General features: G+C 37.1%; 1 protein-coding gene across 2 annotated transcripts; it reads right to left on the minus strand.

Moving 5' to 3' along the window:
• Window positions 1-35,401: 35,401 nt before the first annotated feature.
• Window positions 35,402-121,641, minus strand: C1H4orf33 (chromosome 1 C4orf33 homolog). 2 transcript variants are annotated; one of them, XR_006272815.1, is made up of 10 exons: window positions 121,510-121,641; window positions 115,480-115,669; window positions 112,372-112,432; window positions 109,735-109,786; window positions 109,280-109,479; window positions 107,004-107,158; window positions 79,685-79,741; window positions 58,703-58,751; window positions 37,358-37,410; window positions 35,402-35,660 (listed from the first exon to the last, which is right to left on the minus strand). XR_006272815.1 is itself a non-coding variant. In XM_043486391.1 (6 exons), the coding sequence occupies exons 2-6, from the start codon at window positions 115,658-115,660 to the stop codon at window positions 107,053-107,055; spliced, it is 600 nt and encodes a 199-aa protein (XP_043342326.1). In that variant the 5' UTR covers window positions 115,661-115,669; window positions 121,510-121,641; the 3' UTR covers window positions 106,122-107,052. The 2 variants fall into 2 exon arrangements, 1 of the variants encoding a protein (XP_043342326.1); XM_043486391.1 differs by lacking the exons at window positions 35,402-35,660; window positions 37,358-37,410; window positions 58,703-58,751; window positions 79,685-79,741 and having other exon boundaries at window positions 106,122-107,158.
• Between the last annotated feature and the right edge of the window lie 638 nt (window positions 121,642-122,279).

Genomic DNA, 122,279 nt, shown 5'->3' on the forward strand with positions numbered 1-122,279 from the left:
ACCAAACAGCTAGCCCATCCTTTCACCCAGTGAGGACACAGAGAGAAATCAGCAGTTTATAACCCAGAAAAGGGCCTTTATCAGAAACCAATCAGCACCCTAATCTTGGACTTCCAATCTCTAAATTGTGAGGCATGAATTTCTGCTGTTTATAAACTACCTAGTACTGTGGGTTTTTTTTATTATAGCAGCCCCAAAAGACTAAGACAAGGATGAAAGACATATTTACTTGATTAGTTCCCCCAATGTATTAGGCTTAAATCTGACAGAACTTAAACTTTCCAGGGAGTACAAGCACATGTATGAATTAAGCACCACTCAATTAATCTTAGAGTTTGGCCATTCTTTTTAAAGAAAAAAATTTATTTCTTTGAGCTTTTCTGCTCTCAATAATAGATTCTTAGAGAAAAAACCTTAGAAAGTATTTCCTTGCCTGTATTACTCTATTTAAGAATTGTCTCCTTTTTCCCCAAAGGAATTTTTATTGTAGAGAAGCACCAGAACTCTGCCACCATTTTACAATTCTCTGCCCTGTTTTCTGAGTGATTTAAACTTTCACATTTTACCAAGACTAGTTTTGTTATGGAACATCTAAGTACTGACTCACGGAAATTACTTTCAATATAAGTGCAAGCTCTACTACATAAGCTGCTGCTGCCACCCAATCACTTCAGTCATGACTGAACACCCCATGGACTAGTCCGCCAAGCTCCTCTATCCATGGGATTTTCCCGGGAAGAATACTGCAGTGGGTTACCAGGCCTTCTTCCAGGGAATCTTCCTGATCCAGGGATCGAACCCACATCTCCTACATCTCCTGCATTGCAGGTGGGTTCTTTACCACTGACCCAGCGGGGAAGTCCCTACTTCATAAGAGGTAACTTCAAAAAAAGGCTGGGTCAGAATTAGGAATTCTTATAAGAATTGTATCTAATGTAAATACCTAACTATGTGTAGAGTTCTAATTGCCTTGGAAAAGTGCAACAAAAGCAGAAATGATAAATGGTAACATGTCTCTCTGGATCTTTTGTGTTCCTAGCATCTTGTACACTGTAGACACTGTAGAAACATGGGATGAATAGATGAATGGATGAACAAATAAATAAAAGAATAAACACACTGTGACCCATTTGTTTAAGTTAATACTTAAAATGGAAATGATATGCTATTTCTTAGGAATCTAAAGACTGGCTAGGTAGATTTTCTGCTGGTTTTGCCTTGGCTCATTCATTGAGCTGTATTTAGCTGCAGGATCAGCAGGCATAAAAGATCCAAGACTGCCATATTTAGATGTCCCATAATAGGTATTAACTGTCAACTGGGATGCCCTGGTTTTCCTTCCCATGGCCTCTCATCTTCTCATAAGTTAGACAGGCTTCCTTACATGACACTCTTTAGGCAGCATTCCGAGGGTGAAGATAAAAACTGCAAGGCCTCTTGAGTCCTAAGCTTTGAAACTCACACAGCATTACCTCTGCCACAAATGTTGGTCAAAGAGAGACACAAAACCAACCAGGTTCCAGGGATGATGCAACGCACTCCACTCTGGAAGTGAAGAGCCACAGAGAATTTGGCCCAGTCTACTTTCTGGAGAAGGCAATGGCACCCCACTCCAGCACTCTTGCCTGGAGAATCCCATGGACGGAGGAGCCTGGTAGGCTGCAGTCCATGGGGTCGCAAGGAGTCGGACAGACTGAGTGACTTCACTTTCACTTTTCACTTTCATGCACTGGAGAAGGAAATGGCAACCCACTCCAGTGTTCTTGCCTGAGAATCCCAGGGATGGGCTCGCACAGAGTCGGACACGACTGAAGTGACTTAGCAGCAGCAGCAGTAGCTACCTTCTGGTCACAATTACAACTGCTACAGGTGCAAAATTACTCACCCTCTCAAGAACCCAGAAAAGTCTCATCCAATCACAGCACTCCAAAATCCAATATCTAAAATTTGTATCCATATTTAGTTTACCACCTACCAAGGCACCATGAGACCAGCATCTTTTACAACACACTGTAAGAATTTGAGCCCTATTAGTAATCAACCTCCTAGACTCCATCTGCTCACCCTTCCTTTGCATGACTTCTTCCCAGACTGATACAGTATTTCTCCAACTCCTGACCTCTTGCTTTGTCTCAGGCTTTTGCCCCCCACCCTCCCCTATTTGCTCCTCCTTTCAGCTGATACAATGTGTCTGGCATAACCCTAGGAACCTATCTCCACAAATGTCATAGGTGGGATGAGCCATGGCTATGAACTGCCTGACCCCAGAAATAGATACTCCTGGCCATTCCAAAGCCAGAATGAGCACCAGAGGCAGAACTAGGCGTGACTGATGTTTATGATCCCAGAATGAAAAATGCAAGCCAACTGAACACTGTCAAAGCCAGGGTGAGTGCTGGAGGCAGGGAAAAAATGCCGTCACTGTGATCCCGACCTCAGAGGTAACAGCTGCCACCAAACAGGCACAGGTTACTACTGCCGACACCTTCCTGGGAGCCTAAGCAGCTTTGCTCTGATGAGGGACACATCACCTAGGGCCGATTCCCCTGGGAGAGCGGAATTCCCCTGAGAGTGGGGAGAGACCCACCTCAGACTGTAGCAACTTCCCACAGGTCTCCCTGCAGCAGGCACTCCCCAAACACCCCAACTGCGGCTTCCGTACCTCTCTCTCTCCCCAGCCCGACTGAGAAAGTGAGCCCTAACAAGCCCCTACTTTCGCCCCCTCTAGTCTGAGCGGGGAACTGACACCAGAGGGTGGGCTACAAGCCGGGGTGGGTCCAAAACCAAAGTGCAGCAGCAGGGGCTGTGTGAGCAAAGAGGAGGAAGGGAATGCGCTCCTGCAACTGCAGGTGCAGCAGATTAAATCTCCCGCAGTCAGCCTGAAACCGTGGACTTTGGAGGCAAGTACAAGCTGGAATAAGGCCAGATCTGAGTCTGAGCGGACCCCACAGAGCCCTCAGCAGGTTCAGAGACCTTCCTAGAAATATTAGAGGACTTTCTGAGAAGGCAGATTGGCTAGTGCTCCCTGTATGGAGAGGACAACAGAGGACTCAAGTGGACATTCTTCTTACTACTACTCTATACATATTCTTTTTTTTTTTTTCTGTATTGTTCTAATATTTTCCCTTATTAGTCCTTTAATTTTAATTTTTTAACTTACTTTTTCCTTTTTTTAAAAAACATTTTATTTTTAAATAAACTTTATTTCCTATTTTTACAGTATTCTATAGTTACATTGCATTCTTTCCATGTTTTTGATTTTGTATTTTTGCTAGTCTAGTCTTTAGTATTCATTTTCACTTACAGGTTTGTTTATTGGCTTGAATGCACTCTTCATTTTTGATTCCTGTTTATATTCTTCTTTTTCTCTTTTCTTTTCTCTTTGTAAGTGTGTGTGAGTTTCTTTGGGTGTTCTTGTCTGTGAGTGTTGCTTTCACCATTTGTCTTAGGGTTTTGTCATCTGTGCTGTGTGGCTTGTGAAGTCTTGGTGCTACCACAGGGGTGATGCCTAAACATCCAAGGTGGGAGAACCAAGTCCAGGAGTTTAGACCACCAGAGAACTCCCAACCCCTTGAACATTAACTGGCAAGAGCTCTCCCAAAGGACTCCATCTCAACACTAAGACCAAGTCCCACCCAAAGGCCAGCAAGTTCCAGTGCTGGACACCTCATGCCAAATCTTGAGCAAAACAGGAACAGAACCCAACCCATTAGCAGACAGGCTGCCCAAGGCCATAGTAAGCCCATAGACACCCCCAAAACACACCACTGAACACAGTATTGCCCTTCAGAGAGACAAGATCCACCATCCTCCTGATATCAAAACCAGACAAAGATGCCACAAAAAAAGAAAATTACAGGCCAATATCACTGATGAACATAGATGCAAAAATCTTCAACAAAATTCTAGCAAACAGAATCCAACAACACATTAAAAGGATCATACATCATGATCAAGTGGGCTCTATCCCAGGGATGCAGGGATTTTTCAATATATGCGAATCAATTAATGTGACATACCACAGTAACAAATTGAAAGATAAAAACCATATGATCATCTCAATAGATGCAGAGAAAGCTTTCAACAAAATTCAGTGCCCATTTATGATAAAAACTCTACAGAATGTAGGCACAGAAGGTACCTACCTCAACATAATAAAAGCCATAAACAAATCCACAGGAAACATTATTCTTGATGATGAAAAAAATGAGGGTATTTCCTCTAAGATCAGGCAAAAGACAAGCATGCTCACTCTTGTCACTACTATTCAACATAGTTTTAGAAGTCCTAGCCATGGCATTCAGAAAAGAAAAAGAAAGAAAGATTGGAAAAGAAGTAAAAACTCTCACTGTTTACAGATGACATGATACAATACATAGAAAACCCTAAAAACACCACCAGAAAGTTACTAGAGCTAGTCAATGAATATAATAAAAATGCAAGATATAAGATTAATACACAGAAATCCTTGTATTCCTATACACTAACAATGAGAAATCAGAAACAGAAACTAAGGAGACAATCCCATTCACCACTGCAACAAAAAGAATAAAATATCTAGGAATAAACCTACCTAAAAAGACAAAAGACCTGTATGTACAAAACTTTAAGACACTGATAAAAGAAATCAAAGATGATACAAACAAATGGAGAGCTACACCATGTTCTTGAACTGGAAGACTCAATATTGTGAAAATGACTATACTACTCAAAGCAATCTACAGATTCAGTGCAATTCCTATCAAACTACCAATGGCATTTTTCACAGAATTAAAACAAAAAGTTTTACAATTTATATGGAAGCACAGAAGACCAAAGGAATCTTGACCAAGAAAAAAGGATCTGGAGGAGTCAATCTTCAGACTATATGACAAAGATATATTAACACAATATTGTACTGGCACAAAAACAGAAATATTCACCAATGAAACAAGATAAGAAGCCTAGAGATAAACCCAAACACCTATGGGCACAATATCTTTGACAAAGGAGGCAAGAATATACAATGGAAGAAAGACAGCCTCTTCAATTAGTGGTGCTGGGAAAACTGGACAGTTGTATGTAAAAGAATGAAAGCAGAACACTTCCTAACACCATTTGTCTATTTGCCACTATTTGAATTTATTTGTCACTTTCACCATATAATCGTAAAGTGAAAGCGAAAGTTGCTCAATCATGTCCAACTTTTTGTGACCACATGGACTATACAGTCCATGGAATTCTCCAGGCCAGAATACTGGAGTGGGTACCTGTTCCCTTTTCCAGGGAATCTTCCCAACGCAGGAATTGAACCGAGGTCTCCTGCATTGCAGGCAGATTCTTTACCAACTGAGTTATCAGGAAAGTCCTTCCTAACACCATACACAAAAATAAACTCAAAATGGATTAAAGACTTAAAATGTAAGGCCAGAAACTATAAAACTCTTACAGGAAGACATAGGCAGTACTCGCTTCGATATAAATCACAGCAAGATCCTCTTTGACCCACCTCCTAGAGTAATGGAAATAAAAACAAAAAGAAACAAGTGGGGCCTAATGAAACTTCAAGGCTTTTACACAGCAAAGGAAAAAATAAACAAGATTAAAAGACAACCCTCAGGGTGGGAGAAAATAATTGCAAATGAAACAACTGACAAAGGATTAATCTCCAAAATATATATGCAGCTCATACAGCTCAATATCGGAAAAATAGACAGCCCAATCAAAAAATGGGTAAAAAACCTAATTTCTTTCTCCAAAGAAGACATACAGATGGCCAATAAACATATGAAAATATGCTCAACATCACTAATTATTAGAGAAATGCAAATTAAAATTACCATGAGGTATTACCTCACACCAGTCAGAAAGACCATCACCAAAAAATATACATATAATAAACGCTGAAGAGGATGTGAAGAAAAGGGAACCCTTCTACACAGTTGGTGGAAAGGTAAACTGATACAGTTATTATAGAGAACAGTATGGAGATTCCTTAAAAAAACTACAAATAAATCTACTATATGATCCTGCAGTCCCACTACTGGGCATATTCCCTGAGAAAGTCACAATTCTCAAAGACACATGTACCCCAATGTCCACTGCAGCCTTATTTACAATAGCCATGACATGGAAGCAACCTACATGTCCATATAAGATGAATGGACAAGATGTGGTGCACATATACAATGGAATATTAGCCATAAAAAAGAATTAATTATGGCTAATTCACTATAACTAACACAACATTGTAAAGCAACTTTCCTCCAATTAAAAAATAAATGTAAAGAAACTTTTAAAAAAGACATAATGGAAGGATTAAGTTAAACTTTTGAAGTATTTCTAAAGTTGCTTAGAAGATCAAAGCAACTGAATTGTACTTATCACTTCAGTGATGATTTGTAGTTTAACAGTTCAGTGCTTCATTCACCTGTCTATAAAACAGAATAAAAAATTTCCCTAGGGTTGTACCTTACCTCCCACCAATTTACAATTTGTTACCAGGAAGATTTCCAAAGATATTGTTTTATATTTTACTTTTCTACCCTGTGTTAAAGCTATACTCTTTTAAAGTAATCAACATTTTAATTGGCAAGTTCAATTATAGAGTATAATCATCTTCTAAACTATACCTCAAAGTAGTTTGATAAAGAAGAATTACTTTTACTAAATTTGATAGAACTCACGATTAGCTTTCTAGAGAATAACTTCTATTTTAAAAATTGCTATTCATGTTTCATTTTGTGCTCTTATTATAACCTTGGCCCTGATTCATTATGATAAAGAGAATGAAAATGGATATACTTCTGTCTTTTCAAACAGATTTCTGAAATGTTCATTTCATATACCCAAAGCAAGCTGAACGAGGTAACCAAATCATCACAGTGATTCTTTTTGCTAAAAATAGAGTCAATGCAGATAAATGAATATTATTTCTCAAGTGTACTTCCTTAATCTTGGTCTCCATTATACATGGACTCTGTGCAAAAGTGATATACCTTGAAATATAATTTACAATTGGAGATATTTGTTTAGAAATAGCATTTGTTATTTTCTGTGCCTAATACAGTTTAAAAAGTGTGACATGCCATGTCACTGCCTCTTTGCAATTTCACTTTGATATTCTCTACTAAAATAACCTTAAAATTTCATACTTGAATACTATCTTTAGGCATCACTTAAACCTCCATCTGTGTATTCATATCGCTGTTTATGCAGAATAACTATTAAGGTATTCATACTTATTTTTCAAAAGATACATTTGAACCACATTCTAAACACCTCACTAAGTCAAATATAATTGATTCATTTACTCAACAAACATTGACCCACAATGTACAAGAGATACAGGGAAGATAAGAGGAAGCCCTGGCCCCTCACTGGTCTTACATGCTAGCATGCAGAGAAAGTCAGCAAACAGATAAGCAAGTAAAGGTAGAGAGAACTGAATGAAGACTTAGTGCCAGGAGGAAATAACAAAACAGGATGAAGAAATAGTGAGCTTCAGGTTGGGGGAGGGGAGAAGAGGATACTGGATTGTGTAGCAGTGATGCCCACTGGATATAGATGAGGCTATCAGTTCTGACGAGTTTCTTTCAGCCCAGGTAACTGACCTCCAGGATACATTTCTAACTCTGACCAAACTCTCTCTTCTTCCCTCCAGGATTATGCAGCAAATCAGTGTCTTTTGTCTCAAATGTTAGTGATCTCAGCACACCAATATCGGACAATAATCTAGATTCCTTCACCTCCTGGTACCTGCCTTAATTCCACTGGGTGTAATTATCATAAAACAACTGACACAAAGATTGTGTTTCTCTTCAGAGACCTATCTTGGAATGTATTTTATTCTGGAAAGCAGTCAAGTCAGGTCCTTTGAGTTGGGTAGGACCTCATTTGGGCAAGAGATTAAAGTTCTTTGCAGAGCTCATGACTGTTCTTTTTTCCTTTGAAAATGGATCAGATCTTTTGCCTTTTCTGTCTAAAACCAACAAAGAAAACTGAAAAAAATGCCAAAGGCCAAAAAAATAAACAGGAAAGCCAAGAAAAAAAACTGCACCTACTCTATGTGAGAATAATCTGAATTGCCATCAAAATGAAATTTTTATTTTTTACTTGACTTGGAGATGTTTTAGTTATATGCAGCTTACCTTTTAAGATCATTATAAAAAAATCATTATATTAATTATTAACAAAAACCTGTTATTCCCCACAATTTCCATCTTCTCCACAAAGTCCATCAGCGTGGCTTTAAGCATTTGAATTCCCATGTTTCTGAAAACTTGATCCTTTTCACACCACCATCTTATTTTTCAGTTCATACGCTTTCTGTGCAGTTGCTTTGAACTGCATGGAGATTTGATCTTCTGATATCCTTTTTTTACCCACAGGGACTGAAATCATAATTCTACTTATCCTTGTCACCCACCTTGAGAAGCTATAGTTTGTTCCTCTGATTTTCTATTTCTAATCCCAAATCTGGAGACTTCTATAAATATTAATCAGTGTGCAACACTGTGCTTCAGCAATACTGAATACATGAAGATAGTACAAAAAAAAAAAAAAAGAAAAGACTGAATATTTAAATATAAAATATTCAGTTATTAATAGATCTATAAAGCAGAAATAATACTGAATGATAGCCACTCAGTGTAAGTGGGAGTATGGCGCTATTGGTAAGTATTGTTTCACGCAGTGCAGAAGATTGTGTGAATTGCTCCAGAAAACCAGTAAAGTTTCTGGCTCCTATGGGGTTATGCTTAGTCCACCAGCTTGCTCTGTTTTCCACTATGGTATGCCTGCAGAAAAATACTTTGAAAAAATGTTTACTCTGGGTTTTTGCTGGATCACAACCCCAAAAGTGATCCACTAGAGAAAATCTTAAAGTTTTAAGGACTAAAGAGTTTGTTAATTTCAGAGAGAATGAATATTATGAATACCTAAAAGCTTTTCTTAATGGAAAAATGGCTTTGAGTTAGAGAAGCATTAGAATGGAATTACTCTTCCCTCTTACTCTGCTTTCTCATTATATGATAAATGACAGTTTTGCTGCACTGGCCAGTTTTCATATTTTTGAGATATTCTTCTCATGGCCATTGCTATACAAAGTCCACTTATCATTCAAACTTCCTATTAACTATTTTCATCTTCTTCTCTCTCTCCACATGCAATATAGGATTTTTAAAAACTGTACTACAATTTGAAACTTGGATATTCATCACCATACTACTGTTATTATAGACTGTATAACCAAAAGGCTACATAGAAATATGCTGGTCAAACTAGCAGAGACTTATGAAATATTAACAGTTGCAGGCAATAAGTTAGTTGCTTAGTCCTATTTATTCAGATAAAGAAGAAAACAAAAGGTAGAGAACTAGTAGATTAAATGAATAAGTATGCATGTGACTAGAATACTTCCCGTGTCATCAACAGTTTTCCCTTGCATAGACTGGTTTTAGTTTGAACAAGTTTAGGTTTGTAATCTCTAGGAACGAATGACAAATAAGGAGAGTGATTTTACTAATCCTCTATATTAATGAAGAAACCATTGTGCTGTGGTACAGTTCATCTCTTTAGAGAAGTCTTTTGAAAAATTGAGTGAAGGGGTTACTGATTTTCACTTGAGCAAATTTTATTACATCGAACTTGATCAAACTTGAGAGACTCCATTTGTCTCTCCCTTTCAATCTACAGCAAGTAAACAACAAGTAAGACATTTTGTAGAACCTAGAGTCTCCCATGGACAGAAATCATGAGATACCTCTTGGGATTACTGAATGCATGGCCTTTAAAAGTGAATGCAACTTCCAAAAGTTTTAAATTTAAAGTCAAGGTGTACCTAAACCACTAGGGAAATCTGGCTCAATTTGTATTATCACTTTTCACCATATCACTTTATGCTTGGTCTCTCTTGAAATTTTCTTCTCAAGTGCAGGCAAAGCTTCTATCATTAGGGGACTACTGTTATGTGACGTCAGCAAGAGCATTTCAAAATTTGAAATATGCATTAAAGGCATTATAGTTGGAGTCAGTAATTGCAGTAAGCTCTAAAACCTCAGTCTGCCTAACAGGTTCAAGGATAATGCTATAATGGTATATATATAATACCTACTTGCTATGACACCCTTATGTAAACATGATTTCAAGCAAGGGTTCATTTCATAATGACTTCTGCTGTCAATACTCAATCTACTTAGTTACCAGAAATTGTCAATATGCCCTTCACCTCACATGTTCTTAAGTGACACGTTCCACTTCTCTAGCTTGTTATTTATTTGTTAGCTTTATTGATTTAAATTCCTTCTCTACTTCTTCTTACATGTCTAGAGGAGAATGATATTAACACAGACTTTGTCACACAGAGGCAATGAATGGATTCAAGTCATCATTACTGGATTAATCTATAAGGTCAAGGAAAAATGGAGAGATAGAAGTACATCAAGATGTGTTTACCACTAGTCTTAATTTATAAAAACCAATTTCCATTAATGTAATTACTAAATTCAGCTAATATTTTCTTTTCAGATAAAAACCAAATCCTGTCATTTAATAAGCATTTCTTAGTACCTACTCTATGTTCCCAACAGCATTGGGGAGGGAAAGATGAGAAAGACATGCTCTTTGCTCACAACCTAGTTGGAGGGAAAAGAAATTTTTCAAATAATCACACGATGCAGTGAGTACCAAAGTAGAAAATTGAATGTTTGGGGTTTTGAATTTTTTCTTTTCTCTATAAATAATATTAATAATACATTCTTCCTAAGGAGATCTAATGAAATGAAAGTGCTTGATGGGATTGGGTATGCAAGTTTAAATAAAACCTCAAGAGTTCAGTTAATTGCTTTGCAAAATATAAGAAGAAGAATTTGACAATTTACAGGAGAAGTCTAAGACAGCTCAGTCCAATAGAAACATATTGTGAGCCACATATATAATTTTAAAGTTTCTGGTGGTCACAGTTTTAAAACAAGAAAAAGGGGAAATTAATTTTAATAATATACTTTAGTTAACTCAGTATGTCCAAAACATTGTCACTTCAATAATTTAAAAGTTATTATCAATATATTTTATTTTCTTTTCTCAGAGGCTTCCAAATTTGGTTTGTATTTTATACTTACAGCACATCTGATCTCAATCTAACTTCAATTCAAATGCTTGAGAGTGACCACAGGTGGTCAGTGGCTACAGTATCCAACAACACAAATCTAATAGGTGAGAGAAGAGGAAGTAAGCAATGAGCAGGCAAACACTTGTGTACTATGTAATCCAATTTCTCCCGTAACCTCTCACAATCTTCAGTTAAAGATATAAGACTCACAAATATTGGTGTGAGGGATCTGTGTGAAACAACGAAGTTGAACTTCACAGAAGAACCCATGTGGTGTGGGTCAAATGCATAACAGTATGGTTAAAGACAAGGAGATGTGAAAGGGTGTGAACCAGTAGCTCAAGAAGTTAAGAGTTGTTATTAAGGGATGAAGCCAGACAGAAGTGCTGGGATGAGAATGGAAATGACCCTGTGTACCATGCAAAGGGATTCAGTCTTATGTTGAACACAGTAGGGAACTACTGAGTGTATTTATGTCTGAGAATAATGATCAGATTTCACCTGGATGTCCCATAGGCACTTTGAGCTCAATATGATCAAAGTTTAACTCAACAATGAACCATTCCTTCAAATCTGCCATTTCTATGTGTCATAATTCCTCCCACTCTTAACCTCCCAAACCTACTTACTAATGTCCTATAAGACTAACTACTTTTCCCACTCTCCACTTCCTTAATCCTATTTCAGGATGTTACCATTTCTTGATTGGATTATTACAAATGGTCTCCTTCTTCAATCTTGATTAGTTTCAATCCATTCTCCAAGGAATATAAATTTTTCTAAAAAGCAATGTAAATCCTAAGGTTTCCCATTTGTCTCATGCTTTTCTTAGAAGAAATTTCCAGTCTCCAAAAATTGGTTCAGAAGGTTCTGAGTGATTTGACTCATAATTACTTCTCCAGCTTCCACCCATTTCCTTCTCACTCTCCATTTCAGCCATATTGAACTTTCAGTTCAGTTCAGTTACTCAGTCGTGTCCGACTCTTTGAGACCCCATGGACTGCAGCATGCCAGGCTTTCCTGTCCATCTCCAATTCCCAGAACCTGCTCAAACTCATGTCCACTGAGTCAGTGATGCCATCCACCCATCTCATTCTCTGTCAATCCCTTCAGCAAATGTGCCCACCATGGGACTCCCTGGTGGTCAAGTGGTTAAGAATCCACCTCCAAAATAGGGGACACGGGTTCAATCTCAGTTCCAGGAATTAAGATCCCAAATGCTGTGGGACAATTAAACCCAGGTACCACAACTACTGAGCCCCGGCTCTAGAGGCTGCTCACCACAACTAGAGAAAGCCTGTACATAGCAACAAAGACCCAACACAGCCAAAATAAGTAAATAAATACTTTAAAAAAAAAGTGTGCCCACCACTTCAGAGCCTGGCATGTCTTCTGTACAAAAGATACTCCCTAATTGTGTGGTGTTTACTTACATGACCTTTTAGGAAGTCTTTCCAACTGTCCCCAAGTGTAAGTTAGACTCACTTCTTTGTGGCTCTCTAGTACTCTATATTTCTCTTATAAAACTGAGAATACTGTTTTATAATTTTCCATTAATGTATTATTCTCCCAGTAAACTAATTTTTCCACTAACACAGAGTAACCATGTATTTTTCTCAGTGGTACCTTTGGGTCAAACCATACCTGAAAAAGATTTAGATACTTAAGAAATGCTGTTGAATGCTTAATTTACATCAATAGATCTGAGGCTTAAAGAGGTCAGAGAAAGGTATCAAGTTAGGTTACTATGATATCCTATAAAATAATAAATGTTGAAAGTCTGAAATAGACAGGAGGACTAGAAGTATGTGGGAGATGAGTGAAGTATAGTGAAAGATGTTTAGAAAGCAAATTTAATATGACTTAGTAATTACTGGGGTCATGTATGGATGTGAGAGTTGGACTGTGAAGAAAGCTGAGTTCCAAAAAATTGATGCTTTTGACCTGTGGTGTTGGAGAAGACTCTTGAGAGTCGTCCCTTGGACGGCAAGGAGATCCAACCAGTCCATCCTAAGGGAGATCAGTCCTGGGTGTTCATTGGAAGGACTGATGCTGAAGCTGAAACTCCAATACTTTGGCCACCTCATGCGAAGAGATGACTCATTGGAAAAGACCCTGATGCTGGGACGGATTGGGGGCAGGAGGAAAAGGGGACGACAGAGGATGAGATGGCTGGATGGCATCACCGACTTGATAGGCATGAGTTTGAGTAAACTCTGGGAGTTTGTGATGGACAGGGAGGCCTGGCATGCTGCGATTCATGGGGTCGCAAAGAGCCGGACATGACTGAGCAACTGAACTGAACTGAACTGACTGTGGATAAAGCGATTCATGAAAACGTCCCACAACTTGAGATCTAAGTTTAGAGATTAAAAATACAACTTACTTCCCAGCACAGTAATGAATACACAATAAAGTACAGTGTAGTAAATTTTAAACTATCAGAAACATATGAAGATCCTATACACTACAGTGTAAACCATAATCACATAATTCTACTCAAGAGTATATTAAATATTAGAAGACAATGGAAAGAAATTATTTCCAACCTAGTATCTCATAACCAACTAAACTACTATTCAAGTGCCAAGTTAGTACAACCCTGGTAGCCATACCTAACAAAGATGCTACAAGAAACAAAAAATTAAAGTTCAATATTTCTCAAAATTTAAATAATCCTAAATGAAATATTAGCATATAAAATCCAGTCTTAAACTAACAGGATAAGATATCAACACCAAGTATATATTTATTCCCAGAATGCAAAGTTAGTTGAACATCTGAATGTAATCACATTCAATGTAAATTACTACATTCATAAAGGAAAAAAATAATATATCAACAGACTAAAATAAAGCAAGTGATAAAGTTCAACATTTATTCACAATAAAGACCCAGCAAACTAGCAAGACAAAAGAAATTTCTCAATCCAATAAAGGATTGTTTTGTTTTTCTGGTGGACATTGGTAAACTGACCTTAAAATTTATATGAAGATGCAGAGGATCTTAAATAGCAAGACAACTTTGAAGAAGAAGAAAGCTGGAGTACTTATCAACACTTACTGTAAATCTACAGCAATCAAGGCTATGTTAATGGCCTAAGGATGAGTAAATAGATCAATGGGACAGAACAGAGTTCAGAAAGAGTCCCACACATATACAGTCGCGTGATTTACTCAAAGGTGTCACTCCAATTCGGTGGGGCACACAATGCTTTTCTCAATAAAGGATACTGGAGACTGAGTATCCATATGGAAAAAATAAACTTTGGTCCATACTTTGCATCCTATTCAAAAAATTAGTTTTAAGTAGATCATAAATTTATATGTTAACTGTGAAATGTTTTATACTTATAGAAGAAAATATAAGAACAATTTATGATCTATTCATACAATGTAATTTTTTTTTTTTTTGGTTTTGCCATACTTTTTTTTTTTTTTTTTAATTAGTTGGAGGCTAATTACTTCACAACATTTCAGTGGGTTTTGTCATACATTGATATGAATCAGCCATAGATTTACACTTATTCCCCATATTAAGCACTGACAATTTAGAAAACTTTGGTAAAGTAAATAATATGAATGAATTCACACCAAAAAAAAATATGGAGTGAAAAAATAAGTGCAAAAAAGTATGTATTAATTGATTCCATATTTATGATTTTCAAGAAGGAAAAATTAATTCAAGTAATAGTACTCAGAATAATGGTAACTCCTAAAGAGTGAGTATTAACTAGTATGGGGCACTAAGAAGCCTTTTGACTGACAGAAATGTTGTATACTTCATTTAGGTGGTATGTATAGGTATGTGTGTATCTGTCATCAAACTGCACATTTAAGATTTGTGCAATTATTATATGTAATTTTACCTTGATACAATTTGAAAGGCTTAATTTACATTTCAGGGTAGAATAAAAATATCTTTAGACATGTAATGTCACAAATATGCTTTCGGTAAGAGCTGTTTAAGGATGTATTCTACAAAGTGAGAGGGTAAACTGACAATGAGGAAGACCTGGAATAGAAAAAAAGTATATCAAACCAAGGAGAGAAAGTGAAAGAATCCCCAGTATGATGGTATAAATAAAGAATGTCAGCTCTACCCCAGATAGGAGGGAGAATAATGCAGACTAGAGCAAGTTCTGGGAGACATGACTACAAAAAGATTAATTTGATAGAATGTCTGGCTTGTTGGTTGTTTAGTCACTAAGTTGTGTCTGGCTCTTTTTGCGATGCCATGGACTATAGCGGTAATTTGAACATTCCCCCACAAAGCCTTTGACTGTGTGGATCACAACAAACTGTGGAAAATTCTTAATGAGATGGGAATACCAGACCACCTGACCTGCCTCTTGAGAAATCTGTATGCAGGTGAAGAAGCAACAGTTAGAACTGGACATGAAACTAGAGACTGCTTCCAAATCGGGAAAGGAGTACGTCAAGGCTATATGCTGTCACCCTGCTTATTTAACTTATATGCAGAGTACATCATGAGAAATACCAGGCTGGATAAAGCACAAGCTGGAATCAAGATTGCTGGGAGAAATATCAATAACCTCATATATGTAGATGTCACCAGCCTTATGGCAGAAAGTGAAGAAGAACTAAAAAGCCTCTTGATTTAAGTGAAAGAGGAGAGTGAAGAAGTTGACTTAAAACTCAACATTCAAAAAACCAAGATTATGGCATCTGGTCTCATTACTTCATGGCAAAAGGATGGGAAAACAATGGAAACAGTGATAGACTTTTATCTTCTTGGGCTCCAAAATCACTGCAGATGGTGACTGCAGCCTTGAAATTAAAAGACGGTTACTCCTTGGAAGAAAAGCTATGACCAATCTAGACAGAATATCATAAAGCAAAGACATTACTTTGCCAACAAAGGTCCATCTAGTCAAAGCTATGGTTTTTCTGGTAGTGGTGTAAGTATGTGAGAGTTGGACTATAAAGAAAGCTGAGCACTGAAGAATTGATGCTTTTGAACTGTGGTGTTGGAGAATATTCTTGAGAGTCCCTTGGACTGCAAGGAGATCCAACCAGCCAATCCTAAAGGAAATCAGTCCTGAATATTCATTGATAGGACTGATGCTGAAGCTGAAACTCCAATACTTTGGTCACCTGATGTGAAGAACTGACTCATTGGAAAAGACCCTGATGCTGGGAAAGATTGAAGGCAGGAGGAGAAGGGGATGACAGAGGATGAGATGGTTGGATGGCATCACCGACTTGAAGGACATGAGTTTGAGTAAGCTCCAGGTGTTGGTGACAGACAGGGAAGCCTGGTGTGCTGCAGTCCATGCGGTTGCAAAGAGTCAGACATGACTGTGTAACTGAACTGAACTGAACTGATGGACTATATAGCCCTCCAGGCTCCTCTGTTCCCAGGCAAGAATACTGGGTTGTGTTGCCATTTCCTTCTCTAAGGGATAGTCCCAACTCAGGACTTGAACTCATGTCTCCTGCAATAGCAGGTGGATTCTTTACCACTGAGCCACCAGAGAAATCTGCTACATCTAATCATACAAAGAGGAGATTTAGACAACTGTAGATAATTTGAGGTTTAATTAATGAAAGGTAAGAGAAGAAGAAAAACAATAAACAAGTCTTTTTTTTTTCCAGGAAACCCAGAAATTATATAGGAAAATTAAGGTAAACATAGTTTATTAATTAACTTGGCTCTTTGAACAGCATTTACCTGGTTGTAATCATATTCACTGAACATCTAATCAACTAGAGCATAAATATAAAAGGGGTTAAATAATAAGCTAAAGGGGTGTAATTGTTTCCTCTAGGGTGGAGGGAACAGAGAAAGGCATAGTTGGAGATGGGTATTTTTGTAGCTAACCTGGCAGCATATTTCAACTCCATAAATGATGTGCATACACAATTTTTACTTACATAAGAACTTCAAAATTTTTCATACAGGATGGGAGTGATGCAAAAGAGATTAAGAGGTGATCAGTCAGGAGATGAACTTCAGAAGGACTAATGGTTGGATTGAGTGATAGATTGCTGCTGATCATGGTCTAGATGGAATAGCTCAAGCTTTTCAAATTAAGTTTTCAATGCTATACCCTTGCATTTTAAACCCATCATTTTTCAGAGCAGGACAACCTTTCTTCTTGAAACTCCTTTTTTTTAATGCAAAATGCTTTAAATAATTTGTGAAGCATTCTGTCAACATTTTATGCTTGCTGAGAAAAGAAATTTTCTTCTCCCTTCCTATTATTGCTATCTCTCGACACTTTCAGCAGAGAATTTATTACTTATAAAGCAGATGCATTTCTTAAGAGTTTTCAGGAATTACAAACAATTATAGGAAAGAAAAGTGTTTCCATTACCAAAAAGGCAATAATGATGGAACCCACTATTGAATATGCCAGCGAGATCACAGAGTTTAAAGAGCAAGCACAGTGTTTTAACCTTTATTCTAGCTGATAGAAGATGATGCAGTATTCTATTATCCACAATGACAAGTGATTTATTGGGATACTTTCTTTTCTTCCAAACTGTTTAAACCATTGTTTTTTTTCTCCAATTGCACTGATTTTTCATCTTAGTGCATGTACAGGGCTATACACATTTGGACGATTATTAAAAAAAAAAAAACAAACCACTAACATTCTCCATTCTAAAGATACTCATTTTGCTAGTGCTATTCCACAAATGGAGGTTTGCCTCATTGCATGCCCAAACAGTTTTATTTAGGCAATTTTTTTTTTTTTTTGGATGTCTAAAAGTAATCAAAAGGCTTGGCAAATTCTAACATTTCTCCCAAAATCTGCTTTCTAAAATCTTATTTTGGGAAAAAAAATCATTTTATGAGGAACCAAATACTCTTGCTAAAAGAGAAAGTTACTTTAAAATAGGATTCCAGATATTTAAGGATGTAGGGAGCAGACCAAAGGCCAATAGTAGGATGTGATGGTTCTGTATGTGCAATTTTTCAGGCCGGAAATCCTGCTGTGTGTTTTCCTGGCCCTCGGGGAGGTGAGATTGACACTAGTTGTTCAAAAACCAATAAACAAGCAGTTTTCCTGAAGTTCTGAAATAAGAACAAAGCATTTCAGAACCTTTCCTCCTAATGTTCTTCTCCAATGGAGAGAAAGACCCCTACTCCAGGTCACTGCTTAAGAGTCACAAATTACTATTCAGTTCTCAGGTAGGGAGTTGGTTGGGAGGATTAGAATGCTGAGTCAAATGGTGCTTTTGCAACACTGATATCTTTTTGACAGATTGCCCAGATTTCCTGGTTAATGAGCCATCCTTATCTGTGTTCTGGAGATGCACAAAATGAAAGTTCTGAAAGACTGCCACTCTAGTGCATTGTCCATTATTGATTGCCCTTTGCAATTCTGTTACATACTAAAACTTAGAACTGTGTATGCATGAAATGGGGAAAAAATAAAAGGAAGAATGTGTTATTAAGGATAACAATCAGTATGGTTTCAGGTTGCTTTTTATTTTGGAACATAAAATCTAGCAAAAGGAGTCTAAAGTATTGATATCTAACCTTAGATTAGGGAACAAAAGAATTGGATTCTGACTACTTTACTAAGTGGTTTGAGTAAACTACTTCATCTTTGTGCATCTAGGGCTTTATCATCTGTCAAAAAATAAAGCGGAAAAAAAAAAGAGAGAGAGAGAGACATTAACTCTAAAAACCCTCCTAACTCCAAAAGTGGTTTTATTTTCACAACTTCATTTTCATAGGATATTAATCTAAGATATCATCTACTTAGAATATTTAAATATTTTACCTATATCTTTATAATTTCTTGCTTACTTTCACTGCTAATCTTTTGATTTATGTAGTGTTACATCACATCCATAAGGGATATTGGGAAAATCTATTGTGTGCAGAGCAATATGAAATATTTTTATTTGATATTAAAATTATAACATTAATTAAGATGCTGGGAATCTGAGGTTAATAGATGCAAACTATTGCATTTAGAATGTATAAACAACAAGGTCCTACCTTATAGCACAAGGAATTATATCCAATCTCCTAAGATGAACCATAATAGAAAAGAATATTTAAAAAGGATGTATATATGTATACAAAAAAAAAAGACATGGAAGCAAGCTAAATGTCCCCTGACAAATGAATGGATAAAATAGATGTAGTGCATATAAAAAATGGAATGCTACTCAGTCATAAAAAAGAATGAAATAACACCATTTGCAGCAACATGGATGCAACTAGAGAGTATCATACTAAGTGAAGTCAGAAAGAGAAAGACAAATGTCATATGATATCACTTATATGTGGAATCTAAAAAAAGCGACACAAATGAACCTATCTACAAAACAGAAACAGACTCACAGACATAGAAATCAGACTAATGGTTGCCAAGGGGGAGGAGGGAGAAGGAGAGAGATGATGTACTGGGGGTTTGGGGTTGGTAGATACAAGCTATTACATTTAGAATGGATAAACAACAAGGTTCTACTGTATAGCACAGGGAACTATATCCAATCTCCTGGGATAAACCATAATGGAAAAGAATATTAAAAAAGAATATATCTATATATGTATAACTGAGTCACTTTGCTATACAGTAGAAATTAGTACAACATTGTAAATCAACAATACTTCAATTAAAAAGTATAAAAAACATTTAAAATTTTTCAATTTTAAGGACAAGAACAAGATGGTGGAGGAGCAGGTGGATGTGGACTACATCTCTTTCCATGGATACATCAGGAATACACCTTCAGACACAGAAGTGCATGCAGAACACCAGCTGAGAGCGGACAGGAGGACCTGAGAAGAGGAAAAGAATACTTAGACCCATGCAAAACTCGGTAGGATGAAGGAACTAGGGGGGAAAACAGGAGTGTGAGTAGGACTGGACCTGCTCTGGGTGGGTGGGGGAACTGAAGCAGGGATCCGATCCCCACATCAGGGCAATTGTCTGAGTCAGAGGAGAAACATTTAAGGCTTGAGAGTGAAACAGCTGATCTGTGGCAGCCTAAATGGAATAAGAATCAGACAGTCCTTGCCACAGCCATACAGACCCCAGACAGGGACAAGAGCTCCCTGGAAGGCACCGCAGTTGGGAGCTGGAGTTTGGGGAATGTGGATCGATCCCAGAGTGAGGTGTGCTGTTGAATGTGGAGAGATGGGTTGAGGGGATGTGTGGGAGGAGATCATGGTGGGAAATGGCTGTGGAGGAAAGCCGGGGCAGCCACGGAAGCAAGGCGATACTGCTGAGTCACGCCTAGGGGATGGAGCCATCACCATAGCCTCTCTCTCCCACATGCCAGCATCGGCAGCTGAACAACAGAGAGGCTGGCCCATCAAATGCCTGACACACTGAACTACAGAGTAGGACCCCACCCAGGGTGCTCCTTTAAGTGACTGATGGGGGGAACTACAGAGCAGGATCCCATCCAGGCTGCCCCTTGAGGTGCATGACACAACGATCTACAGAGTAGGACCCCAGCCAGGGGGGCCTCTCTATGTGCCAGACACACCGAACAACGGAGAAGGACCCCAGGCAAGGAAGCCCTCTAAGTGCCTGAAAGGGCAGAGCAATGGAGAAAGGCTGGCCAAAGAGGCCTTCTCATCACCAGCTTCAAGAGGCTTGAAAAACAGACTCTGATAGGGCCATAACTCCTGCGGCTGAGGCAGTCCGTGCCCCAGCACACTTGATGCTGCCAGGGTCCCCACAAGCCAAGCAGTTGCCCCATCTTCACACTCAACTCTCACTGGGGCAGAGCTGCCACAGGCAAAAAATGTCTTGCATCTATGCGCAAAGGGTCGCCTAAGTCGTGTATGACTCTTTGCGACCCTGTAGACTGTGGCCTGCCAGGTTTCTCTGTCAGGGAGGGGGATTCTCCAGGCAACAATACTGGAGCGTATTGGCCAATCCTGGTTGCCATACCCTTGTAGAGCACTGTATTTCCTGCTGCCTAGCCGCCAACTCCCCTGAATACCTGGTGCTGCCAGAACCCCTGTGACCCAAGCAGCTGCACCACCTCCACACCTGGCCCTCACAGGGGCAAACCCAGGTCTTCCAGGGCAGCCTCAGGAGCAAACCCCAGTGGACGACCCACACGCAGAGGTGGAAGTAAAGCCACAATTTAAACACAGGGGCAGTGTGGCTAAGGAAGAAGACCCCAAACCTTCCCACCAGCTGTACAAACTGCAGATTAAATCCACACGATCACCTAGCAGACTCTGTGTCTATGGAATATATAAAAGATCACTGAGAGCTCCTACAAAAGAAAACAGACTAGTTCTGATAGCTGTGGGCATTGGAGGCAAGAACACACAGATGTAGGACCAGGTTAGAATCTGAGCTTCCCCTACAGCAGGTCCAGAGATCAGCACAGTGTTGGAGGGCATCCTAGGGAGGTGAGGTGGACTGTGACTCCCAGCGAGGGAAAGAAATCTGACAGCAGTGACTAAAGAAAAACATTTATTATTCTTATGTTTTGACTTGCTCTGTAGATTCTTTTGGATTTTTTTTCTTTTTTTTCCCCCATTTTTTCCCCTTCTGTTGTAGTTGTTGATTTTACTGGCACTATGAAATCTTTTTAAGCTTTTGAGGGTTTTTTTCCTCAGTCACATTTTTTTATTGCTGTTATAAACCTCTGCCTCTATGTTGGGCTTTTGCAGTTCTGTGGAGTTTTATTTTTTCTCTTTTTTTAATTTTAATTTTTAATTTTTTAAACCTGTTTTTTTCTACATTTATGCCTTTGTTTGTTTTTCCTACTGTTCTTTTCCCTGTGCAGTTAATCTTTAATGTATATAAATCTTCATCTACCTCTTCTATTTAAATTTGCATATCTATTCTTTCTTTCTTTTCTTCCTTTCCTTTCCTCTCAATATATTTGTTAGTTTTATTTTCACTGAATTATTCCCCAATTGGCACCTTGCTCTAGTTTTGTTTTCCAGTTTGTGCTTTAGTTAGTTTTGCTCTTAACTAGTAAATATAATGTTTGATTTACTTTGTTCACTGGGTCAATGTACTGTACTTTATTTTTGTTGGACTGTTTTCTCTTTGCTCATGGGTATATATGTGTATATTCCATCATTTTAATTATTATTTGCCTGATTTTGTAACTGCCATTTCTCTGGGGTTCATCTTCGGTTTCCCATTTTTGGATACTTGTTTTAATCTCACTTAATGTCATAACAAACCATTTGTGGAATCTTGGTTCCTGACCACAGATCAAGCCCTCAGCTTTTGGTGTGGCAGCACAGACTCCAAGATGCTAGACTATCAGAGAACTAACCCTAGGGAGTATCAAATAGTGAGAACCCACACAAAGGAAACCACTTGAATACAAGACCCAGCATTACCCAACCACCAGTAGCACCCTGTGCAGGATGTCTCTTCTAAACAAAAATACAAACCCAATCAATAGCAGACGGGATTACCACCTCACTCAGCCTTGCCCATCAGAGCAAAAACAAACAAACAAACAAAAACTCAACACAAATCTCACCCAATACAAAGCTTACACAAACCACTGGACCAATCTTAGGAGGGAAGAAACCAAAAGGAAGAAAGAATTCAACCTTTAAGCCTGGGGAAAAGAGTCCACAAACACAATAAGTTTTTAAAAAATAATGAAAAGGCAGAGAAATACTACACAAGTGAAGGAACAAACTAGAAACACAGAAGTCCAAATGAATGAAGAGGAAACAGGCAAGCTCCCTGAAAGAATTCAGAATAATGACAGTAAAGATGATCAAAAACCTTGAAAACAGAATGGAGAAAATGCACAAATCAATTAACAAAGACCTAGAAGAATTAAAGAATAAACACACAAACACAAACAACACAATTACTGAAATTAAAAATTCTCTAGAAGGAATCAATAGCAGAACACCTGAAGCAGAAGAACAAATCAGTGAGCTGGCAGATAAAATGGTGGAAATAACTTCTGACGAGCAGAATAAAGTAAAAAGGATGAAAAGAACTGAGGATAGTCTCAGAGACCTCTGGGACAATATCAAACAATATTTGAATTACAGGGGACCTAGAAGAAGAAGAGATAAAGAAAGGGTATGAGAAAAATTTTAAAGATATTAGAGTTGAAAATTTCCCCAACATGGGAAAGGAAATAGTCAATCAAGTCCAAGAGGCACAAAGAGTCCCATACAGGATAAACCCAAGGAGAAATACGCCAAGACACATACCAATCAGACTAACAAAGACTAAACACAAAGAAAGAATATTAAAAGCAGTAAGGGAGATGCAACAAGTAACATACAAGGGAAACCCCATATGCTCAACAGCTGATCTTTCAGCAGAAACTGCAGGCCAGAGGGGAATGGCAGGATAAATTTAAAGTACTGAAGGGGAAAAGTCTACAACCAAGATTACTGTACCTGGCAAGGATCTCAGTCAAAATTGATGCAGAAATAAAAAGCTTTTCAGACAAGCAGAAGTTAAGAGAATTCAGTAACACCAAACCAACTTTACAACAAATGTTCAAAGGGACCTATATAGTCAAGAAATACAAAAGAAGAAAAAGGATCTACAGAATCAACCCCAAACAATTAAGAAAATGGCAATAGGAACATATATATCAATAATTACTTTAAATGTAAATGGATTAAATGCTCCAACCATAAGACACAGATTGCTGAATGGATACAAAAACATGACCCATATATACACTGTCTACAAGAAACCCACTTCAGACTAAAGACACATATAGACTGAAACTGAGAGGATGGGAAAATATATTCCATGCAAATGGGAAGCAAAAGAAAGCTGAAGTACCAATCCTCATATCAGACAAAATAGATCTTAAAGAGTATTACAAGAGATAAGGAAGGACACTACATAATGATCAAGGGATCCATCCAAGAGGAAACCATAATAACTGTAAATACCTATGCACCCAACATAGGAGAAGCTCAATACATAAGACAAATCTAACAAACATAAAAGGAGAAATTGACAATAACACCATAATAGTAAGAGACTTTAACACCCCACTCACACCAATGGACCAATCATCAAAACAGAAAATTAATAAGGAAACACAAGCCTTAAATGATACATTAGATGAGATGGATCTCAAGGATATCTTCAGGACGTTCAGTCCAAATGCAGAAGGATACACCTTCTTCTCAAGTGCACGTAGAACATTCTCCAGGACTACATCTTGGGTCACAAATCAAATTGAAATATTTAAGAAAACTGTATATATGGTTCATATACACAATGGAATATTACTCAGCTACTAAAAAGAATGCATTTGAATCAGTTCTAATGAGGTGAATGAAACTGGAGTCTATTATACAGAGCAAAGTAAGTCAGAAAGAAAAACACCAATATAGTATATTAACGCATATATATGGAATTTAGAAAGATGGTAAGGATGACCCTATACGCGAGACAGCAAAAGAGACACAGATGTAAAAAACAGACTTTTGGACTCTGTGGGAGAAGGCGAGGGTGGGATGATTTGAGAGAATAGCATTGAAACATGTATATTACCATATGTGAAACAGACCACCAGTCCAAGTTTGATGCATGAAACAGGGCCCTCAAAGCCAAAAACAGGACCACTCTGAGGGATGGGATAGGGAGGGAGATGGGAGGGGGGTTCAGGATGGGGGACACATGTACACCCATGGCTGATTCATGTCTATGTATGGCCAAAACCACCACAATATTGTAAAGTAATTAGCCCCTTAATTTATTAATTAAAAAAAAAAAAAGAATTCCTATAGTCCATGGGGTCACAAAGAGTCAGACTCTACTGAACAACTTTCACTTTCACTTTTTGGAGAGAAATAGCTTCCATCATCCTGCTAGAAATTTTCAGGGTTTATCAGATTCTTTGGCTAGATCTGCTCCAAGCTTCCTGCTCCCTCTTTTGGCTGAATTCTTAAGCTCATATGCCTTCTCTCATTGCTGCAATATACACACAGGTGCTGACAGCCACCTTTTCGCTTAACCAAGGACAGACTTAAAACTTAAAAAAAATAAAAGACATCTTAAAGTTTCTGGTCTCTCCCTGGCCTGCAGAGTCAGTCTGATTTTCTGTGAGTCCCCACTAGTCATCTGCCAGATCTCACTCCAGTCACCATCAGGAATGTGCACCAGGAGCCAGATACAGGGTGTGGTAGTATATGAGCAAAGCAAGCAGAGTGCTGGAGTTGGGGGGATCAGTGGGCAAGGTATCACCAGTGACTCATGGGTGGGCTTTTTGATGCAGTCCCTGGTGTGGTTAGGATTTGTGTCTCTTTAATACTATCCAGGAGTTCTATCTGCTACTCCCCCAGCCTCTACAGTGATGTACTTATCAGTACTCTGGATAAGATAAGTAAACCGGTATCATTGGCTGTGTCCTGTACAGTTGGGGAAACTACTTTGCCCAGTTTTTAATTGCAGCGGTGGTTGCTGAGTTTTAGGAGTTCTTTGTGTTTTCTGGATATTAATCTCTTAATGGATTTGCAAATACTTTATCCCATTCTGTGGACTGCCTTTTCACTCTCTTGATAGTTTTGAATTTTACACAAAAGTTTAAATTTTGGTAATGTCCAATTGATATATTTGTTTCTTTTGTTGCCTATGCTTTTTCTGTCATACACAAGAAAGTATTGCCATAAACTTTTCTTCAGTACTTTTATAGTTTACATATAGGTTTTTGATCCATTCTACATTAATTTTTAAACACAGTATAAGAAAAAGGACCAATTTCATTCTTTTGCATGTAGACATCTGGTTTTTCCAGGACCATTTATTGAAAAGAGTCCGTTCTACCACACAATGGCTCTAGCGCCTTTGTCAAAATCATTTATCTATGAGAGGGTTTATTGTGGGTTTTTTATTCTAATCTCTGTTACTTATATTTCCATAAGCCAATACACAATATTTTGATTGCTTCAACTTTGTGGTAAACTTTGAAATCTGGAAGTATAAGTCTCTAGCTTTGCCTTTTAAAAATTATTTAAGCTATTTGGGGCCCATTAACATTCCACATGAATTTTGGAATGGGTTTTTTATTTCTGCAAAAAATGTCATTGGGGTTTTAGTGGAAATTACATTGAATCTGTGTATCATTTTATGTAATACTGTGGACTGCAAAGAAAGTTGAGTGCTGAAAAATTGATGCTTTTGAACTGTGGTGTTGGAGAAGACTCTTGAGAGTCCCTTGGACTGCAAGGAGATCCAACCAGTCCATCCTAAAGGAAATCAATCCTGAATATTCACTGGAAGGACTGATGCTGAAGCTGAAACTCCAGTACTTTGGCCACCTCATGTGAAGAGTTGACTCATTGGAAAAGACCCTGATGCTGGGAGGGATTGGAGGCAGGAGGAGCAGGGGACGACAGAGGATGAGATGGTTGGATGGCATCACCGACTCGATGGACATGGGTTTGAGTAGACTCTGGGAGTTGGTGATGGACAAGGAGGCCTGGCATGCTGCGATTCATGGGGTCTCAAAGGGTCGGACACGACTGAGCGACTGAACTGAACTGAACTGATCATCTCAACAACATTAAGTCTTCCAGGCCATGATTAAAGAATGTCTTTCCATTTAAAAAAAGAAAAAAAAGGAATCCAGATTGGAAAAGAGGAAGTAAAGCTCTCTGTTTGCAGATAACATGATACTGTACATAGAAAACCCTAAAGATAGTATCAGAAAATTACTAGAGCTAATCAGTGAATTTAGCAAAGTTGCAGGACACAAAATCAATACACAGAAATCACTTGCATTTCTATATACTAACAATGAAAAGTCAGAAAGAGAAATTAAGGAATCAATTCCATTCACCATTGCAACAAAAAGAATTAAATATCTAGGAATAAACTTACCTAAGGAGACAAAAGAACTGTATATGGAAAATTATAAGACACTAATGAAAGAAATCAAAGACGACATAAACAGATGAAGAGATATTCCATGTTCCTGGGTAGGAAGAATCAATATTGTGAAAATGACTATACTACCTAACACAATTTACAGATTCAATGCAATCCATATCAAATTACCAATGGAATTTTCCACAGAACTAAAACAAAAAATTTCACAATTCAAATGTAAACACAAAGACCCTGAATAGCCACAGCAGTCCTGAAGAAAGAAGAATGAAGCTGGAGGAATCAACCTTCCTGACTTCAGATTATACTACAAAGCTACAGTCATCAAGACAATATGGTACTGACACAAAAACAGAAATATAGACCAATGTAACAAGATAGAAAGCCCAGAAATAAACCCATGCACCTATGGGTACCTTGTTTTTTACAAAGGAGGCAAGAAAATACAATAGAACAAAGAGAGCCTTTTCAATAAATGTTGCTGGAAAAACTGGACAGCTATGTGTAAAAGAATAAAATTAGAACACTTCCTAACACCATACACAAAGATAAATTCACAATGGATTAAAGACCTAAATGTAAGACCAGAATCTATAAACCTCTTAGAGGAAAACATAGGCAGAACACTTGATGACATAAATCAAAGCAAGATCCTCTATGATCCACCTCCTCGAGTAATGGAAATAAAAACAAAAGTAAATAAGTGGGACCTGGTTAAACTTAAAAGCTTTGGAACAGCAAGGGAATCTATAAGCAAGGTGAAAAGACAATCCTCAGAATGGGAGAAAATAATAGCAAATGAAACAACTGACAAAGGATTAGTTTCCAAAATACAAGCAGCTCATACAACTCAATGCCAGAAAAACAAACAACCCAATCAAAAAGTGGGGAAAAGACTTAAATAGACATGTCTCCAAAGAAGACATACAGATGGCTAACACATGAAAAGATGCTCAACATTGCTCATTTTAGAGAAATACAAATCAAAACTACAATGAGATATCACCTCACACTGGTCAGAATGGCTGTTATCAAAAAGCCTACAAACAATAAATGCTGGAGAGGATGTGGAGAAAAGGGAACGCTCTTGCACTGTGTGTGGGAACGTAAATTGATACAGCCACTATGGAAGACAGTATGGAGATTCCTTAAAAAACTAGGAATAAAACCACCATATGACCCAGAAATCCAACTCCTAGGCATATACCATGAGGAAACTAAAGTTGAAAAAGACACATGTATCCCATTGTTCATTGCAGCACTATTTACAATAGCTAGAACATGAAAGCAACCTAGATGTCCATTGACAGATGAATGGATCAAGAAGTTGTGGTACATACACAGAATGGAATATTATTCAGCCATAAAAAGGAACACATTTGAGTCAGTTCTGATGAGGTGGATGAACTGGAACCTATTATACAGAGTGACGTGAGAAAGAGAAAGATAAATATCATATTTTAATGTATGTATATAGAATATAGAAAAATGGTACTGAAAAATTTATTTACAGGACAACAATGGAGAAACAGACATAGAGAATAGGCTTATGGACATGGGGAGAGGAGAGGGTGAGAGGTATGTGAAAAGTAACATGGAAACTTATATTACCATATGTAAAATAGATAGCCAATGGGAATTTGCTGTATGGCTCAGGAAATTCAAACAGGGGCTCTGTATCAATCTAGAGGGGTGGGATGGGTGGGAGATGGGCAGGAGGTTCAAAAAGGAGGGGATACATGTGTACCTATGGCTGATTCACTTTGAGGTTTGACATAACACAACAAAATTCTGTAAAGCAGTTATTCTTCAATTAAAAAATAAATTAAAAAAAAGATTCTGTGAGTTGTTTTAATTAACATTATAAATATTTCAGCTATATTTTAAAGTAGAGATATAATAAATATCTACCACCTATTGTATAACTTTCTAGGCCCAAGACGGAGTGCTCCTGCCTATGGTATCAAGTCAGCAAACTGAAACTAAGGTGAACTTTCCTGTTTCTATAAATGCTCCACTTGGCTAGAAAAGCAGGATAGTCAGTCAGCCAATCCCCAAAATGAAGCCAGCTCTGGGCTCTATAGTTATTTTCCTTTCCCTTCTCATTTCAAACAAGGTTGACTATGTGGCCATAGCCAATTAGATATTTTCTATTTTTCACTTCCTTGTCCTTTATTTTTTTATCCTATCACAGCTTCCTGCCTTCCACCCCATTTTGCAGTTCTCTGAATAGAGACTGTTTGCTTCCTCAAGTGTTAAGAATTTTGTTTGTATTACCTAAATTGTCTCCTTAAAGCATTTTTTAACACACTCAGCTTAAGAAAAATTCATTAATCTCCCTTTCTCTCCCATGTTTGATGTTTATTACTTCTAATCATGGTTTTATAATTTTACCTATAAACTCTATATGTGTATACAATAACTACCATCTTGCATATGTCTATTCTTTATAAAATAGTAGTATACTATGGGCTTCCCTGGTGGCTCAGTTGGTAAAAAATCCACCTGCAATGCAGGAGACCCAGGTTCAGTCCCTGGGTTGGGAAGATCTCCCGGAGAAGGAAATGGCAAGCTACTCCAGTATTCTTGCCTGGAGAATCCCATGGACAGAGGAGCCTGGCGTGCTACAGTCCATGCAGTCGCAAGGAGTCGGACACGACTGAGCAACTAAACAGCCACCGCAGTATACTATATTTATGCTCTGTATGTATATATATGCAAAGTTATACTTTTGAGTTATCTACATTATTTGACTGTAACTCAATTTTAATGAATGTGAAGGTAGGCCTGCATCTGTAAACTCTCAGAGGAAAATTCTGCTACCCCAACTAACTCCCAGCTCAGGCTGAAACTGGTTAAGTTGCTTATTTGACAGTCTCTACCAGTGAGTAGATATTTTTCAAGTTCAACCCTGACTTTTTCACTGGTGTTGCAAATCTTCAATAGTTTTTCATTTTATTTTCTATTTCATTTTCAACTCCCTGATTCATGTATCCACAGTGTCATTTTCTGTCCCCACAGAGCCATTAAATTCCAGCTCCTGAGAACTGAGAGATGGAATCAACCCCAACCCCATCCCCACCTCCCAAGGCAGCTTCCACATTAGTTTTTGATCTGGGGCTTTGTTTCCTCATCATTTATCTCCTTTGGAATTTTTCAAATTACCGTTTGGGCATTTAAATGAACAGTTTTTATGTTCTATTATATGTATTAAAAATATTCTGTGTGTTAGTAGCTCAGTCGTGTCCGACTCTTTGTGACTCTTTGTGCCATGGACTGTAGCCCTCCAGGCTCTTCTGTCCATGGAATTCTCCAGGTAAGAACACTGGAGTGGGTTGCCATTTCCTTCTCCAAAAAATTTTCTAGATTTATAATAATTGAAAGCTCTTTAGGTTATCTAATCCCCCCATCCAGAAAATGAAGCCCTTTAGCTTTCTTCAATATAAGTCAATACTGGATATTATGTTTAACATTCAATGATGGAGAAGATAATTTTAGGATTATGAAACCAAATTTTTCATATATAATTCAGTGAGAAATCTTTATATTGTCATATCCAAACAATTTAACTCTTTCTTCGCTCTTTCTTAACTCTTTTCAGAGGTCAAAGATGAAGAATTTGATTTCTTTCAAAGTTCTATTGTTTAATTCATGCAATTTGAACTTATATGAATATAATCATAATTAACTCATTTATTCATCCCATCTTACATTTTCTTGATTTTTTATTGAAATACTATGTGTCATGATCTACTAAAATTCAATAATTTGTAATTTTGCCAAGTTTTTCCATTATTCTCCTGTAACTAGCCTATTCCCACAATAAAACAAGCTAGAGGGCATTTTGCATCCCAATGTGAAGCATTTTTCTGCCTCTGTAACTTTGTTTATGCTTTAAATTATCCATATACTCTTATTCCCCACTCCTCAAGTCTAACTCTTTGACTCTACCCATCCTCTTTTTATGTCTATAGTCTTCATGAAATAGTCTTTATTGCCCCAAATATGATTTCCAGTCTCTTTCTGCATAACTCTTATGGTTTTATAAAGTAATTTTTAATTGGAGGATAACTCTTGTGGGTTTTACCATATTCTACCTTGGTATACTGCTTCACTGGGGTTTTGTTTTAGCTTAGAAAGTGTCTCTTTTTTATTCTTATAGTCTATAAAACACTTCGAGAAACTGTAGAAAGCCAATAAGTACTCAATGAAATTCAAGATAAATAAATCTCCTTTGCAATTCAAATTGAATGTTTTAAATAAGTAGTGTCATTATTTAAAATATAAACTCTGAAAGGGAAGATTTAAAAGCGTTACAAGCTACATAAAAGGTGTGACAACACATGGAATAAACCTCTCTGGATTCCTACAGAAAGGAAGGGTTAGACTAGATGATTTCTAAGGTTTCTCCTACTTCTAAAATGCTCATATTCTTCTCCAACTTCAGATGTGTTTTCATGAACATTGTGGTCAAGGGGCATAGTGTTCATACTGGCAATGAGACAGTCACCTGATGAAAGCCAGTAATGCACTTTCCCCAAGAAACAGTGGTGCTCGAGGACTGTAGCTAGTGCGGGGAGGGGAGGGGCGGTGGTTACACCTGGATGCTTACTCCCTTCACGCATTGCTGAAAGCCATGCTGCTGCTGCTGCTGCTGCTAAGTCGCTTCAGTCGTGTCCGACTCTGTGCGACCCCATAGACGGCAGCCCACCAGGCTCCCCCATCCCTGGGATTCTCCAGGCAAGAACACTGGAGTGGGTTGCCATTTCCTTCTCCAGTGAATGAAAGTGAAAAATGAAAGTGAAGTCGCTCAATTGTGTCCAACTCTTAGCGACTCCATGGGCTGCAGCCTACCAGGCTCCTCCGTCCATGGGATTTTCCAGGCAAGAGTACTGGAGTGGGGTGCCATTGCCTTCTCCAAAAAAAGTCATGCAGGAGAAACCAAATAAAAGATAGACAGCACCAGAAAGAGGAACAGAAGCTCCTTTCTCTTACAATGTCTCTCCACTGCCCTCTATTGTCATAGCTGAATGGCTGCGCCTGTTGAAGAGAAATGATTACAGGATCCAGTTTCTTTACTGCAGAGCAGGCAATACAGGATGAATTTGAAGCAAACCGATGACTGGCACAGTAAGGAATATCAATTTCAATGCATACATATTATCCTCAATTTAGGAGCATATTTCCTATCATTTAAAAGATGGAATGATCATGTTATGAGGAGGTAAATTTGGATTTCAAAACTGCATAATTCCCTCAAACACCAAACTACTAGTAAACTAACTACAATTCCAGTATATTAAGTTATAGTGAAGCAGCTCAGTGCATTACATGGTTTTACCTTATTCTATAAATTTGCAATGAAGAATATAATTCACCTTTCCATATCTGTTCCAGTTTGATATCAAAGTCTATTTGTAATAAATACCATGAGCTATTCATTAGGAAAAAGACAGACTTGTGCCTTAAAATGAAACAGCATCTAATGGTTGGTATATTCAATTACAATAAAATTTGGGGACTTCCCTGGAAGTCCAGTAGTTAAGACTTCCTTCCCATACAGGAGGTACAAGTTTGATCCCTGGTCAGGGAGCTAAGACCCCACATGCCTCACACCTAAAAAATCAAAGCATAAAACAGAAACAATATTGTAACAAATTCAAAAAAGACTTTAAAAATGGTCTACATCAAAAAAAAATAAAAATCTTCAAAAACTATAACAAAACTTTTGACTCTAAACCCTAGGGATTTACTTGAATAAACAGACACAGTATGAATTATATCATGTTCCTCTATGACACTGTAAATCAACTGTACTTCAATTTTTTAAAAAATCACATTCTTCACTTAACAGAATGATCTGTATTCCATTATGATATCTGTGGACTTTGTCATCTACTTATTTTAAAATATTTTTTATTATATTTAATAAATATAAAAATCCCTGTACAATGTAGGTGGTATGCCATAGTGGTTAAAAGCAGGAGCTTTACAAATAGAATGAGTAGGTTTGAACCCTGGCTCTCACACTGTTGAGACTCTGGGCAACTTGTTTTTTTTTTGGGGGGGGGCAACTTGTTTAATCCCTCTCTTTTTCTGTTTTGTCATTTGTAAAATGGGGACAGAGTACCTGCCTCACAGGGCTCTTATGTGTGTGTATTAAATGAGCTAATACAAGTAAAGTGCTTAGGATCTTGCCAAGAGTGTAAGTGACAAAAATTTGCTACTGTTGTTTTTTTCTACTACCAATCCTTGAGGACAAACTTGTCAAGCACCAAAGATTGATTATAGTAACTGATTATGTTAGGAAGAAAACAACTATTTTCTCTAAAACTCTTATTACCACATCAAAGAATAGAGGTATGAATCTAAAATGAACTCTCTCTCCCCTTAAATTCCAGAACCATTTCTTCAGAATAGGATCAAATATATTGTTTTACTTGTCCTAATACATTGTCAGATAGTCATGACTGATTTATCCCCACCACTCAAGCTTTTCATAATCAATATAAAACATATTTTTATGTTTAAGTTTATGTTTATGTTTCCTCACCCCAAATCACCCAACAGATCCTCAGAAAAATCTGTTAAACTCTAAGAATAAAACTCCTCAAACTTCTGATTTTAAAGCTTGCTAAATTTCCTGTTTCAAGTCATGGATATCAGTGCTAAAGAAGTTACTGATATAAAGTTACTTTAAAGCATAATCGGGTCCTGAGAATATGCTATTGAGCAGCAAAATGATAGAACACTTTTTTTTTCTGCCAGCTTTAATATATTTATGTATCTAGAAGTTCAATTCATAATCATTTAATAAAGCAAACACTTGTAGTCTTAAATATTAAAAAGGAAACAGACTATTAAAAGTTAAAACCCTATTTGTATTTAGCTATGTTAAAAAAAATAATCCCAGGAATATTGCAATGAGTCTAGGTTTAGGAGCAGGCATTGTGCAAGTTAACGTAAGTAATGAACCTTTCATGTGAAATGATGTAGTGTCACAACTCATTTGCATCCCACTTAAAGTGTAATTAAGTTTCTCTGACAGCATGGCTTATGGCTGAAAGAACAGACCTGGCTGCTAAATTAATCCAGAGTCCCTCAGTTAATAACACTCAGCAAAGAAAACTTTATACACTCTTTCATTTAAAGTTCCCAAACTCCCATTCGCAGAAGCAAGGCAGCCTACACAGAAATCTTTGTATAAAATTGATGGACACTCACTAGACAGATTTAACCATCAAAACACCTGAAAACTGGACTTTGATGAATCGGGACATGAGAATATGCTATTTTCCCTCCAGCTAAGGCTGGAGGTCTGGAGGGGTGGATTCACACTTAAATTTCACTGCACCATATATTTAAACTATAGTACATTTTCAAACTTAAGTATGAAGTGCTTGGAATTTTGAATTTATAATCTGAACTGGTTTACCATAATTAAGAGCTCAGAAATAATGGAGTTTATTTTTTCATTCATTCTTTCAGGATGTGAATTACTCCATTTAAGTTTTCCAAGTGAAGTTGTTATTCATTAAATTTCCTCGAGTATTTTTGCTTGTTATTGTCCTCATTTTTGTTAAGAATTGTCCTCAGTATTGTTAAGAATATTCACTTCTGTAATCCCCAGAACTGATTATGAAGTTGCCACAAGATTAGAACTACACTGTGTTATTTAGAACAAGTTTTAACTAAACAACGACTTAATTGATAAATAACCCCAAACTGTTTTAGAGAGGCAAACGAGAGAACTGGCAAATTTCTTAGGATCAGATTCCGCTTCTCTCCAGGGCAACAAAGAATCTGCCCACCAGTAACATGAGCAACTGTGTGGTGCTATTATCCTGTTCTACTTTTCCATGACATCCAAATTCAAAGACTGATACAAAAAAGAAATAGTTTATCTTTAAGCTTAAGGTCTCAGAATCAACTATTGTTGCCGCCATAAATAAACTGATTCCTCAGAGACTCAGTGAAAGTGCTGGAGGCTGGAGAAAGATTAGATATACTTTTAACATACAAAACATTTCTGAATCCAACAAGTGCCCAATAATTTAATAATGTAATGACTAGTGGACTCACTCTAGTCCACTAAACCAATATTTCTCAGAGTATTTTAGGCTAGGTTAGCATTTATTCTGACAGATGACCTGCAATGCCATCCCTACAAGAAAATTGCCATATTTAGAAAATAAATAATATATTAAAGGGTAACACTGAGAAGTATTTTCAAAGCACTGAGAAAAGCACTATTTTTCTTAAGGGCAAAATTTGCAGCAGTTCATTTTTCTACTTCAGGTCTCAGCACTATGCAATGTATGACTGGCATTTTAACAGAAACATATTATAATGTTTCTTGATTTTCAAAAGCTCTATTTCAGGGAACAGAAAACTTGCCAGGAAGGATGAGTTGATGGGAAAGAAATACCCAAACAATTATTTTCTCTTATCATTTATTTTTTAAAAAATCATTATTAGTAAAAGATAAAGTGTAAAAGCCATGTTCAATTAAATGATTTATTTCTGGCATGTTGTTGGAACGTTTACAGTGGTAGCAGACAATGATTTTACTTCAGCCGTCCAGCTGAGGCCAAAAGGTGGTGGTACATGGAGTGTTAAGTGCCTTTCTTCATGAGTTATAACCTGTGTTGTCAGAAGGTAAAGGATCACAGCAAAGCTCTTTCCACAGCTCCAAGTCTGGCTGCTCCCCAGTCATCTCTCATAATCCACTTCAGGTTGAAAGTTTTAAAATACTCAAGGCGATGGCTTCAGGCCACATAGAAAAAAAAAGTCAAATTTTAAGTATTAAAGACACCACTATGTTTTTATTATTCATTAAATAAAATTTAAAGAAAAATGCACACAAGACCACCAGTCCAAGTTCGATGCATGAAACAGGGCACTCAAAACCGGTGCACTGGGAAAACCCTGAGGGATGGGAGGGGAAGGGAGGTAGGAGGGGGTTCAGGATGGGGGACACATGTACACCCATGGCTGATTCATGTCAGTGTATGGCAAAAACCACTAAAATATTGTAATTAGCCTCCAATTAAAATAAATAAATTAATTAAAAAATTGTTCATTAATATATTGGTTATATTATTTTTAAATAATATAATAATGAATTAGATCTTTTTTTATATTTTTCTCATGTATACATGTACAGAACTTGCTACAGTATTCATTGAGGAGTAAGAAATCACTATTTCTATGCTAATTAATGATTATATACATACATTTTTCAATTCAAATCTCACTTAAAAAATTTTATATGATCAGTTTGTTGAATTCACATTTTAAGATAGGTGGTCTGAATCTGAGGTTGACCATGCAACAACAAAGGTATCCTCTCATGTTTTATTGGCAGTTTCTGTGAATCCCTGATTACTACAAAACACGTTCACTCAACTCACAGACATACTGTATACTAATTAAGCACTGGATTGGCCAAAAACTTTGTTCAGGTTTTTCATACTGTATGGAAAACCGGAATGAACTTTTTGGCCAATCCAATAGTTTCATTCATACAACACTCCTGTAGAATGAGCTTTACCTATGTATTATCAAAGTATGCAAGCTTTTACTACCAGTGGCAATGCTACTGTTATCATTCATAAAAGCAAACAGAAATCATACAGTCCTAGAGAGTGCCTAGTACAGCCTGAAGGAAGTTGATTCAAGCTGACTGCTATGTAGATTCATTTCCAATTAGGTGGGAATTGAAGCAAATAATGGAGTTGTTAAAGAGTATAAAAAGCAGGTCAAGCAAAAATGTTAAAAATAATTCAATTGTGTTATACATAAAGAATACAAATATATATATATATATATTGTTACACATACTCAAATATTTATAATTTTACATGTATGTGTAGTTTTTAAATTTTAGGCACTGTGAAAAAATGGTGAATGTTTAAAGTATCTTTCCCCTAAAATGTGTAGCATCTGAAATGAGCAGGTATCAAACCAAAAATTTCAAATATCTATAAAATATAATACACAGGGAATATTTGCAAAAAGTAAACCATATTTGGAATTGGGTTGGAGTTATGAAGGGTTGGGCTTCCCTTGTGGAGGGTTGAGAAAATAATATAATCATATTATATAAAATATGTTTATAAATATATAATAAAACATAAAATAATATAAAACATAAAGGTTACTAGTTAGATTTAATTCTATATTTAGAAAGCCTAAATAATTTATAATTGTTCCTTGGCATTTTTAGTTCCAATTAGCTCTCATAGTATAAACCAGAAAATGTTTTTAAATAAATTTGGAAAAAATCTCAGTATATGTGAATAGAGCTACTTATTTTAATCACCAGAAATGCAATGAAAATCCTTCTGGCATATTAAAAAAAAAATTTAAGGAGTTGTAGTTAAAGCTCATATCTCCTTCTCACAATTCAGTAAAGATAAAATCTGAAAGTAAATATATAATCAAATTATTTGCATACTCACAAGTTAGGCCTTGTCTGTCCTCAATTTCTTCATGTGGTATTGAATCTACTAATCTGTGATCCATGAAGTGCATATGAATTCATTTTATCCATACCAGGTGGAAAATATTCCCAAGGAAGAAATAAAATCCCATTCCACTGCTTCCAGGTAGTGCTGATTTTAAATTGTAAACTCAGCTCTTTCTTTCATAGTTTGGAGTTAATAATCAAAAAAGCAATAATTTTCAACTGGCAGATTTAATGTATTAAACAAATAGAACCTAAATTTAAATTAGACAAAAATGATATGCCTTTTATAAGGCAAGCTTGTAATTCATGGTTCCTAAGTTGAAAACCCATTAGTACTGCCATTGAGTATTCACCCCATTCATAGTTTTGTTATTTAGAAAAAGTTGAAAATACTTATTGTCTGTTATTGGCTTCCCTGGTGGCTCAGATGATAAAGAATCTGCCTGAGTATAGGAGACCTGGGTTTGATCCCTGGGTTGGGAAGATCTTCTGGTGAAGGGAAGGGCAACCCACTCCAGTATTCATGCCTGGAAAATTCCATGGACAGAGGAGCCTGGTGGGCTATAGTCCATGGGGTCGCGAAGAGTCTGGGGACCACTGAGCAGCTAACATTCATTTTCACTAATATATAAAATGTCAGTTCACAAGAAACAGCTAATTTTTATAAGGGCATAATGATACTGAAGACCTAGGTAGTGGTACTTCATGCTTGGAGTTCTAAGGAAAAGTAAGGGACACTTTGTTAGCCCTATCTTTATTTTAGTCGTTAGTATCTATGCAGATCCCTGGCAGGCAAACCTAGACAATGGAGATCTGTAGCAGCCACCATTCCCAAATGAACCTGACATTCAGGTCAGGAGATAACCTCTAATGGATTTTATATGCCCCTACCTGTTTGAGTTAGTCATTTCATTCTTTGTCACCATTTCAGAAACTGATTATATTTATTATATTGGCTATATTCACACATTCATCAACAACTATTTTATCAGTTTCGCAATTTTTAGTAATTTTCTACTGACATCAATTTTTACCTTTTTAAATGGTTCATCTCATTAATGTGTATTAATATAATCTTTTAACAAGGATAAGGCAAAACAGAGATAGGCTTTGGAAACAATCCATGTCCCAAATAGAGAATATTGGATTCCTTTTTAACACAGATTATCTCTCCACAGACTTCCTTCCTTTGTTCCCAGACAGTTCCTGTCAACCTTAATGAAGAATCTAATATTAACTTAAGTCAGCCAGAATCACTGACAATCCTATTTTTAAAATTACCCATTTGGAAAACAGTGATAGTCAAGAGCCAAATTACCTTCTCTGCTTTCCAACTCCATTCCCTCAGAGATCAAGACAATTCAATTAAAAAAAAAAAAAAAACTCTTCCGGGAACTGCTGTAACAATGCTGTCCACAGGACAACTGACAATTTCTATGAAGAGATCCATAAACCAAAATCTATGGTGTCTGATAAACACAATCTGCTGGTCATAGTGATCTCCCTTGACAGTCTATTTTGCATCTAGAGAAGAAAGTATGTGAGGAATTTTACCCCTCTGGAATTGGCTCTATTGTAACTCCATAGAGCTGCCAATAGTTGTCTCCCTTTCAGAATTTTTTTTAAGGAGAACTTTTAAGATAAAGGGTCCACTGTGAAATTATTGGAACTCAACATACTATTCTTCTGCTAGGACAATCTCAGGTAAGTTGTCCGACCTCCTTTCAAAACAGAAATTTCTGAAAGTTCTCCATTACGACTGTAATTTCTTGATTCATTTGAAGATGAGAAGTGTACCATAGGAATCAAGCATTAACTGCTTGGGATGTCATTTTTCCAAAAGCCATTTAAAAAAATATATTTGTTATAAAGATCTGAGCCCACTGAACACCAACAAATGTTAGGATCTAAATTGTTGTTGAGCTATTCAGTTTTGTTGGACTCTGCAACTCCAGGGACTGAAGATTACCAAGTTCCTCTGTCCGTAGGATTTCCCAGGCAAGAAGGCTGGAGTGGGTGGCCATTTCCTTCTCTAGGAGATCTTCCTGACCCAGGTATCAAACCCACGTCTCTTGTGCTGCAGGTGGATTCTTGTACCACTGAGCCACTGGGGAAGCCCCTGGGATCTAAATAGAATACCATTTTTGTTCTCATTCCACCCGCTTCTGTATCAAGAAGCTTAAATTAATTCCTGACTTTATCAAGCTACTGATTGTCATACAATGAGTATTTAATAAGTGCCTACCAGGCAACAGACTCTTTTCAAGGAACTGAGCATATGGTGTCAACAAAACAAAGTCCTTGACCTCATCAGTTTAGTTCAGTTCATTCACTTAGTCGTGTCTGACTCTCTGCGACCCCGTGAATCACAGCACAGCAGGCCTCCCTGTCCATCACCAACTCCCAGAGTCCACCCAAACCCATGTCCATTGAGTCAGTGATGCCATCCAACCATCTCATCCACTGTCGTCCCCCTCTCCTCCTGCCTTCAATCCTTCCCAGCATCAGGGTCTTTTCCAATAAGTCAGCTCTTCGTATCAGGTGGCCAAAGTATTGGAGTTTCAGCTTCAATATCAGTCCTTCCAATGAACACCCAGGACTGATCTCCTTTAGGATGGACTGGCTGGATCTCCTTGCAGTCCAAGGGACTCTTCAAGAGTCTTCTCCAACACCATAGCTCAAAAGCATCAATTCTGCAGCACTCAGCTTTCTTCACAGTCCAACTCTCACATCCATACATGACCACTGGAAAAACCATAGTTTTGACCAGATAGGCCTTTGTTGGCAAAGTAATGTCTCTGCTTTTTCATATGCTCTCTAGGTTGGTCATAACTTTCCTTCCAAGGAGTAAGCATCTTTTAATTTCATGGCTGCAGTCACCATATGCACTGATTTTGGAGCCCCCCAAAAATAAAGTCTGACACTGTTTCCACTGTCTCCCCATCTATTTGCCATGAAGTGATGAGACTGGATGCCATGATCTTAGTTTTCTGAATGCTGAGCTTTAAGCCAACTTTTTCACTCTCCTCTTTCACTTTCATCAAGAGGCTCTTTAGTTCCTCTTCACTTTCTGCCATAAGGGTGGTGTCATCTGCATATCTGAGATTATTGGTATTTCTCCCGGCAATCTTGATTCCAGCTTGTGCCTCCTCCAGCCCAGCGTTTCTCATGAGGTACTCTGCATATAAGTTAAATAAGCAGGGTGACAATATACAGCCTTGATGTACTCCTTTTCCTTTTTGGAACCAGTCTGTTGTTCCATGTCCAGTTCTAACTGTTGCTTCCTGACCTGCATACAGGTTTCCCAAGAGGCAGGTCAGGTGGTCTGGTATTCCCATCTCTTTCAGAATTTTCCACAGTTTATTGTGATCCACACAGTCAAAGGCTTTGGCATAGTCAATAAAGCAGAAATAAATGCTTCTGTGGAACTCTCTTTTCGATGATCCAGCAGATGCTGGCAATTTGATCTCTGGTTCCTCTGCCTTTTCTAAAACCAGCTTGAACATCTGGAAGTTCGTGGTTCATGTATTGCTGAAGCCTGGCTTGGAGAATCTTGCCCTCATAGAGCTGACATTTTAGCTACATTCATTGAAGAGACTCTTTACCATTTACTAAAAGAAGAACAGGATGCCATTTTTTATTTTCTGAAAGTATTACAGAAAAGCAAATTAATGTTTAGAACTCAGACTACATCAGTAAACCATTTTTCAGCTGAATAAGCTTTTTATCTATAATCTGTTATTCCCTTCTGTATGAGAAAAATACAATTCTAAGAGGTCAAAGAGGAAGTCTACCCTGTACACCAGCATGTTCCCATTGTCTAGCATACTTAACACTTAACAATACTTAACATTTGTAGAATGACTAATGAGCATTAGGCCAAATAGTAAATGAATAAACGAATATACTGAAGTATCTTAGAAGCTGAAGTGGTCAAACAAGAGACTGGCAACAGTGAACATCGACATTTTAGGAATTGGTGAACTAAAATGGGCTGGAATGGGTGAATTTAATTCAGATGACCATTATATCTATTAATGTGGGCAAGAATCCCTTAGAAAAGATGGAGTAGCTCTCATAGTCAACAAAAGAATCCAAAATGCAGTATTTGGATACAATCTAAAAAATGACAGAAAGATTTCTATTCATTTCCAAGGGAAACCATTCAATATCACAGTAATTCAAGTCTACGGCCTAACCACAAATGCCAAAGCAGCTGAAGTAGAACGGTTCTATGATGACCTACCAAACCTTCTAGAACTAGCACCAAAAAAAGATACCCTTTTCATCATACAGGACTGGAATGCAAAAGCAGGAAGTCAAGAGATACCTGGAAGAACAGGCAAGTTTGGCCTTGGAATACAAAATGAAGCAGGGCAAAGGCTAACAGAGTTTAGCCAAGAGAACAACTGGTCATAGCAAACACCCTCTTTCAACAACACAAGAGACGACTCTACAAATGGACATCACCAGACGGTCAATACCAAAATCAGACTGATTATATTCTTGGCAGCTGAAGATGGAGAAGCACTATACAGTCAGCAAAAACAAGACTGGGAGCTGACTGTGGCTAAGATCCTACCATCACTACAAACAAAACTACTGGAGGTGATGGAATTCCAGATAAGCTATCTCAGATCCTAAAAGATGATGCTCTTAAAGTGCTACACTCAATATACCAGCAAATTTGAAAAACTCAGCAGTGACCACAGGACTGGAAAAGGTCAGTTTTCATTCCAATCCCAAAGAAAGGCAATGCCAAAATATGTTCAAAGTACCATACAATTGCACTCATCTTACACACCAGCAAAGTAATGCTCAAAATTCTCCAAGCCAGGCTTCAACAGTATGTGAACTGTGAAATTCCAGATGTTCAAGCTGAATTTAGAAAAAGCAGAAGAACCAGAGATCAAATTGCCAACATCTACTGGATCACTGAAAAAGCAACAGCATTCCAGAAAAAAATCCACTTCTGCTTTATTGACTATGCCAAAGCCTTTGACTGTGTGGATTACGAGTGTGGAAAATTCTTCAGGAGATGGGAATATCAGCCCACCTTACTTGCCTTCTGAGAAATCTGTATGCAGGTCAAGAAGCAACTGTTAGAACTCGACATGGAACAACAACATTGTCTGGAACAATGTTGTTCCAAACATCATTTGGAATAACATAGTTCCAAATGGGGAAAGAGTCAAGGCTGTATGTTGTCACCCTACTTATTTTAACTTCTGTGCAGAGTACATCATGTGAAATGCCAGGCTGGATGAAGCACAAGTTGGAATCAAGATTGCCAGGAGAAATATCAATAACCTCAGATATGCAGATGACACCACCCTTATGGAGCTATTTCAAATCCTGAAAGACGATGCTGTGAGGGTGCTGCACTCAACATGCCAGCAATTTGAAAAACTCAGCAGTGGCCACAGGACTGGAAAAGGTCCGTTTTCATTCCAATTCCTAAGAAAGGCAATCCCAAAGAATGCTCAAACTACCGCACAATTGCACTCATCTCACATGCTACTAAAGTAATGCTCAAAATTCTCCAAGCCAGGCTTCAGCAATACGTGAACCATGAACTTCTAGATGTTCAAGCTGGTTTTAGAAAAGGCAGAGGAACCAGAGATCAAATTGCCAATATCTGCTGGATCATCGAAAAAGCAAGAAAGTTCCAGAAAAACATCTATTTCTGCTTTATTGACTACACCAAAGCCTTTGACTGTGTGGATCACAATAAACTGTGAAAAATTCTGAAAGAGATGGGCATACCAGACCACCTGACCTGCCTCTTGAGAAACCTGTATGCAGGTCAGGAAGAAACAGTTAGAACTGGACATGGAACAACAGACTGGTTCCAAATAGGAAAAGGAGTACGTCAAGGCTGTATATTGTCACCCTGCTTATTTAACTTATATGCAGAGTACATCATGAGAAACATTGGGCTGGAAGAAGCACAAGCTGGAATCAAGATTGCCAGGAGAAATATCAATAACCTCAGATATGCAGATGACACCAAAAAAAAAAAAAAAATGAAGAGGAACTGAAAAGCCTCTGGATGAAAGTGAAAGAGAGGAGAGTGAAAGTTGGCCTTAAAGCTTAACATTCCCAGAAAACTAAGATTCATGGCATTGGTCAATCCTCTCATGGGATATAGATGGGGAGACAGTGGAAACAGTGTCAGACTTTATGTTTTGTGGGAGGCTCCAAATCATTATTGTGTTCTAGTATCGGTCGACTGCATGTTCCTATTGACACAGATTAAACAGTCTACATATCGCCTCATATACATCATGCACCATGGATGAGAAGGCACAAGGTATGTCCTATGGACCAGATTGACGACAACTCTTTGGAGTAGGCATATTAAAAAGCAGAGACATTACTTTGCCAACAAAGGTCCATCTGGTCAAGGCTACGGTTTTTCCAGTGGTCATGTATGGATGTGAGAGTTGGACTGTGAAGAAAGCTGAGTGCTGAAAAATTGATGCTTTTGAGCTATGGTGTTGGAGAAGACTCTTGAGAGTCCCTTAGACTGCAAGGAGATCCAACCAGTCCATCCTAAAGGAGATCAGTCCTGGGTGTTCATCGGCAGGACTGATGTTGAAGCTGAAACTCCAATACTTTGGCCACCTGATGCGAAGAGCTGACTCATTGGAAAAGACCCTGATGCTAGGAGGGCTTGGGGGCAGGAGGAAAAGAGGGCGACAGAGGATGAGATGGCTGGATGGCATCACCAACTTGATGGGCATGGGTTTGGGTAGACTCCAGGAGTTGGTGATGGACAAGGAGGCCTGGCGTGCTGCGATTCATGGGGTCACAAAGAGTCAGACACGACTGAGCGACTGAAGTAACTAACTGAACTATGGCAAAAAGAGAAGAAGAACTAAAGAGCCTCTTGATGAAAGTGAGAGAAGAGAGTGAAAAAGCTGGCTTAAAACTCACCATTCAGAAAACTAAGATCATGGGACCTGGTCCCATCACTTCATGGCAAATAGATGGGGAAACAATGGAAACAGTGAGAGACTTCAGATTTTTGAGCTCCAAAATCACTGCAGATGGTGACTGCAGCCATGAAATTGAAAGATGCTTGCTCCTTGTAAGAAAAGCTATGACAAACCTAGAGAGCATATTAAAAGCAGAAACATAACTTTGCCAACAAAGGTCCGCCTAGTCAAAACTATGGTTTTTCTGGTAGTCATGTATGGAAGTGAGAGTTGGACCATAAAGAAAGCTGAGTGCCGAAGAATTGATGCTTTTGAACTTGAATGTTGGAGAAGACTCTTGAGAGTCCCTTGGACTGCAAGGAGATCCAACCAGTTAATCCTAAAGGAAATCAGCCCTGACTATTTGTTGGAAGGACTGATACTGAAACTGAAATTCCATTATTTTGGCCACCTGATGCAAAGAAATGACTCATTGGAAAAGACCCTGATGCTGTGAAAGATTGAAGGCATGAGAAGGGAACAACAGAGGATGAGATGGTTGGATGGCATCACCAACTAGATGGACATGAGTTTAAGCAGTCTCCAAGAGTTAGTGATGGACAGGGAAGACTGGCAAGATGCAGTTCATGGGGTCGCAAAGAGTCAGACATGACTGAGCAACTGAACTGAAATACCTATTCACAGGGAAAACCACATGACTGTGGTTGATTTAACATCCTAATTGTTCACAATATCATCTTTCTTGCTTCCCACAAGTGGCTCTTTTAAGTGCTCTTCCTGTTATATTAGGCAGAAGGCAAGATTCTAAGAAAAATTGTGAAGACACTTAGAGATTGAGGTAGGCATTTCTGTGCTCTTCCTTCCTTGTCCCTTGTGCTACTTCCCAATATTTAGATATTCTGCTGCTAAATTCTTTAAATTTTGCTCTGAGTGGTGAAGCAAAAGATTCCATGTACTAGCTGGAAGAGGGAACAGATGCACTATTTATATGCTATCAAAAAGGCATTCCCTTGATATCTCAAACCTCAACATCATCAGTTTGCCACCTACCCTCTCAAATCCTGGTTTTTCCTACTGAAGTTCTCATGGTTTAATTTTTTTAATTGAAAAATTTAAATTTGATTCAGAAACCACATTAAAATCTGGTCCTCAAAAATATTTCAGGCCAATCTCTTCAAGGTTTATGGTGACTGTTTCTGTGTTTTCATTTTCATTCATTTCTATACATATTTTGATTTCTTTTTTGATTTCTTCTATGATTTGTTGGTTATTCAGAAGCGTGTTATTTAGCCTCCATATGTTTGAATTTTTAACAATTTTTTTCCTGTAATTGAGATCTAATCTTACTGCATTGTGGTCAGAAAAGATGACTGGAATGATTTCAATTTTTTTGAATTTTCCAAGACCAGATTTATGGCCCAGGATGTGATCTATTCTGGAGAAGGTTCCGTGTGCACTTGAGAAAAAGGTGAAGTTGATTGTTTTGGGGTGAAATGTCCTATAGATATCAATTAGGTCTAGCTGGTCCATTGTGTCATTTAAGGTTTGTGTTTCCTTGTTAATTTTCTGTTTAGTTGATCTATCCATAGTTGTGAGTGGGGTATTAAAGTCTCCCACTATTATTGTGTTACTATTAATTTCCTCTTTCATACTCGTTAGTGTTTGCCGTACATATTGCGGTGCCCCTATGTTGGGTGCATATATATTTATAATTGTTATATCTTCTTCTTGGATTGATCCTTTGATCATTATGTAGTGTCCTTCTTTGTCTCTTTTCACATCCTTTATTTGAAAGTCTATTTTATCTGATATGAGTATTGCGACTCCTGCTTTCTTTTGGTCTCCGTTTGCATGAAATACTTTTTTTTCCAGCCCTTCCACTTTTAGTCTGTTATGTGTCTCTTGCCTTTGAGGTGGGTTCTCTCTTGGTAGACAGCAATATATAGGGGTTTCTTGTTTTTGTATCCATTCAGCCAATATTGTCCTTTTGGTTGGGGCATTCAACCATTTTACATTTTTAGGGTAATATTGATAGGTGTGTCGTTGCCTACACTGAAACCAACCACCACCCAAGAGCCAATAAGTTTTAGAGCAAGACATACCACGCAAATTCTCCAGCAACACAGGAACATAGCCGTGAATGTCAACATACAGGCTGCCCAAGGTCACACCTAACACATAGACCCATCTCAAAACTCATTACTGGACACTCCATTGCTCTCCAAAGAGAAGAAATCAGATTCCATGCACCAGAACACTGATGCAAGCTTCCCTAACCAGGAAATCTTGACAAGCCAATCGTCTAACCCCACCCACTGGGTTAATCCTCCACAATAAAAAGGAACCACTGACCTCCAGAACACAGAAAGCCCACTCCAGATACAGCAATCTAAACAAAATGAAAAGGAAAAGAAATACCCAACAGGTAAAGGAACATGAAAAATGCCCACCAAGTCAAACAAAAGAGGAGGAGATAGGGAATCTACCTGAAAAAGAATTTAGAATAATGATAATAAAAATGATCCAAAATCTTGAAAACAAAATGGAGTTACAGATAAATAGCCTGGAAACAAAGATTGAAAAGATACAAGAAATGTTTAATAAAGACCTAGAAGAAATAAAAAAGAGTCAATTAAAAATGAATAATGCAATGAATGAGATCAAAAACACTTTGGAGGGAACCAAGAGTAGACTAACGGAAGCAGAAGATAGGATAAGTGAGATAGAAGATAAAATGGTGGAAATAAATGAAGCAGAGAAGAAAAAAGAAAAAAGGATCAAAAGAAATGAGGACAACCTCAGGGACCTCTGGGACACTGTGAACGCCCCAACATTCGAATCATAGGAGTTCCAGAAGAAGAAGACAAAAAGAAAGGCCATGAGAAAATACTCGAGGAGATAATAGCTGAAAACTTCTCTAAAATTGGGAAGGAAATAGCCACCCAAGTCCAAGAAGCCCAGAGAGTCCCAAACAGGATAAACCCAAGGCGAAACGCCCCAAGACACATATTAATCAAATTAACAAAGATCAAACACAAAGAACAAATATTAAAAGCAACAAGGGAGAAACAACAAATAACACACAAAGGGATCCCCATAAGGATAACAGCTGATCTATCAATAGAAACCCTCCAGGCCAGAAGGGAATGGCAGGACGTACTGAAAGTAATGAAAGAGAATAACCTACAACCTAGATTACTGTATCCAGCAAGGATCTCATTCAGATATGAAGGAGAATTCAAAAGCTTTACAGATAAGCAAAAGCTGAGAGAATTCAGCACCACCAAACCAGCTCTTCAACAAATGCTAAAGGATCTTCTCTAGACAGGAAATGCAGAAAGGTTGTATAAACGTGAACCCAAAACAACAAAGTAAATGGTGACTGTTTCTATAATTTCAAGGAAGTCCTTGTTTAAGCATCTGAGTAGAACCAGAGATGCAAAACTGAGGCATTCCTTCCTGCAGTTTCTTTTTAAGTAAGGAATTATCATTTCAGCAAGAAAATCACTAAAGCTCTCTAGTATTCCCCCTGAAACACCATCTTGGCCATCAACTTTGCTTGATTAAGATTACAATAAGGAATTCCCTGGCAGCCCAGAGGTTTGGACTCCATGCTTCTACTGCCAGGAACCCAGGGTTCAATCCCTGGTTGGGGAACTAAGATCCGCAAGCCGAGGCATGGCTAAAACAGAAAAATACATACAACAGTCTTTTATCAATTAGCAACATATAATAGAAGGCATCATCATAGTGTACTTAGAAGTTTCTGCCACATAGCTCTTACTACAAGCCTAGCTAAGATTATTTACATTCAAAATGAACTGATTAAAGTAGTACATTCAAGATCTCCTAAATCTGAATATTAAGAGAGGATCCAATGCCTAGAATATAGCCTTGGACACAGTAGGTGCACCCTAAGTTAAAAGAGTAAATGTATGAGATACTAAGTCCTACACTGCAGTGTTTTATTTCCTGAAGACAGATAACTCATTCTGTTGGACAGAATCATTAGGAATTTCCCCACATGAACTCTTTGCTGGTCAGGACTTTCCCTGGAATATGAGCTCATTGAAGAAAAGAGCTTAGACTCCTGATCACACATATAACCCCAGTCACAAGAATAACACCCTGTACATGGTAAATACTCACAAAATACTTGTTGAATAACTGAATTAGCCTGTGAATCCTCATATTTGTCAAACCCCATATATGACGTCAGGGGTGTTCAATCAGAGTAGAACTCATAATACTAAATACAGGTAAACCCAAGCCAGCAAAGATGAAAGCTGACATTGATGACTTCAGTGCAGTTTAATAGCCTATTTTCTTTCCTCAAAAATAGTGTTTACAATTTGGGAAGGATTGTAATGGTTCTCATAAAGACATCAAATTCTTCTTATTTAAATCTGCATAATAGTGTATTGTTGTTGTTTAATCACTGAGTCATATCTCACTCCTTTGCGACCCTATGAAATGAAGACTGACAGGCACCTCTATCCATGGGATTTCCCAGGCATGGATACTAGAGTGGGTTGCCATTTCTTCCTCCAGGGGATCTTCTCCACTCAAGGATCAAACCCACATCTCCTGCATTGGTAGGTAGACACTTTACCACTGAGTCACCTGGGAAGCCTGTAAAAACTGTATACTGCTGCTGCTGCTAAGTCACTTCAGCCGTGTCCGACTCTGTGCAACCCCTTAGACGGCAGCCCACCAGGCTCCGCTGTCCCTGGGATTCTCCAGGCAAGAATACTGGAGTGGGCTACTATTTCCTTCTCCAATGCATGAAAGTGAAAGGTGAAAGTGAAGTCGCTCAGTCGTATCCGACACTCGCGACCGCATAGACTGCAGCCTACCAGGCTCCTCTGCCCATGGGATTTTCCAGGCAAGAGTACTGGAGTGGGGTGCCGTTGCCTTCTCTGCTAAAAACTGTATACACCTACAGTTAAAAATGTGAAATGCATTAAACAATACAGCAGATTTTGCAGGTGACACTCATATATCAATGAACTTCTAACATAAAGAACCATCCTCAAAGAAAAGGTACCATCTTTAATATAGAAGAAAAAAATTTTTATTCCTTTCAGAGTTAATGGGATTCCTTACTTTATAGACTCTCAGTGTAGTAGCATGACTTGGCGTTGTTTGTTGCTTTATTTTCTGTTCTGTTGTTTTGCTCTATTTTTATTTTTTATTCCCAAACAGAAGAGATATTTAAAGTAGATGTAAAGAAAACATATACCAAAAAAAAAAAAAATTCAGAGAAAACTTGTTTTTAAGAAATCCAATCAATGTTAACTAAATTAACAAAACATTTTGAAAAAGTGGATACATGTCACTGTAGCAAAAGCTCCAAAAGAGCAGAGACTACATGTTATTTGACTTTGTCTCTTCCGCCCCTAACAGAGTCTGACCCATAAAAAGTACTCAGTGAAAGTCTGGTAAATAAATGAATGAATGATTTCATTTCCGCCTAACAAATATATTCAAATAGCCAACTTTTTTTCATTAATCAAACCCATTTTTTTAAACATACCACTTTCAATAGCAATTTTCTAGATCCTCAAGTGCACATAGCCTTTTCCACATAGTAAGACAAAATCGTGCTCCAGTTTTCAGTGTTGATTATGCTAGATATTACAGAGCCAAACCATTTTAAGAATTCAGCAAAACATTTAACTCTATCTGACACATAAACAGACAGCAGTGTTAAATCTGTCACTTTGGTTCAGTTATCTCTACATCTGCTGATGGGATTTTAATCTGGTTGGCATGCACTTACACAGTATATGCACAGTTCTCAATTTTCATTTTCCCCCTTTTACAAAACAGAAAGTCAAATGGTAAAGTTAATAGAGCTGTAAAAATATAGTACCAAATTTATTTTAATCACTGTGTGAGTGTCATTGATTTAGGACAGCTGCTGTCTAAATAAATAGACCTAAGGCCTAATAACTGTACAGAAAAAGGCCAAGGCAGATGTATATTGCTGGACCTGAAGACTTGTGGGCAGATCACTGTCCAGTTAGGATGACTGGTCCCAGTGGCAGTTTCCCTACAGCTGAGAAAACTGCCCAGCTCCTTTTGTATGCAGGTTTCCAGATCGATTTCTTACTGGAACAGATTCCTCACAAACAAGGATAATCCTTTATTTGAGGTTTAGTCACTTGAATTCCCCTCTGTTCTCTTCTCTGTCAAGCTTTGCAATTTTTATTTATTCTTGGTAGAATGCACTTACTATTGTAGTTATGGCACTTTTCACTTTAAGCCTCTCTTTTCAGTGTCTTCGATAGAGAAAGGTCTTTAGTTAGAAATTTCTCATGCTTGTTGACAGTCTGGAAATGATTTATTTTAGAAGAGGATAGAGGTGAAAGGAATAGAAGGAAAGATCATTATTTCACCATCTTTGAGAACTTATCAGTTAATCACTGGTTTATTGTTAAATGTGATGGCTTTCAAGATTTAATTTTATTAAGTTTATCTTTAAGAAGCAACACTGAAATATCTTAAAGTCTCATAAATAAAGTAAATCTAACAGGCTAAAAAATTTCCTGTGTCTAAATTATTTAAATTTATTCTCTCTCACACTTATATAAGTGGGTTACTGAAACATAGACAATGAAAATATGCTTTAATCATATATAAATAAATTTACAAATATGGTTTTAATATATGGATCTACAGATAATAAATATTTATTTCGTGGGTATGTTTTCAGATGCTTTTAATACTAGCTTCCACACACATGAAAGAATTCATAATAATTATAATTGTCACTCTTTAAAATCTCTACTTAATATTCTGATATTTTAATCCACTGCTCTCCAAAGATTTTTTCTCCATGAGAAGTACTGCATATGTACATACACAGGACTAAATGATAAAATAGTTACTGAAAGAATTATTTAACAGTATTTCAAAATGTATCAAACTCACTCTGGGTTTTCAGATTTTTCTACATAGAAATAAAATATTTATTTCTTTATTTATTTAATTTCTTTTAGAGAACAGCAAGATTCAAGGCCATCTGTTGCTTTTCTCTCTTCTTTTTCTAATAAAAGAAATTCTTTGAAGTAAAGTATTGCCAATTACATGTTCATCCAAGGATAAGAGAAAAAATAGCAAGTGGATTTGCTTTAAAGATTATTTCAACTTCCCAAGTGTGAAATCTTCAATATAGACTATTTAACAGTAAAAACTAGAGTGGAAAATATACAGAGATTAAAACTAGATACTAAAACTATAAGAATTTATAGGAAATTTGTCATTATCTTTTAAATTAGATGCAAAAGCAAACTGTTTATGAAAATTAAGATCCCTATACTTATTTTTGATTTCTTATGCTAACCTTAAAGACTCTACAATACAAAACTCACTGAAATATTGAATCTGCATACAGATAATAATTTCTCAAAACCAAGTTATATATCAGAAACAGAAATAGAAGGAAAGTATGCATATAAAGTTATAGATCATGTTTATTATTATATTTTTATTATCTGAGCCCTAGAACTTGATTTTACCTCATCCTTGTAATTCCAAATATAAAATTAAAATAAATAATCTGTATTTTTTCCATTAAGAATGTTTGACTTAGGGTAAGAATAAGCTATTACTAAATTTAAACTTCCCTTTCTCCTCTTAGGGTAGGATCAATAAATAAGAAGTAAGCTGGACATGAATAATGTACATCGGGAAGTTCCCAAAGAAGACACCATATCCAGGATAGAACTCAGCATGTTATGTAAACAGTACACGGGAGGCAGTCTCATGTGAACTCGAGTTGTCCTAGCTATTGTCCAGAAAGTGTAAGCAGGAATATAAGGAAAACACATAAGGAAAGATTCCTTTTTTCCCTCCAAATTCAGAATAATACATTGATACCACCTTCTTGGGTACTATGGGACAAACATAAGTGACTGCTGCCTAGCTTCCCTAAGTTGAAAACAATTATGCTCAATTGAAAAATCTTTTTTCCAGCAGAAAAGTATTACTTCTCACAAATTCTTAAATGGTTAACAATTTTATGTCCAATCAAACATTATTATGACTGTGTATAAACCACAGTAGGACCATCTGGCAAGTAAATTACTTGGGGCACAAATCCCAACCTGCGATTTAAAAAAAAAAAACAACACTATATAAAAAGCTCAGTTAGATGTTCGCCAAGATTCAAAATGAAAATACATGCACAAGCCATTCAGAATTCACAAACAAATAAAAATGGAAAGGTCAGCAATGGTCTTTCTCTTTCACTGTTACTAGGCCTTTGAAATAAGCTCAGGAAATGTAAGTAGGTGGTTTTTGATTAATTTGATAGAGGTACATCCATGGAACCAATTTACAAGTGATTTGCAGGCAGGCTGGCATTACTGAAATAAACGGTGCTATTACTATGATTTATGCTACTATTCCTAACACAAGTGATAAAGTGAAATTTACAGTCCTTAATTACTACCATGAAAAATTGGGAGGGAGAAAAAAGAGCAAAGATTGGCAATTTGCAAACTTGTCAGTAAGGCAACATGCAAAAATTCATTTGCTTTACTTAAAAAAAAAAAGACACTGCACAAATGGGCCTTTCTATATTGTTATCAATCCATTGGGGAAGGACAAGCAGTTCAAAAAAACAAATGACCAAAATGTAACCTTGAGATGCCAGGAAGTATGGTATAGGAAAATAGCTGACAAAATGCAGTCACTAGTTATAAAAAGTAGGGAGGTAACGAAATACTGCACTACACTATACGTTATTTGGGCCACTCACGAGGCCCAGCTTGCTCCTTAAATCACTTCCTTTCAAGTGTTTTATAGTGGGGGTGGGATAAAATTAAAGAAATCATATCTGTAACTTTTTAATTGAATGTTTTCCTCTTATCCTATTCATATCCAAATAGCACTGAGAGTCTGTTAAGTTATTCAAAAATGTTTACAGAGACACTGCTATCCACAGAACTCTAACAAAGCTATACAGAGGACCCTATTCTGAGAGGCATGCTCAAGCACTGCAGTTGTCTAGAGGGTGGAGATTATGTGGATGCCTATTTTCCTGGGCCGTGGCCCTGTCCTCTCTCTGTCTTCTATACTTTCTACTTTAAAGGTCCAGCCAAGTTTTATTTCCAATACTCATCCCCTTACATGACTGACCTACTGTCAGGGAATGCTTAGGGTTCTAATGGACCTTCTAGTCACTATTTGCTGTTTGGTTCACTATATAGCAATTCCGTTCAGTGGTCATTCACACTACTTAACAGTTGCTGAATAGCAAGACTCTGTAAGGTTACAAGACGTGACAACTAATGGTACATAATAAGGGAGAGAGATGCAACAAAGATGGCAGAAGTTTCCTGTCTGCTTGGTTTAGAAGAGAATGGGGCAACTTTAGATAGAGATGCTCAACCAAAACCTAGAAATTCATTAGTCAGTTTCAGTAATGTTAAGTTTGAGTTGCTGTCAGGATATCCACATGCAGATACACAATGAACTTTACTAGGAAAGTAGGACTAGTGCTCTAGAGAAAAGTTAGGCACAGGTATACAGATATTAGAGAAATCTGAATAGAAATTAAGGTTGAAGGCATGGAAAAGGATCACATGGTCATCGTGGGTAATGTAAAACACAAGAGATCTAACAGCAGAAACAAAGAGAAGACATACTTGGAGGACCAGGATAAAAGAAAACAATGAGATCACAAAGGACTAATCAAAGAACTAGAAGAACTCTGAAAAGAATCTCAAGAAGAAAGAAAGGATCATTAGTGTCACATGCTGCACAGAAATCAGGAAGAATGAGAAAATTCCATTAAATCTGTTGACCAAGGTAGCTTCAATAGATAAAAACCAAAATACAAGATTTTGAGAAACACATTTAAGAAAAAGGAGCTCTCTCCACACATTATGGAGAGAATTAGGAAAAAGCTCTTTCACAGTAGGTATAAAGCATACATGTGTCTTACAGATTTTTTATTTCCTGCCACTTCTTAAAAATTTCTTCTTTTATCACTGGGATATTATAGTATATGAAAAAACCCTTCAAACAGGTCTTTTATGGAGTTAATCCCTTATGTAGTAGGACCTCAGTGATCATGATGGATTATTTTATCTTTGCCTTGTTCCCAGAAAGCCTAAAAGCATTTGGGCATTCTACAACCAAGCATTTTCTCCATTTCTACTTCCCATCAACTCAGGCTTCCATCCCAGTCCATAAATCTTCTTTTTTTAAAGCATCATTTTCTCCATTTCAGTAACTTTTCTCCTGAGATTTTAAATTATAATAAAAATTTCACATTTTCTTTAATAACCTCCTTACTTCAAATTCATAAATTTCACACTTTTCCTTCAGGAGTTTCCCATACCTCCATTCCTCTGTATTTGGATAGTATCTCTTTTCCGAAAGTATTTTCTAAGTCACATTTTCATCACCATACTTGAAATGCAACACATGGAACATGCAATGCTGTTTCTTCTCATTTATATTCCTTTTAATATTTTCATCAATAGTTAATACCATTTGAAGGCTTACTCTATGTATTAAACATCTAATGTAGTGCCTGACATTCATTGTTTCATTTCATCATCTCTAAAAGCCTTTGAAGTGATTGTTTTATTCTCTCCAATCCACAGATTAGGAAACTGAGTGTCAGAAAGGTTAGGTCACTAATCTAAAGTCACACAGCAAGGAAGCAACAGGGTTGGCTGGAGCTCGTACCCATGTCCATTTGACTCCAATGTTCAACATTTACCTTGTAGAAAATTCTACCTCAATCCTTTTGGTCTTTCTTTATAAGACTGCCAATGGTCAATTAATGCATTTTCATTTTTGGAACACAGCAAAAAAAAAATTAAATTCTCATTAGTGAAACAGGCCTCTGTCAATTCTGGTTCATTCTAACTCAAAATACTCAAAAGGATAGATTTCAAGGTTGTTTTGTTCCTTTTATCCTTTCTTCACACTTTATCAATCAGCATCCTGTCTTGAAGACCCAAGTTGCTTCATGGGTCTTTCCCTCCGCCACTCCCCCTTGTTTTTACCTCTACTCTAATTACTCTGAATTCTTCTTTATTGATAGAGAATATAAATGTGCATAAGATCACCAAAATTTCAAATTACTCTAATTTTCATTAATGATACCCACATCTTTTAGATTTGATTTTAGTTTTTATATTCTCTATCAGATATAATACACATCATGTGCCTATGAGTATAGACACACACAATTTAATGGTATTAAGTTAGTAGTATATCTTTATATTATATAACAATATGAATACAAAGTTTCAAATTTTTTACCAATACATTTATATGCACATATATATGTAATTTAAGGGTGTTAAACCAGCAGCATATTTTGTATTAAGTATTTCTCAAACAACTCATAGATTATTTTTTAAAAACACTTTATTTAGAACTTATCTCTCCTTTCCACTTTCACAACTGGAATGCTAGCTATATTCATATCTTTTCAGACATAATAAAGATCAAAAAGCACAATTACATTTAAAAGAAAAGAGAAGATGCCATACCTCTATCTATGTGATACTCTTCCTAGAACTTCACTGTTCAATATGGTAGAGATCAGCCATACCTAGCAACTTAAACTTAAATCTGAATTAATTAAAAATTAAAGTTAAACTTTAGTTTCTCAGTTGCACTAGGCACATGTCACGAGGCTAGTAGCTAACATTTAGGGCAGAGCGTATGCAGAACATTTTCCAACATCACAGAAATTTCTACTGGACAGAGGTGATCTAAGAAGATTCAAAAGGTAAGTCAATCTTTTGTACGTCTTGCTGTTTCTCTTAAGATAATTCTCCTCTGTGAATGGATAAAGAAAATGTGGTATATACACATACCACATTTCTTTCTTTTTAAAAAGAAAGAAAGTCTGCAATATGTGACAACATGGATGAATCTTGAGGACATTATGCTAAGTGAAATAATGCTAAGTCAGTCACAGAAAGACAAATGTGATATGGCTCCATTTACATGGGGTATCTAACATAGTCAACTTCATAGGATCACAGAGTAAAACCCAGGTGCTGGGAGATTTAGAAATGGGGAATTACTAAGCAATAAGCATAAAGTTTCAGTTTAGCAAGATGAATAAGTTACAGGGGTCTACTGTACCTACAGTCAACAATAACGTATTATACACTTAAAAATTTAAGAGAGTAGACCCTATGTTTTTTGTTCTTACCACAATAAAATGATTGTTTAAATAACGTAGAGCTATGTATGGGCATGGTTCTGAGGGAAACAAATGACAAATAATAAATTGTTCTTTTACCATTAAAAAAAGATTATTACTCCTTAACTTTTTTTAAAAAATTGCTAACCATTAGTCTTTATAAATTTTGCTACTCACTACCACTTTTAAATAACAATCTTGGAAATATTTTACAATGTAAAGATCAATAATGCAAATGTCCTCTAACTCAAAAAGTCTCCAATGACTTTTTCTTAAACACTAGATCTTGAATCACTTTTTATTTCCACTTGCTCCAAAATTAAATAACAAAGTAAAACCAGCCTTCCCAATAGTGTTAGTCACTTGGTTGTGTCTGACTCTTTGTGACCCCATGGTCTGCAGCCCACCAGACTCCTTTGTCCATGGGATTCTCCAGGCAGGAATACTGGAGTGGGTAGCCATTCCCTTCTCCAGGGTATCTTCCTGATCCAGGGATGTAACCAGGGTCTCCTGCCTTGCAGGCAGATTCTTTACCATCTGAGCCACCAGGAAAACCTAATAAGAGTGAGCAATTTTTTCTAAAATCCAGTGATAAGACCACAGTCTCTACAGTGGATTGATTCAGTCCTTTGCTAAGAATTTCATTTCTAGAGTTGGAGAAGAATTCCTCAGTAGTGTGTTATACTTTTTATAGATGGGTCATTATTTCAGTTCCTAAGTCCTGTATTTCTACCCCTGTTAGCAATTTTACAACAGACTTCTGGTTTTTCCCTTGCCTCCCCATTTTCTGAAGTTTCAGATCGATAGAATACACAGGTGAAAAGCTTACAAGAGTTAGGGTTGTAATCTATAGTCATGGACCACACAGGATAACTGGCCGACATACACATCAAACCTCTAATCATGGCCTTTTTAGCACACACTCTTGGACTGAGATATCTTTGACAACAAAAAGCTTATGTCTGAATGTATTTCTATTAGGAAAAAAAAGAGATACATCATGTATTGTGTCTTTTCTTAATGATTCAAAAGAATTACCAAAACACACACCAAGTATTTTAAATATGAAAACAAGAAAAGGAGCTAAAATTCCTGAAAGCAGTTGCCAATGGAATAAGACTGAAGTGAGAAATGGGTCAAAGGTATATTGTATTCAGTCCCATAAGCCTTTCAGTAGATTTTTAAATCATGTGCATTTTACAAATAATTATTTTATTAATATAATTGCTTTTAAAAAATGAAGAGAAACCATTTGATTGTTCATCAATTGAGGAACATGTTGATTTTATCTATTAGAATAAAACTGTGAACAACTGCAAAAAATATGAATTTGAAAAATATTTGACTTTTACCTTAGATTTTATTTGCAAAAACATATTAGCACCTCTTCACAATTTAGTTAGAAGAATATACCATTTTTTAAGCTTTTAAAATATTTTGAAAAGATTTTCTATGGATACAGACCATTTAAAAAGCAAGAAAATGCTATGAAAATGATATAGACCAACTTTAGAATAGTGAAAGTCAAAAAAACTGAAAAAGATGGGAAGAAGAAAGGAGGGAAAGAAGGGTAAGGGATAAGAGATGGGTATCAGCTGTGTCTATAAAGATTTATTTTTAATATGTGTCAAATATACATGGGAAATGTTAAATCTCAGTGGCAGTTGTCATCATTTTCTGTAGTTTTCAATTATTTTGAAATTTATTCACCTAAAAAAATTTCTCCTTCTTCATTCGAACGTATCCTCAGTTTACAGAAAATTTTCTAATTAAACACACAGTATTCTCTGCTGCTCCTTTTTAGAGAACTGAGTAGAAACTTTAATCCAGAAGAGTAGTGGTCATTATTAAACCCAATGTGCAAGAGCACAAGTAAAACAACAATTACTGATCCATATTAATTATCCACCTATAAACCAGCCACACCAGTGATATGACATTTTATATATATATATATATACACACACACACATACATATATACATATATACAGACACACACAAACCTTAGCCTCATACACTTTAGCCCTACTCAAACCTTTGAACTCTCTTATTTGCTTCCTCTTCTCCTAACTTTGAGAAGAAAATAAAAGTTAAACATGAAATGTATAAATATCCTAATCTCCAAAGTCATTTAATCCTACATTTTAAAATACAGTCACTGTAAAAACAAAGGCTGATTTGATTGAGCAAAGATTTGTAGTACTCACTGCAAATGCATCATCTTTGGAGAGCAGTAGGACCAGGTGCTGTCTTTGCCTAAGCAAACAAAAAGAGAATCATAATGACAGAGCTTAAATTAGGCTGATAGTTCAGGCATTTTGAAATTAAAATGTCATCCAATTTTAATTTTTATCTAATCTTATTTGCTATTTTCCAGTATCTCATTCTCACAAAACTGCAGGCTAATAGACTAAAGCTAAAAATGAGTGACAGTGAGAACCAGAACCCTTAACGTTTACACAGTTTAAAGAGGTTTGTCTTTCTCCATTTGTGTAGGCTTTATAAATGTTAGGTAGTTAGAATAGGGAAAAGGAGTCCAGAATGGCGGTGGCTCAAAGACCTGGAAGGGAAAAGCCTGCAAAAATAGAACGAAGGAAGGTCTGAGGACCAGACTGAGGACCTCAGGTAAAACAAACAGCACTCCTGGCTGGCCCAGTTTACATAGGACAGGCCCAGGGAGAGAGAAACATATAAAAAGAGGAGCCAAAGTGCGCGCTCTCTCTCTCCTGCGCACTGGAGCGCTCTTCTCTTCGCGTCTTTGGATCTTCGTGCCCTCACGCCTTGAAGATGGATTTTCCTGCTATCTTCTAAATAAAATAGAGCTGTAACACTGATTTGTCTAAGAGCTATAACACGGTCTGTCCAAGACCCAAGAGCTATGACACGCCGAGGGGGCTTTAATGTCTGTCACTACAAATCTTTGTTGTGACGAGACAAGAACCAAGGAGCACACACTCGCCTGACATAAATTTCTTCAACCTACTATTAAAACTATGCTAAACATTGGCCATAACTCTAAACTTCACCTAAATTTTCAACTGTTTCTATTAATTGAGAAATTGTCAGATAAAAGAATATTAATTTCAGGACCAGTTATATAGATTCAGAGCTTCCCTGGTTGCTCAGATGGTAAAGAACCTGCCTGCAATGCAAGAGACCCAGGTTTGATCCCTGGATCAGGAAGATCCCTTGGAAAAGGGAATGGCTACCCACTCCAGTATTCTTGCCTGGAGAATTCCATGTAGCCTAGTGGGCTACAGTCAGTGGGGTTGCAGAGTCGGACATCACTAATGATTAACAGTATATAGGTTCATGTTAATAATGTTTAACACACTGTTCAAAATATGCTAAAGTGTTCTGCTCACAAAACAGTCAGATATGGTAAAGTATCAGGATCAATTTGGCCTCAGTTTTATTTACTGCCTTTCATACAAGAGATGTGTGCATTTCAACCAAAGTATGAATTAAGTACATACTTGCCAAATGTCACATTTACAAGGCCAAAAGAGAAACTGCCTCATCAACAATGTTAAGGAATGAATATCTTAAAAGTATCTCTTAAGAACTCAGGTTCCTGATAATGATGTCTTTAAAATTAGAAATTAAAACTAGATTATTTGTATTCAACATTGTAACATAAACAAATTGAAGAATTTTAACACTTTTCTTTAAATTTTATTACTTATCATACTTGCTCACTTATAATAATGGACAAAAATGAAAGACACTCAATTTAGCACTATTTGGCCTACATGTTTAAGTTCTTATATTGATGTGTACTATTTATATTTTTAAGAAATCATTTGTTGTTGTTGCTTAGTTGCTAAGTCATTTCTGATTCTTTTGCTACTCCATGGACTATAGTTTGCCATGCTCCTCTGTCCATAGGATTTCCCAGACAGGAATACTGGAGTGGGCTGCCATTTCTTTCTCCAGAGGATCTTCCTAACCCAGAGAACAAACACACGTCTCCTACATTGAAGGTAGATTCTTTACCACTGAGCTACCTGGAAGCCCAGCAGAAATTATTTATAGTGACTCGTAAAGATAATGTTTTCTTTAAAATTGTATATGCTTTATACATTTCTCCACCACTTCACTGACACTCTACAATCAGTCTAAGGTATATGAATCCACAGTTTTTAGAAAATAAATACAAAAGTGCATCTTAATATTATTTTGTTCTTTTTCTTCATTAAAAAAAAAACAATTTATTTAAACTAAAAAAACAAAAAACAAAAAAACAGTTCATCCATTTCTTCCACCTCACCCAACCTCCACCTCTGGAGACCACCAATCTGTTTTCTGTATCTGTGAGCTTAGATTATCTCTCTCTCCATCTTTCTATCTAGTTAGATAGGTAGGTCAATATTTTATCATCAGGTATTTGTCTTTCACTGCCTGACTTATTACACTTAGTATAATGTCCTCAAGGTCCATTCATCTTTTCACAAATGGTAAGATTTCATTCTTTTTATGACTAAATAATATTCCATGGTAGATATATACCACATCTTCTTTCATCCATCAATGGACATTTAGATTGCTTCCGTGTCTTGGCTACCATAATGCGGCAATGAACATGGGGACATACACATACATGCATGTGCATAATCTTCTTCAAATCAGTTTTTTTCATTTCCTTCAGATAAATACCCAGAAGTGGAAGTGGAATTGTTAAGTCATATAGTAATTCTATTTTTAACTTTTTGAGAAATTTCCATACTGTTTTTTAAAGTAGCTGTACCAATTTACATTCTCACCACAAGTACACAAGGGTTCCTTTTTCTCCACATCCTTGCCAACACTTGTTATTTCTAGTCTTTTTTATAACGGCCACTCTAACAGATATGAGGTAATAATACCTCATTTTGCTCCCAGCTTGCCTTTGATATGTAAAGTAATCAATCTAGAGACTTAGCTTTCTCTCTCTGGCCACACCACCCAGGAGGCAGTATTCCTCTGCTTTAATCATCCCAGAGCCAGGTATCAGGTAATTAAGGACCACCTTTATAGCTTACAGCCTGCAAAAGTTTTTCAAACAACCAAACCTGACCTGTTTACAGTACCCTGCCTTGACTTTTTCTCAGGAAATCCCAGTCTACAACACCCACCCCCCACCCCTTCTGGCTCCTGACCCATGCCAGTGCTTTCCCATGTTGCTCTTCATGGCATGCCATGTCCTCTGTTTCTAGGACAAATAAGTATAATAAACTTTATTTTTCTGAATGTCTCCTGGGTCTCCTCTGGTGGCCATATCTAATGACCATCACATCAAAGAACACAGAACATGATGTCTATATTTCATACACGCAGCATGACTGCTAACTATCCATCAATATCTATTCTCTCTTGCTATATTTTAAAAATAGATGCAATAAGGTTTAGCTGGCCTGTGACTGCCTGGCTAGGGATGACACTTTCCAGCCTCCTTTGCAGCTAGATGTGGTCTGTGATTAGGTTTTCACCCAACTTATCACATAGATGAGAAATAAAACTTGCTTTTGTTCATCTAAAAGGCAAAAATGGGAACAGCATCTAGCAAGTATACAGAATGAGTTTCAATTAAATATGGAAAATTACTTTCTAACTATGGCAGTCTTTAGAGGCTACTGTCCTTCTAATACTGCATCTTTTCTATCAAAGCCTAGACAAAAATCTTTGCTCCAACAACAAGGTGGAAGAGATTTCAAAACTGAATAAAACTTTTAAATAGATGTCCCTCAAAGTTTCTTCTAGCCTTAATATTCTACAATTCTATGCAAGACAGGAAAAGAAAAGTTGGGAAAAGGAAGAGAAAGTAGGAGGCAGGACAAAATGGCCAGAGAGAATGAGGAAAAGAAAAGGAAAAGGTAAGAAAAAGGCAACTTTCAGAACCAATGAAGATTACTGGGAAATACATCTGAGTAACTAGAAAATATTTCCTTTGGTTATCATTTTTATGCAATACCAAGTTTCGCATCAGTTCAGTTGCTCAGTCATGTCCGGCTCTTTGCGACCCCATGGACTGCAGCACACCAGGCTTCCCTGTCCATCACCAACTCCCAGAGCTTGCTCAAACTCATGTCCATCTAGTCAGTGATGCCATCCTCTGTCACCCATTTATCCTCCTGCCTTCAATCTTTCCCAGCATCAGGGTCTTTTCCAATGAGTCAGTTCTAATTGACAATAATACTTCCTGCCCAGGTGAAGACAATAAGGTAATATGTACATGATTAACAAAGCCTAGCATATGAGCAGTTCTCAACAAATGTAATTTATAAGCTGATCACATTTGTTGTTGCTCAGTCACTAAGTTGTGTCTGACCCTTGCAACCCCATGGTCTGCAGCATGCCAGGCTCCTTTGTCCTCCACTATCTCCCGAGTTTGCTCAAATTCATGTCCATTGAGTTGGTGATGCTGTCTAACCATCTCATCCTCTGCCACCCCATTCTCCTTTTGCCTTCAGTCTTTCCCAGCAACAGGGCTTTTTCCAATGAGTCAGCTCTTTTCAGGAGGTGGCCAAAGTATTAGAGCTTCAGCATCAGTCCTTCCAATAAATATTCCAAACTGATTTTCTTTAAGATTGACTGGTTTGAACTCCTTGCAGTCCAAGGGACTCTCAGAGTCTTCTCCAGCACCACAGTTTGAAAGCATCAAGTCTTTGGCACTTAGCCTTTTTTATGGTCCAACTCACACATCCATACATGACTACTAGAAAAAACATAGCTTTGACCTTGGTTGGCAAAATGATGTCTCTGCTTTTTAATATGCTGTCTAGGTTTGTCATAGCTTTTCTTCCAAGGAGCAAGTGTCTCTTAATTTCATGGCTGCAGTCACCATCTGTAGTGATTTTGGAGCTCAGGAAAAGAAAATCTATCACTGCTTCCACTTTCCCCCTTCTATTTGCCATGAAGTGATGGGACAAGATGCTATGATCTTAGTTTTTTGAATGTTTGCTTTCAAGCCAGCTTTTCAGTCTCCTCTTTCACCCTCATCAAGAGTTCTTTAGTTCCTCTTCACTTTCTGCCATTACACTGGTATCATCTGTATATCTGAAGTTGTTGATACTTTTCCTGGCAATCTTGATTCCAGCTTGTGATTCAGTCTAGCATTTCCCATGATGTTCTCTACACAGAAGTTAAATAAGCAGGGTAACAGTATACAGCTTTTTCATGTGCCTTACCCAATTTTAAACCAGTGAGTTGTTTCCTGTCCATTTCTAACTGTTGCTTCTTGACCCACATACTGGTTTCTCAAGAGACAGGTAAGGTGGTCTGGTACTCCCATCTCTTTAAGAATCTTCCACGGTTTGTTGTGATCCACATAGTCAAAGGCTTTAGCATAGTCAGTGAAGCAGAACTAGATGTTTTTCTGGAACTCTCTTGCTTTCTCCATGATCTAAAGAACGTTTGCAATTTGATCTTTGATTCCCTTGCCTCTTTGAAACCCAGCCTGAACATCTGGAAGTTCTTGGATCATGTACTGCTAAAGCCTAGCTTGAAAGATTTTGAGTTAACCTTGCTAGCATGTGAAAGGAGTTCAATTGTACGGTAGTTTGAACCTTCTTTGGCATTGCCCTTCTTTGGGACTGGAACGAAAACTTTTTCCAGTCCTGTGGCTACTGTTCACAGTACCTATGCCGCTGCTGCTGCTGCTAAGTCACTTCAGTCGTGTCCGACTCTGTGCGACCCCATAGATGGCAGCCCAACAGGCTCCCTGTCCCTGGGATTCTCCAGGCAAGAACACTGGAGTGGGTTGCCATTTCCTTCTCCAATGCATGAAAATGAAGAGTGAAAGTGAAGTCGCTCAGTCATGTCTGAATCTTAGCAACCCCATGGTCTGCAGCCCACCAGGCTCCTCCATCCATGGAATTTTCCAAGCAAGAGTACTGGTGTGGGTTTCCGTTGCCTTCTCCCCAGTACCTATAAAATGATGTCAATAATACAACCATTCATATTATAACCTATGTACTATAAGTCATTGAATAAACATTCTATGAGGAAAGATTTGCCTATTTTTTCATTACTGTATCTCCAGTGCCTAAAACAATGCTTGAAACACAGTAGGTATTAAGGAAAAAAGTGTTTTTTAAAATAAATTAATCAGCAATAAAGACATATTTTATAGTAAAAAATTTCATTTTCTTTATTATTTCATTTCAAGAATTATAAACTACATGGACGAATGCTATATTAAGATTAAATGAAGCAGGACTTCTAGTATTTCAAGGCAATCTAGCTCCTTCCAAGATGCTGCCTTACAAAGACAACATAGGCAATAACTACTTAGAGTAAAATGTCTACCTTTATAAAATCTGAATAATAAAATCTTTAAAGTAGCAGTAAGTGTGGTAAGTTAACGAAGCATACCTGTTAAAAAAAATTCAGAGTTACATGTATTCCCCATCCCGATCCCCTCTCCCACCTCCCTCTCCACCCGATTCCTCTGGGTCTTCCCAGTGCACCAGAAGTTTTAACACATAAAAACTTGAAAATCCAAAGTGATTCTTGATTTTTTTTAATTAATCTTGGGATTACATAAGACATATTCTTTCAACATAAGAAAATGATAATAATTTCAATCTTATCTCCCAACAACATACTTTAGTAGTTCATGATATATGGCAAAACAGCTTATGTATATTTGTTTCTCCATTCAGCACTCCAGAAAATTTGCCAAAAGGTAGTGTTCCAGGTGGGGAAAAAAAGAAAGAAAACATGAATAATTTGAATAACCCATAAGGATTTATATTTGAGGACTGTATAATGACTGTGCTGGAGATGTGTAGATAAAACAGTCACCAATCAACTCTGCCAGATTTTCCTTCTCCATTTCCCCCAGAACCTTTTTTGCTTTTGAAGAACTATTCCTTACACCTTGAATTATGTGGTTCCGGCAGGGCTGGCAATGACAGTATCACAGCCTCCTTACAGACTGAAGTGAGAAGAAATGTGTTTCCTTTAAGTTGGCCAAGTTAGGACTGCTGCAGATTTTCAACCACCTGAGTCACCTCCCTCAACACCATCTCATAAAGGAAGCCCCTCTCTACAGGATGAAAGAGTGAGACAGATACACACAGATGCGGAAGGGATTTCGAGATGAATGGCAAGGGCTGGTGGTGGGTCGGACATGAAGGCGTAGGAAGAGAATACTGCAAAACAGAAATACTCTTTGACATCACTCTAATCTTTGGATTGAGGCAAACTGAAACAGGCCAGCTAGTTCACCTCTAATCTTCTGAAGTATCTGAGTCAACAATTCTTCCTTTCTGCTCAAATTTCCTTTAGTTGTATTTCTTTCACTTGCACATAAAAGAATTTTGCTGAACAGGAGATTTTCAATTTACTTAGTCACAGAATACCTACAGGCACAGTATAAATTATGAATCAAAATATATAAAGTCTTATAAATACTCCAGATTTTCAACATCGGGCATAATTTTTTTTGTTTTCTGTTTTTAATATTTTATTCATTTATCTGATTAAAACTGCAAAACATATGGGTTTTACTCATTGAAACTATTCTCACTGAGATGAAAATGTCCACACAATAAGAGTGAAGAAAATAAGTGATTCATTTTGAAGAAATTATCTTAGCAACTCAAGTTAATATAATTTTTAAGTTATCAACAGAAGCAGCATTGGGATTAAAGAGCATGGACTTTCAAACCAGGCTGCTCAGATTCAAGTATAGCCTCTGTTACTTACTAACTGTGAAACCTTGGTCAAGTTATTCAATAGATATGTGGCTTCCTTTGTGGTTCAGCTGGTAAAGAAGCTGCCTGCAATGCAGAAGACCTGGGTTAGATCCCTGGGTTGGGAAAATCCTCTGGGGAAGGAAAGGCTACCCACTCCAGTATTCTGGCCTGGAGAATTCCACAGACTGTATAGTCCATGGGGTCACAAAGAGTCGGACATGACTGAGCGACTTTCACTTTCACTTTCCTCACCTGTAAAATGGATTATGGTATGGCTAAAGGATTTAGCATGTGAAAAGTGCTCAGGATAGCATCTGACACAAGTTAAGCATTATATTTTTGTTTGTTGCTGTTATTGTCTTTAACAACTGATGTGGCAATTGGCAGATCTTAGGTTTCACCAGCATGACTTGGAAACAACAATACAGTGCTTTAAAATGCCTCATTGATTGGCTTATTTCATCATCTCACACTTTGCTTCAATGAAAAAAATAAGGATCAGAACTGCCCGCCAGATGCACAAAAGTTAAGGTGCACACATCCAAACCGATGAAGCATTTTAGCAATGTTAGTGATGCTAAAGCCAAGAGTAGCGTGGCAGGTTCCCTCTAGTAGAATAGGTTCCCTCTGATGCTTGCCCATTTTCCTCTAAGGAAAAGGAGGCAATGGAGAGCAAATTACCTGACTGGGCATATAGGACTTGAGACAGAAAGAATCTAACGCTGACTGCTTCTGCTGATTTTCTATGACAATATGATAATAGGCTCCAAAAAAATTCTGCACTATGACTCTAGAGAAATCATGCTCAAGTATTTAGAAGGCCGGGCATGCACTGTGACTATGAGAAGCTTTCTGAATATAAACAGTTAAATACAAAATTGTAAAAACACACTATAAGCAAAGATCCTCCAAACAAAGCAAAAACAAAAAAAAACAACCTGCTGGTAATATTTACCTACTTATATATCTGATTATATACATCCAAAGGTGAACAGTGACTTTATCTGGGTAGTAGTATTACAGTTTATTTTTATTTGTATATGTGCTTTATATTATTTCCTAAGTGTTTTACAATGTATATGCTTTCTTTTTATTATCAAATGAGAAAGACACACAAAATGTGATTTAAAAAAAAAAATTACAGGTTCAGTGACTCAGCCAACCCTAACTGAATTTTCTAACTTGTTACAACTAAGAAAATCATAAAACAAGACTTGACATAAGAGGACAGAAATGAATAAGCACTTCAAGGAACAACTTTCACCAAAAGAAAGAGAGAAAAATCTGTGGCTGAGGTTACTGTGAAGAGGTGAAGTACATCCTTAGATGACTGGCTGTCATAGAGAAAAGTCCAGTACAGCCTTTTTACCAGGCAGAATGTTAAGTTCTTCAAATAGACTGAATGTGGTTAAGTGTTTTTTAAGTGTAGTAAAATTATATTTTACAATCCAAAATGACTATCTAAAGAATTCTTTCTTTCTTTAAAGTTATCTCCATGTAATGCATCTCTTAAACCATACTGCTTGACTGAGCATCTTTACAGATATCAACATTGTTTGTCCAGTATAGCAAGGGCCAGAAGAACCCCTATACTCTTGTATAGACTTTGTGTAGAAATGGTAATGCCCTGGATGGAGTTAAATAGATGGCTTTAAATTTTAAAGTTTAAAATAAATACTTTGGAATTCAGAACTCATCTCATTAGGAAATTACCTTCTAAACTTTGCTTGTTAACTTAAAGATGAAGTCTATAAAGTGTAAGGTATGTGTGTGTATACAGAACTTACTTAGCAGAGTTGAATTAGGGTCATAAATACCCTAAAAAATTGTGTATCTTAAGTATACCAGAAGCTCTCTATAATTTTGAGACCTGTGAGTCTAGTTTCACAAAGTCCTTAATCTATCTACTTTAGTGCTTCTAACTTGGTATGGTGTCTACAGTAACAAATATGGCTGGGACTCATACACAGTTTGCAAACTAAATAGAATGTTTGAGACATTAATGATTTTTAAAAACTATTTGGAAAGCTAATCTAAAGCAGCAATCAGCCTGTGTGTATTAAAAGAGAACTTATAGGCAGAGTTCCATATCTAGGTACTGTTTAACCTTGCTGTTCAAAAAAATAACTCAACAACTGCAAAGAAAAAGCAATCATTATATTGAGAAATTTAATCCAAAAAGAGTCAAGAAAGTAAACATTTATAAAGAATCACATCCTGAAGAATGGACATCTAGTACCTTATAAAATTAAAGTTTATATTCAACATTATTGTAAACTATTTTAGAAAATTCAATGCAACATTCTCAAGACCTGTGAACATAAATGCTAAAGTAATTTATCTTTTGTCCATACAAAATACTGTTTTTCAATTGTTTCCCAAGGTGATTTCACTGAAAAACTCATTCCATAGCATTTCTACAGATGAAAGTGAAAGTATCAGTCACTCAGCTGTGTCCAACTCTTTGCGACCTCAGATGGTAGGTATTGAATGTGGGCTTCCCAACAGACAAAGGATTAATCTCAAAAATATACAAGCAACTCCTGCAGCTCAATTCCAGAAAAATAAATGATCCAATCAAAAAATGGGCCAAAGGACTAAACAGACATTTCTCCAAAGAAGACATACAGATGGCTAACAAACACATGAAAAGATGCTCAACATCACTCATTATCAGAGAAATGCAAATCAAAACCACAATGAGGTACCATTACACGCCAGTCAGGATGGCTGCTATCCAAAAGTCTACAAGCAATAAATGCTGGAGAGGGTGTGGAGAAAAGGGAACCCTCTTACACTGTTGGTGGGAATGCAAACTAGTACAGCCACTATGGAGAACAGTGTGGAGATTTCTTAAAAAACTGGAAATAGAACTGCCATATGACCCAGCAATCCCACTTCTGGGCATACACACTGGAAACCAGATCTGAAAGAGACACGTGCACCCCAATGTTCATCGCAGCACTGTTTATAATAGCCAGGACATGGAAGCAACCTAGATGCCCATCAGCAGACGAATGGATAAGGAAGCTGTGGTACATATACACCATGGAATATTACTCAGCCATTAAAAGAATTCATTTGAATCAGTTCTCATGAGATGGATGAAACTGGAGCCCATTATACAGAGTGAAGTAAGCCAGAAAGATAAAGAACATTACAGCATACTAACACATATATATGGGATTTAGAAAGATGGTAATGATAACCCTATATGCAAAACAGAAAAAGAGACACAGATGTACAGAACAGACTTTTGGACTCTGTGGGAGAAGGCGAGGGTGGGATGTTTCGAGAGAACAGCATTGAAACATGTATATTATCTATAGTGAAACAGATCACCAGCCCAGGTTGTATGCATGAGACAAGTGCTCGGGCCTGGTAAACTGGGAAGACCCAGAGGGATCGGGTAGAGAGGGACGTGGGAGGGGGGATCAGGATGGGGAATACATGTAAATCCATGGCTGGTTCATGTCAAAGTATGACAAAACCCACTACAATATTGTAAAGTAATTAGCCTCCAACTAATAAAAATAAATGAAAAAATAAATAAATAAATAAATGTGGGCTTCCTTGATGACTCAGCAGGTAAAGAACCTGCCTGCAATGCAGGATACACAGGAGATGTGGGTTTGATCCCTGGGTTAGGAAGATTCCCTAGAGCTGGAAATGGCAACCCACTTCAGCATTCCTGCCTGAAAAATCCCACAGACAGAGGAGCTTGATGGACTATAGTCTACAGGGTAGCAAAGAGCTGGACATGACTGAGTGACTAAGCACAAGTTCAGAACAGTATTTGACTTCAAATGGCACCTAAACCACTTTTGTGACCTTGGACAAATCTGTCAAATGCCTTATGCTTCAGTTTCCTAATTTGTCAAACAGAGGTAAAGACAGTGTCTTTGTCATAGGACTAATACGTGAAATTTTTAGAATAGTGTCAAGGACATAGTAGGTATTAAATAAATAGTAGCTGCCATTGTTGTTATAAGTATATATATATCACATATATTTATGTATATACATATATTTTTACATATATGAGTAGAAAACATGTGTGAGTATGTCAGGTTAATAATATGAAACATTTATCTTCAGAAGGATTTGGGAATTACTAATATGCTAATATTCATAGTGACTCGCCAAGGGACCAATAGAGTTTGCAGTGTTTTCCAAACTTATCTCACTGGAACCTTTTTTTTGCCCCTCAGCTATTTTTCAAAATTAATATCAGTGAACAGACTTGAGGGATGTAAGTAAATAAAAAGAGAATTTCAAAAAGAATTTTTATAAATACAAACTAATTCATCTACTATAATCAATCTAGTAAGGAATGCTAAAAAGTCTAGTTCTAAAATCAGATAACCTGGCCTTTTGAGTACCAGATCCATTTCTTATGCCCAGAGTGATCACAGGCAAGATAATGAACTTCTCTGAGCCTCTACTTTCCTCACTTGTAAAATAGTGATAGTAATCATAACTGTCTCACAGGACTGCAGTGAGGATTAAATGGATTGATACTTGCAAAGTGCTTGCAGAATGCTGTCAAGTGGGGGAAAGAGATTCTGCTCAGGGCATCCTGTACACTGGAGTGTCTCCAATCTTCCACCTCCACCCCAATAAGGCTGCGACCTTCTGATGCCACATAAGACTTGAGAAGTAGGAGAATTCAGATGTCTCCAATATTTCTAGTTAAAGACACATTATTACTAGTATATGCTTCCCTGGTGGCTCAGACAGTAAAGAATCTGCCTGCAACGCAGGAGACAAGGGTTCAATCCCTGGGTCAGGAAGATCCCCTGGAGAAGAGAATGGCAACCCACTCCAGTACTCTTGACTGGAGAATCCCATGGACAGAGGAGCCTGGGGGGCTATAGTCCATGGGGTCACCAAGAGTTGGACATGACTGAGTGACCTTCACATTGCTAGTATCAGCTCTTGAGGGCTATCATAAATCCTAATCATAAAAGGCCACAGCATAACAAAATCATTCATCTTCTCAGGGCCTTCATGACTTAACCCCTGCTGGGGCTGTGTCACTGCCAAGACTTCAGGGGCCAAAGGAAGTTGCTTGGAGAGATGTATCTTCTCCTACCCTGCGTGCACTTGCTTCTGCTTAATTTCCCTATTCTTTGTTCTTGCAAATTTGGAAATTAACATAATTTATTATAATGCAGTTTGAGTAGAACAGAGGAGGGGAGTTCTTTCTATTTGTAGCTAAATAGAAATACGATAGCAAAACAGTGCCTCAACATTAGCACAAAATTAATATTGTTGGTTGATTTTTGGTTACTGGCTAAGTCATGTCTGACTCTTTTGTGACCCCATGAATTGTAACCTGCCAGGCTCCTCTGTTCATGGGATTCTCCAGGTAAGAATACTAGAGTAGGTTGCCATGCCCTTCTCAAGAGACCTTACCTACCCAGGGATCAAACTCATGTCTCCTGCATTGGCTGGCAGGTTCTTTACCAACTAAGTCACCAGGGGAGCCCAAAATGAATATTAACTGTTAGCTGCCATTCTGATTGGAAACCTAATGTGAAGAGTTGACTCATTAGAAAAGACCCTGATGCTGGGAAAGATTGAAGGCAAAAGGAGAAGAAGGTGACAGAGGATGAGATGGTTGGATGGCATCACTAACTCAATGGACATGAATTTGAGCAAATGATGGAAGAGAGTAGAGGACAGAGGAGCCTGCCGTGTTATAGGCCATGGGGTTGCAAAGAGTCAGATATGACTTTGCAACTGGACAACAACAACAACAGCATTCCCATTCAGAGTTAGACCCAAGGTTTATGGAGCTAGAAATGTATATAATCTGAAAAAAATTCAAAATTATGAAAACAAAACTAGACATGGAATCTTAGTAGAGATCCATGCAAGTAAGGTGCTAAAATTTCATTAGCTGTACAGTAAATCCATTCAGGGGGCAGAAAATACACATTCTTTCCTTTTTATTTTTTTATTTGTTTGTTTTAAATTTTATTTGTTTTAAATATGACAAGGGAAACAAGACATTATCTAAGAATTTAAACAGCAGTAAAAAACATTAGAGAAAATTCAAAATTCAATTTGGGGTTATGCAAATGCCATGAAGCAGTATATAATAAATTTCTAAATGAATGGCACAGCAAAATACATTATGGGAGTTCAAAAGGTAGAGTAATCACCATGAATGGGATTATCTTAGAAGGCTTCACAGAGGAGGTGATATTTTGGTAGGGTTGAAAAGGAAATATTTGGGTAAGCAGAAAGAAAGGAAAATTCTATGTTTTCAAAGGTTCAACTAATTTAAGTTAAAATAAGCAGATCTGCTTGATTGAGGCAGAGGTTTCTGGAAGAATAGTAACTGAACAGTTTGCGGAGCAGCCAATCAAAGGCCTTGAACAGCAGTCTAACAATTTTGGGCTTAACTTTGCAAGAAAATGGAGCTATTAATCTTTAAAAAAAAAATGGAGTAACATAATCAAAGTGGTGTTTAGGATCACCAGCTGGGTCATTGTATGTGGGATAAGCAGGACCAGAGAGACCCTAGGAGCAGAAACACCAGTGGAAAGCAGACTGTAACAGCCCAGATAGTCCTCAAGAAGTCATGCTGAGGACAGGAATGAAAGAACGTATTTCAGGGACACCCCCAAAAAATGATTATAGGATTTGATAACTGTTTGTGGGGTAAAAAATGAAGAGGTCAATGATAATGACATCAGGATCTCAAGGCTGGTAACTTGGAGAGTAACACAAACTGGAAAGTCAGAAATAAAAGTGATTGTGTATGCGGATGATCAAATCTGGACAAGTTCAGATTTAGGCATGGGAAGTCTGGGGTAAAGAAAGGACATATTCAGGTTTCCATGTTCACAACAAAGTTGTAAATATGGTTTCAAGACAGATTCCAGAGAAAGAATCTCTACCCTTTTAAATTCTAAATAGTTGAAGAAATGAATTTTTTAAACAGGACAATAGCATATCTCAGAAAGTTCCAGACTTGGAGTCAAGAGATCTCAGATGTAGACACAGATATGTTCAAGGGTAGTCAGACTTTTAGATTCCTACAGGCAGAGTTCCAATACACTATGATTCAATGAAAAATCACTTTGTTTTTCCATAACTTATCCAATGAAATGTATAAATTAAAAAAAACATAAAATATCTGGAGGAAAAATCTTTCTCAAAATATACAGCTACATTTTTTAGAAATAAGAGTAACAATACTACTAAAATTTTTTAAAGGTACAATTTCATAGTTCTTAGAACTTAAAAAAGGATTCCCAGGTGGTAAATAATTAGACTGCCAAGCAGGGGACCCAGAATCAATCCCTGGGTCGGGAAGATCCTCTGGAGGGGGAAATGGCAACCCACTCCAGCATTCTTGCCAGGATAATCCCATGGCCAAAGGAGCCAGGCAGGTTACAATCCATAGGGTTGCAAAGAGTGGGACACAATTTAGCGACTAAGCAGCAGCAGCAACAACGAACCTTAAACACTGTCAACTAAATTTAAGGATGTGTGCTTTACAAATGCCACTCAACAGCCGAACAAATCAATTATCTGTATTTACTTCTTAAACTAACGTTTTCACGTGAATTGTTAGTACTGTTTCAGAAATAATTTTCTTAAGTGCCTATCAGATACAGACTGTTTACTCAAAAAATTTCAATTCTAGGTCACACAATTTTTGACTCCAGCTTTCCATGTCACTGAATGTTCAGATACTCAGGATGAACAGCATCAGGTCTTCGGAAACTCTGAGAGGATTAACAGATACTGTAAGAGAGCACTCTCATATGTCACACCACGTGCTCTCTATTTCTCTCAGCTTTGGCACTCAAAATAGAAAATTTTTCACCTTCAGACTCCCAGAGTCCATCAGAAGGTTGTCCAGCTTCACCTGGTGGTGCTGGGGGGAATCATCAAAGAAAGGAACATTCAGGTCCCTCAGTAAGTCTTGGACTTAAACTTGAGAGTCACAGGGAAACTGCAGCACTGGGGAAATTGTGTCACTTTGTGGTAATTCCATGTTCCAACTGTCAAAACAAGACAGAAGACCAAATCCCATGATATAAGTAAAGCAATGTCTTTCTAGCCTCCTTGGTCTTTATCAAATTAGACTGAAATAACACTATTTTTACTAATAACCTCAGGGCAATCAACACCTCCATTACATTTTAAGGAATTATACTAATTGTAGTAAAATATTTTTGTGTGGTATTCACCCACAGCAAAATTTATACAGAAAAATACTTTGAGGAATTGCTTTTTGTGACTCAACACATAGGTACCTTTATTTATGTAGCATTTACAATGCTTAAACATGTGAATTTGCTTTTATTCATTTGTTGGGGAAGAAGAAAACTTCCCTTTACCCTTCCAGGTTCTTCTTATTGGTCTAAGAATTAAATTGCCATGGGACAAATTAATAGGAGAAAAACAAATTAAATTTTGTACATATGGGAACTCTCCATACATGAGAGGTTCAAAGACTGAAGGTGAAATGAGGTACAGATGCCATGCTCACCTGAAGACCGGGATAGGCGCTTGGGGCTTCCAAGGATAGGAGGGTTATTCACAGGACAATAAGAGGATAAGCAGAACTTTGATAATTAGATCTTTGCCCTGCCATATAGATAAAGCCACTTAGATAAAATTTACCTCCGGTAAAAACTCTTTTCTATGAAAAATTCCTAATTCAAATTCTTATAGGTAGTTAAAGGAAAGGCAGTAGTTTCTCTTGAACCTACAGAGATTCAACTGCCCCCAGCTCAAAACAATCTCCATACAAAAGTGACACATTCTGAGGAGGCTCATTCTGAACCCTTACGCATTCCACAAATAATTTTTGAGAACATATTTTGTGTGCAGCTTCTCACTAGATTCTGCAGGAAAAAAAATTCAAAGTAGCAGATGTAACCCCTGACCTAAAAGAACATATAATCTTTATAATCACAAAGAAAGACAAAATGCACATCTAAAACCCAATGAACAGTTCAATGAAGCATACATTTAGAACCTGACTGAATAAGATAAAAAGTAATGGAAACACGGAGATAAATATAGGTTGGAGTAGTCAGAAAATGCCTCCTAAGACTTGAGCTGCACAAGAAAGGAAAATATACATGTTGAATATAACTATCTTGGATAGTTTATTCTGGCTGTTTGTTTTGTCTACTTCAATTTCAAGATTTTTGAGAACAGAAAATAATGACATTAATTAGTCAGCATTTATTATACTATAATAAATATATACTATATGTATAATATATGTGGTGGTGGTTTAGTCACCAAGTCATATCTGACTCTTGCAACCCTATGGACTGTAGCCTGCCAGGCTCCTCTGTCTATGGGATTCTCCAAGCAAGAATTCTGGAGTGAGTTGTCATTTCCTTCTCCAATAATATATGTATCTCCCCAAAATATCTTAGGGTGTTCCTCTTACCTGGGTATACACTAAATGTTTATTAAGTATTAATCAATTAATAATACAAACATTTCTTGTGTAGCCACCATCTGCTTTTCTGTGCTGATGTTAGAACTACAAAAATAAGACACTTTCCTTGCCCATAGGTAACTCACAATCTAGTGGGAAAGAGAGCTGTGAACAACACGCAAGAAAACTGTGAAAGTGCTATAAGAGAAATAGGGAAGCAGAGAGTAGAGAACCTCTAGTTCTGACTGTGGGAGCTGAAAGAGTCGAGAGTGCCAGCAAAGTTCACAGACGTTATTAATACAACTGAAAGACATGTAGGAACAGAAAAGGAAAGGCTACAAGGGTGATTATGAATGGAGAAAAATCTTTGAATGAAAGCATAGAGCACTGTGAAAGCTGAAAGAAGATGAGAGATGAGATATAAAAGGAATGTAAGGTGCATGGTGGGTGGTAGGGGGATACAGTGAGAGAAATGATGCTGATAGAAGTGGGTGCAGATCCTGGGGGCTAACATTAGAGTTTATGCTGCAGCCATCGGAAACCAATGTTACATTTTAAGCAGAGAATTTACTGACAAGGTTTGTGTTTTAGGAGAATCACTCTGAAGAATATATAGAAGAACAAAAATACTTTTAAGAAATCTGAAGCCTTATTCAGAATTCATTTTTCTATTCCAATTTCCCCTAACTACACTGGTAAGTCTGTTTTCAAAGTTACAGTCTTTATTTCAAATGATTTTGTGAAATGTCTGTAAGAGAAAAGGATCTTAAAGAATGGAATTGAACTCAATTCAGTAAAGGGGCTCTTTATTCCCTCTACAACATAATACTTCTTGAATCTCCTAGTGTTAGATACACTCAGACCTTCTCAATTATTCATTCCTCATTATGTAAAGAAAATTAGCCAAAGTGATTCTGATGGAAGGAAAGAAAGCAAAATTTTGAGCCAGGCATAAATTAATGTAAGAATTGAATGCTATAGGTTTAAATAACCATTTAGAAAACTATCCCATCATAAAAGAAAAGGAAATTTAACTGCATAAAAGTTTAAAACTCCATGTATTCAGTTATATCATTGTTATTCTGCTCCTAAATATTCTCAAACTATGTCTATCTCTGAGCTACTTTTGCTTAAAAAGAAGAAAAATTTTTAAACATACTATGTTGAAGTTTCTTTTTTTCTTTTCTTATAAACAATGTTCTTTGTAATATCCCAAAATGGTCAAAGGCATTCTGGCAACTTGGAAATTTCAGTAAAAAAAATCATCTTTAGTAAAAATTCAAAATTTCAAAATAATCATAATTTTGTAGGAAATTTTAGTTGTTTTGTTACATAGTTTACAAATATCAAATGCCAACAAGAAAATTTATGGGACAAAATAAAATGAATATGTGTGAACAAGAAGCACATATTTTTTATTCTAGTATTCAAACGTTCTCCGGTATGAAACTTTTGAAGTGAGATATCTATTTTGTTAGACCCATTTTGTATATACAGAAAAACTTAAATGCAAAAACAAAACAACACAACACCATACACTACAGTTTGAGGTACCTGATGCTCAACTGCTGATATAATTATGATGTAGCTCTCTTCCTAAAATAGCTTGATGTTTACCAAATTCTCAATTGTTTAAAGTCTTCTTTCTATTGAATTTATGAAATTCCCATTTGATGCCAGCACTACAAAGAACAGAATTTGGACTGATGAGTTTTGTTTTAATCAGATTTCCACAAAGGAATATTATGTTACCTGTAGTAACAAAGAGATGTAATTTGGCCAAAAATGCTATGACTCCTGAAAGGCAAAACTACATTATTCTAAACTGGAAGAAACAAACTTCTAAAAGTTAATAAAGAACAAATAACACTTTTAACAGGCATGTTTTATTGAGCCATATAAACTTCTCTTGTCAGATATCTATAAGGGTAAAGAGTTACAGAGAGTTAAACGCTATTATGCTGAGCCAATGAAATCAATATAAGTACACAGTCTGGATAACCAGGCTGCAAACTCCTTACTGTATCATTGCTTCAATTACAGGACTTAAAATTTTTGCCCAGCTCTTTTCAGATAAGTACCTCTATTCTCTACCTTGCCTATGTAGACACAGCCCTAAAAGAAAGCCAATAATTTATGTAGGCTTCTACAGCCATTTTTTATCCCTCTAATAAGTACTTTTGAAGTTCTGTTTTTTCAGATCCAATACTACTACTGAGTTATAATTTTTTTAAGATTTAATTGTAGAGGGGCAAAAAAGTCATAAAATCAAACTGACGTCATTCTCTTTGCAGGGGAATCAGTTTATATTTCATAAAGCACATTAAGTGTCAATAAAATAAAATTATCAGCTTTATTTAATAAGATATAAACAAAGCTAATATTTTATGTGTGTGTTAAAATAACCAAGGCTACTATTTTGAATTTGGGGAAATATGAATATATTTAGCTATTACCAAAATATTGCTTTGTAGAATAAAATGGTGAGGCTGTTTATAATCTGAATTTATTCATCTGAAATATAAATATATAAAAGTATATATGTATATTACATACCAGGTAATTTAGTAATCCTATGTACTATCACACATTTACCATATTTAAATAAGACTTAATGCTTAGCATTTTTACTCCCATCAAGATAAAAAACAATATTTAATTTTAAGTTTTAATTATACTTTACTTATAAATAAGAAATAGACAAAACAGGAAATATAGGCTAAAAACTATATTAAGGTCTCCTATTTACATTTCTAGCAATTAAAATAGTGATGAAGTAGATACAAATAATATTATAGGAATAATATAGAATCTGAATTTGGAAAAGAAAACAGTTACAAGAGCCTCATTGAGCTGTACAAAATTATAACACCATGAAGCTTGTCCTAGAGTAGAATAAGGTGATCTCTGAAATTACAAGGCAGTGAATTCAAAACCATAAAAAGGAAATATTACTTCATAACCTTTAGTTAACCTGTGGCTATAGTTCCAGAGGAGGTCATAAAATCAAATTCTGTGGTTGGATTTAAAAGCTAGATAATTTTATAGCCACTCATAACATCAGGGTTCAAGCTCATTGCCTTCGACAGCTGGAATAGAAATCTTGGATCATTCACATTGGTAGACACTAGGTATGAAGGTAGGGAGTACTATGTGTTATTCCAAACGTTAAATACTATTTTTTGGAGTCAAATGACACTGTTTACCACCTTGGTCTCCTTTCTAACATGTGTAGAGTGGTGAAGAACAATAGAAGCCGCAGAAAGTTGCCCTCATACGTCAGAATTCATCATTCCCTCATGGAGTCTTCCCACCAATTTACAGACCCACATGCACAGTAAGCCTACATTTGATAAAACACCGGCATCAGATGGATGCTCGTGTCCTCATTACCAGGCTACTTCATCTCGAGCGATCTTCTGTTTCTAAGCTGAAGCTTCACTTGTGCGGAATGCCTACTCTCCTCCACAGTGCTTAAGCACCTTCCTGTATCTATCATTTGCTCAAAAACGACCTTTTACAATGTCTTATCTATATAAACATTTAAATTGCTTTTTAAAAATGTACTGCCCTTTCATCACTATACATTATACATGTATTTTTAAACTGCTATTTCCTGCTCTGTGCCTTTGCTCATTCTGCCTCTGTCATAGGAAAACCATCCTCTGCCCCTTCCACATCAACTGTCCCTCTTAATTCCAGTTTCTTCATGAAGTGATTCCTGCTCTCCTCAGATTAAAGTGACACTCCAAACCTACACTCCCTCTATGTCCCAAATATTGCACCCGTATTTCTAGTATTTATTCATTTTTACCTTATTTTAAATGATGCATAAATGAATCTTGCTCAACTCCCCTGTAGAATGTAAAAATTTTATAAGCAATTGCTGAACTTAAGTCATCCCACGTGTGTTTCTCAGCACTTCGTTTAGTGTTTTCAATGTGCCAACTGCTCAGTAAGCATTTGTGGCACAAAAGAATAATTACATGAATGAGGATTGTTATTTATTGGACAGTAATGCACATGAAGAATTACTTTACCACGTATCTATTTTTTATATACCAATATCTTTATATAATTCTTACCTCTCCTCTTCCAGTAGTAGTTGTTTTCCTTCTTGGTTGTTTTTGAACATTTCAGTCCTTTAAAATAATAAAAAGAAAATTAATCCCTATAAAAATACAACAGAAATACAGTTTTTAGATCTAGTATGTACATGAAAAGACATACTTCAGTAAAAATAAAAAAGAATGCTGAGACTGTCATTATTTAAAATGCAGTGTTGTGGTTGTTTCTGGGTAGAGTTGAATAAAACACCAAAAATATCATTTTGTTAACCTGCTTCTTCCATCTAGTGGCAAAAAGCAGTAAGAAACAATGTTCTAGAAAAACACTGTGATAAAATGGTTCTAAATGCTGTTTCAGGAATTACTTGATGGTGAGAGTCCAACATCCAAGGCTTAAGTTATGAGTATACAATAATTATTTTAAAATAATTCTAGCAAATTGGCAGGGTTCAGCTCAGATAACTGCCAAAGTTATGTAAATTCATAAGTGTATTTGCACATTTTAACAAAGACTTCTGATACATATATAAAGGTGTATATCACCCTGCATTAAATTGGAATGGATTTGGTTTTGGATAAACAGTTTTACTTCTAGACCAACCTGTTGGATAACTATTTAGAATTCCATTATTTCCTCAGCTATTGGCACAGTGATACCGTGCTATTACTAGTTTGAAGAGGTATAATTGAGAGCCACTAAAAGTGACCTATCCCATTGGAATTACCAGTTAAAATACTTTTGCAATAACAGTCAGTGAAATACATTATGACTTGAGGTATGAGGTCAAACTGGAGGAGGAAAAGAGGTAAAGTTTAAAGGAGCTACAATCAGCTGTTCTTCACTGGCATTCAAAGGGATTAATGAAAAAGTAATATGCAATGTACAACATAACTGTGTATTCTCTGCACTCTCAAAGGCCACCAGCTAATACCTAATATATGAGGTTTGCCTGCCCTTCTACCACTTTCTGTTTGCCTCACTGCAAATGTAATTAATGTTCTAGATGTTTTAGAAGTTAAATGTTAAAAGAAATGGATAAAATGTTCTCCAAGACAGCACGTTTCTCCCCTTCCCTTGTTCAAATGAGCCAGTTAGCAATGTTTAATAGTATTATAAATTAAGGGTTGTCAATATATTAAGCTGAAAATATATTAAGACTACATAAAGGAAAATAAAAGTATTAGTGAATGCCATGATAACCTGAAATTCAGTATTTTGTATTAAAAGAAGACTTTTTGTTTCCTAATTTTCAAGAACTGAAAAACCCTGCCATAACCCTCTCAACCCCTAAAGCAAATTTTAGTATAGAAGGATTGGCTGTTGGTTTTTTCTCCTCTCCCTCGCCATCCTCCCTGCTCAAAGGAAAGCAGGTTAAGGTTTTCTGTTCTGTTACATATGGGAGAGAAGAAGGGGAAATAGAGCAATGACATAACAAAGAGGGAAAAGTAAAGAAGATGGGATCATAGTGAAAGTCAGTGGGCAAACAAGGCAGAAGGTGGTTCCCATTTCCCCAATATTCCTGTGACCAGTCTCTCTGGATTGGACCAAGGAAAGGGTGCCAATTAACTGGCAGATTACTGGAGCCATTGTCATTGTTTAGATATCGTCAAAGCCACAAGACTCAAAGCCTCACCCCCAATAATTAAATTAATACAAACAACGTTGCCATCTGGTAACACAGGATGGGGATGGAATTTAGTGACTCAGCAGGACTGCTGGCACTGGTGGTGGAACCTAGTCTGGTACTTGTCAATTCATTTACTTCATAATGAGCTCCCACATTATAGGCAATTGAAATGTGTCAATCTCTCTGATGGTGTTATAATATAGGTCTGCTAAAACTAGAGACCTTGGTATTTAAAATTTTCTTTCACAATGAACAAGGTCAGTTTCTGAGAAGTGAATTTCAGAAAACTATATACATAGTCACTGGCATTAATATTCTATTTAATACATTTATCAATCAGTTATTTGACCATGCTCAAATTATATAACTTCTTTGAGCCTCAGTTTCCTCATCCATAAAATAGGGATAATGATAATATCCCTCTGATAAGGTTTTTATCTTATATAAAAACTAAGAATACACTTATAAAGTACTTGGCAAATAGTGGTTATTCAACAGATATGAATAGATTATTAGATACAGGGTACTTAACATATACTAAGAATTTTTGTACATTATCCAATAACAGATATATTAAAGTATCTAACACTATTTATATGTGTTTATAAAATAAAATCAACAGTGCTCCCTTTGGGGCAAATATTTCCTTATCTTGTGTGTTAGTTGCTCAGTCATGTCCGACTCTTTGTGACCCCATGGACTGTAGCCTGCCAGGCTCCTCTGTCCATGGGATGGTCCAGGCAAGAATACTGGAGTGGGTTGCCATTTCTTTCTCCAGGGTTCCTTATCATACCTCATCTTTAAAAATAGGCATGGGGATTTTTATAAACAATTTTCAAGGCTGTCTCCAAGTCTTTGGGTAGCCAATAAACAATTACAATTAAAATTGTGTCAATATTTGTGTCCTGCATTTTGATGTTGCTTAGAAAATCTTAGGAGAAAAGCTTGAGATTAATGCAAGGAAATTTAAAAACACAAAATTTTAAACAAAGAAAAGGCAGATGAATAATAAAAAAAAATCTGTTACAAAAAAAAAAGTGTAGAAGATAAAGTGATCATTTAAAAACTTTTAATCTTTGAAGAATAGAAACTCATGAATTTCGAGAAATCTTGCATCCTGTTTATATAAAGCCAGGAGCCCAGAGAATGAAAAAAGTCACTCCAAAGCACCCCATTAATTTTTCTGTCCCAAGTGAATATGAGTTGGAGTGAGGCTGTGATATGGTAAAAAAATTTTATGAAAACATATTTAGAGAACAGAGACATGTTTTCATATTGGGACAGAATACACTCAATACTGAAGGCCTATTCAAGACTGAAACTTGATTCTTTGTAATTAAGGAGGAAGAAAAAAGACGGAATTGTCATAATTTGCACACAAATGCAAATGGTGTCCATTCACTCTTATTTACTCTTCTGAAGCCAACCTGTAATTATCTTTAAAATGCAAAATATTTCTGAAAGACTCCAAGATGACAACAAAAATATGAGGTAACTTGAAAATACTTTAGGCTTTTAGGTAAAAGTTCTTTTTTTGCATTTACATACTTGCTTTTTCTTTCTGAGTCTACACAGGGTCTTAAATAAAATCAAGAGTAATGGATGTGCTCCAGTTTTGATACAAACTACTGAACTTTTTTTTTTTTTTTTGGCTGCACTGGGTCTTCGTTGCTTTGTGCGGGCTTTCTCTAGTTGCAGTGAACAGGTCTGCTCTTTGTTGCCATGCATGAGGTGGGCTTCGCTGAGGTGGGCTTCTCTTGCAGCACACAGGCTCGAGGCATGCAGGCTTCAGCAGCTGCAGCACATGGCCTCAATTCTTGCAGTTCATCGGCCCTAGGGCGCAGGCCCAGTACATGTGGCACATGGGCTTAGTTGCTCTGTGTACAGCATGTAAAATCCTCCTGAACCAGGGATCAAACCTGTGTCCCCTGCACTGGCAGGCAGATTCTTATTCACTGTGCCACCAGGGAAGTCCCAAATTACTGGACTTTAATGTAGAATTTTTTTTTTTACAGAACATCAAACCTCTCTGACTTACCCATACATATGTATCATGGACACAAGGTCTGATGTTAAACATTCTTTAGCAGTTCTAAATTGTTGTGACAACTATTCACTAACAAAAGGATCTCTGGTATCCAGCTTTCTTTCTCATTTTTTGAAATAAAATTCTTTTAGAATTTCCTACAGGAGCTCCTGAAAAAATTTATCCTAGCTTGACAACCATCTACATGTAATCCTTTCACAAGAAAACTTTATTTCAAACTCTAATCATTAGAAATATTTACCAATATAACCAATAGATTCCATTTTTCTGTATATCTGTTTGAAATTTTACTGCACTGATTTTTATTAGAAACACACAGTAAAAAAGAAAAAAAAAAATACTCAAGCAATGTTTCACTGGACAGGAAGAACTATGACCCTCCCCAACAAATAGCCAGATGGCACTAATGGTAAAGAATCCACCTGCCAATGTAGGAGATGAAAGCAACATGCGTTCAATCCCTGGGTCAGGAAGATGCCCTCGAGAAAGAAATGGCAACCCCCTCCAGTATTCTTGCCTGGAAAATTCCATGGACAGAGGAGCCTAGCGGGCTCTAGCCCAAGGGTCCTCAAAGAGTCGGAGATGACTGAGTCACTGAGAACACACACAACAGAGTCACATCCCTACAGGATTAGAAAATGAAAACAAGGAGCCAAACAGCTCTTTGGTAAAAAGCAGCATGCAGGACCTCCACAGCATGCTTCAATAAGAGTTAGGATCAGGATGAACTTCACTTTTAAAAACTTAAAAGAGAAATATATTTTGGATATTATTTATAAGTTAATATATCTTATCAAGGTTAAGGCATTAAGTTTCATTATTTACTAGAAAATTTATGATTAATGTTTACTCTCCTTAGTAGAGTTGTCCTTGGTTGTGTTTATTGATAATGGTGACAGATCAGTGCAGCAAATATATGGTCAGAACAAGGTGACAAGACCAATATCATATAGCCTAACTTGGACAGGGCCACATATAGTCAATACAAACAATGCTCACTTTTTTAAGGTGGTGTGTTTTTTTTTAAATATTATGAGAATGTTGTTAGTGGAAAGAAAAGGAAACTCTGTTCTCTTTAAAAACATTTGCATAAGTTTAAAGGAAGCATTTTCAGCAACAATTAACTTACAATCAGACTTAAGCTTTAATATGACCTTTATTATATCTCCTGCACTAAAACTGGAACTATATCTTCATTAATTAAATTCTTTTCATTTATTTAAAATTACTTCTAGGGCCTACTGAAACAAAATATTTATGCTGTAGTGGGAAAAAGGCAAGTTAGGCACAAATTATGTCCCAAAGACGCTCACAGTTTAGTTGGCAGGTAACTGAATATATGGGCTTCCCTGATGGCTCAGGCGGTAAAGAATCCGACTGCAATATGGGAGACCTGGGTTCAATCCCTGGGTTAGGAAGATCCCTCAGAGTGGGGCACGGCAACAGACTCCAATTATTCTTGCCTGGAGAATTCCCATGGAGAGAGGAGCCTGACGGGCTACAGTCCATGGGGTCACAAAGAGTTGGACAAGACTGAGCAACTAAGTACAACAACTGACATATACAAGACACATATATATGTGTCTTTGCACATGTGACTCAAAATGCAAAAGTGACAAAGCGCAATAAGAAAGGCATGCAGAAACAAAGTTTTATAAAACTTTTGGAAAGGCGTTTACTAGCAACAGAAAATAAAAGTTGGATAGGATGTGGGCATGTTCTAAGAAGTCTTTTAATCATTCATTCACTCATGTCTGGGATAATTACTCTATTGGTGCATTAATTTAGATTTGTCCACTCTGTGAGAGAAAAAAAAATTTTTTTAATGTGGTAATTTCCTTCCCCATCAACCAGAATATAGCCAGGGTATGTGGTATAGTTCTGAACTTATTTATTCTTGCATTGTAGGGCCTAAAGTAAAAGTTCCCAAGAATCACTTGCATTTGGTTGTGTGCATACATGTGTGAGCATGTGTAATGGTACATAAGACTAGACTCTGAAACACTTAAGTGGCCTATCTGTGGAAAGAGAGAGTGATCAGAGAGTTTTCTGAATGAGAACTATAGACAAAGGTTTAGAAATTGGAGGGTTTTCCATGGAGGTGGAAACCCATGCCACTCCTACGCAGAGCTCCTGGGATGTGAGAGTCTTTGACTGGGTAGGATAGAACTTGAGGAGGCTGACCACAGAGAAAAAAAGACTTCTGTGTCTAAGCCTGGATACAAAGCAGCTGAGTCATGAGTTCAAGGGAAAACTGTGGTTTGTACTATCAAAATACTAATGGTAGCCTATGTAGATGAAAGAATAGAAGACCCTTCCATAAATATTTTACACTAAACAAGACTCCTAAAACTCTTGAAACACCTAGGAAAGACGAGAAGACCCTTGAAACATGATAGTATTCTGTCAGCCAGGAAGGTGTGGTCTGGGAATAGATATCTGTTTTAATTAAATAAAGAAATGCAATACTTCTTTACCCATATTATAAAAGCAAAATTCCTATCTGCTACATATTCAAATAATCAACAAAAATGCATCTAGTTTCTACTGTATCAGGCATGATTCTGGGGAATATCTCACTTAGAGCTTATATTTGCATAAGGGGAATAAACATACAATAGAAAATATTTAATATGCCATGCAGGGATCAGTTCAGTTCAGTCACTCAGTCATATCCAACTCTTTGTGATCCCATAGACTGCAGCACACCAGGCATCCCTGTCCATCACCAAACCCCAGAGCTTGCTCAAACTCATGTCTATCTAGTCAGTGATGCCATCCAACCATCTCATCCTCTGTCATCCCCTTCTCCTCCTGCCTTCAACCTTGCCCAGCATCAGGGTCTTTTCCAATGAGTCAGTTCTTCACATCAGGGGGCCAAAGTATTGGGAGTTTCAGTTTGAGCATCAGTCCTTCCAATGAATATTCAGGACTGATCTCCTTTAGGATGGACTGGTTTGATCTCCTTGCAGTCCAAGGGACTCTCAAGAGTCTTCTCCAACACCACAGTACAGAAACTGATTCTTCAGCGCTCAGCTCTCTTTATAGTCCAACTCTCACATCTATACATGACTACTGGAAAAACCATGGCTTTGACTAGACAGACCTTTGTCGGCAAAGTAATGTCTCTGCCTTTAAATATGGGCAAAGGCTAACAGAGTTTTGCCAAGAGAACACACTGGTCATAGCAAACATCCTTTTCCAACAACACAAGAGAAGACTCTACGCATGGACATCACCAGATGGTCATTACTGAAATCAGACTGATTATATTCTTTGCAGCCAAAGATGGAGAAGTTCAATACAGTCAGCAAAAACAAGACCAGGAGCTGACTGTGGCTCAGATCATGAACTCCTTATTGCCAAATTCAGACTTATAATGAAGAAAGTAGGGAAAACCACTAGACCATTCAGGTATGACCTAAATCAAATCCCTTAGATTATACAGTGGAAGTAAGAAATAGATTCAAGGAATTAGATCTGACAGACTGCCTGAAGAGCTATGGATGGAGGTTCATGACATTGTACAGGAGGCAGGGATCAAGACCATCCCCAAGAAAAACAAATGCAAAAAAGGCAAAATGGTTGTCTGAGGAGGCTTTTGAATAGCTGAGAAAAGAAGAGAAGCTAAAGGCAATGGAGAAAAGGAAAGATAAACCCATCTGAATGCAGAGTTCGAAAGAATAGCAAGGAGAGATAAGAAAGCCTTCTTCAGTGATCAATGCAAAGAAATAGAGGAAAACAATAGAATGGGAAAGACTAGAGATCCCTTCAAGAAAATTAGAGATACCAAGGGAACATTTCATGAAAAGATGGGCTCAATAAAGGACAGAAATGGCACGGACTTAACAGAAGCAGAAGATATTAAAAAGAAGTGGCAAGAATACACACAAGAACTATACAAAAAAGATCTTCATGACCCAGATTACCACAGTGGTGTGATTACTCACCTAGAGACAGACCTGAAATGTGAAGGCAAGTGGGCCTTGGGAAGCATCACTACAAACAAAGCTAGTGGAGGTGATGGAATTCCAGTTAAGTTATTTCAAATCGTAAAAGATGATGTTCTTAAAGTGCTGCACTCAGTATGCCAGCAAATTTGGAAAATTCAGCAGTGGCCACAGGACTTGAAAAGGTCAGTTTTCATTCCAATCCCAAAGAAAGGCAACAAACTACATACAATCGCACTCATCTCACATGCTAGCAAAGTAATGCTCAAAATTCTCCAAGCCAGGCTTCAACCATACATGAACCATGAACTTCCAGATGTTCAAGCTGGATTTAGAAAAGGCAGAGGAACCAGAGATCAAATTGCAAACATCTGTTGGATCATCGAAAAAGGAAGAGAGTTCCAGAAAAACATGGAGGGATAAGTGTTATTAATAAAAATACATCAGAGTAAGTAAAACAAAGAATGAACAAGAGGGGATTTGCTATATTATAGGACATGATAAGAAAAAGCCTATGTGTAAGCCCAAGTAACATTTAAGCAAAGATTTAAATTCAGATGAGGAAATCAGTCCCACATACATCTGCAGAATGTGTGTTCTAGACAGTGTTAACAACAAAAACAAAGTCCTTACATCAAGACAGTGCTAACTATATTTGGGGAATAGTGGAACTAATGAAGCTTAAATGGAGAAGGTGAGAGGAGCATTGTCGCATGGGAGGTCCAAGAGAGAAATGATGGAGACCAACAATTGAAATGGCAAACTGCTGCTGTTGCTGAGCAGAGGTATGGCATGACCTCACATTATGGAACAGTCTCTGATGGTAGTTCTGCTTCTACCTATGAAGAGGTAATTGCTATGGGACTTCTATGTGGGATTTGCTATGGGTCCTGCCATGAACAAGTAGAAAAACAATAAATTATATGAAACCACCATTGTCAGAAAATGGAGGACCACCAGTATAAGAAAAGGGAAACAAACTGGGCCCATAATTACCCTGGGTGTTGGCCTGGAAGCATTTCCAGACTCAGCACAGGGAGGGATTTTAAAAGTTTCAAAAGAATCGATCTGGTAGAGAAACGGGATGTCACTTCCTATAATAGGTTATAAAAGGACTTCAGCATCTGTCTTGTGTACACAATTCTCTCTTACGATCCTAGACAGCTTGCTCTCAGGGAAGTCAGCAGCCACGTCATGAGAGAGCACTGTGGAGAGGCACATGTGGTCTGGAACTGAGTGTCAGCAGCCAGTTGAGTAAGGCTGGAAGCAGATCACCCTCTGGTCAAGCCTTCTGATGAGACCGCAGCCCCTATTAACTGCCTGACTGCAATCTCGTGACAGACCTTGAATTAGAACCCAGTTCTAATTAGAACCCAGTTCTTAACCCAGTTAAGCCATTCTCAAATTCCTAACCCATAGGAATTGTGAGATAATAAATGTTATTTTAAGATGCTAATTTTGGGAATAATTTTATATGGACTGATAGGTAATTATTACAATATCTGGAATGAAAATTAAACCTGTTGGAACTGACAGCAGTTTAGACATTGCAAAGGAAGGGTTAGTGAATGTGAAGACATGGTCATAATAACTCTCTAAAACAAAGAATAGAGAAGAAAAGATTGGGAAAGAAATGAAAAGAATTTCAAGGTCTCATAACTAAATCAAGCAGGCTTGATTGAGGAGAGAAAGGAATACTAAAAAAAAAAAAAAAAAGGTATTTTTAAAAATTAATGGCTATCAGCATAGCTCATTATTAGAGAAACGCAAATCAAAACTGTCATGCGGTAACACCTCACTGTGGTTAGAATGACCATCATCAAGAAATCATCAAAAAATATACAAACAATAAATGATGGAGAGGATGTGAGGAAAATGGAACCCTCTTGAACTGTTGGTAGGAATGTAAATTGATACAGCCACTATGGAAAACAGTATGGAGATTTCTTTAAAAATAAACTAGGAATAAAACTCTCATATGACCCAGCAATCCCACAACTAGGCATATACCCTGAAAAAGACATATGAACCCCAATGTTCATAGCAGCCGTATTTATAATAGCCAGGACATGGAAGCAACCTAAATGTCCATCAACAGATGAATAGATAGAGAAATTGTGGTACCTATATACAGCTAATATTACTCAGCCATAAAAAGGAATGAATTTGAGTCAGCTGTAGTGAGATGGATGAATCTAGAGCCGTTATACAGAATGAACTAAGTCAGAAAGAAGGACACAAGTGTTGTATACTAACACATATATGTGGAATCTAGAAAAAAATGGTACTGATGAACCTATTTGCAGGGCAGGGATAGAGACACAGATGTAGAGAATGGACTTGCGGAGACAGCGGAGGAAGGAGAGGGTGGGCAAATTGAGAGAGTGACACTGACATATATACACTACCACATGTAAAATCGCTGGCAGGAAACAGCCATAGAACTGCCCAGTTCGGTACTCTGTGATGACCTAGAGGGCTGGAACAGGGTGGTGGTGGGAGAGAGGCTCTAGCGGGAGAGAATATACGTGTACTTACAGCTGATTCACGTTGTGCAGCAGAAACCAACACTAAACTGTAAAGCAATTATCTTCCAATTAAAAATAAATCAGGGAGGGGACATATGTATAACTATGGCTGATTCATGTTGCTACATGGCAGAAACCAACACAATATTGTACAGTGATTATCCTCCAATTAAATATACATAAATTTAAACTAAAAAATAAATTCTATAACTTAAAAAATTAATGGCTAAAATCTTCCCAATTTTTATTAAAACTCCAAATTCAGAGACCCAAGAAGTTCAACAAGACCCCAGTTAAGATAACTGTCAAGAAATCTATACTATGGCACGTTATAAACAAGCTGCCAAAACTCAGTGATAAAAGGAAAATCACAAAAGTGAGTGACCGAATAAAGACATGTGATTAAACAAAGAGGAAAAAAATAAGAATACAGCGTATCTCATCAGCAACTATGCAATTAAGAAGGCAATGAAATTATGTCTTTATCATACTGAAAGACAAAGTCAGCCTAGAGCTCCATGCTCAATGAAACTATCTTTCAAAAATTAAAGATTTTTCCGACAAGAAAATTTGGAGAGAATTTCTCCCAGCATGTTTAAACTCTAGAAAATACTAAAGGAAGTTCTTGAGGCAGAAGAAAATAACTCCAGACTGAAAAACAAAATCTTTGATTTCAAAAGAATGAAAGTGCTAGAAATGGTAAATATGGGGGGAGATATAAAACAAATACTTTTGAGATATAAAACAAATACTTTTCTCTATTTTAAAAATATTTTTAATATAACTAGTTAAAAGAAGCAAAAATAAAAACAACATATTGTGGTAGAAAAATAAAATAATGTATTCTAGTAGCATATTGTGAATTCAATGAGTAGAAGTTATAAAACATCTACTCTTTGAAAGACACATTTAAGAAAATGAAAAAGTCAAGTCAAAGACTTGGAGAAAGTATTTGCAACACATATATTTGTCTAAGGATTTGTATACAGAACATATTTTCAAAACAGTTCAATTATAAAAAGACAAACAAAAATAGGCAAAATATTTAAACAGACACTTCATAAAAGAAAATATATGAATGGCCAATAGGGACATGAAAAGATACTGATAATCACTAGTCATCCACTCTGAGTAACCAGCACACCCACACTTGAAAGTCTAAAATTTAAAAAACTGACAATATCAAGACTGGTGAAAATGTGGAACAACTAGAACTCTTTGTTAGGACTATAAAACGGTAAAGCCACTTTGCAAATAATTTACCATATTCTTAAAAGCTAAACATTACAGTTATTATGTGATCCAATAACTTTACTCTTAGATATTTAATGAAGAGAATTAACAGCTTATGGTTGCAAAAAATATGTGTATGCAAATGTTCATACCACCTTTAATCAAAATAGGTAGAAACTGGAAGCAACCCAAATGTCCATCAACAGATAAATCAATAAATTGTAGTCTATCCATATAATGGAATACTTCTGAACAATAAAAAGGAACAAGCTACATATGTGTGCAACAGCATGAATAAATTTCAAAAACATTATGCCCATGACAGACCATAGACCCAAAAGACTGAAGTCATAGTAATTAATTAAATGAAATTTCTAGAAAAGGCAAAACAGTAGGAACAGAAAATACAGTAGTTGCTGCTTGGGTGTGGGAGCAGGGATTGATCACAGATAGGCACAGGGTGTATTTTAAAGGAATCAAATTGTACCTTTAAAATGAGTACATTTTGTTTTATGTAAATCTTACCTGAATAACGTTGCTCTTAAAAAGTAAGACTCTGGCTTCTTTTTGAAAAACAGGCTTGGTGGTGCAGATGCAGAGGAGTTGGGCAAGGGGAGAAGCAGGGAAACCAATTCAAAGATCACAGTAATAACTCAAGGTTACAACAATCCAGGCTAGATGATAGTGGTTTGGGCCAGAGTGGTAGTAATGAAGGTGTTAAGATGTAGGGAGAGTCTGGATATATTCCAAAAATGGAGATGATGAGATGTGTCAATGAATTGGATTTTGGTCAAATAAGAAAGAAATTTTGTTCTGAACTACAGGAAGACTTGCCATTTAAGATAACTCAGGGAGTATCAGGTATGGTGGCTAAAAAGAGTTAGTTTTGGAGATGCAAAAATGAGATGCTCATTTAGATAACTTAGTGGCAATATGAAGAGGTGTATGTGTTCATGCATACATCAGAAGGATGAAAACATACACTTGGGAATCATTAGTAAATACACATAGTTTAAACCACAATACTGATTGAGGTGACCAAGGGAGAAAATAGATAGAAAGAAGAGGTCTAAAGATTGATGCTTGGCAAAGTCCATTTTTAAAGTTTGCAAAGAGAAGGAACTAGCCAAGAAGAACTAGAAGAATTGAGAAAGTGATATCCCCAAGACAAGCGAGAGACATCTAAGAGGGAACGATTAACACTGTCAAATTCTGATACAAGCAAGATGATGTCCAAAAAGATTATAATAACATAAGAGCAAATTATCTGAGATACCATTTCTCACCTATCAGAATAGCAAAATCTTCAAAGCATAGCATACTCTGCTGGAGAAGCTGTGGGATAACAGGAACTATCATACTTTAATAATTTTGTATTTTCCAGCAAAAGTGTATATGCATTTGCCCTTTGATTCAGAAAATACTCTTCTTAGGATCATATTCAAAAGATATACTGGCAAAAATACAAAAGTCTTTATGAAATAAATAATTAAGTAGCAAAACAGCAATCCACTTTCTTCTTTTATATGGTGAAAGATGTCCTAAGTAAAAAGAAAGCGCGTGTGTGCTAGGTCGCTTCAGTCATGTCCAACTCTGTGTAACCCCTGGACGGCAGCCTGCCAGGCTCCTCTGTTCATGGGATTCTCCAGGCGAGAATACTGGAGTGGGTTGTAATGCCTTTCTCCAGGGGATCTTCTTGACCCAGGGATCGAACTCAGGTAGATTCTTTACCATCTGAGCCACAACAGTCAAATCTCCTTATAAATCAAATCACGAAAAATCTAGTGAAATTATACTTGCTAGCAAGAATTTCCTTGTCAGCAGAATGCTTTTAGCAGGATGTATTTGGTTTGTTTAAGATTGCTTATGATGAAATATTTTAGATTTGGATTTGTGGGGTAAGGGTCCTTGGAAAATGTCACATAATCAATGTAATAATCTGAATATAAAAGGAAGATGTTTATTGACTAAAATATAGACCCCCTTTGCTGTAGCTGAAAACATGGAGCCTGTTGCCTTTGTTCTTTTACAGGGAACATTGCCTAAGTTCACTTCTCAGCCAGTTTTAATTAGTCATGCTAAATGAGAACCTTTAGAATTGTACTAACACTAGCAGTACAGAATTCTAGGAGGGCAACAATAGAGGGCAACAATTGTTCCAATTAGGGAAAAGGTTAAAGTGTTTGATTAAGGAATTTTGATTCCCACTAACCCCCTTTTTAATAGTCCTAGCTACTATACAAGCAGAAGGTTCCTGAAGGTAAATAACAGATTGTCAAGGATCAAACAAGGTGGTTCCTCTGGTTGCTTCTAATATGTAAAAACTATATAAGAAGTGTGATAAGTCAAGGCAGCATGTTATGCCATTTATCTATTAAATTAGATATAATTTAATATCTAATACAGTGCCTTTTTATCAATTCCAAATTCAGAATCTAACCAGACACAGTTTACATTTTCATGGAATGGAAACCAGGGTAAATTTACTGTACTGCAAATTACATTTCCTGGCAAATTGCCAAAATTTAGTGAGTCAGGATGTGTACTAAACCACCATTAAGACAAGTTAATGTACTACATAGATGCTATTATGTTAATTGACTCCTCAGAGGAAAAAGGTCAAGAGGAGTTAAGAACCACAGTCACTTTTATGATAAAGGGGATAGCTGATAAATCCAGCTAAAATTTAAATCAAGCCCAATCAGAAATTCCAGGAGCAACTAAAAGCATTCTTTAAACTGTGAGAAACAAGTTATTATCTCTAGCAAGCAACTCACAGCTAGGAGGGTTATTTGAGTTTTGGCAAAATCACACTGCTCCTGTAAGACTATTGCTAGCTCCTATCACAAAGTCATAAAAAATAAATCTTATTTTAAGTGGGGTCCTAAGGAAAAAAAAAATTTGCAGAAGATAATGGTGCAGGGAGCTCAACTAAGACCTCGTAATGCAACTGCTCAGATTATATAAGAATATTCGCCTCCTAGAATATATGTAGATGTGAAGTCTTTGGGAGAAATCAAATAGGGCTACTCAGCAAAGACCTCTTGGATTTGGATTTGAAAACTAAGAGTTAGCTACTCATTAAAACCCACCTGAAATAGAGCTGCTGTCTTGTTACTGGGTTTTGGTCAAACCGCGCTCCATCAAAGAAGGACATCAAATAATTCTGAGGCTAGATATCAGTCCTGCCTTGGATGATGCCAGAGAGATATTGACTAGAGAAAAGGCACCACAGCAAAGCAGACCAGCAGGCAATGCTATACGGAAGAGGGCACTAGGTGGGAAGTTTGGGGTAAGTGCACTGAATATGACAGGAAGTTGCTTGTGGAGCCAATGAGAAAGCCCTCTGAGGATCTCCCTTCCCTATACTCCTCAGTGGTCCAAGCCCTATGATTCCCTAGCCAAGATAAGTAGCTGCCTGGTTCACTAATGGGAGTTCCTGCCTCAATGGCCATGTTACTGTTTGGAAATTGGCAACCATCTGCCTTGCTGATAGAAAAAAGCCTTGAGGGGAGAAGGAAAGGCAAATCTGGTTATTTGGCAGAGTTGAGAGAGGTTAGGTTAGCAGTTGGGAGGGGAATTACGCTCCTAATCTCAGACGATCATTTGGATATTTGCAGACTCTGGGTTGTAGTCAACTGCAAATGGGTCCTAGATCATTAGACAATAGAAAATATCCTTATGTGGCACTCAAGGAAAGCTCTGTGGGAATTAGGAAGAATTAAAGTGGGTTCACAGGCTTCCCTACTGGCTCAGTAGTAAAGAATCTGCCTGCCAATGCAGAAGACATGGGTTCAATTCCTGGGTCAAGAAGACCTCCTGGAGAAGGAAATGGCAACTTATTCCAGTATTCATACCTGGGAAATTCTGTGGACAGGAGAGTCTGGTGTGCTACAGTCCATGAACCCCTTCATGGATCAAAACCTTGTTGTGGCAAAAGGGTTTCTGTAGCTCAATGAAGCTATGGGCCATGCCATGCAAAGCCATCCAAGACAGGTCATAGTGAAGAGTTCTGACAAAACGAGGTCCACTGGAGAAGGACACAGCAATCCATTTTGATATTCTTGCCTAGAGAACCCCATGGACAGTATGAAAAGGCAAAATATACGATGCCAGAAGATAAGCCCTCCCAGTCGTAAGGTGTCAAATATACTACTAGAGAAGAGCAGAGGGCAATTACTTTCCCAGGTGGATCAGTGGCAAAGAATCTGCCTGGCAATGCAAGAGATTTGGGTCCGATCCCTAGGTCTGGAAGACCACCTGGAACAGGAAATGGCAACCTGCTCCAGTATTCTTGCCTGGAATATTCCACGGACAGAATAACCATGGCAGGCTACACTCCATAGCGTCCCAGAGTCTGACACAACTGAGCAACTGAGCACAAAGCATGCCAGTAAGAATGAAGTGGCCGGGCCAACACAAGCAAGATGCTCAGGTGTGGGTGTGTCTGAAGGTGAAAGTAAAGTTTGATGCTATAAAAACAACACTGCACAGGAAGCTGGAATGTTAGGTCCACAAATCAAGGTAAGCTGGACATAGTCAAGTCAAGGAGATGGCAAGATTGAACACCAACATCTCAGGAATCAACAAACTAAACTGGACGGGAATGGATGAATTTAATTCAGATGACCACTATATCTACTACTGTGGGCAAGAATCCCTTAGAAGAAATGGAGTAGCCCTCAGAGTCAAAAAAAGAATCCAAAATGCAGTACTTGGATGCAACCTCAAAAATGACAGAATGATTTTGGTTTGTTCTCAAGGCAAACCATTCAGTATCACAGTAATCCAAGTCTAAGCTCCAACCAAGAAGCTGAAATTGACCAGTTATGAAGACCTACAAGACTTTCTAGAATTAACACCAAAAAAAGATGTCATTTTCGTCATAGGGGACTGGAATGCAAAAATAGGAAGTCAAGCGATACCGGGAATAACAGGAAAGTTTGACCTTGGAGTACAAAATGAAGCAGGTTAAAGGCTAACAGTTTTGTAAAGAGAACACACTGGTCATAGCAAATACCCTTTTCCAACAACACAAGAGATGGCTCTACACATGGACATCACTAGATGGTTAACACCAAAATCAGACTGACTATGTTCTTCGCAGCCAAAGATGGAGAAGTTCCACAGAGTCAGTAAAAACAAGACCTGGAGCTGACTGTGGCTCCGGTCATGAGCCACAAAATTTTGGAAAATTCAGGCTTAAATGAAGAAAGTATGGAAAACCACTAGGCCATTTAGGTATGTCTTAAATCAAATCCCTTAAGATTATACAGTGGAGGTAGCAAGTAGATTCAAGGAATTAGACCTGGTAAACAGTGTCTGAAGAACTATGGATGGGGGTTTATAACATTGTACAGAAGGCAGTGATCAAAATCATTCCAAAAGAAAAAGAAATGAAAGAAGGCGAAATGGTTATCTGAGGAGGATTTACAAATAGCTGAAAAAAAAAGAAGAGAAATGGAAGGCAGGGGAGAAAGGGAAAGATATACCCAACTGAATGAAGTGTTCTGGAGAACAGCAACGAGCAATAAGATGGCCTTCTTAAATGAACAATATAAAGACACAGAGGAAAACAATAGAATGTTTTCCTGCAAGACTAGAAATCTTTGTAAGAAAACTGGATATACCAAGGGAACATTTTATACAAGGATGGGCATGATAAATGACAGGAATGGTAAGGACCTAATAGAAGCAGAAGAGATTAAGAGGTGGCAAGAATACACAGAAGAACTATACAAAAAAGATCTTAATGACCCAGATAGCCATGATAGTGTGGTAACATGACTTCCTGCAGTGTGAAGTCAAGTGGGCCTTAGGAAGCATTACTACGAACAAAGCTAATGGAGGTAACAGAATTCTGGCGGAGCTATTTAAAATCCTGAAAGATGATGCTGTTAAAGTGCTGCTCAATATGCCAGCAAATTTGGAAAACTCAGCAGTGGCTACAGGTCTGGAAAAGATCAGTTTTCATTCCAATCCCAGAGAAAGGCAATACCAAAGAATGTTCAAACTACCATACAATTGCACTCATTTCATATGCCAACAAGGTTATGCTCAAAATCCTTCAAGCTAGGCTTCAGCATTAGGTGAACAGAGAACTTCAAGATGTACAAGCTGGGTTTCAAAGAGGCCAAGGAACCAGAGATCAAACTGCCAACATTCCTTGGATCATGAAGAAAGCAAGGAAGTTTCAGAAAAACTTCTGTTTCATTGATTATGCTAAAGCCCTTGACTATGTGTATCACAAGAAATCATGGAAGAGTCTTATAAAGTGATGGGAATATAAGATGACCTTACCTGTCTCCTGAGAAACCTGTATGTGGGTCAAAAAGCAACAGTTACAACTGACATGGAACGACTGACTGGTTTAAAATCAGGAAAGGAGTACGACAAAGGAGTATACTGTCACCCTGCTTATCTAACTTCTATGCAGATGACATCATGTGAAATGCCAGGCTGGATCAATCACAAGCTGGAATTAAGATTGCTGGGAAACTAACATAGGAAAGGAAATAATCAACCAACTCCAGGAAGCACAGAAAGTTCCAGGCAGGATAAACCCAAGGAGGAACACACCCAGACACACAATAATCAAACAGACAAAAATTAAAGACAGATAAAATATTAAAAGCAATAAGGAAAAAATGAAATATAATATACAAGGGAACTCCCATCAGGCTATCAGCTGATTTCTCAACAGAAACTCCACAAGCCAGAAAGAAATGGTATGACATTTAAAGTGATGAAAGGCAACAGCCTATAACCAAGAATACTCTACCCACCAAGACTCTCCTTCAGATTTGATGGAGAAATCAAAAGCTTTCCAGGCAGGCAAAAGTTAAGAGAATTCAGCACCTCCAAACCAGCTTTACAACAAATGCTAAAGAAACTTCTCTAGGCAGAAAACAAGAGAAGGAAAAGCCCTACCTACAGAAAGTAAACCCAAAACAATTAAGAAAAGGGTAACAGGAGCATACATATTGATAATTACCTTAAATGCAAATATAGTAAATGCACCAATCAAAAGACATAGACTGGCTGAGCAGATGAAAACATGTGCATGTATGCACTTCCACTTACCACATCATTCTGCTTGACCCCTCAAATTGTATGTAATTATTTTATATTGTTAGGTTAATCATGTTCCCATTATGGCTTGCAATTGTAATTATCTTTTATTTTCTGGCTATTATTGTGAAAACTGATAAACATCTTTTACTATTGTAAAAAAAAAAAAAGCAAAAGAAAAACACACACACACAAATAAAGATTGCTGGGAGAACTATCAACAACCTCAGATATGCATATGACACCACTCTAATGGTAGAGAGTGAAGAGGAACTAAAGAGCCTCTTGGTGAGAGTGAGAAAGCTGGTGTGAAACAATATTCAAAGAACTAAGATCATGGCATTCAGTCCCATCACTTCATGGCAAACAGAAGGGAAAAAGTGGAAGCAGTGACAGATTTTCTATTCTTGGGCTCCAAAATCACTGTAGATGATGACTGCAGTCATGAAATTAAAAGACACTTGCTTCTTGGAAGGAAAGCTCTGACAAACCTAGACAGTGTATTCAAAAGCAGAGACATCACTTTGCTGACAGATGTCTGTAGAATCAAAGGTATGGTTTTTCCAGTAGTCATACTGACGTGAGAGTTGGACCATAAAGAAGGCTAAGCACCGCAGAATTGATGCTTTTGAACTGCAGTGCTGGAGAACACTCTTGAGAGTCCCTTGGACAGCAAGGAGATCAAACCAGTCAAACTAAAGGAAATCAACCTCAGAATACTCACTGGAATAACTGTTGCTGAAGCTAAAGCTCTACTATTTTGGCCACCTACTGCAAAAAGCTGACTTATTGGAAAAGACCCTGATGCTGGGAAAGACTGAAAGCAAAAGGAGAAGGGGGAGACAGAAGATGAGATGGTTAAGTAGCATCACAGAGTCAATGGACATGAATTGGAGCAAATTCCAAGAGATAGTGGAAGACAGAGGAGCCTGGCATGCCACAGACAATGAAGTTGCAAACAGTCGTACATAGTGACTGAACAACAACAAAGTGCGTCATGTGGACATTCAACAAAAAAATTCAGTGTCCATCTCTGAAAAGAGACTGGAATGCTAAGGTATATGCCTTCATCAGATTCCTGAGTTAGCTACCTGGGTTCTTAAAACCAACAAGTATGGAGATTTAGATATAGAAGCAACCTGTGCTTTCCCTAGCAAGAGTAAATGGTACATAATGACATCTGTAAAAAACCTGTACCATAATATGTGGAACAAACCAAATGCAGTCCAGAATTTATTTAACAGTATACTCTAGTTGCCATCTGTATAATGTGGAATGTGGATGAGGGGAAGCCATTTCTATTGAGGAAGAATAGAATTATCCTATAATATTGAATAATACATGGTATATCAAATACTAATCTCTCTTCTACAGCTATATGGTGTAACAGAGAATTTGTAAGCTTATTTATATCATTAAATAAAAAATCAAGATTTATGTAAACAATGATTTCCCATGATGAAAAAATATTTAGAGGAAGCTGAATTAAGTCTCCCAGTAGATCTAACACCTATGGAAACTAACTGGCCAGAGAAGGCAGTGAATTTGGCCTTAGAAAAATTATATACTCAAGTTAAATGTTTCCATCAATACATTGAAAAAAGGTTCAAATAACTGTGAATAAAGAAGGAAAAGGAGTAATTGAGTTGCTAAAAGAAATTTAAAAGACCTATGAAGCAATGTGGTCATTGTTAAGGTAATCCATAGAGGGAATTCTGGCTCCTTGTTAAAACTGCTGGCCTGTGATCTGTTTCTGTCTGATTACCAAAGGACATTCTCTGGGAAAGAAAAAAACACAGGTGTCCTAGTCCAATTTTTTGGTAAACATAGCCTAAATATCTTCAGGCTAAAGGTATCTATTAGTAGGAGTGCCCTTATCTGTGAAATTCTCTTAGCAAGATTATCCCTGGAAATCTATGGAATTATAAGGCATGGCTCCAGAGAAAATGTCACATAAGCTCTTTACCAATCTAAATACAAAATAGGGAGGCTTCATTAAACAATTCCTTTCTTGCTATGTGAGGTCAGACACAAATATCATTTAAAGACCTCATCTAATACTAGCTAGAGAATGTATCCAATGCAGAAAGGAAACACCAAGATAGCCACACATCAAATCAAATTTCTTTCATTTGCCTGAGCCTTTTGGCTTTATATCCTTGAAATCATTAGTAAATCTGGATAAGAATCTCTTACTTATTAGTAAAACTGAGTAAGATCCCAAAGTTACAAGTCTGTTTGCTCAGGCAAATGAAAGAGAAATTTGATTTGTCATGTGTGGCTATCTTGGTGTTTCCTTTCTTGCTTATATCAAAAATGGAAGTCTGAACTATAGCTATAAAGGGACAGAGGTGATGAGTTAGAGGGAACCAGAATAGAGGCCAGACTTCTCTGAGTATATCTTGATCCACAGATTTGAAGCTTAAATCTCAGAAGTATTTTAAATTAAAAAAAAAAAATTCCCTCAAAGTTAAAGGGGAATGAAGCCAATGAACTCAATTGTATTGAATTTGGGGGCATAAAACATAAGATATAAACTACTTTCAACTGGTTTTAAACACAGGAATTTGACCGTATATCCTTTTGGGATATATTCTAAGGTCAAAAAGAAGAGCAAAAACAAAAATGCTCTTTAAACTCTTTCTAGTAATCATATTGTTGTTGATAGTGTTAATTTATTCAGAGTCTGTTATTGTGGGAAAAAACAAATGAGAAATTATGTTCAAATCACTGAAAACAAATTTGGGTCATGTGAGAAGGAAAACTATGACCAACCTAGATGGCATATTAAAAAGCAGAGACATTACTTTGCTGACAAAGGTCCATATAGTCAAAGTGATGGTTTTTCCAGTAGTCACGTATGGATCTGAGAGTTGGACTATGAAGAAAGTTGAACACTGAAGAATTGATGCTTTCAAACTGTGATGCTGGAGAAGAACTGTGAGTTCCTTGGACTGCAAGGATATCAAACCAGTCAATCCTAAAGGAAATCAGTCCTAAATATTCATTGGAAGGACTGGTGCTGAAGCTGAAGCTCCAATACTTTAGCCACCTGATGGGAAGAGCTGACTCTGGAAAAGACCCTGATGCTGGGAAAGATTGAAGGCAGGAGGAGAAGGGGACGACAGAGGATGATGGTTGGATGGCATCACCAACTCGATGGACATGAGTTTGAGCAAGCTCTGGGAGTTGGTGATGGACAGGAAAGCCTGGCATGCAGCAGTCCATGGTTGCAAAAAGTCAGACACGACTGAGCTGAACTGAACTGAACTGAAAGCCTTTGTCAGACAGCAGTCAACTTCACCGTCAATAGACTCCAGAGTTTCAAAACCATTATATCAGACAGTTCTGCTGGTCCAATTGTTGTCTAGGTGGGAAGACACATTCTTGGTTCTTCCTACTCCACCATCTTCTCAGAATCTCCTCCAAATGGTTACTTTTTATTAATGGAGAAATAGCAAATAAAGTTATTTCAATGTCCAAATTTTCAAAAACAAAACAAAAAGTGGTTAATAACTCTTAGTCCCTACTATTACCACTGCTTCTATGCCAAGTGCTATCACTTACACTGATGTTTGACCTTTACCTGCTCCTCAAGCCTGTCTACCACCAGTAAAAAAAAAGTCTTAGTAATAATTGTGATGTTACTCTGGTGTCATAACTAACATCAATGGGGTCCCTATCACTGTATGCTCCGTGAATGGTAATAGTTTCTGATTCCCATCCCAACGGGCCACTTCTGAGGGTCTCTTCAGGTAACAACTGATTTAGCCTGCCTTCCCCGTAAAACATCTGGGACGAGGGCTTGCAAGTGGATTGATTTTGGTAAAGTAATCTCAAACAGGACCAAGGAACAAGGAAGAGCAAAACAGGAAATGAAGCAATTTGTGCTATTATTTGGTCACTGCTGTGAGCAACTGGAGTGCAATCCCTATAGGCGTCTTCTACACAGCGATGTGGAAAGGACCTCAGAACTGTCAATCTGAGGGATTTATCCACCTACTCCCATCCTTCTTGGTCAAGAGGAGTCCCATAGGGTGTGAGCTCTCTCTCACATCTGGAGTAGCCTACGCATGAAATTGGCTAAGTGGGTTCCTGCAAGTGTTCGCATGAGCTGGGGCAGCAGCAAAACCAGGATGCGGGATGCTGGCAGTGTGCTGAGTCCAACTGGTCGCTGGGGTAAAATGGCAGACTGAGAAGATGGGAGATAGGTCTGGAAAGTTTCCTAAAGCACAGTGGGTAAGTGCTATAACACAGCAACATTAATATACTATGAAAACTTAAATTGGAAAGTGCCATAATACAGCAATGTTAATATATTATGGAAGCTTAAATGGAAAGTAGAAGTGATACATGGGTTTTGAGGCATAAGTAGAAGTGTTGAGGGCTTACTGTAATTACTCTACCACTTGCACCCTTTTTCTTTACAAATATCTGATTAATTAATTATACTCACCATCTTCTGCCCCCAAAGCCTAGTATTTTTGAAAGAAGAAATGAGTTGAAAAACTTAAGTATTTTTTTCTATAGCAAAAAAAAAAAAAAAATTAATGTAAAAAGAAAGCGATTGGGGGCTAAAAATAAAAAGCATATTGCCCTCTGGAGTGTGACTTACACTTTACTGGAGCTGAGAAAAAGCATGAGAAAGCACCTGAATAAATACATGCATTGTGTAATCTATTTAAGTGGCAAGAAGAGTGAATTTGAGTGGCACTGTAGTGAACAATTCATAACACAGCAAGGAAATCACTTACTGCATATCTTAAAAACAATATTCTTACATGGTCTAAAGTTGAAAAACAATTTTTTTTTTTTTTTTTACTACAAACTGCTACTGCTAAGTCACTTCAGTCGTGTCTGACTCTGTGCGACCCCATCCCTGGGATTCTCCAGGCAAGAACACTGGAGTGGGTTGCCATTTCCTTCTCCAATGCATAAAAGTGAAAAGTGACAAACACCCACTCTCAAATACTAAGTTTCTATAGGGTGTACTGGTATCTTACGAATGATACCAAACTTTCCAAGGTTTTGTGGTGGAACTGTATATTCCTTTCAAAAGAAAATGTTTATATAACATGTTTTTTGCTTGCTTGGTATTAGAAGAAGGAAACCATTTCTCATCTAGATAAAAGAATGTTAAGAGATGTTTTGAAAACATCTAAACAGATCAAAAGAAGATGCAAATTAGGTTTTAGAAAGAAACCTTTTAGGTTTTAGGTTTAGAAACATCCAAATTCAAATTTTACGATTTTGATTGCATCTAGGATGTCTGTGCTTTGCTTTGCCACCATATAAACAAAGTTTTTGTTTGTATCTGAACCGTTGATCCAGGTTCTCCACATTCCCATTAGCACTTGGTACTGCCAGTTGTTTCCAATTTTAGCCACTGTGTGAATTTTTAATTTTGGTTATTTAGTGGTATCTTGCTGTGATTTTACTCTGTCTTCCTTAGTGATAAGTTAGGTTGAAAGCCTTTCTATATACTTATCGGCCTTTTGTATATTTTCCTCTGTGAAGTGTTTGATCAAGTGTTTTGCTCTTTAATTCAGTTCAGTTCAGTCGCTCAGTCAAGTCCGACTCTTTGCAAACCCCATGGACTGCAGCACGCCAGGCTTCCCTGTCCATCACCAACTCCCGGAGCCTGCTCAAACTCATGTCCATCACATCAGTGATGCCATCCAACCACCTCATCCTCTGTCATTCCCTTCGCCTGCCTTCAACCTTTTCCAGCATCAGGGTCTATTCCAATGAGGTCACTTCTTTGCATCAGGTGGCCAAAGTTTTGGAGTTTCAGCTTCAGGATCAGTACTTCCAGTGAATATTCAGTATTGATTTCCTTTAGGATGGACTGGTTGGATTTCCTTGCAGTCCAACAGACTCTCAAGAGTCTTCCCCAACACCACAGTTCAAAAGCATCAATTCTTCGGTGCTCAGCTTTCTTTATAGTCCAACTCTCACATCCATACATGACTACTGGAAAAACCATAGCTTTGAATAGACAGACCTTTGTTAATTAGCTTGTCCTTTTATTATCAACTTGTAGGAGTCCTTTATATATTCTGGGGAGAGTCCTTTATCAGATATGCCTATTTTAAATACTTTATCCCAATTGGTGGCTTGCATCTTCACTTTTTCTTAGTAATTCTTTTTTTTTTTAATTAAGGTATAGTTGATATGCAATATTACATAAGTTTTAGGTGTATAACATAGTAATTCATTATTTTAAGATTATATTCCAATTACTGTTATTATAAAATATAGGCTACATTCCCTGTGTTGAATAATATGTCCTTTTACCTTATTTAATACAAAATAGTTTTACCCCTTAATCTCCTACCCCTACCTTGATCCTCCCCCTTCCCTCTCTTCAATGGTACCACTAGTTTGTTCTCTAGATCTGAGTCTAGTTCTTGTTATATTCATTAGTTTTTTAGATTCCACATAAAAGTGATATCACGCAGTATTTGTTTTTCTCTGACTTATTTCACTAAGCATAATGCCTTGTAAGTCCATTCATGTTGTTGCAAATGGCAAAATTTCCTTCCTTTCTAAAAGCTGAGTAGTACTCACTTATACATATCTTCTTTATCCATTCATGGATGGACACTTAGGGTGCCTATGATCTCAGCAACTGTAAATAATGCTACTATGAACTTTGAGGTGCATGTACCCTTTGAATTAATGTTTCCATGTCTTATTTTATTTTTTTGGATATATACTCAGGAGTGGACTTGCTAGACTGCCTCTTTGCTTTCTTAATGGAAACTTTTGATGAACAGAAATTTTAAATTTTGATGAAGTTCAATTTCTCATTTTTTTTTCCTTTTCAGTTAGTGCTTTTTATATCCTGTGTGAAAAAAATCTTTTTCTACCCCAGGATATGATTTTTTTTTTCTAGAACTTTTTTTATTTCACCATTCACATTTTTTCTGTAGGTTGTTAGGTAAACTGAATATTTTTTTTCACATTTTTCCAGTTATTCCAACTGGAAAACTATTTGTTGAAAAGATGATCCTTTCCCTTTGTCAAAAAATCAACTGACTATATGTAGTTCTTTTTTTCTGGTTTCTCTACTCTGTTCCATTGATGTATCTATCTAAATCTATGCCAAGGTCAAAGTTTCTTCAACACTGAAGCTTAATAAGTCTAGAAGTCAGATAGAATAAATCCTCCAACCTTGTACTACTTCAAATTTTTTTGGCTTTTTCAGGTCCTTTGTATTTCCACATAAAATTTGAATCACTGTGTCAATTTCTACTAAAAAAAGCCTTCTGGGTTTTTTAATGGGAGTGCATTCAACCTATTGATCAACTTGTGGAAACAAATTAGGAAGCTAATTTTTTTCTTTATAAAGAAGTCCGTAGGTAGCAGTTTTGATATGATATGTGACCTTATTGTGCTGTTTGCACCCCAGGCTTCTTTTGTCTTGTTACTGGCCTATCCATGGGTTGTCTCTTAATTAAAACAAGGAGCTAGTGTGTTACCTCAGGTATCAATTCTGCAATTCCAGAAAAAGGAAGAGAGAAGGCAAAGGACAAAAGATATATGGCCACTGAGTCTTTCACTTGTAAGGCGTCTTTTCTTGAAGCCCCTTCTAACACTGTATACTTAATCTCATTGAACTGTTTTATAATGTCCTTTCTATCTGCAGAGGAATCGGGGAAAATGTAGTTTTTGAGACGATCCTCTAAAAATTGAAGCTATATAAACTGAAATAAAAAATAAAAATTGAAGCTATATAAAAGAGTTAGCAAAGAAGAAGAAATAAAAGTATACTGTTGGGTAGGCAAATAGGTGTCTGTACAAGCAATCAAGTTTCCTCTGTAAGACTGCTAATCTCGTGTTAAGCACAATGGTGAAGGACCAGGTTTGGTGGAAAAGTTCACAGATAATCTACTAGATGGCTTCAAGCAATTAATTATAACAAAATTTGAAAATTATGGACCAGAGGTGTTTGATGTTTACAAAATAAAATGAAGACATTTTGACATCTTGTTTAACAGCATGAAGAAAATGTCATTTATTTGCACATGAAAGCAGAATCTGTTGCTGGAATTCAAGACAACTTCATTCTGTTTTCTTCTACAGAAGAAAAGTAATCATCAGACAGGAAAAAACCACTGATTAAATAGCACATGTATTTTAATAATGCCTTAACAGATGTGTACCTCCTGTTCAAACAAAATATACCATTGTTTTCTATTCATTTCAAGAATGAACAGAGGAGTCTGAGTAAAGAATTATCAATCAAATATTTTTCAAAAGGAAGTGCCAATTTTAAAAAATTTATTTATTTTGAGCTGTGCTGGGTCTTCAGTGCTGACACAGGTTTTCCTTAGTGGTGAGGGCGTCTCACTGTGGTGGCTTCTCTGGTTGTGGACCACACGATCTCGGAGGCACAGACTTCGGTAGTTGTGGTGCACAGGCTTAGCTACCCCACAGCACGTGGAATCTTCCGCAACCAGGAACTGAACCCATGACCCCTGCCCTGGCAGGTGAATTCTTAACCATTATACCACCAGGGAAGTCCGAGAATTTATATTATGATGGAGTTCAAAAAATGTGCAAATAAGATGTTCAGTTGCAAGCTGGCTGAGGTTTAGGGAAGTGGGAAGAGAAATAATGATTTTGGCTGACAGAGTCAGGGATATTTGGGGGTGATGGTGATGCAAGGCAGATGGTAGAATTTTGACATGATGGCTCCTGGACAAAGCGACTGAGAAACATTTTCACTTTACGGTTAAAATCATATCTGAACTTTCTACTTTCCTGTTAGTTCATACACAATTTACCACAGAAATACTCTATTTTCACTGACCTCTATAAAATATTTATTGTTGAAATGTGTTCATATCGTGAAAGAGATTATTATTGGTTTACCTTAAAGGGTATAGAGAAGAAATGATTGATACAGTCATCCACTATACTCCTACACATCAGGTTTCTCGATTAGCCACAGGTCTGATTCTGGTTGGTTCCACTTTTCTCCAAGCAGTGTGTTAAAACTGAAAGGCTTGAAGTATTCCAGACGATGGCTACATGCAAAGAGAAAGATAGTCAGAATTGAAATGAATTATATATTTGTGAAAAACTTGTTCTGAGAGTCTATTTATTTTGTCATATCTATTATAGGACAACATTCTATTTTAAGAATCTCAAAGGTAAGATGTATTCACACGTATAGTTTTCTTACTCTTAGCTATCAAACATTCAGCTCTGAAAATATTCACCCATATCTCACAGCACTCTCCTTTCAATGCTGCAAATAGCTCCCTCACAGCTGAAGAGAGAAATAAAAATCAACCATCAAAACCTGACTCATTTCATCTAGTCTTAAACAAATCACATTATATTCTCACAGATATTTTCATATTCAAACTCTGATATGATTCATATCAGTTATACAAACAATTGTTTTTAAAAAGTTTCAGCTCAACAGATTAAAGGATAGACTCCTTTGCCAAAGCAAGGCAGATTTATGTAAAAAAGAGTTAAATATAATTTTTTTTTCTCTTTCTAGGAAATCATTTAACTATTAGGATTTACTATCATTTAACTATTAGCTTTTTACTGTGGCCTAAAGAGGAGAGAGGGGCTTCCCAGGTGCCGCTAGTGGTAAAGAATCCACCTGCCAGTGCAGGAGATGTAAGAGATGGGGTTCGATCCCTGGATCAGGAAAATCCCTTGGAGGAGGGCACAGCAACCCACTCCCGTATTCTTGCCTAGAGAATCCCACGGACAGAGGAACCTGGTGGGTTACAGTCCACAGGGTCACAGAGGGCTGGACATGACTGAAGCGACTGAGCATGCAAAGAGGAGAGACAGGTTTAGCTCACATGCTGCAGTGCAACTCAGCTCTGAAGGAAATCCCTCTGCGCTAGCCGACAGCATAATCACACTTTTACCTAGAGTAAGCATCCAATAACCTATAAACAAAAAGCCCAAATACAGGAGTGCATTAGCTTGTGAGAAGCCAGAGAAACAAGCCATCTTGATAAGAAAGCCCTGAGTGAGTGATTCCTGTCCCACTCTGCCCACCTGACCAAGTGAACCAGTTTTAGTCACAACTGTCAATCCAGATTAAGAAGCTAAGGAAACAACATCGAAGGATAAGAGAAAAAGGAAGGGAGAAAAGAGGCTGCTTAGAAAGGGTCAGGACCTGGGAGAAAAGCAAGGGGGAAAGCGGAAAATATGTCAGGCAGAATAAAGGAACAGGCATGAAGAGAAAAATCCAAGTAGAGCAGAGTAAGAACATGACAGGAAGGGCAAGGGAGAAAGACAGTGCAGCACCTGCTAAGGGTGGAAAGGGAGGGAAATCAGTCTACCACGGTGCACAGATCACTAGGATGTCTCCATTGGGCTTTTCTAAACATGCAGACTCACCAGGCTACCTTGGCCACTTGAGTACACTCAATAGAGTGGGACTCTCAGGGGCCACTTGAGTACTCTCAGGTTGCCCCAGGACAGGGTCTGGCTTTCCTCCTTCTAAGTGGGTAGTGTTTGCAGCAGTCCTTGAAGCATTCATAAGACTGGCCGGGGGCTACATTCTCCTTAAGTGACAGCTTCAGGTGCAAAGAGATCAGACTTCAGTGGAGAGTTTGCAGGTGACTCCTTGGCTTGTATGCCTGCTGCCCCACAGGAGATAGTATTTCTTGTAATAACTCTCTAGGAGGAGCTTCCAGGGTCCCCACAGGGTACATTACTGTTAAAGGGAAATCCCTAAGCCCTGCTGTCCCCATATATGCTGCCTAGAAATAACAGCTGACATTTTTATCGTCATGAGGTGACCAGGAGAACAGAACTAGAGAGTTAACTTAAAGTCAGATTCTCAAGCAGCAGAAGAAAAGATTTATTAACCCACCACTCACACCAGGAAATACAGATGCCTCTGGTCATTTACCTCTGAGAGGGATCATAAATAAATTTGCAACTATACTTCAATGCTAATTGCTACAGTACTCACTAAGAAGATTCTTCTCACACTACTGTGGAAATCTAAGTGCTCTGCTGACAGCAGTAGAGAGACACTTATAAGACTATGCTTATATGTGTCTTCTTCGACCAAAAAGTGTTACTGCTCCCCTACCACAAATTAATTAAAAAAAAAAAAAAAAACTCTTACAGTTGGGACATATTTTCATTTATTTTCTACTTACAAATCAGGTTTTTGTCCTTGCTGCAGCTCATGTTGAGGTACGGGGTAAACAGCTTCATAGTTTCTTTTATCTTTTGATCCATGAATTGCAAATGAATTGAATTTTGTCACATTTGGTGGAAAATAACTCCAGGGAATATAAGCACTGCCTTGCCATTTCGTTTCTCCTCGGGACACTTTGAATGACAGATCAAGTCCTTGCTACAGAAACAACATGTGAAACACAAAAAGGTCTATTCATATTTAGACTTTAAACTGGAGAAGAAAATGGCAACCCACTTCAGTTTTCTGGCCTGGGAAATCTCATAGACAAAGAAGCCTGGTGGGTTGTAGCTCGTGGGGGTCATGTGAACAACCCATGAACCACGAGTCGGACACAACTGAGCAACTGAACAACAAGAGTAACAATATACCCTGTACACTTAAGCATTTTGTCTCATATTTTCATTTACTTACTTTCCACACATTTCTTCTTCCAGAGAGTAAAAGCACCAAATGCTGTCCATGGCTGTAAAATTTAAAATTCTTCATGAGTGTTTGAAACGATCATTATTTTCTTCACTATCTTTCACGTCCACGTGTGTGTGCACATGCTAAGTTGCTTCAGTCACATCCGACTCTATATGAACCCATGGACTGTAGCCTGCCAGGCTCCTCTGTCCATGGGATTCTCCAGGCAAGAACACTGGGGTCGCCTGCCATGACCTCCTCCATGTGCATGCTTGTGACTAAGTTTCCAAATAATTAAAGGATGCAGTATGCATACTAGATAATTACAGGGAGAGTCAGCATGTTCAGTTACTTAGAAATGACTTATTTCCCAGGCCAAGTGCCATCAAATGCATAAAGTTACACATGTTCAGATTCCTCCTTTATATTATCTAAATAAGAAATATGAAATATTTCAATTGGTTAGACAATACACAGTATGAAAAATGGGTGGGATATTTGGAGTTCATTAGAAAACTTATTTTGAAAATTAAAGTATTCTAAGGGAAGCTGGCACCAATTTCCAGGTCAAAATCCCACAACTTTTTAAAATGTTACTTCTATAAGAAAACTGTCTTGAAGCTCATTAAGGAGATAGAAAATAAAAATAGAGGTTGTCTAAAACTACTTAACAGGCTGAAGACTTTAATTTGTAACTAGGGGCTTCCCTGGAGGCTCAGAGATTAAAGCATCTGCCTCCAATGCAGGAGACCCGGGTCGATCCCTGGATCGGGAAGATACCCTGGAGAAGGAAATGGCAACCCACTCCAGTATTCTTGCCTGGAGAATACCATGGATGGAGGAGCCTGGTAGGCTACAATCCACGGGGTCGCAAAGAGTCGGACACGACTGAGCGACTTCACTTCACTTCCTAGTACAATTGCTCTCATTCCATCTGCCTGTTGTGTTTTCCTGCTTTCTACCATTAGTTCTGACACTGATGTCCATTTTAAAAAAGCAGCACAACATATCCCCACAAGAAAATTCTAATAAGAGAGAATAATTGGGATTATCCATGTCAGTAAGAATCAAAGGATTTCAAACAGCTACATGAAGCAAATTTACCGTCTTTGTAAAAGACTGTATCTAAACATTTGGCACAGATGGTCTATTGAGAGTTTTCCAGAAGGATTTCCTTCAAGAAATGAGTCAAAGAGAAACAAGTATTCTTTTCCATTTAAAAGTTCTCTGCTTATTTTTATTGTTATTATGCAACCATACGAATATCTTAAGAGCAACAAAAGGTCTTACAAATTCAAACGTATTCAAATTGCTTTCCTAGAGGTTAACTGTTAAAGGTTTTGCTTGCCTGAAGCAAAACCAAGATTATTGATTATTAATTATCCTAATATATCTAAAACTGAACTTTTAGAATTTTATACACAATGGTTATTGAATAATTTTCTAACAAAAGATAAATCTATTCAATGTATTTTATGCTAAGTCATCACTTTATGAAAATAAACTGATACTATCTGACAAATGTAGCTTAAGAATTCTAGCAGATCCACGTTCTTGACTAATCTTCCATACAAGTTATAAACCTATTTGCCTTAGCTTTCTGATGCATATGGGGAAATTTTCTTACTTCACACTGTAGTTTATGATAATTAATCATATTTCTCAAAAATTTTTTTGACATGTTATTTGAAGGGTAACAAAGATATATAGTAACTTCTGAAAAACTATAATTGTAAACAGTTATATTAGCAAGAATTCAAAGTAAAAGAAAACTGTATCCAAAATCTCATTTAAATCAATTGTTTGGGACTCTGCTTAGTCTACAAAAGGACAAAGACTGCAAGATAACTGATATTGAGGAGTACTGAAATGTCATTTTAAAATAGTAATGGTATATAAATAAATATTTCATTTCTAAATATTAACTTTTCTTACAATTTAGATACCAGGTAGGCATAAATTTACTTTTTCACATCTAGAGCAAAGAAAACTGCTAACCAGGTAGACAGTTTCCAAGGACCAGTTAAATTTGTACAGAGTCCATGGTTAATAATTTTCTTGAGTCTAGGAAAAGCCACGTGTGATTTAGTTTTAATCTGTGGCACACAAAATGACATAGTATATACTCAGTAAATGAATGATGAATAAAAGGAGGAATAATGAACACATAGTTATGTAATATATAAGATTAAAAATTTAACCTAGTTATTAAAAGAATCCCCTAAAGTCATTTTCATAAAGTAATCATCACTTTCATAAAGTAATCCTTTTCATAAAGTAGTTCAATTCATTATATCTATATGCTTCTTTATTTCTAAATAGTTAATATATAATAATGCAAATTTACAGTGTAAATAATGAGTTTGTTTTATAAGAATTTTTCATTTTGCAAAACCTTCAAATTTATTAGAAAACAACATTAGTGAATTGAAAACAGTATCAATGTAATATTTTCTAAAACATATTCTACATTACACATCTACTTGAAAACAAAGAATTACATATAATTCAGATAAATTCAGACTAGCATTCCCACTAGTTAGATGGAATTAGTGAGCTTTTATTAATCTATATGATTTATAATTAGAAAATAATGTGTTCAAAATATATAGTAATGAGTTAGAAAAAATATTTTATACTTACGGACAAAGTTCAACTTCTAAATACTGTTCAGTTATGTCATTCAAGAAAAATGCTTCCACAACTTTTGAAAACAGAGATAGGACAAATAGAGAAATTTAATTTTGCTTCAACAATAAATAATCTGTTTGTATCTTTAGAATATAAATGAATGAATACATTATCTTTAATTAAAGCTACATCACCATGAGGAAAATAAAAACTAGACACTGCCTGTAAGAAAAAATACATAAAAAATAAATCATCTTTTTTCTCCATATCAGTCAGTCAGTTCAGGTGCTCAGCCGTGTCCAACTCTTTGCAACACCATGGACTGCAGCACACCACGCCTCCCTGTCCATCACCAACTCCTGGAGTTCACTCAAACTCATGTCCATTGAGTCGGTGATGCCATCCAACCATGTCATCCTCTGTCGTCCCCTTCTCCTCCTGCCTTCAATCTTGCCCAGCATCAGGGTCTTTTCTAATGAGTCAGTTCTTCACATCAGGTGGCCAAAGTATTGAAGTTTCAGCTTCAGCATCAGTCCTTCCAATGAATATTCAGGATTGATTTCCTTTTGGATGGACTGGTTGGATTTCCTTGCAGTCCAAGGGACTCTCAAGAGTCTTCTCCAACATCACAGTTCAAAAACATCAATTCTTTGGAGCTCAACTTTCTTTATAGTCCAACTCTCACATCCATATATAACTACTGGAAAAACCATATCAGATAGCCATTAAATAAAAGTATTAATAAAGCCTAGTGCTGGTGAGGTTGAAAAGAAATGAGCATTATCACACAGACTCTGAGCTAGTTATCTTTTTCAAGGAGTTTATCCTAAAGAAATAATCACACAACTGAGAAAAGAAGTAACATGCTACTTATCAAAGTTTTACTCAAAAGAAATGGTCTAAATGGTTTACCTCCTGTTATATATAACTAAACCTATTATATAGGAGAGGCTTCCCTGGTGGCTCAGATGATAAAGGATCTGCTTACAAAGTGGGAGACCTGGGTTCGATCCCTGGGTTGGGAACATCCCCTGGAGAAGGGAACAGCAACCCACTCCAGTATTCTTGCCCGGAGAATCCCCATGGACAGAGGAGCCTGGCCGGCTGCAGTCCATGGGGTCACAGAGTCGGACATGACTGAGCAACTGAGCACACGTTATGTAGGAGAGCTGTTAAAAAAAATAATGAAATCTGTGTACTCCATGTAACAGAATACAATTCAGTCATTAAAATAAAATATACAGTTAAGTATTTTTGATGCAGGAAAGATACAAGGAATGATACTTGATAAGTAAGCTGCAGAGCAATAAGCTAGTGTACATGAAACAAAAATGTACACATATGCCTGTGCTTAGAGGCCTGCAAAATGTGCACAAAAATGTTACGGCTGTTTATTTCTGACAAGTGGAATACAGGGGGCTGATTTTTCTTTACAATTTCCTGGAATTTTCTGAGCATGCTTATTTAAAAAATTAGAGAATTATGAAAGTGATATACGATTATCAAAACAATATAAACATATATGTAAGTAAAAAGTCAGTCTTTTTCTTCCCACTTTGCCCTAAAACCTGTCAGACTTCTGCCTTTCCACAATCTATTTTACCTGCATAGATTAAAAAAATGTATCTATAGAATCATTTTCTGCTTACAATTTGCTTTCTTCACATATATACACACATGCAAGTTCACAGCATACAGACGACTAATTCTTTTTAATTGCTGCATAGTATTCTTCTATAGAATGCTATGATTTATTAACACAATCCTTTATTGATAGACATTTAGGTTGTTTCTAGTTTTCCATGTGTTATTTTTATAATAATAAAATATATAAGATATGGTCCCATTAACAATTCAGTGAGTCTTATTATTCCTTTTAAAGTCTCTTAGCTATGGCAAGGATAGTAGAATGAAGAAGAGATACTGAATTAGAGAAACACTTAGGAGGTGAAACTGATAGGACTTGATCCAAATATAGAGACAGAAATGGATATCTTGAAAAGACATCACATTTCTATATTTGGTGATTTGATGTATTATGGTGCCATTGACTTAGATTGGGCAATTAGGGAAAGAAGTAGGTTTATAAGAGAAGTGGACTACTTGAGTTTAGGATTTGCTGAGTTTAGTGTCTATAGTACCTCCAGTATATAACTCACATTAGTGTGAGTGACTAACATGATCAGGAAGTTGGTATATAAAAGTTATATATCAATAAGAAACTATATGTTTAAGATGTGATAAATTAACACCAACAAAATGCATGCTATAACAGATGGTATAGAGAAAGTAGATGTTAGTGTGGACTAGAAAAGTCATCAAAGGTTTCTTTGAAGAAATGGAACCTGAATTAGACTGTGAACGATATGTGTCAAAGGTGGGGGCTTGAATGAGAAAAGGTACGTAAGTGAGAATATGACCGAAAGGTTAGACTATCAGCCTTTAGGAAGTTAAGAGCTTTTGGTTTAATATGATAGCTCGATTCATAAGTACCCTGAAAGCTTAGGGGAAGGATTTGAACCTTATCTTAGGGACAGTAAAGATCTGTAATCTAGGGAATGGCATCATAAAGATTATTTCAGAAAGGTTAGTTTGGTAGCTTAATTAGGATTCATTAGAAGGTGATCATACAGCAAACCTGAAACTGCGATTTCACGGCAGTTCTCTTAGCCTTCCTTTGATGTGTGATTATTTGCCAGTATAAAATAAAAACTATACTTCATGTTGAAGTTGATGATATTTTTATAATAAGTAAAACACCCCAAAGCTTCCATAAAGAAGGTTTATAAGGTTAAAGTAGCCATTTGAAGATACTTAAAAACAAAACAGGAATGCTGAACTTTTCTTAGAATAGGTAATGGACGTAAAGGAAGGAAATATAGCAGCAATTTAAAAATCTGGATTTGTAATTGCCATTTTTCACTGTTCTAGTTATATAGCCAAAGTCCATAGGTAATGGTGAAAAAGTCAGAATGACAGATTGGTAGGAAATATCAGAAAACTGCACATGTCAGGGGCTCAGAAGCACTCACTTCCTTAGAGCAAGATAAAATAATAGTTCTATGAGAGGTTATTATAAAAAGATTTATGTTTGCAATAAAATACAGCACTTCTACTTACCTTCATAATCCCACAATTGATTGAAAGGTTTTCCTGGTTCTCCTAGTGGGGCTGGAGGATCACTGAAAAATGGAGCACTGACTTCCATCATCACTCCTCTGTCACCTGGATTCAGCCTGACAAATACTGGCTCATGCTTCACTGGAAAACCATCCCAAGTGTGTTCAATTTTAAAATCCATCTAAAGACTCTAAGGGGGAAGAAAAAAGAAAAACAAATTACAAATGTTTCCTTTAGAAAGAAATGAAATGAAAATTTCCAAGCCAAATAGCAGACAGGAAGGCAGCAGAGTGACAAGAACACGATTCTCAGAGTCAAAAGGCCATTCATGGTGTGGTAAATTATGGATATGGAATTCTATTATAATAGGTGATTGGATGCTAAAATTGTTAAGACTAGATCTGCCTCGAGTTACCTTGTAATGAGTGTATCAAAATAATTTTTAAGAACTGTAACTAATCCATTGCAAACTGTTCATTTACTTAAAACTATAAGCACTATAAGTTTATACGCCATTCTTTGTATTGTAAAGTGTGCAGATGAATTACTGGATTGCCTGAGAATTAAGATCTTTACAGTAAAATTCAGTTTGATTTTTCGAAATCTGTATAAATGAACACAAGCATTGCTGTTAACGCTGTCCTTTTGGCTAAAATTCTTTTCCTTTTTGCAGTGAAAATGGAGGGAGGGGCTTCAAGCATTTCAAGACTGGCAAAGTTTAACACTGTAATCCTTAGTCTCACAGTAAGGTTTTTCTTAGCCTTTTCAATCTTTGCTATTTCAAGTGTTAAATGACCACGTGCTTGGTTAATCCCTTCTCTCCAACTGAAATATGGTAACAAAATCTGCAATCATTAAACTTTCAAATAGAAAAAGTACATCTGACACAAGCAGTATTTTCATTTTAAATTGTTACTCTAAGCATTAAACAGAAGGACACAGTGTTAAATTAATAAAATTATGTTCTGTTGAACACTATGGATCAAGCACTTTATAAAAATTTAATTTCACAAAAACTTGTAGAGAAGCTACTATTATATATTACAAATGAAGAAACAGACATGTCCGAGACCAAATAGCTAGTAAACCAAGAAACTGAACCAACGTCAGTCATGCTTTCCCAGATGAACATTTCAGAAATCTGCAAATAGAGGGAAACCTTATTTAGGAGTGACAGACTCCCCCCAATTATACTAGGTCCTTATGTCTTGCCCAAAAGATAATCTTGATTAGTAAATGATGGTATTTCTAGATTTATCTGAAGTCTTCTAATGCATTTCTTTGCTTCATGTTATTTTTATTGCAAATAATAAAGTTCCACATTTTGAATAAATTTGCTTCAAGACATTTTTTTCACTGAGGTATAATTGACAAAAAAAAATGTATATATTTAAGGTATACAATGTGATGGCTTCATAAAAACTATACTTGAATAAATTTATTCCAACAAATATATATTAAGTACCTACTATGTGCCCAGCATTGGGAGATCCAAATATATAAGCTGTGTGTCAGATAACTAATCCAAGAGCTTCAAAAACCTTTTTGTAAAGTATGTAGTTTTCTCAATTTTCACTATATGCTAACAAATTTTAATAACTTCTAAAATTAAAAAATAGTTACAGTATCACAAGCCATTTGCAGCTAATAGCACTTGAGAAGAAGAGGATATGTTGAGCAATTTATATTCATCATTGAAATAAGTTCAATGATGAGTGATAAGACTGTATAAACTGACTCTAATATATGTGGAATTTAGTCCTGATTTGCATGGGATAATATACCTCAACAATAATTTTATCTTGTTCTGTTGAAATATGAAGGCACATTCTTCAAATATAAATATTTTACCCTCTATTCCCAATTTTGGTACCAGTACCTTCTTGCAGCACAGAGGAAGAAATAAGAATAAATCAAGATGTTAGAAATGCTCATTAAATCTGATTCTGGTACTAACATGCTATACTCCTAACTTAGGGCTTGACAATTTTTGGCAATCCTGGCAAAACACAGCTCAGTGACTAGGAAGTTTTGGTAGATTCACTCATCCTCCATACAATTACCATATCCAAACACACACAAAACGTTGCATACATTAAAGGGATGCCTATCCTAATCAGTGGGTTTCCAGCAGGGAATTTTCAACTCCCAGTTCTTGTAGGCCATCATCTCTATCTATAAATGGAATTAAACCATATGCAGTGATGTGCTCCTAAAAATAGCCTGTCACTTCCAAGCACATATGCTGGTTTGTGGTAAGACTGTGGCTTCAAATTACTGCAAAATGTCATCTTAGCTGGAAGATAAATAAATGATAAAAGCAGAGCTACTCTCATTGACAGTATAAGGTAGCGACCATCTAAGTCTTTCCACTGGTTCCTTCTTCCTTTTCTTCTAAGGTTTCTTTGACTATTATTTGTAAATTACTGCAAGAAACATCAGCTGGCCTTCCACTAGCAGGGAAGAGCGCCATGGCTGATATGATCAAGGGTAGAACCAATGGAAACAGAAACAGACTTTATTATCTTGGGCTGCAAAATCAACGCAGATGGTGACTGCAGCCATGAAATTAAGAGGCTTGCTCCTTGGAAGAAAAGCTATGACAAATTTAAAAAGCATATTGAAAAGCAGAGACATTACTCTGCTGACAAAGGTCCATCTAGTCAAAGCTATGGTTTTTCCAGTAGTCATGTATGGATGTGAGAGTTGGACTATAAAGAAAGCTGAGCACCGAAGAACTGGTGCTTTTGAACTGTGGTGTTAGAGAAGACCCTTGAGAGTCACTTGGACTGCAAGGACATCAAACCAGTCCATCTGAAAGGAAATCAGTCCTGAATATTCATTGGAAGGACTGACGCTGAAGCTAAAACTCCAATACTTTGGCCACCTGATGCAAAGAACTGACTCATTAGAAAGACCCTGATGCTGGGCAAGACTGAAGGCAGGAGAAGGGGACGACAGAGGATGACATGGTTGGGTGGCATCACCAACTCAATGGACATGAGTATGAGCAAGCTCTGGGAGTTGGTGATGGACAGGGAAGTCTGGCGTGCTGCACAGCCCATGGGGTTGCAAAGAGTCAGACAGAGCAGAGTGACTGAACTCAGAATACAATTTTGACTTAAATTGCATAAAATGACGTTAGTTTCATATCAAAACAACAAACTTATTAATCTGCTTAAAGAATACATGAACCTAAGTGTACATAATACAACAAAATCAACTAAAAAGTATAGTCCTGCCCACTAGTTTATAATCTAAAGAAAATACTGGACCTAGACACAGACAATTGATTTTCCTTTCAACTCCCGAGGAACACTTAGGCTTGTGGTGGCTTAACCCCACAACCTTTCTATTTTCTTTGTTTGCATATGTGCTCATATGAAGTAGAGATGATTCATTTTTCAGTGCCCTTCACGACCTGGGCTAGTGGGCATCCGAGAAGCATTCCACTCCCTGTCATTCTCTATTGCCCATACACCACTGTTTTTGTTCACAGCACTTAAAACTACATGACCAACTTGTTTATTTTCTCCCCATAAGCTAGAATGCCTGTAAACAACAAGAACTTACTAATTTATTTGTGGAGTGAATAACTGCTCTAGTCTCTGGAGCTAAAACTTCATGATTCTAAGATTTTATGCAGGAGAAATCAACTGTATTGGGGTATCATTATCTTTTTCAACACTGTATATTAATATGATGGCAAATAACTAAGATAATATATCACATCTAGAAACTTCCTTTCAAATTAGCTTATCAAAGGTTTATTAGTTACTCATTTTGTTTCAGGCACCAAAGCAGGTACTGGATAGTGTACAGAAGTCTATGGGGAGTTGGCAACGGTTCTCATGTAGCTAATCAATCAGGACTCATCCATTATCAACTGGCTCATTTTGCAGTTCACTTTAATAAAACTGGATCCCTACACCAAACTAAATTTTAAATGAATCAAAGATCTAGGGCATTTTCTGACGGTCCAGTGGTTAGGACTGTGCTTTCACTACAGGGCCTGGGTTTGAGCCCTACTCGGGGAACTAACATCCCACAAGACAAGAAGCACAGCAGGAAAAAAAAAAAAACCAAAAAACCCCAAATAACTAAACATAAATCAAATCACATAAAAACAAGAAAGAAAAAATCAGGAGTTTGTTTTTAAAAGATAATCTTACAGTAGAAAAGAAGCCTTTTAAAATATAACCCCAAACCCAGAATACATTTTGAAAAAAGACTGATACACTGATACATTTGGCTATGCAAGCATTTAAAAAATAAAAGCAAAAGTCCATCTTCCTCCACCACAAAAATAAAAACCTGCCATTACAGAATCAAAGACAGTCTGGGAAAAATACCTGCAATTCATAGTTGAGATAAATAACTAATTTGTTTAACATTTAAAGGGCTTCTAGAAATCAATAAGGAAAATATCGTTATCAACAGAAAAATGGTGTAAAAGTATGAATAGCCAGCACACAGAAAATACAAAATGTTCTATCTCATTAATGGTAGAAATGCAAACTAAAACAATAAATTACTATTTTTCACTTATATTGTCAAGAGTCAGAAAGTTTGAGATAATGCCGTGATAATGAGGACACAGAGAAACAACCAAGAAGTTATTCAGGCTTAACTGGCACAGACCCAGTAAAAAGCATCCCTCAGTAACTATCTAAGCAAAAACTGCCAATAACCTTTGACTCAACAACTCTAGTTCTAGGAGTTATTACACCTGTACCCATTCAAAATGACATGCTATAAAGATATTTGTTGTAACATTGTTCAGAATAACAAAATATTGTTAAGCAACTTAATCACCCACAGGTAGAGGACTGGTAAATAAATAATGCTATCTCATACAACGAAATAGCCCACAGCAGTTAAAAAAAGTGAGGCAGCTCTATATATATCAACTAAGATATATTAACTTAAAAAAGCAAGGTCCAAAAAGTATGCATTTACTTAATAAAAAGGGAGAGTATTTGCATACACGCTTGTGAATCCATCTACTATCTCAGGAAGTATATATGAGACACCAGTGTATCAGTAATTGCCTTTTTGGAGGGAATTATCTGCCTGAGATAGCTGAAGAAGTTTTACTTTCACTGTATCACTTTTTTAACCTACTTGAGTTTTATACTAAAACAGACATCCATAACTATTCAAAAATAATTTAAAATACTAAAAAAAAAGTCTAATTTAAGGCTGGATTTCTCAAACGTTTTTGTGAATACCTCTTGTCTCCCTCACGTTTTGCACGCTGAACATTTCTAAAAAGTCAGAGTGAATATTAGGAATATTATTGAAAGAATATATTCATTCAAGCAGAACATCATCCTAATATACAATTTTTTTTCTATTTTTGCAAATTGAAGAATTCTTTTATATATTATAACACCTAGAGTTACTGGTTTCCTAAGTGTCTTTTTCATATTTCCAATTTTGTTTAAACTAATATACTATTTTAATGTTGGCTATGTAGACTTTCTTAAAAAGAATGTTTATTAATATGCAATTTCTCACATTTTAACTTCTAGTCTTCAAATTAATCTTATCAAAAAGAAAGTCAAAAATAATTCTTTTCATACTTTACTTCTACTACGCGAAGATCTTAAAAAGGAAATGAACGATGAGAATGGAGACAGAACCCCGGAGCATTAAGTCTAGAGAGGATTTAAAAAAAAAAAAATTGCATAAAGGATAAAAGAAGGAAGTTATGGGAAATGTGTTTTCTCCATAAAACATTTTGTAAGGAAAATTTCCAAACTCTCTATTCACGAAATTTTTTTTTTCAGTTTTCTAAAGTAAGATTTTTTTTTCCAGTTTGCGTCCTCACCCCACCACCACTTGCCACCTCCTCCACGCATTTAAGAGAGAAACGGAGAAATGAGGAAGTTAGCCCGGAGAGTGGGAGGAAACCGCCGCCAGAACCAGCAGCTGAAAAGTACGTTGCCAGAGAAAAGCCAACAAGACTGGGAGCGGGTGAGAGGAGTGACAAGAGGGGAGAAAGCATAACAGGAAGAGAACACAGACCCGTAGGCTCCCAGTCCGCCGCTCGCTCGCTCCCGGCGGCCGAGGTCGCAGGGAGCGCGCAGCCCCCTAGGCTCCGCCCCGCGGCCCGCACGTCCTGGGGGCGGGGCTTAGCGGATGAAGCGCAGACACCTGTTGTGGGACCGCGAGTGAACCGATGAAGGCTTTCAATTGTTCCACAGAAGTTTGAGCGGTTTTCTAGAAAGAAAAGGAAGGGAAACGCTGCAGTATTTACAATTGTTGCGCAACTTAAAGACCAAGTATATATCATTGAGATTATAATAGAACATGCGCGGCAATAATTCAAAGTAACGAAAGACTAACTGGCTATGTAAGCAAAAAGTGTTAAATATATTACACTAGTTGTAAATAATATTATCCTAGCTGTAAATTATCCTCTACTACTGGGAGGTCTTAACATGGCGGTTCTAACATTGGAACCAGACTGAGTTCCAATCCAAATTCAGGCACTTTACAACTGCTATCAGGAAGTTACTGTAAAAATAGGGGTTTAAAAATACCAACTACCTTACACGGTTTTGTGAGGATTAAATGAGTTAATGTACATGGGGCACAGTACACTCTCAAAAAAGACTGTGTGTATGTGTGTGTTAGTAGCCCAGTCGTGTGCAACTCTTTGCGACCTAAGTAGCCCACAGGCTCCTCTGTCCATGGAATTCTCCAGGCAAGAACCACCGGAGTGGGTAGCCACTCCCTTCTCCAGGGGAGCTTATGCTTTAAAAAACTTTCTTGGGGGGAAACAACTTTTGTGT

This window comes from Cervus canadensis, chromosome 1, assembly GCF_019320065.1.
Source record: "Cervus canadensis isolate Bull #8, Minnesota chromosome 1, ASM1932006v1, whole genome shotgun sequence".
Lineage (NCBI taxonomy): Eukaryota > Metazoa > Chordata > Mammalia > Artiodactyla > Cervidae > Cervus > Cervus canadensis.

Excerpts from the sequence above, each read along its gene's own strand:
- C1H4orf33 (XM_043486391.1), bottom strand. The coding sequence starts at position 115,660 with ATGGATTTTAAAATTGAACACACTTGGGATGGTTTTCCAGTGAAGCAT. Across the intron at positions 112,433-115,479 it reads TCAATTGTGGGATTATGAAG|TTGTGGAAGCATTTTTCTTG; the intron begins GTAAGTAGAAGT and ends TGTTTTCAAAAG. Across the intron at positions 109,787-112,371 it reads TTAGAAGTTGAACTTTGTCC|CCATGGACAGCATTTGGTGC; the intron begins GTAAGTATAAAA and ends TAAATTTTACAG.